Here is a 106,023-nt window from a genome sequence, read left to right on the forward strand (position 1 = left end):
AAATGTTTGCATTTCGTACAAAACATTTACGTTCAACAATAAGAATTCCATTGTCGATTCGAGAATGGTATGGTTGACTTTTTCAGTTTTTTAAATGTTCGGCCTTTGAAATAAAACGGTGAATAGGCTAGAGGGACTAGAGATCGTTTTATGGCAAGCCCAGATTTTATTATCTTTTATAGCATGTGTTCTGAAAGGTTCTAAACGGTCTGTTTTTGTTTATATTTGACGAACGTCAAAAGGAACAAAAATGTGTTTTGTACATTCGGGGCTAAAAGATAGTAATGTTCATTCATTGAACAATTGCAATATGTGTCTGAATAAGATGTCACGGAGGTCTTTATTAAAGTGCATTATTGAGTTAGGACATCATCAATATGCGGTAATGTTTTGCAAGCAATGTGCTTTATGTTCGTTCGGAACAATAGCTGGGATGCATCTGGTCGAAATGAATAGATCATTTAGTTATTCAAGCTTTTCAGATGAAAGGTTTTCCACAAAGAAAATTGTTATGGCTTAACTTAAAGTAAGCCGTACAAAATATCAGTAAAGAATCAGCATTACAGGTACGTAATCAGTTCGCCTTCATTTATGTAAGGTCGCATTTTAACCTTACAAATATTTAGAATAAAATTTCAATAATTCAATATTTTTGCCTAATCTCGTTTTCGAAAAATATGAAAAGCTTTTAATTAAAAATCATTTGGTTATCGCGGAAGTTGTTTTCAATAACAAGCCCTCCAAGATTTGATTGAATGAACAATTTATAAATCAACTCATTTATTTATAAAGTCTAACAAAGCTACAAAATCACTCGTCGACTATAATCTTATTATGAGATGGGATCATGATCATAATAAAACATTTGTGGTCAAAACAAAGTAAATCTTCTGAATGCTGAATAATTTATGATTTCTATTTGGCCTTAATACTTCGTAGACGGGAATCATGCAACTCATAATTATTGTTGAATCTTTTGCCACTTTTGTTCTAACTATTTTCAATAAATTTAAGCAAAATCTTTTACTTCATGCATTATGTTATAGTTATCGACGAGAGTGAACAAAAGTATAAACAAAATACGTCGTCACGCACGCGTGTGGTAATTGTTATTTACATGCTACATGCGTCGAAAACCATTATATAATTCTGGATAAAAATGAAAAGTCTCGTTTTAGTGTATTTATTGATTTATTGACCTCGACTTCGCCTCGGACCAACAAAATTCACATGAAAACTATACTTTTCATCCTTTTATCCCTAGTATTGTAATAGTATGTTGTGTTACAAGTATTGTAATGTTGATTTTTTCAGCACTAGACCCAAGTTTTTGGGAAAATTGGGTCGTGTGCTGAAAAAATCTCATTACAATACGTGTAACACATCATGCTTTGTGCCAACCGAGAATTGAAATAGACAAGAGCACAAAAAATCATAATTTTCATTGTAAACAATCACTCTACAAATTTGATCGATCATATTGCTTTGCATTTTCGCAAACGAATACTGTAACAACTCATACAAATTCCATATCAACACTGCTTTGAGTGTTGTAATATCACATCAAACGGGTGCTGAAATAAGTCACTTTACAACACTAAAATGAGTGCTGAAAAGAGTCGTATTTTTTTTTTTTTTTTTTGAAAAGTTGTATTTTTTATCATTCCAATTAAAGTGCCGAGTGGAATACAATTTAGGCTTTGTCGTCTTACAATATTGTTTTTTTTTATTGATTCAGTTTGGATCTCGTTAATTAATTCGCATAATAGTTTGGATAATGATTAATTGGTTTCATTTGGCATAATTTAGCATAAATCTTTAGATTGATATTTGTCTAATAAATAGGGCTAGGCAGTCTCAATAAATAGGTTAAAATACTTAAATAAAAAGTTAATTGACTCTTCTACAATAAAAAAGATTTAAAAAAATAAATAAATTCAGTCTCTTGAAGAGTAATAAACAAAAACAAGCATCAACATATGAAAAATAACAGAAAGAAGTTAAAAAGATAATATCACAGCATAATCAGTTTATAAAATAGTAGGGCGAAATTGCACGAAATTTGTCACTATCACTCATAATTTTCAGTTTTACTTTAGCTTTAAACATTCTTAAGTTCGTCAGTTTTCTAGTTGCACTATCAATAGAGTTATATTCACTCAAAGCAGTTGACAACGCAGCATTTGCGGACATGATGGAAGAATGTTGGTTAAATATGTGGATCTGTGAATTCCTTCTGGTAGATCGACCATGTACATCTCCATTGTTGGTGAAATGGAAATTGTGCTTGGTTAGCGAGTTGACAAGTTTATGAATTGAAACGATTCGTTCGAATTCAGCAAGTTCGGCCATCGGAAGCATGCTGGTGCTGTACAGATACGTTGTCGACGTGTATCTGTCCAATCGATAAATTGCTTTGATGCATCGATTCTGCAGGGTTTGCAATTCCTTGAGTTTGTATCCAGCGCAGTCTCCATAGATTGGTAACATGTACGTCAGATGATTTTGAACGTATGCAAAGTACAATTGTTTCCGTTTCGCCATCGGTATGTATTTCCCTTTACGCCACATTAACGAAATGAACGGAGTGATCTGTTTTTTTATGTGGTTAACATGGGAATGGAAGTTCAGGTCTTCATCAATGACAAGTCCCAAGTACTTGTATTTCTTGACTCGTTCGATTACGGTTCCGTCCACGGTGATTCGGATATTGTCGATGTTCTTCGCACGACCAAACGTCACGTAGCACGTTTTCCCAGCGTTGAGTGATAACACATTCCTGCATAGCCATTGGTGAATCAAATCAATGTCATGCTGCATTGCATTCTCCAGGCTTTGTGGGGTGTCAAGTGCATAGATCAGGGCAGCATCATCCGCATACAGAACCAGTTGACCAATCAGATCGAGATTCATTAAATCGTTGATATAGATAATGAAATTCAATGGTCCCATCTTAGACCCTTGGGGTACGCCAACATTGACCGATTTGAGGTTGCTCGTGTTGTCGCCGATTCTCGTTGCTGTACGTCGATTCTGAAGATAGCTTAACATAAGCTTAGCCGATGAGTTTGAAAATCCCAATCGTTTGAGTTTGCGAACTAATCGCTTCGGGTCAACAGTGTCGAAAGCTTTTCGTAAATCGATAAACATAACTGCAACGAATGCTTTTCTGTAGTTGGATTTTATGGCGTCGATCAGTTGTAGAGCAGCACTTTGACAGCTGGAATTTTTCAAAAAACCGAACTGGTTGCCAACGAAGAGATTCAGGCTTTCGAAATATTTCAATTCTCGGTGGCACAAAATCATATAAACACGTATAAGGGACTTTGTTTGTGTGAGTGGTACAGCTGAAAAACATCTGAGGTAAATTCATGTCTAAATTTCGCTAACATCGACCTTATTTAAGATCGCAATAAGCAGAAATTATTGATTTTTTGGTCGTTGCGTTGACAGATGAAATATCAGACTCAGAGTCTGTAAAAATCTTTCCAACGAATATATTAATTCATTGGTTTTGCAGAAGAGCCTAAATAAAATAGAGACCCTCTATAAGTGGAAATGTCGCAATGATTCACGAAAACTGCTGATATCAGCTGCAGCTGACATTAATAAAATCGATAGTGACGCGGGTCCTTATGTCTTTACTTATAAAATGTCACATTGTGCAATGAAAATGTCAAAATAATATGAAAATGAGTGCGTTTAAGTACGAAAATCTAATTTTTATGTCCTCCGGGGGGACAATAGACCACACCTGTTTTACACTTTCATTGAAATTGTGCGCCCATGCTCAAAAATTTTACAAGAGAATGAGAAAATGTTCAAAAAAAATTGAGTCACAAATTGCAATGGGTCGGCTTTCATATTTAAGAATTCATTTTCTTTTTTTCCAATCTTCTGAATAATAGAGTTGTCTCCTCAACATCTGTCACTTGTGTCTTTTTTTTTTCTGTAGGGGGGAAGTCAAAACGTCACTGTAAATATATTCCTTGGGCCTACACGTTTAGTGTTCAAATTTTTTGTTGTAACGGACTTGCGTCACTCTCGCTTACTTACGCCCGAACATGATTCAGAATTTTTACTTATTTAAGATAAGCCTCAATTAATCACTCGCCTCTGAGATAAGCCATACTTGTCCATTTTCGGGAGGTAGGCCAAAGTTCTCGACTTCCGGAATGAAAGCAAAGAATTAATTTCAATTTGGTTGGCCTACTTTTATTAAAAAAAAAAGGTTTTCTATGACAGGTTGTCTGATATTGCCAGTGTGCAGTGCATACCATTATTGACCGAAATCGCTATATTGCTGTGATGATCACCGCCTAACATATACCTTAATTTATTGTATTGTTAACGAATAATCGATTAAATTTTTTTTTTTCTCAAATCAACGATATGGCTCTTTGAACATCCGAAAAACTAACTCACATGTTACACAATTCATAAATAACAAAATCGAAATAATTACAATTCAAAAAACCGAACAAATAAAACTATTTTGACGGTCTTAAATAAATATCAAACCGGATCATGTTGTTAAATCATCCGAACTACCTTTATTCATCGCACAAAATAGTTCTATTACACACAACAGAGATTATTTGTTTCCATTCAATACCTTTAACAATCTAAAAATCCGAAAACAATGACCGTTCTCATCCTATACTTTGATTCTAATTTTTATCTGTTGTTGCGAATCAATTTTAGTTCAATTGAGCACAATTGTTCCCTACTTTATACGCATTTATAGGTATGGTATATGGATGTATTAAACAAAACGAATTTTTTTTATAGTTTTCGATACTGTGTATACCTCACTCTGCCACAGATAAAACTGAATCATGTGCTGTATGCGTACATTGAACATAATGCCCATTAATATGTGAAACGTATTACATAAATGATGGCAAAACGATATCGAACTCTAGCTTTCCATATGTGTGTACAATTTTTGTAGGTACTTAGGGGTTTCCGAGCACTTTTTTTTTCTAATTCGAAATTCTCTTTTTTCTGTGTGTGTGATTCTCGATGGCCCTTATTGTTGTTATTGACAGAGATACAAGAGAGCGCAGAAAAAAATGGGCTGCTTTCGTAAGGATGCTTTTGAGGGATGCTTATGTGGGACCATATTTCTATTGTTGTTGTTCGATTCAATGCGATTTTTAGATTTTCATTAATTGAAGTGTCCAAACATTATTTCTGAAGTGGATATCAAAAGATACAGATAGAGAGGAGCTGGAGTGGAGTATAAAAAAAAAAGATTTTTTTCTGTATTTATTCAGTCGATTCGAAAGAGCAGCTGGGTAATGTGTTATTTTGTTGTAATGGATTTGATTAAAAGGGTTTTTTCAATTGGCCACAAATTTATTTAATTTTATACTTTTCGTTAGAGAATCGGAATAGAAACGGTTCCGTATGTTCCGGAGAGCTAAGACGTTTTTTTTTATTTGTGTTATAAATGGAAAAAACAAATAAAAATCGTTTATCAAATCAAAATTTGACAAGAAAATCCCTTCAAATTGCACGCACTTATATCCACGTTAATGCTCTATGGGACAATTCTTGTAAAATCATCGTCACCAGTCACTGCCATGTACAACCGTTTCCACTTTCACAATACACTTCACAACATATAAATATTTTCTTCAAACAACATTTTGATTTATGACAGTGACAAAATGTGATGAAACAATTAATTTATTTGCTGGTGATATTCACAATGTATGGTGTATATGCGATGGTAATAATAATAATAATAATATAAATGATACGCAACCTCCGCCGTATTAAAATCTCGACAATAATAATTCGCTATAATGTATGTATACAACGTCACATCATATATATACACAAAATACCATACTTCTCAACAAAATTTTATTGTACAAGAGAGTGTCATAATTTGTATAACAAATAAGTACCATAATGCTTGTAACAGTGCTATGCACACACAATAAGGGATGAAATCTCGGAAGATTAATGACACTAGGGAGTTTTCTGCTGACTATACGTACGTACGTAGATGTACGTTCAAGCGGATATCGTACATGGATAAATATATATTTCGTTGAAATTATTTTGAATAAATATAAAAAAATGAAAATAAAAACTTCTACACCCATTCAGGACAATATCATCGAGAGGGTGCAGTATGCGTTTGTCATGGTACAATTTTGTGCTGACCAAATTAACCGAAAATAAACAAAAAAAATATTCGAAATAAAATGCAATAATTCGAATGAGAAAAATCTGTCGAAATGCCATGTGCTGCATTTAGTGGCGAGACAAAACCATGAGAAATCAAGCTAATGATATTACCAGCACGCTGAGAATTTAATATTTTTGAATGACACCTTCCACTCCGGTATAATTTGTTTGTGAAATGAATTAATCCGAACATAATAATGTATTTTAAAAGTGAATTGTCATTCGATTTAATGTAATACACTCTTTTTTGTGTGTAGATGACTAATTTGTGTCACTTTATTTTCTTTTAGTCATACTGTAGACTCTATAGTGTAGAGTCTTGTATGCAGCCTGATCAAAGTGTTTTTATTTGTTCGTAAATTTAGAAGAAAAAAATCTTACCAGTTTCATGAATCCTTAGCTGAGAACGCTTCTTTTCCTGGGCCTAGGTTTGTGTTAGATATACTGAGTTCATAGCTGACCTGTCAATAATCTTTATCTTACCCTGTCTCATCTGTTATCGATAACGACGACAAAAATAATGACAAGCTCTGGGTAATACGGTCCCAGATAGTAAATACGGTAATACGGTAATTATAGTAAAATGCATGTTAAAAAATTGAAGTACAAGATTTGAAATCAACCGATTAAAAATACTTTCATCGATGGAAGTAATAGACCCAATAATAATACTGGCCATATGCTCTCCGTCTGTAACAAGTTAATGAGCTCAACATTCACCAAATCGTGGTCCATGTATTTCCTAGGACATAGATTGTCTCTTCATAAGTGGCGAGGTGATATTTTTGATAGTTTGTACACTTATCAATGAAAATTATGAAAATAGAAGTAATAGAAATAATAGCTTTATAAACGGAGAAGTAGAATTACGGTATTAGTAATTTTGGTAGAGAAGATAATAGAGAAAGCATGCCGTAATTCTTCTCCTGGTTGCTGGTGGAAGGTTTCTGAAGATGCGAAAGGGTGCTTTTAGACTCATTTTTTGGCCGCTAAATGTGAGTGATGCAGGTGAGAGTTGGCTCGTTGGAAAGCTGAGGTCAAGTACTTTCAGGGCACGCCATTAAGAACACCAACTTTCAAAATCCGTGTGAAATTCAGACAGGTCTGGGGTCTAGTACTGATGACGGTTATTGTGAACCTAACATGCTAGTTGTAACGTACCTTATCTAAGCTTTCCATTGATACCTCATTTGCAGTGCTGGTGATTGCCTACATAACAAAATTTTATGTTAGTACACCCGCTACTCGTGACTGTGTGTCACCAGAATGTGGGGCAGTATTATAAAAAAAACGGCTACTCATCTGTTATCGATAACAACGACGAAAATAATCGATTTTAGCATTGATTCTGTTATTATATGTTAAATATCCATTGAAGCATTTACTAAATGAAGTAATAGATTTAGTATCAAAAATTAGCTTTGAACATAAGATGTAACAGACTTTATGCACATTTGTCAGGTTGTAAAACTTGACATTAGATTCAGTTTTTAAGGTTCTTGGGGTTCACTTCATCTGTTTTAATAGTATAGGCTTTGACTCAAAAATTTTGAGTAGAACAATTACACCGTGTGGAGGCAGCATAGCACATAAGAGTGTGACGAGTTTGTATAACATCCGCAAGGTATTGACGTGAGCCGACAGCCGGTACGACATTTTTTATAACATTTAAATGTGTAGACACTTTTATTACCAATAAAGCACGAGTTTAATGAACTCATGAAAAGTATCTATAATACGTTTTAAGTGGTTACTAATTGCCTCTTAGCGATCGTTGGGATTTAGGAATAGATTTTTGTTTTTTGTCTTTTAGTGTGATGACTCAGACGCAGTTGATTCATTCTTAAAGAAACACATTTGACAGTTTTTTAAGAGTTTTAAAAGTTACAAATGAGATCCCAGTGAATTAAGCGAGTGGTAACTCACTTCTAGATTAAATGGATTAAATGGATTAAATGGTATTAAATGGATTTAATGGATTAAATGGATTAAATGGATTAAATGGATTAAATGGATTAAATGGAATAAAAATTGGATTAAATGGATTAAATACGAAAAAACTTCATTTTACAAAATACTGTAAAAGTCTTAAAAATTGTTGATTTTGATCAAACCACGTACTACAACTCATACTACAATGTTAAAAAGCGAAAAAAATCCACTTTTAGGAGTTTTTGGTGTAAAGTGGATTAAATGGATTAAATGGATTAAATGGATTTAATGGATTAAATGGATTAAATGAAAGTGCGTCACCCCTCGGAATTAAGTGTTTCTAGTCTATGACATTTCGGAGCAAAATTTGAATACGCCTTAGTGAAATCAAATTTTTCGCCGAAATATCATGGACTAAGCATTTTATTGTCTGGGAATATCGATGACTCCCAAAACTCTGAGAAGTCTAAAATTGTGTAACCAATCCCAACACTCATTTCACAACTAAATAAACATTGAATGCTTCTTATGAAGATTTTATTCCGCCTTACATTAAGTGAGGCATGAACAACGAACAATATCATTTAAAATCCTTGAAAACATTTTTTTCCAAATTGAAACGAATAATTTCTAAATATTCCATCCATCATCCACCATCAGAGTTTTAATAAAAGTTAAATTGCATAAATGCAACCGAAAATTGCATGCACGTGTACTTCATATATACCTAACATCCGAAATATCAAGCGGATAAGTGGCAATGTATGTATATCACTGGCATGTATAATAAAAGCATCATACTTACATGAGCACAATGTTCGCATAACTTATTTTTGGGAAACTTTAATTTTTATTTGATTGGTTAGATGCAAGCTTTTTTAGTTGCACACACGAGTACTTTTAAAACATTTTATTAAAATTCTGTGCATTCCGAGTGTAATGGAATATTATTTCTGATTTCCCTAAATTTGGCTAGATTTGATATACATGTTGAGTAAATAGCCTCAATACAGACAACACACACTCTACGGATAATAGCGGCAGAGTCGAAATTTTGCTTGATTTTTGCAAGTGGTTCCAGGTGGTTCCGGGTGGTACCTCTGTTCCAATCGAAAAGTGATGTATGGAAGGTGCCCCTTATTTTTGATAATGTACAAGTCGTCCATACATCATTTTGTCCAAAAACTTCAAATTTAGCCGATATAATTTTGGGTCATTTTGACTCTGCCGCTATTATCCGTAGAGTGTGTGTTGTTCGTATTGAGGCTATTTAATGTTGAGTTGTTACAGTGAGGCATGTGTGGTGTAAAAGTTTCAGACAAAACTGGGATTATTTTGTTTACCACATGCATTTTAGAATGTTCTCTCTCTCTCTCGCTCTCTCTCAGGTTCAACATGGTTCCACATTCATCTACGACATGTAAGTCATACAGCAATCAATAATCCAATTAACATGATTGCATAACAAATAAGAATAAACAGATAGGATGGCGCGTACATTTCAAATTTACATCTAATAACCTGTGTTATATATCCCATCCCAGTGTAAAACGATAATTTTTCGCTTCCAAACCAAACTACAAAACTTTAACAATATCCACACAACAAAAACAAGCTTCATTCTTGTTCCAATGATCATTTGCTCAAGTGATTAAGAGTCAATTTTCTAAATGGGAGCCCATGCATGGTACGGTGATAATTGGCTTTGTAAACTTTATTGTGCTTTTGTACAATATATACTTTACTTATACGTATGAGATGAAGCAAATAATACAGTCTGCCAGTTGTAAATAAGCAATATTTGTCCGAAGTCGTCTTTTATATACCTTGTTAAAAGTATTGTACGTTGGCTTTGTTGTTTTTAATAATAATTAAATGGATTTTATTTTAATGTTATTTATTTTTCACATTATTCGTCTTATTTAAGCGTTCGTTCTCTGTCGCCATTTGAGACGCGAGAAGCAAGAAGAAAAAAATGTATTTCTCTTGTTTGTTTTATTCATATGATACATTCAAAGTAATATTTGATTTTATCGACCATAATTTAATGCGTCAACTCCAATGGATAACTAATTATGTACACCTCCTCCCTCCACTTTAGCAAACACATAAAAAATTGAGTTTAATTAATTATGGTCAAACAGAAAAAAAGAACCACCACAATCCAACAACATGGCCATTTATAATACACCCCCATCTCTCTCTCAAGTATAATAATAAAAAGTGCCACCCTCTTATTAGGAATATTTGTCATAATGTGCACGAGTGAACTTATAACGTATATTTGTGTTCGATGGATAATAAAATTGAAAATACAATGGAAATATGGAATGAAACAACACATAAATGAATATCATTATGAAGCGAGTCCCTTTCGCCGGGGATAATGGTAAGAACGGATATATTCACATATATAAAATTGTCTCTGTTTTCCAATGAATATCCTTTTATATCATCGCCATATTTTCACTGTGTGCATGTAAATAATGTGCACGTTATAATATGGCTTTTAAGGGGTGAAACGATCCGCGAAGCATATTGTGACATCGTCTCCACCAAGGGCGGAATAATAATATTATCCACAATTTTATTTCAATTTTTTTTTTTCGCTTCTTCCTTCAACAATGCGAAGGGTGCCGGCGATGGCTTACGTTTTTATTATGTTTGTTTTTCGTCTTCTTTCTTATATTTTCGTTGTTTTGTAACTAAATTGAAATATAGATAAATTAATGGCTTCTTTTTTCGTTGTACAATTGTCGTTCGCCTTTCTTGTTTATTGTCGGCGATATTTTGATTGTCGGCGTCGCAACGGATTTGCCGTCGGTTTGAATATGAGGCCAATATCGTTGGATGTCTGGATTTTTCCCTTAGAATTCAGACTCAAAGTCACTGGTGGATGTGGATGTGTCTGGATATTCAAACTTTTGTTCATAATTCAATAATTTTCTTTCTGTTAGCTATTGTCCTCGATACTGCCTTAATATCACGGGAGAGTAATTATAGTCCTAAGTCGATAAAATTGAACATTTAGTGTTCAGAAAAATCAGTTTCTTTTTTACTTTCATGGACAGAAAGCATATCAATAATAGAGCAAGGAATTGATCAACACACAAATGAATTGATTCGATGAACTGGGGGCATCCGAAAAAGTCTTACTTCTTTTAATACTGGACTATCTCAGTTTTCAGGCGTTAGGGGTCTTTCCATCTAGAGATGGCAGATCTTATTTAACAAACGACCACTGTGCACTGTTAATTCCATCAGATTGATCAGATTGATGTGATACTGTAATTTTTGATGAGCACACATTCCCGGAAGCCCCAAGCAGAAATTCAATTAATTCAAAAACTTGAGGTAAGCTTAACTCTACTTCACGGAGTCAAAACTTTACCTCAAGTTTTTGATAAAATTTCTTACTTGGCAATGGGACAAATGATGGAAATGTTATTTCTTGTGTGTACACAAGAAGTACCATTTCCAACATTTGACCAAATATTGGTAAATAATGTTCTATTTTGTAGAATCGGTAATATGACGAGGCTAGTAATACAATACAAATAGCCAGGGCTCTATAATTTAACCTTAATATTCTTTTAAATTATCTGAAAATATTGCTAGGAGCATCTGATCAGATCATCTGTTATTGTCAACCATATAAAAATAAGCGATTTGCTCAGACTTCTCTTATATAGAAAAATGTTAAACTAAAGAAGTAAAAGATTTGATATCAAAAACTTAGCGATGTTTAAATCAAAATAAATAAGAGATTTAGTTTCTACATGGGGGTAGGTGATATGCTTGCCTTTTTAAAAGATTATTTTGCAGCAAGTGAAAAACAATGAAAACGGTTTCGTCACTGGTTCTATCTGAGAGACAAATGTAATGCATTTTAAAATTAATCGAAAATTATTTAAAACAAAATGTCACATCTTATCACGCCATTGTCATTCCTTTTTACATGTCCATGTCTATTGAATCGTAAGCAGGATGAAAAAAATATTTCTAAACCACTTTATCAACGAACATGCTTACTTGCTGGTCTTGTTTTGAAGCAATCACAACGCTGGCTTTTAACCATTTGAAAACAATATTACATTTAGCCCAATTCAAATCACTTTCTACGAAACGCGGCTGATACAGAAATGATTAAACCGAAAGATGATGTATATAAAATAGTTCAACCTTTTATCTTCTTAAAAGGATCAACTTTTATTGTTCGTTCATAAAAGAGAATTCTTTCAAGTCAATTCTTTATGTTCTTTTCTCAATCTGATATCGAATAAGATATCCGAACAAAAGATTCTTTGATTGATAATTAGACGTTGAAGATAAATTTTTCTTTGCTACCGTAACAAAACAGCATTACATTCCATAGCTTTGGACTTTAACATTGACTATTCGTTCTATTATGCTGTTATGCGATCTAACATTGAGAACAAGTTTGCTATAATCAAACATGTTTAGCAGCGCTATCAAAATGAACAACGGAATGAATGAATCACTAGAAGCGGCAAAAACCATCACATCCAATGAAATGACAATTAATGTAGAATGATTGTGCAGAAAATCGACTTTATAATTTGTATTTTCGAACTAAGAGCTTAGGAGATGCCTATTAAACAACGCTGTTCATAAAATTATACCATAAAAAGTCCTATAGAATCCCCGCAAGGGGCAGCCCAGCCGTGTTTTGATCTAAATATTAATTCGGTACACGTATTACAATATAGAGATGTGTGTGGTGTGGCTGCTTATTTCCAAGTTATTAAACAAATGGAAACGGTTTTTAAGAGGTATGTCGATCGTGGCTAGACCACATGTAGTGATTTAAATTGCTACTGGAAAGCAAACAATGAAAACAAAATTATTAAAATATACATTTTCGTAATTCGAATGTGCGAGTATAATGTGAAAATAATCATAAATCGAGAGCGCTACTACACGTCGGATGAGTTGCAAAAAAAAATGTTAGAGAAATCTTTTTAATTTATTTTTAGGGCGCATCTTTCTTTCCGGTATTACCTATCAGACAATAGAAACGAGAATGTTGTAAAGAACATTTTTCGATATTCTCAGCCGACCAGCGTTGACCTGTTTTTTTTTCCTCCTCAAAACAAATATATCCTAATTCAAAATTACATTGAAAAAAATTCAATTTCACATTAGATAACAAACAGTACAATGGGAAATAATAAAATCATACATAATACTGTTCATTTATATTCATTGGCAGATTAAAGGCCACATCAAGAATCCCTCTTCCATCACACAATTGTTAAGAGTGGACCCTCTACACTCTATCCCCCTATTAAACGATATTTTGATGTGCTCAAACTGAATACATTTACAGTCGTTCGAACTACTTTCGGTGTTCCGTACAACATCCATTGCGTTCTACCTGAATATATTTATTTTTTTAATTTTAAGGATTACTTACTAGAGCACACAGACACTCGTAATTTCTCCAATTTTTTTTTTAAATATATTCATTGCAATGTTACATCAACTACTACATGCGTACGATGACGCAAAAGTATTACCCGTGAAAGGTATTCTTTGGACTCAGTGAACAAAAAAGTTGTATCACATTGTATCAAGATTAAAGGTCCATTGTCATTGAATGGTGTCTGTTGTTACAAACAAAAACGCATCTGCCCGTTTCGGTTATGAATGTTAGATGTGTCAAAAATGAGTTGAGCGAGATGGATTTGGGGGTATTTGTTTTTTGGTAAGTGAGTCAGTAATTCGATGGAAATTTGGGACAGTTTCTAGTTGTGGGATTGTGTTCAAGCATAGATATCAGCTCCAAGATTCTACTCGAATCTGTTATTACGAACTGTTAAAAAGGTAAGAGATGAGCTAGGAGATAGGTATATAGTAAGATAGTAAGAGATAGGTATATTGTTATGATAATAAAATGTGTTGAATATAATGAAGTAATAGATTATGTCTGTAAAACTATGTTAAGTAACTGAAGTAGTAGATTCAATGATTATCTAAAACAGTCTGTAAAATGTTGAGAATCAATTGCAGTGCACAAACCACACAATAATGTAACCAATATCTGAGTGCGGCACTGTTTTCACGCTAAATCTACCTTTTAATTTAAGGGTAGTTTGCAAGTTTTTTCTTTCATCGTTTTCACCCAATTCCATTATTCTAAGCACAACTTTTTAAACTGCTCTATATGATCGCCTGTTTTTATTTTCCTATTTACCCATTGTTCCATTTTTGCTGAATTCTGCACTCGAATATTGTATCATTGTAGCGAAGATGAATAGAAAATTCACCTTTTCTTATTGTTTGCCATTATATAATGTAGTATTTTTAACGAAATAATAGAATAGGAAAACTTGGATATTCCAAGCAGTGAAGGTATTTTCGGATTTCAAACAAAAAAAATTATATTCATATTTCTTTCCCGAACAATAGGCACCGAATGTGTGATAATAAGAATGGATTGCAATTATGAGGTAAATGCAGGCGCATTATTCAATTATGTGCCTATAGAAGAGTAGATTCTACAGAATCACAGGCTGAATGCAAGCCTGAACTATATATTCTGGTGGATGATGTGGTTTGCATTGTTTTCTATTGTATTATCATCACAGAGTGGAGAAAGAATTCGCGACTCATCGTTTCTAGTATGTGTGTTATTGACTTAAACTTTGAAATGGTCATAAATGAAAATTTGGAATCCACATAGTCAGGGGTAGAATATGAAAACTTGAAGTCTAAAATGAGGAAGCGATCTAATGTAAACATGGGGAAACCACCAAAAGACATGGTTGGACTGGTTTAATTTCCATTCGATCGAGTAGAAGTTATGATTTGATCAAATAGGAGGAGGACAAGGTTTTATATGAGGGAGCTTACGCAGACCATCATTACTTCACAGTATCCAAAATAAACTGTCTAAAACTCCACCTGAGTCAACCTGTTACAGACGGCTGTAATCTGTTATCGACAACGACAGCAATAATAAGCGACAAGCTCTGACTGATGAGGTATTATATAGCAAAAAGCATGTTCAAAACAAATGAAGTAAAAGATTTCTGAAATTAATCTTCGAAAATCTTAGATAAAATGAAGTAATAGTTTGAATAGTAATACTGTTAATATGCTTGCCGTCTGTGACAGGTTAATACACAAATTCACCTCGTCTATGTCGTGACAAACTGCCGTATCTCCCAAAAACACAATGCATTTTCATTGTGTTTAAAAGTCTACGCTAGTTTGTCGTGAGACAGACGACCTGATCTAGACTTGTACCAAGATTTTGTATGAAAGTTAAAAGTTAGAGTTCAGCGTATTATTTTGCGATGCAAATGCATATTGATCTGCCTAACATCCTCACCTCATATACAATCTTAAAACGGATATATTTGATTAAATCGTCGGTAAAGTAGCACAAATCGACAAAAAAGTCAAATATGGAAATTATGTTCTGCACCAGTTCCATCTCTAGGTTCGCTGGTACCCGCATAATTTCCTTTCCATGAGCAAAATAGATAAAATCGGAAGGAATTAAAGGAAAATGAAAAGATACATGGCATCTGACTTGACATTGCAATTATGGCCTTGAAAATAAGGCGGTTTCCTGGTAACCACTCACAGTAACATATATTACAATCAATATAAGTCGTCAACTATTTTTCCCTAAGATGTGTTGAAATTACTGAACACTCAAATTCACTGTTCAGTCCGTTTTATCAAAGCAACATTTGCTGACTGATTTAATTCTCTAACTTAGTACACTGAACCCAAAAATCATTTGGAAGCGCTGTCAAGTGAACAAAAAGACAAATGGACCGAAGCCATCAATGATGAATTGAACTCACTGAAGCACAATCTGACCTGGGAATTAGTCGATCGTCCACACAATAGGTCGATCATCGGCTGTAAATGGACATTTAAGCTCAAACGCGACGTGAACGGTGACATTGCCCGATATAAGGCACGACTAGTGGCCAAAGGATACAGTCAAAAGTATGGCTGTGACTACGACGAAATATTTGCGCCGATAGTGAGACAAACTACATTCAGAACCCTTTTGGCTGTTGCTGCAAAACGAAACATGAAAGTCAAACATTTGGACATAAAAACTGCGTTTCTTTACGGAGAACTACAAGAAACTATATACATGGAACAACCACCAGGTTTCAAAGATGAAGAACATGGTGACAAGGTTTGTAAATTAAAGAAGAGCATATACGGCTTAAAGCAAGCTGCAAAGGTGTGGAATGATACAGTCAAAACTGCATTGACTCATTATGGCTACAAGCAAAGTACTGTTGACCCATGCCTATTCTACGTCAGAACAAATAACAAATGGTGCTACGTACTCATTTACGTCGACGATATTATTACGGCGTACGAAGACGAAACGATGGTATCGTTGTTGGAAGAAAATTTGAGAAAAGATTTCGACATTTCTTCACTCGGGCACATTTCTTATTACCTCGGGTGCCAAATTGAACGAGACGAGAGTGGCGATTTCTTTATTAACCAAAATGTTTATATAAAGAAAATAATCGAACAATCTGGAATGAAGGACGCTAAACCATCACCTATACCAATGGATCCCGGCTATTACAAAATCGACGATGCAAATAAATTGGAGAACAATTTCTTCTATCAGAAAATAATTGGCCAACTTCTGTATGTTTCAATCAATAGTCGTCCCGATATTAGCGCAAGTGTATCGATCCTGAGCAGAAAAGTTAACGATCCTACGAAAACTGATTGGAACGAATTAATGCGAATATTGAAGTACTTAAAAGGAACATGCGATTTGAAACTGCGATTGAGTCATACCAATGGCAATAAACAATTGCTTGGATACAGCGACGCAGATTGGGCTGAAGATCGAACTGATCGAAAATCGAACAGCGGCTTTATCTTCAAATTCTATGGAGGAACAATTTCATGGGCATGTCGAAAACAAACCTGTGTCGCCTTGTCGTCTTGTGAAGCTGAATTTATTGCATTATGTGAGGCATCCCAGGAGACAGTTTGGCTACGAAAGTTGTTGAACGAGATGAACGAAATTCAAAACGAACCAACAGTCGTATATGAAGACAATCAAAGCTGCATCAAATCTATCGAAAATCCGAAGTTCAGCAATAGAACGAAACACATTGATACGAAGACACATTTTGTGAGTGGTGTTGGCAAGAACAACGAACTGAAATTATCATACTGCCCAACTTCCGAAATGGTTGCAGACCTCCTAACTAAACCATTACATCGAATCAAGTTGAAGAAATTTCGAATGATGGCTGGACTCAACAGTACGTTTGAGGAGGAGGAGGAGGAGTCAAATGCTAGCTTTGAGGAGGAGTGTTGAAATTACTGAACACTCAAATTCACTGTTCAGTCCGTTTTATCAAAGCAACATTTGCTGACTGATTTAATTCTCTAACTTAGTACACTGGACCAATTCATTTATAAATACGAGTAGCAAACCCTGTATCTTTCTCTGTTAATAAAAGTAACTCAAAGGATAAACGTCTTTGGTTCCAAACTTACAACAAGATGTTTGCCGAATTGCCTCTTTGAATTGCAATTTAAATCTTCTGTAATCTGTGGAGAGGGATTCCACTGATTTCCAGGAGTCATTTATATACGGTGGACCCTGGTAACCTAGTCATTGGAAAAAAAATTCGCTAAAAATTTCAATCATCTCTTCGTCAGGTTTATGTTTAAAGTTACCGTGAAGTTTCGACTTGGCTACCGAGAAGAAAACATTATTTCCATGCCTGAGCAATTATCTTTGTCTTTCCGTTTTACCCTGGTTTACGAAAAATACGGCTAAATCAGTGATTTCGATTGGATTTTGCGAGCTTGTAGGCAAGGCCTGTAGAATCATGTTTAATTTCGTAAATATAATCAATTTACAAGCCTAAAATACATAAATGTACAATTACTACGGTCCGGTAGACAAATTTCCTTTGGAATTTCTTGTTTTGATTAGCAGCTTAATTAAACCCAGCGTTCGGCTCGTGATACAAACTTTGCACTAGTTGCACATTTCCAGGCAAGTAAGCAATAAACTATTATTACCTGTAACATTGACTTGCAAATAGCTGTAGTGCGTATACAATGATGAAGAACATTGTATTATAGGTATTTTAAACAGTAGACCTGTTCCAAACACCGAAATAACAGCTGAACATTTTTTTTTTCATCCGAAAAAAACCTTATAACATTTCCACTTTATGTTAATTACAGTCTCATATGCTAATAGCTCCATTGAAACATACATTGATGTACAACAATTAGTTTAATTCTTCTGTTTAGACAAATTTCCTGTCCATTATTCATTAACAGTAGCAGAAAAAGAGGTTTTCTGGTTCATTATATATCGAACAATGAGCTGTTCTCATCAAACATTGAAATTACTGAACATATCTGTTGACAATGTTTTATTATGTTCGTATGGAACGAAAAAAAAACTAAAATAAAAATAAATACTCACACAATGATCATAGTCGAATCGAAACTAAAACCCATGGTATAAATTGAAAGAACATCTCACAGACCAACAACAGATTAACAAATGATGCGCAAATAACAAATATTTCAGTATTATAGGATGAAATATATGTACTACACGAATGGCACATATAATGGCCGGCAGTACAAAACAAACAAACAGACAAACAACAATTATTTTAGTTTTTTTTTTTCATTTAGAATATTTAAAAAAAAAGACAAATAGTTGGATCACAATGCATAATGCTACAGAGAATACCGGAATTAAATGCATTCACGCTTTTGAAAGGTAATGTATCGTGAATAATTCAATTATTAACGATTGTACGTTCACATATTTTATTTTGGGTTTTCTATACGCTTATTGCTCGAATGTGCGTTCTTCGTTATCTAGTATAACTGAGAAATGTATGTTGAATGTAGATGCTTGTTCATACGTTAAGGCAACTCGTTGCACTACTGTTTCGAGTCAAAAATTGATGAAACTTTAGAGCTTAGAATTAGCTTTTCAGGCTGGTACAATTCTTCTTTTTACTAAATAATTTTTTCATCTAAGCGTTAATGCTTAGTTTCCTCTTACCAAAAAAGTACTCCGTGTGAGAGACAAAATTGAATTTTTTCAATTTTTCCTTTGTTTATTTGACAGCTCGCTCTCTCACGGTTATCTCACGGAGTATTTTTTGTTTAGTGTAATGGGCACTTAAAGATGGAAAAAATTCATAGTTTTGTCCACGTAATAGTCCAGAAATGAAATAGTTTTCGTTAGACGTAAATCAGAAACGATTTCCGGTTTTACTCTAGTTTTCCATTTCCTGGCTATCGAGTTTGGAAGTGTGATGTTTTGATTTTGACATTGACGTTGTGTTGTAAGAGCATTTACCTCCTATGTGTTGCGAAAATTCATTTTTCGCAGGTGGCCCGCAAAAAAAAAAATCACTTTCACCGCAAGAGGTAAAATAAACTACATAATTGTGCGGAAATCGATGTTTTGCTTCCTGTGTCTGTATACTTCGCCCTCGGCTCGGCATACAAATTCCACACTCTTCAAAACAACAATTTTCCGCACAAGTATATAATCTACTATTAAATTCAATTGTTTTTATCTCTGTTTTGTAATTTGTTTTCTTCTTCTTAATTTGTGCAAATTACTGACGACACGGTATTGTACGACGAGAGAAACTACCATTCGATAAATAAATTAAATCTAGTTTTCAACGTCCGTGATTACCTTTACCCAAGGGCCCTTCGGGAATCGCCCGAACACCCATAGGGCCAGTCCGGCACTGAATTAAAATGAAAGATCATATATATTTTACATGCTACATGCGTCGAAAACCGTACTTTTCATGTTTTAAGCACTATGTAAAGTACTATTAATGTGTATGTGACTGCTTCATGTACAGACAGTAAAAGCGACTCTTAATGTTAAAAGTAAGGGGACTCAAAATGTCGAAAGAATACTAAAGTTGACGTTTTCGTTTTAGTGGTGTGTGTGATATAATTTTTCAATGAATTTCGGGTCATAATTCCTCTAGGTAGTCTACCTCTATGCCTTTACCTTAGAATGCTAGAGTCATATTTTTGGTGTAGCCCGTCAGTTCTTACAAATGACACCTTACCCCAGACTCTTTTTCACGAACAACCAATTCAATTTTTCCGACTTACAACCGAATCAATCAAAAAATGTCTACGGATCGACTTACCTTTTCATTAACTCTTCTAGGATGTTTGGAATGAGGTGAATCGGTTGATATATCCGCACCGCGGAAATGGATAACCGTAACAATTCATCTAATATCTTAAACTGTAGTGCCTCGATCCTATAATTAAACGGCGCCAGTACCACTAGTCGCACAATTTCTTGGTCTTTTATTCATAGCATTATCAATGAAAGTGCAATAAGTGTCGGTTACTGTTGCGTCCACCCCATTTGAAGAGTACATCGAACTTATTGCTTGTTACTTTCCAATATTTTAAACTTTTGACTAATCCTGTGATATAAAGAATAAGTTTCCATATGACAAGAGTTTCATCGTATTCGAAATACATTTGTATTTTTCATCAATATCTCGAGAATGTGAGGCACATTCTACGTATCGGCAGGATTGAGGCATACATTTCGACTTTTCGTGTGTAGCTACAAATCCATGTCCATAGTCAGAGTTTCACTTCTCTAAACTATTGTATAATGTGAACACAAATTTGAAATTGACATTTATTCGTCTGCAAAAATTATGAACTTAATTGACATTAACACTCATCGTCACTTTCACAACGGAAGACACAACATATGTATCCAGCTTCGGCACATTTTCCGTTTGGTTCCATACTACCATTCAACCATTGGCATCCTGCAACGGTGGCCATACAAGTTGATGGTAGTGCATTGTTTGGTGGACTTACTGCGGCCATGTTGCAGTTGCCATCTGGATCAATTAAAAACTGAGATTATTTTACAATAATACAGAAAACGAAAATCAATTTTATAATAAATAAAGGAAAATCAGTTATATCACATGGAAAACGCATTCACATACTTGCATAAACAGCGGTGTACATCGATAACAACAGTACTACCACCGAAATCAAACTGATTTTCTTAATCATTTTCACTGGTTTAATTCCGTTTGAATGCTACGGAATGATTGAACTATTTGTAGCCATTGCAGGAAAGTATATAAGCTGCAAAGTTCCTTATCTCGGTTCAGCTGAAAGATAATTTTGGGTCATTTCATCTGATACTTTTTTGCAGCACTTCACACTTTTGAAGATATAAAATTTATTAAAACATTTAAATTGATTATGTTTGGAAATTAGGAAGCATAAGATTGAAAACAAAATGTAGATGAGTCTTTAATCACTTTAATTCCCAGTTAACAGATGTTGCAAGCATGTTTATAGTCTACTCATTTTGTTCAAAATCACTTTAATTTAATTTTAAAAATTGTGGGGTGTCATTTGAAAGGTAATCTTATCTTGTTTCAGGGCAAATAGGGGGTTTCAAAGCATCTACGATGACTTCATATTTCATTGTCGATGATTCCAAACCCACATAATACCCTATTTCCCCTGAAACAACATAAAATTAACTTTCTAATGACACCCTACACGTTTCGTGTACCTCGAGAGATTGGTGTAAGAAAAGTGTAAGTTTTCAGTCTTTTTCGGTTGAAAACTTCAACTGCACATATCTCAGTATGAATGAATGTTGAACCCAATAAGACCTTATTTGGCCCGGAAGTACATGCAACGACCTTTCCAATGACATCCCACACGACCTTGTACGGCTCGGGTAACTGGAGAAATTTTTGTAAGAAAAGTGTATGTTTTATGCTTTTGATCATCATACACTAGACACTAGCCACACAAGCTTCGAAGAATTTTTTTGAAAGTGGTTTTGGCTTCAAGGGTCGAACCTTTCTGAACACACATAAAAAATTCCACTGGAAAATGCGAGTGCGAATAGCAAATAGTAGATTATTATTTACCTTTGGGTGCGAACTGCCTTCGCATGTGTCTGAATCTGGTCTCTCAGAACAGTGATGCACATCACGTATATAATTATCAAATTTGTTACTTCTTTTAATCGAAATGTTTTCTTCAGATAAAAACAAAAATCTGTTACTTCATTTGTTGTAATATATTACTATAAAAGACCTTAATAGCCAGCGAACATCTCTTATTATTTTTCTCGTCTATGTCGATAACAGATGGGAGTTATAGTTGATTATGAGTAGTAGGTCGATCCATGATTTCGACAACATAGGTTCATGAAACGTTAGTTTTAGCTCGTTTTTCTTCATTCATTTTTTATTTATTTCCATAAAAAAAGAAAACTAAACACATGATCGGCGTACCTACAGTAGGTATACAATTCTAAGGAGCTACTTTATTTCATTATTTAAACATTCAATAGTTAAAAGTGGAAAAATCCTAGACGTTAAACCAATCCCTTTCACATTTTACTAAAATTAACGCAAACTAGGATTGCAAGCAAAGAACAGGCAATTAAATATTAAAAGACAGATGGTAGCATGCAGCTATTCAAAAAATCAATTAAAATAGGTAGCGTCGACGGCATTCATTACTTGGAACCCATCTCCTTTGGTCCTCCTTTAAAAGTCATCGATGTTTCTAGTCAATAAATTGCTTCCCAGTCTAAGATATTTTGGCTTGAAATTTGAATTCGTTAAGAGATTTTGCAACGCCAATGCTATTCGCAGATTCTGCGAATAGTGTTTCTTGGTGACTAATCGCAGATTCAGCGAATAGTGTTTCTTGATGAATCTGCGCTGAAGTTCCACTTATATTTTTGGAAGGAAGTAATCTTTTGCTCTGGGTTCACCTGTTGCAGTTCTTAAATGTTTTCGAAATTTATTTTACTAAAGATTTAGACAAACAAAATCTGGGAAAAAGCCCATAGAACTTAATGACATATTTCGCCATTTCACGAACTCTTGGTTCCTTCAGAAATTCATCGATACTTCTGTTGTCGAATTCTCTCATGTTCTCTACTAACCTTATTTTTCTAATCTTCGATCTTATTGTACTATCTATCAATAAGTAACATATTGCAGATGAACTGACACTGTAATGATATACAATCAAAAATCCATTTTGGAATTCCTTGAATAAACCACCCATCATATCAAACATGCATAACTAATTCCATATCAATATAATATTTGTAACGATAGAGAGTGAGCACCGATTGAAAATTTCTCCACCAACGATAATAATAACATAAAAATATCTATCTCAAAAAAACATTCCCAATACCACCCATTTCACGCATTTAGTAAATACAATGCATTTGACCTGTGCATAATCAATCAGAACAACACCTCAAAGAAACCATTTGCATTCATCACATTCCATCGTTATAAATAACCTTCAAACCAATCAAGCCGCAACGAGACTCATAAGGCATTTTTAAAACACAACACACTTCAATATTTATGATTCAGTTTTTTTTTTTCTTTTTTTGATTTCATTTAATATTATTCTGTCATTGTTAAATAGTGTTTTACGTAGACGTATACATTTATATGATGTTTCTAGGCTTTTATTTCTATAAAACATTCAGAGTGTTTTATATGTTATATTGGACTCGTAAGTTACATAAGTTTTAGTCCTACAATAACTCTACATATTATATGAAAATGAAACGATGCTTCATAATAATTCCACTTATTGTTTATTTTTTTATATTTTTTAGTATTATTTGTTTTTAAATTCTCTTTCGGTTTGTTTTTTACTGTCAAAGTACATTATACCCTATTGTTCGAATATAAATTACTGAGTGATAAATCATTCGTGTTTTTTTTCTTCTCTTCACTCCTCGCACAATTTGATAGACGAGACTTGCCTCATCAAACATACATTTCGGAACAAATGGTTGTTTGTATTATTCTATACATATCCAGTTTTTTGTGTTAACGAACACTATGTGTGGAATGTGTAGAATGCTTAATTTAAATGTCAAAGTTTCGAGACAATACCGATTCATGAGTAATTAAGCTACTACGAAAAATAAATTATTTTTATCCATCACCAAGTTTTGCTCTTTAGCAAAAACACTTTTACAATAATAGGGACGTAGCACATGTCTGGGTTAAAGTTTAACAGCGACAGAGATAGGTATAGTCTTGTATTAGTATTTCATATTTAAAAAAAACCAGTTGAACGGCAACAAATCGATTGTATTCCTTATTTTGAAGTCTCCACATTACCACGTAGATAATTCGGCATTTTTCTAAAAAAAAATGTATAAGAAGGCATCTGCTATCGAAAAGAATGACATAGAAATGAGCGATAAGCTTTGCTTAGTGATCCATTATATAGCAAAAATATGTTATAATGAACGAAGTAAAAGATTTTGTATCGAAAGTTAAGCGACAGATTGAACATAAGAAGTAACAGATTGTGCTTTGTATAACATAAGTTCTTTTCAACTTCCTTGAATAGCTTGTTTTTATAGTTTAATGATTAATTTGTTTTTCTTCAGAGCATCTCCTAGTGTAGATAGAAAATCTAATACTTCAATATTTTTGTCATACTGTATCTGTTTCTTAAAAGTCCAGGTCCTTCAATTTTTGAGACATATGTGACCACTTTCATCATCGCCTTATTTAGTTGGAGCTAAAATTAATGTAAAATTCCTATCCCGAAGGTCTATATTGAGTATTTACTTCTTACTATCACGTTCCATTACTGAAAATGCATGAAATATTGCTATTTCTTCAAACAGAACACCACTTTCAGATACTTAAAATGGAAAAAGTTCCAATGTGCTCCTCTAGTTTATCTATTCTCGTCCACAATTGTCTCGAACATCCTTCTATGAAAAATGCAAGATATAACTTGTATTTCCTCATGTTTTCTTAGTATTAATCGAAACTTGGTGAATAGAAAAAGTTGTAAAACTTTATGATTACGAAACAAATGAACAGCTTATTAATAAAAATGTGTGCGGCTCGTTGCTCTAAAGTCTGCTATAGAATCCTTACGAGCATTCGGCTAAAAAAAGAAATAAAAACCCAGTCTTTGCACCTTCGAATAGCATCCCGAAGTATATGCATTTTATACTTATATAACACAAAACGTGTATAATATTCATAAAGCAATAAAAAGACATAACAAAACTGAAAACAAAACTGAACAGAAAAAACACGTGCTATATATTATGAATATTTTTAATGCTTCAGTGTAAAAAAGGCTTTAAAAAACTATATTATTCATCCCATAGTTTGGCTAACAAAGCCTCTTTAACAAAGCGATAAAAATATTTAAAAAAAATATTTCCTCTTAAAGGTGTATTTCATTTGAGATTTGCATATCATTATTGACGAAAAAAAATGAAATGAAACAAAAATGCATATATAGAGGAACGCTTTATAAATTAAGGATGGTAAATTTGCGACAGAAGAGTATCAGCTGAAGAGTATATATCATCAAAATTATGAATGTTCAAATAAATTATAAAGTAATATTTTTTAAGAACAATTGGTTGAGCATCGTTTTTGCACAATGCTTACATGTAGTTAAATGACCCCTTTTATTTAGAATTGCTAAGATTTATGTAGTGTAAACCAGAAAACGGTTGAAGGTAATAAACTCTTTTTTTTGGTGAACAACATTTTTTGTTTGATATGTAAGGGACTCGGTTGTGATACCACGGAAATTATGTGAATTGAGATAATTTACTCGGTGGTAAGGGTATATGGTAAACAGTTTTTTTTTGCTTCGTTAGAATGACAAAGCTCGTGACAAAGACAAAATGTACAACCTCAGCATTTATGCATTCAATGTTTTATAAACAAAGATTACTTTTTCATTACAGTTTTATTTCGTTTAAATTACCCAGTCTTGTTCTAAATTTGCATGTCACTTCTTACAATGTTATATAAAATAACTTAAAGGGATAAAGGTCCAATTACGAACCCCTCGATGAGTTAAAGGGTTTCTGTTCATTAGTTTTTTTTTACTTCTGGTACCAGTTAGAATTAGGTTTTTGGAATTTCATTCAACTTTTTTTCAAATAATTTTGCATGACTTTTGAGTGATAAGAAAATCCAATATGTTACATATCGTATGTAGATGTACCCACAATATTTGCTAACAAATGGTGTTCGCCTCGTCAGTATAACTACATATTACTTTCTTATATCACCTACTGGCGACTTCCACTCTTTACGACTCTAGGTCAATCTTTTCCAATCCATTACCCCGAATATCTTTGTTCTTTTGATCAAACAATTTATCCATTTATATCAACCTACTTCTAACGAATGTCTTATCGGGAGCCCAAACGGGTCTTCCATGGTAGGGGGTGCATAAATGACGTCTACATTTTTCAGTGCTGCCAGTAAGTTTAAATCATTAATACCTTGACATTCATTTTATGAAGTCAAATATGTGTTTTATCCCCTTAATTAGCGGGAAGGACGCACATTTGACAGCAGTTTTGTCCAGCTAAACATGATTTAACTTTTATACGACAGTCCTGAAAAATGTAGACATCCCATATCACAGTTATACTATAATATAGCAATGCTAATTGTTATATGGACGTGGAATGAACTAGATTAAGAAGGCGCGAATAAACTCGACTCCAATAGTTGAAACTGCTACCTGTATGTTTTCCATGAACTGTTTCAAGTCTAAAGAAGGATTCTGGAAAATCTAAGAGAGTGTCTGAAAAGATATGACGTGAATTGCAGCCTATCCACATTCAATCTTTTATTCAGTTTCATTTTCAACATCGACATTAAGTTGCCACATATTTGTAACTCTAAATCGAAAACAATGTGCACATCCATTATTACTGCAAATGACTAAACTGATAAAATCACAAGGTTTGTTCGTATTCATTCGGCTATACATTTTAAATACTTCCGATTTTAAATCAACAAACAAAGCGGAGCTATGAATGATTTTGTAATTATTTTTTTAGTTTCTCATTTATTTCTGATTCACTTTAATTGCTTGGTTTTATAAATCATTTATCTCATTTGTACGTACAGTTTTCGTGAGAGTGAAGTAAAATACAACTTACGTGCCATATTTTCAGTTAGAATTCATGTCTACTTTCCTTCGGAGTACGTCGATTGTTGTTTTGAATAGTGGTATTACAACCCTTGCCTTGGGCTTGGATTACTAGAAATTCGTAATGGCAGAGCTAAACTTAAAACCAGGTATGTGATCTACTATGATTAGAGCGTCATTATTGAATTATAAGGCTTTCATTGACCTAAATAGCAAATATTAGCAACAAAGTTTAAAAGCAGAAAACTGACGCTATTCATAACAGATCATTACAGTTAGAGACAGTGAAATTTCAGTATGAAATTTCTCAGTCTATTTTTCAGCTGGACCACACAATCAAAATTGTTTCTTACTTGCGGTTTTACCACTACCACGTATGTTGACTGTAGCAGCTTCAACGGTATAAACAAGTATCAACAGTTTTGATTGTATGTGTGGATCAGCTGAAAACGGCTGAAGCAAATTCATGCTGCAATTTCACTGCCTCTGACTGTATTAATCTATTAATCACTGTAATTAATTAAATGATTCTTTGAAATATATATCTTAGACACTGAAGCCGTTCGATGAATAAAATTATCATCTTTTTTCAAACTATAGAGTGAGTAATATTCTTCAGGTAAAATCAAGAGATGATAGAGTGTACCGCATTGGACCTACAAAAAAAACTAAATCTCTGAATGAGTAAATCCTAGACATAAAAAAACTACAACTTTCTCGAAATTTTTAACTTTTCTCTTTCCAGACAGCCTGCCGCCACAAATATTCTAAACGGCATTATTATCTACATGCAAGAGCATTGATGGTTTCTTTTTCTCTGTATTTATGCAAATTATGTGTTTCGTTTAAATTAACCGATTGTGAGTACATTTGAAAATCATGTAATAAAATGGACCTGGTTAGTGGTTAGTGCTCGCAAGACCAATTGGTTTTCTGTTGACGTAATATATTCAAAGAAAGTGTTCGTAAAAATCACTAAATTTCTTCGAGCATACCTCTGCCTTTTGAGACTAAAAAGTTTGATTCAACAGGTAAGTAAATTGAAGTTTTATATCATTCGAAAGCACGCAATACCTGTAATCTGTATGCTACAATTGGTAAGTGTGAGACTTCAAGTCGTAATTTTGGTACATTATTAACGTATTTTTTTGGTGTATAGTATTGTACTAAGAAATCTGCTTTTATGATGCTGACTAGTCAATATCCATTGTCGATCATGATTTTACTGTGGATCTCCGTATTGTTCGGTATCTTTTGAATGTTTTTTCAAGCGAGAATTAAAGTAAAATTTAAACTGATCAATAGCTTGTGTATAATATGCATTTTAATTTAGCATCGCATAAAGCATATGTATATCAATACACACGACACATACTTCATTCGAACCGATAAATATTTACAAATAAAAAAAACAAAATTGAGGTCAAGTTTACTGGTCCTAAAAAGGGAAAATTTGTGTTTAGTTTGCATCATAATTAAATTTAATAAACAAGACATTCAATGAAAGTATTCATGTGTGTAACAATAAAATGGAAATAAAATATTAATCAAACAAAGCCAAGAATATATAACTCGTCTATTATATTGTGTTTTTTTTTATAAATTAGTTTAAGTATATACATGATAAACACACGTACACAATTGAATTTATGGAAATTTAATCGAAAACCATACTCATAACTGGTTGAAAAATGTTTAACCCTTTCATGCGTTTTCGCTTCGAGAGAGTGGAATTCTCGGTGGAATTACATAATGTTTTAAGTACACTCCGTAATCAGATTTTTTTTTATTAATATTTAATTCAAATTTGTAATTTTTTTTTCATAATTATATTCATAAAACGATAATGTTGAAGGTATATCCTGCAAAACCAACTTTAAGGGTCGTTGTAACTTTGTGTTCAAATAAATGCAAAAGTTAATATTTTAAAAGAATGAAGTAGAATTGGTACACAAAATAGAAACTTGAATCGTACGTCTGGGCATTCGACTAACACACATCATGTTTTGTACATTGGGGTGAAATTATTCACAGTTTTCCCTGGACTTTTATGTGAAAAAATATTTTGTCCTAACCAGTTACCAGACGATGACAACTTGACAATGATTCAGTCTTCAGTGAATCAATGACTCCACGCCAAGTTTTAAATTTCTTTTTCGTTTTTTTTTTACTTATTCATCTCTAAGGCTGCATACAAACAACGTCAATAAAATTTCGGCATTAACTTACTTCAGTTGGCCCACACATACACACAAAACTGCGTATACGTAACTTCGGGAAATTTCAGTACTTAATTCACTTAAAATAAGCCCTGTTGAAACTCTGTTTTAAAGGAAGCATTTTTAGTAATTTGATATCCACGCCTCAAGGTATGAAAATACTATCGGAGAGAAAGGTGATAATTGATATCTCTCCTAAATGTAGGTTAGACTATTGAACACAAATTCGTCGTATTTGGGTTACGTCATACGAATCATTCCAAACACACTTCAACTACCCAAATTATGAAGTTTGAGTAAACTTTAGGACGTTAGCAATGCGATATAGTCGGTAGAAAAATTCCATGTGTTATTGGCTGACACCCTGATCATTTTGGTGTTAGTCTAGTACGTAACCACTGAACCATCCCGTCCGTCAAGTGAAGTGGAGGCTCAGAATTACACGAAATCTGAGCGAATCTTGCAATGAATAATAATTCGTAATCTTTCTTAGACGTCCAATGAAATTGTCGAATCTATTACTTCGTTTGATCAAAGCATTTTTAACTGATTGAATCTAAATCTATTACTTCAATATTTTTAGAAGACTCACTTTAGATAGACTTACTGATTAAATTGTTGTCATCGGTGACAGTTGATGCTGACATTCGTAACAGTCTGGGATGGTAGCTTTTCCGTAAAGGAATATTCGTAATGATTCAATTCTGACGAAAATAAAATTCTGATTAATTTTTTTTGGTTTCAAATAGCTCCTAGGACGGAGAGCATCCGATTATCAAACATTATTCCGTATCCACAGTTCTTAACACTCGGCTCAATCAACAAGTTGTTTAATGATCGTCAGCTAGTTTGTTTCAATTGAATTATCTTGAGACTAATTTTTAATATTTCAGATAAATCGTAAAATCTCGTCGCCGGTACAACATTTCAACGAATATTTTTAAGCCAATACTACTCTGCACGACACAAATATTCGAATTTATTTTTGTGCCTAGTCTAATGAATTGATTTTATTCTCACCGACATAAATTATCGATTAATGTACAGCTACAGACCACGCATTCCTTCAAGCCAATTTCAACGATTTTTGTAACCACTTCTGTACCCCCTGCATCCATAACTTCTTCATATAATATTCAAATTCGTTTTTATTATGATTTTTATAGTATCTCTTCAATTCATTATAAACGATGAATTTATACGAATTTTTCGGTGTGTTATGTTTCGAGTGGAGAGTGAGGTTTTTTTTTTCATATTTCATGTATTTAACATATTTGAAAGCTTTAATATTGAAAACGGGTTACGGGTTACACCTCGCATTCAAAAACACAGCGGGATGTTCATAGATGCATCATGTCCCACCTTCACGTTTATGAATCTTTACGATTGGAATACGGATGGTTATAAACGTTTTTATAATGATTCTTTACATGAACGTTAGAGAGGTGTTCGACTGTTCGATATACATATAGATTTCGGTTACATTCATGCCAGAGCGCACACAATAACTCCGATATAAAAGGGCTGCACAAAGTTTGTTTTGTTCGACATTATATTCTCGAAATACTAGCACAATGTACGCATACAAATCGTTCGAATACAGCACTGTACAAAAGGTCTCCGTAAGGTCTGGCTGGCGTAGACGTTTCGGTGCCGTGTCAGTGCCCTTTTTTTTTGTTTTGTTAGGACTGGATCGAATTAGTAAACACACATTTATATGAAGTCAAACAATCCAAATCGAGTGTAATAAATTATAATTGTTTTTTCTCGTTGAGTAATGTCGTGAGCAATAAGCGGTACATCTTTGTGAAGAATGATGGAATGGTTACATGTCAATATGGATTCTATAAATATGATTGCGATCATGGACGGATAAGTGAGATTTGATTTTCTTTTAATTTACGATCAGAAACCATTCATCTTTGTCCGTTTTTGTTCTACATTTTGATATTTGTTTTGTGATGCAGATGTGTATCTTGAAGCTGCATGTTTCCAATGTATCATTTGCCCAGAAAATGTGTAGAATGCGTCAATAGTTTCAGTGAGCATGGAGTAACTTAAAATGGAAGCAAACTATGTCTTTTGTAGTTCGAAAATGTTGAAACACTTTTTGCAGTTGGTTTAATATTTCTACTTCCATTCAAGCGAAATTGTTTACATAAACACGGGAACATAGTGTGGAATATGTTTTCCTCGATTACAAACGATTGAATGAAAATAATTATTTTCTATTCTTAAATACGAAACTTATCAAACGTCTATACAAAAACTAAACACGGCGACGGAAACCTTATACGCGAAACATTTTAATGTTTAGTCATTATTCCGGAAGTTGCACTCGTAAAACATTCTACCATGTAAAGCTCATTAAACAGCATGAATGCGTGCTACGACTCCCGAGCAATTCTTACCTTCAGACAGAATGGAAATGATTTTGATTTGTCGCCACGGTTACGCGGTACACACGTAACAATCTTGTGTGTTTAAAGCCATCAATTTATATGGCATAAAAAGTGTATTCAAAACCGAAAATAATATACAACTTTTGTGTAGCATGCTTAAAAGGCATTATAATGGTTTTCCAATAAATTCGAAATCGGGTTTTTCTTTGTGTGTAAGTGAGTTGTTTCATATGTAGATTACGGACAGAAGAGCGTTTTCAGGTACAGCTTTCAGAAGGCGTGCATTGCATCCGTAAATCTTGAATGCATTCACTTTACTGTGGCATACGACAATGTTTTGAAATATTTAAATGATTTTTTTTTGTAAGATTCGTGATGCAGCTACCACTATACTGTGCAGTAATAGTTATTTTCCTAACTAGAGATAAAATATCCCTCACTTTTCACGTCGTTTAGAAAAAGGTTGTTTCTCACTTATGCTAAAAGGGTTTTTTTAGCGAAAATAACTATAACATGACAAGGGATAAAAAGTGAAACGTCCAATTTTTCGAGGCGAAGCCGATGCTAATAATCACTCCGTTTTGGGACTTTTCATTTTTATTCATCAAATACCGTACTATTCATGTGTCAAGCACTACTTTCGACTTTCAAATCCATTATGACACTCGGAATAAAAATAAAAAGTCTCGTTTTCGTGTGTTTGTCCATTTCCAACTATAGTTGGATTTATCGGCATTTATCGGTTGGACTCGTGACACGAAAAGTGCATGCAAATTTCAGATTTCTTTTCTTTTTTTTAATTCTCTTTACTTGTAATTTACTTGGTGATTTAAGAAATGCGTATCCAACATTTTGAAAAATTCTCGATTCGAAGGTGCAGAGGTCTAAGATCGCTATGTCAAAATTTGAGCGGCAACAAACCGCTCCAGTTTGAAAATAGAGGTTCCAAAGACTACCAATATTGTGCTGCTTGTTAATAGGCATGCTGTAACTACTTAGGTGACAAAAATATGAACTTTCAAATTTTGACAGAGTGACCTTTTGGTCTCTCCACCTCGGCATAGAGAATCCAAGGAAAAAATATTTTTAAAAAAATCCTTCAAAATTTTAAGAAAGAAAATCCTCAAATTAAAAGAAAATCTGCAAAATAATAGAAAAACCTTTATAATCGAATAAACAGAAGAAAATCTTTGAAAATTGGATATAAAAAATTTCCCCAGAATCAGTCAAAAGTCCATAGAGGATTGTCGAAAATCCTTTGTAAGATTAATGAAATTTTCTTCGTTAGAATTGAAGGATACGGAATTTCTCAATAACCATGAGACCCTCAATGAGACCAGCAATGAATTTTCTTCAATAATAAATCGACAGCTAAATTTTAATCTGCGTGCACCTTGCAGAAGTATAGCTGAAAAAACACAATTCAATAAAACGAACATTGCAATGTTGACCAGCAGAAGCACCTGTTGCTAGTTATGCATATGAATGTTATTTTTTGACGATGCTTTCGGTGTAAAAAAAGCAGAGACGAAAATGCCGACCTGGCCAATCAGCAAAAATACTTAAGAAGGAAAAAATTGATTCATTTGATCTAATTGTCGAATCGCGAAAGGATTAGCTAACTCGTTCCCACTCTCCAATAAAATTCCAAACAAATAAATCCAAAGGGTTCCAATGAAACGAAACGTAATCTACAGACCGAACAATTAAAATTTTTATCTCTGAACTCTGAAAGCTACTGCTACAACAATATTGAATATTGAAATGAATGCGGGAGGTTTTTCATGTACAGAGTTTTGGTTTTTACACAGCTTAGAAATGTAATCCTGTGTAAGCTTCAATTTGAATGTAATTTAACAATTATTTTTGAAAAAAGGATTTGTATTATGACCCGATTATGGACACCATTGTCTTGGGTGAGTAATACCATGTTATGCTGTTTGGATTATACATACAAGATAATTTGGTCGTGTTGGGTTTGTTATATGTGTTCACAGTGCGTCGGTTCGTCTTTAAACGGTTTGGATAATCGAACAGATGCAGATAGCATTGTACAGGTGGTTTCATGGAACTAAGTGAATATAATCAGCTTTTCTATCCTTAAGTTAACACAGAATCCAATTTTGTTGCTATAAACACACCGTTCGGTGTGAATTTCCGTTAATATTTTGATATCAATTGTGGCTGATTTAGGGTGTTGCATAAATGGTCTCATTGCATCTGATGAATTTAATTTTGATTTGATTACATAACAAAGTCGAGTACGAATCCCTCCACACATCCACATAAATAAATCATTTTGTAATCAATACTTTCGTCCCAAAAATTTAACCGAACCAAACCTCATAAGCAAATCAAAGAATTTTTCTCGTAACGGTCGCCATTTCTTCTTCTTTCACCATTATCTGTACGAATACAAAAAATCGCGTACGGCAACGACACAGAAAAAAAAGAAATAATAAAAAATCGTTACAGATTCAATTCAACAAATCAAATGCAAATTCACGAATTATTCGGTATTGAATTCGCATCATAGGATTCAGTCAATAACGAAAAAGCGAATGAATAACAAACAGTTCCTTTTGTAGACATGTAATGTGAAAGATACAATTGCGTGTCTTCAACGATCGTTTTTAATAATGGCTTTGAATACAGTTTGTAATTGATATTTTTCTTACTGATTTTTGCCGCAAATAAATGACAAATGTTCGATTATGTTAAGCTCGTCTGCTTTACAGTACACTATGTAAGGCATGTGAATTATTCCGTTGATATATCAATTTCTTCGTTTCATCCTTTCTGGCAAATGTTCCATGATGTGTCCAATTACATATGTGGATATCAAATCTAACGTCTGTTAAATTATAAAGAGTTACATTTAACGGCCATTGAGAGCAAATACCGTCGCAATCAAAAACAATTCAAAAACGATTCAAACAGCTGAAGGGATTCAGTTTATGAATAAATTAATGTTCTGTGGACTTCCTTTAACATCACAGTTGTTTGGTATTATTAAGATGACCCATCTGTTTCCAGTCCTAAAATGAGCAGAAGCAACATGGTTCAACCAAAAGTGATCATAGTGGTCAGCTGCAGAAAGTCCTCTATTTTACATGAAAATGTTTTTACAGTTTTTTACAGTTGTGTGACACACTGTCAAGCTTCAGAACCCTATTTAGAGTACCACTCATGCTTGAAGTGCGTTGGCAGAAGAAGAAAATAAAAAAAAAATCCATGCAAACTTTGATATGTACTACACACAGTCCCTATTATCGTCAGTTGTGGTGGGTCACCCTCGTATATGTATCTGCGAGACCTGGATTTTTGAGTTATTAGAAGCGTAATCATCTAGGCATCTGTTCTCGACATCGACGAAAATAAACCAATATGTCTGACTTATATAGCTCAATTTTAAAACAAATGAAGTAATAGATTACACAAATACTTTATTCAAAAACGTGAGGTAAAGCTAACTTTACGAAGCCAAAACTTTATCTCAAGTTTTTGAATAAAACACCCTCTGAGGGATTCTTTTGAAAAACAGCCTACCGAAATCGGACGCATTTTCCAGTGGATTTTTTTTATGTGCCTAGAAAGGTATTCGACCCTAGAAGCCAAAACCACTTTCAAAAAAAGTCTTCGAAGTTTGTGTGAAAGGTGATCAAAAACCGAAAACTTGCACTTTTCTTACAAAAATTTCTCCAGTTACACGAGCCGTACAGGGTCGTGTGGGGTGTCATTAGAAAGGTAATCACACGTACTATTGAGCCGAATAGGGAATTATTGTGTTTAAAATTCATCAACACTGAAATATGAGTAGTTGAAGTTTTCAACCGAAGACTAACTTTATTCTTTCTGAAATTTCTCGAGGTACACAAAACGTACATGGTCGTGTAGTGTGTCATTTGACAGGTAATTTAATGTGCTTTTGGGCCAGATAGGGTCCTATGTGGTTTTGATGCATCTGTGATGAAATAGAAGTTGAAATGTTTAGGTGTACATATTTCATCATAGATGCATCCAAACTTCATAAGACACTATTCGGCCCAAAAGCACATTAAATTACCTGTCAAATGACACCCTACACGACCATATACATTTTGTGACACAAGAAGTCAACTTTAAAACATATGAAGTAAAAGATTCCGAGACAAATATTTTAAACAAAGGAGTAAATATATGAAGTGATACCCTTGTCGTTTGTACTACATACTTTTTACAAATAATTTCCCATAAAACAGACCCAGTCGCACACAGTTAGCAGTTAAAATTTGACTATGATTCGTGTAATATCAATATATGAGAAATTTTTTGCCAAACTTCGTTGTTTCCAAAAATTATCACCACCGACACCGAAATTGTTCAAACTCAAATCAAACTGGTAATTATCAATTTAAATGCAAATTCAATCTCATCATGTAATTCAGTGAACTCACACCTTAAACAATAAGACGTTCTATGTAAATTTCGACACCTACACCATACGACAGTCTCATTATTAATTTAATAAACAATTGTTGCTCTTGAATTCCTTTATGCTCTGCTCAGGTATTTATTGGATCAAACACATGAAATGATAATCGAATATACCCCCATATACGCATCGTGTTGTTCACATCCGAGTAATGTACAACCACAATAAGAATTTTTGAATAAAAATTACACGATTACGTAAGGAGTGTCTAATTTTGATTCTTTGAAATGTTACCTATTCCATTCAATGTGTCTTATACAATAATAAGATGATATAAAAAGGTCCAATGAATGCAATAAACAATTGACATTACGTTTTTATAAAGGCATTAGAATACAACAAATCATTAATATTTTTTGTTCATTCGTTCGGTTTATTTTATTCGACGGATGCTTGAATAAAAAATAAAAGTTAAGTGATCTTATAAGATATCATAGAGACTAAAGTTGTCTTGTTATATAGATCTTTTATGATATTAAAATAATATAACAAAAAAAAGCGAAGTATAAAAAATTGTTTAAATTCAAAAATAGAAAAGGTGTTATGGATTGTCGGTAATATTTCTTTGTAGGTGAGGATTTCAGAATAGGAAAAAAATATTAGAATATAATATGCCATCTACTCATTTAGTGTATTCAAAGCACTTTTTTTTTGTCAGTCGACATTCAGGTAAAGAACTAAAAATATATTGATGGACCGAAAAAAAATATCGAGAAAGGGATGTCCATGCGTAGTTTAACTTTTTTTTTTAAATTAGGTGCCACAGTGTCTGCCATGAAAACGCGTGTGTAGGTGTATTGGATTCAGTCGGATGATATTGTTATGGTTATATAGTTGGTAGATATTGTTGTAGGTGACTTGTGACTGTAAAACGGTAGTATGGTTGGTTCAGAGAAGGTAAAACGAAATTTTTAAAAAGATTTGTCCATTAAGACGGTGTGATCGTATACTAGTATAGCATTTATTTATCATATCTAAGAAGAGTCTGAATATATGAGTTTTCAATGATTTAGTTGCTGCTACAACAAGCGTAGTACTATTAATACGATTAAATTTGGTGATAAATGGATTTAATGAAAAATTGATCAACGAAAGTAGTATCAAAAAACGCTGACAAAATTCCAAAGAAATTCAAGTGGAAATTACAATTAATTAATTGGCCAACTGGAACCCAATGACTGAGAATCTGTTACAGATATTGACTTGTGTTGTATTTACTGAAAATGTATGTTTCAAGTATAATGAAGGAATAGATTTTATCAAATAAATCATAGCCAAAAACACGGCAGAGTAAAATAAACCAGGAAGGAGCGGTTCATTTTCGAAACGTCAAATAAGGGACCTAATACACTGTAGGAAAATGAACTCAAATGAACACTGACATAAATTGAAAAATTTTATTCGCAAAAAATATAGTGCCAAAAAGCATGCAGCAGAAGCAGTTTCGCTTTATAAATCTGCTAACAAATCTGTTATCGACAACTATGACAAAATTAATCGATGAACTGTGGCAACTGTTCTCTTATGTAACCAAAGTGTAGTCAAACTATTGAAGTAAAAGATTTTGTTTCAAACGCGAAGTTGTCAACAAAGGAAGTAACAGATCCTATGTAAATATATGTCGTTAAGTTTACTAAAATTTTCAAAATAATTACTAACTAATGAGTTTCGTCTGAATTTTGTTGATCCGAGTCGAATCTGAATTAAAGGAATTTCATTTTGATTGAACGGATTTTGGTCGAACAAAGTGCCAGTATGTTGCGCTTGATCTCGAAACTCCGGTAAATTAAAAAAAATTTCAATAATTTAATATAAATAATCTAATTACTAAATTACTAAATTACTAAATTACTAATAATCTAAAACTAATTACTTTAACTGATATACTGGCTTGGCATTTGGTTTGACCAAAATCTGTCGAGTCAAAATTTATGCGATTATTTTCCAGTATATTTGATTTGACGGGAATTGGCCTGATACAGTCGGCGACTTTAAAATAAGTGACGCATTCTGTTCCACCTGCTTTTCAGCTGATCTGCCCAAACAAAAAAAGTGCCCTTACTTGTTTACACTGGTGAAATAGTTAGACACATGCGCCACGTAAAGCTTGTAAGTTTGTTGTTTTGGCAAATGTTAGCTTTGCGGGAGCCGAACGCGATTGGAGTAATCACGCATATCAATACAATAACTTGCAAGCAATTACATAAGATATTTCACATGCTTGTGTACGGTAAGGGATCATTCATAAATAACGTCCTCTTTTTTCAGTGCTGACAGCAGCCTAAATAACTCGATAAATATGCATATTCGTCAAATATGTGTTCTACTCCCAAATATAACACCTGATTGGTCATTAGACTATCCACAACGAATATTCAGCGAGTTGTTAATGGTTTAAATCTGCTTGCAGCATTGGAAAAAATGGACGCCATTTATTAATGATATCTTTAGTGCATTTTCACTGTCACAAACAATGACGGTAAGTACACTTTTCCGTACATAAGCATGTAAAAACCTATTTGTTTGTATGATTGGATGAGCTGAAAAAAAGTTAGTCTTCAGCTGAATCCACAACATCTCATAAAAGGCAGTACATCTCAAAATTTTATTGTCACCGCTGTACAACCTCCAAAATATCGTTCAGATTACTGTCAAGCCACTCCAACCACTCAGTAAATGATTTCGGAAGCAATAAATTTTAATGTAAATTTGAATAATCATTTCGAAGGGCCAACTAATTTCGAATACAATAAATTAATCGAACATTATGTCCATAAGTCACTACACTTCAGGAACACGGTCTGTTGTTCGTTCAATGCAGAACGAACTCGAATCGGTATTGTTATACTGATCGTTGTGGAGACGTTCATTATTGAACCATGGAAAAGTGAATAAGAAGAAAAAGCCTAAACGATACGCCATGTAATCGCTTTATGAATTTCTTATTTTTAAATGCATACCATTAAAGCGCTCTTAACTCTTTCTTTTTTTATTTAAATATATAATAAAATAATAACCCTTTTATTTACAATGACAAAATATCACATAAAATTTAATCGGAGAAGAAGACGAAAACATATTCCTTAATTCTTTGTACACAATTATACATGTTGTATAGTGTGTATGATTCGTGAAAGACGAACCAGTTAAAGATGAACATTATCTGGTGTTCTGAAATTCTTCTGAATATAAAACATGATTATTTTTTACTTATTTTAATATTTATTTATTTATATTTATTTTCTTTTTTACTGTTGAAGTGGTTTGATTTGGTTTATGTGTACCTTTCCTCTTGTTGGGCTTGAGCTTAATACTAATTTATTGCCGATGTGTGCGCTTTATGCTCACATAATAAGAGTTTATTGCTTGTATGGTTATATCTTCTGAATGGCTTTCATATGTCGGATTATAGACTCTAATTTTTTTGTTGTTCGTTTGGTTTGGTTCGTCTTTCGTATTCTTGTTCAGTGATGTACCAAAAAGACTGCTCAAAATTCATGTGTTGGTTTCATCTAATGACTTATATGCCTTTATCACAAATTCAAACTGTGACCATATTGGGATAAATATTGGTTGCCTCAATAAATCGTTAAATTTCCGAAAAGATGTTAAATCCCTAACAAAAATTGAGAAGAAAAACGGTTTTCGACCACCTAACAATAACCTACTAATTTTTTAACCTTGATTTCTATTTATATACATCTGTTACCATTATACCAGTCTCTCCAGGTTTCGCCGGTTTTGTGGGAATTCATGAAAATTGTATTTCCTTGAATTTATGTCAGAAAAAAAAACCAGTCCGATTGTCTGGATGTGACCTTTTTTATCACTTCCGAATTACCGTATATGCGGAAATAAATTCCATCACAAACAACAACCCTTTATTGTTATTGTTGAAACCTTTGTAGACTCATAAATAAGAAGCAAATTAAACCGAGACGTAAGATGCAATAAAAAAAAATTGTTTAATTCCATTATCACTGATGTCGCACAGAATTAAAATCCTATTGTTGGATGTCGTATTTTCCCTCATTTTTCTTACCTATGAGGCAGAAAGGGTTACCAAACTATCGCAAAAAATTAAATTAAAGCGCAATGAATGTTTATGTACTTCACCGAATGTGTGTCTACAATAACATATATATGGTGCTGTGTTACGTTTATAAACAGATAAATTACCCTTTTCCGTGTCTTCAAGTCGAGGTCTGATCGAAAAAAATTAAATGTAACAAAAATAGGGTCTCAAAAATTGGATACATTTGCGTTTTGCTTCTTTATATCATTTTTATTACGCATGACGAAGTTTCACATAGATGTTGTAATTCATGTTTGATTATTTGGGTCGAAGTTTAGGAAAACAAATCATCATTGCCTGACATTGCTTAACACTGTTAAATCTAAGAGGTTGATTGATCTAGTTTGGTTGGATGGATGGTTCAAGCAAACATACAACAAAAAAAAAAGATGTGACATCGATCTCATGCGAATAAGACAGGACTTTTTCAAGAACCGCTTTTCAAAAGAGACATCATCTTCGTTGTACAACAATCTGCTACGGTCACCATTTGGAATCGCGTTGTTACAGTTTCGTAACCATTTTTTGTCACTCGATACCTCGTTCATTTATTCTTTTATTCGATGTTATGGCAGGAACAAGCATTTCACATGTGCTACTGTGAACAGATGATGGTCTTGCACTCTATTTTCTCTTGCGTACTACTTGTACCAGTACCTGTATTGTGCTGAGTAAAGGTATTTTGTATTTTAGACTCAAAACTCTAGATTCAAGAAAGAATCGTAGTTTCAGGCGTTATAGGGATTCTTCATCTATTTCTTCGAACTGTTAAAAATTTAACATTTAATGGCAATTCTCTTGGCATGTAACACTATTGTAAGAGACGGAGGTCTGCATTTTTACACGCTTATTCTACAGCGATTTCCGCTAGTAACATTTTTACCACGAAGAAACGGATTTGTTTCACAGGTTTTACGCTCTATCGTTTCGAGCAAGTGTTATTCGTTCGCCATAGAAACTCAGGAAAGGGATTACGGTGTCACTTCTTTTTTCTCTATTCAATCAAAACTCTACCGATAGAGAACGATTCACTATCTCATTGAAAGATGTCGCTGCAACAAAACCAATGTCATCAGAAAAATAATTATATTTACTCGACGGATTTTAGTCAAATAAAATGCCATCGTGTAGCACATGACCTCAGGACTCTGGAACAGCAATTATTTTTTAAATCGGTCCTATATCGGCTCATGTCAGGTCTCATCTTGAGTACGCGTTGGTCGTTTGGTCTCCGTACTACCAGAGCTATAGTGACAAAATCGAGTTCGTGCAGACGAACTTCCTTGTGTATGCGTTGACGAGGACCGTTAAGAGGGATGAAAATTTCAGACTTCCTCAGTATGAGAGTAGGTGTGAATCGATCCAGATCGAATCGTTGGTGCGTAGACGACTCAATTTGTCAGCGATGTTTGTATTTGATGTGCTTAGCGGTCTTGTAGATTCACCCAGTTTACGCTCGAAGTTAATCAGACAGTCAGACTTTTACGCAACACTGAGTACTTGGTCATTGAAAGTCATCGCGTGAATAAGGGCTCTATGAGCCAGTCAATTACTTGTCAAGGGTCTTCAATTTGTTCGCGCACCTTTTCACCCCGTCCACTACTCGGTTCGCGTTTCGATCGTCGGTTAAATCAATGGATTTGACGAGTCAGACATTGAGAAGAAACGGTTTTATTCTTTCTACCACCTGATCATGATCATTTTCAGTTTCGATTTCGACTGTTATGCATAATTCTTGTCTATCGTCTTCCTAACTGTACCTTCTAAGAATTGCTCTTTTCTTATGGCATATGCCGTTGGTCTGACTAAATAAATAAATAAAGAAAATGGCTATTCATTATCGGAAGCACTGACAAAAATTAACAATGTCCTAAGATTAGGATGGTCTTGGTATTTTATAATAAAACGAATTATTGAGCAAATGAAGTAGAAGATTTTGTGAAAGAATAACAAACCTTCTAGAGGTTGTTTTTTTTTGCCATTGACGCCAATTCCTGATGAGATTATTGCATTCTGTCGTTTATAAGTTCTTGAAAAATGCAAAGCATCGAAAATTGCTTCTGATTTTCTCATAGATTGAAGAAGTTTGGGATACTCTTCGATATCGTTATTTACAAGCTATTGATTATTACACATGAATCTTTGGTTGTCATAGTCGTAGAAGTAGGTTCGATAAGGAATTGAATCGTAGACAAACTTTCATTTTTTTCTTAATGTTATATTTTCGAGACGATGTCAGTGGGAAGCCGATGCAATCGAATCTTATGCATTCCAGGGAAACGATAAATAAAAGACTCAACTATTAATCTCTTCAAATTAAATAAAGTTTTTTTGTTAAATGTTTTGTAGATCTTATTATGTAAACACCATAGGTTTCCGGGTTACATAAAACATACAAGAACATAAGAACACGAAACAATATATTTTTATGTTATTTTTATATAAAAGCTGAGACATAGCTTGACTTAAAAACACAAATTATGTAATGAATGATTATAAACAAAAACGGCATGGTGCACAGTTTAATCCAATAAAAAGTTAAGGGGAGTTTTATTTTAAATGTCCTTTCTCACAGTTTTTTTTTTGTTGGTCTTACTATTTTAATGTTTCTGGTGTAGGTGTGTGCATAGAGAAATAATTTGTTTTTTTTTGTATTTATAGCTTTTTGTTGTATATTTAGTCTACATGGGGCAGGTGTTTTTTTTACATAATATGATAGAAATTCTTAAATTTAGTGCCTTTGTAAGACAAAATGGCTGATTTAATTGTAATAATAAATGGAATAAAGCTGCGTTTCATCTGAGATATGTCGCATTGTCATAAATATAATGTGTCTGCGTGTAGTATACATTAATCTGATAGACATTAAATTCAATATTTTCGACAATTTAAATTATCATGCCAGATGTCCTGGATGAATGCAAAAAGTTGATACACATAAAAATTCATACTTATACATAACTAATGACTGTCGCTGAATTCATAAACCTTGGTGTATGAAAAATTAAATTTGTTTAAAATATCTCACACCCATTTTGCATTTAATAAAAGTCCATAAAATTAGATTAATGGTTATGTACACCAGTACACCTCATAAAAACCCCTTGCAACAATTGACACATAAATTTACTTTTGATTTTATTTTTTGCAAACCCTTTTTTCCAATTTTCAATTTACAGCTTTAAAAAAAATGCCGAACCACAATTGGCAAATCTGTTTAAATTCAATTTAAATTAATAAAAAAAATCGAGCAATTTATTACTTTTATGACTCAATTTATTATTATTGGTACATTAGTTTCGAAAGTAAATTAAGTAAATTATTGGAAATGTTGTACCGCCCATAATTCGTTGATACGAAAAGAAATGTGTCCCTGTTTATGTCATGGCCCAATGACAACCGAAAATGTTATATGAATTTTGTATCCTTACATCTTCTGCTAGATCTACCACGTCCTTGAGTGGAAAGGAAAACGTTTACTTTCTCAACATTTTACCAGTTTCCCTAATCTTCTGCAACATTGACATCTCTGATTGGAGTTGAATTCCAGTCGGTAACTTCTCAACCAAATAATATTTGACTTTCTACTGCAATTTCAGAGGGAACAATACATTGATCTTTTGGATTGACCTCGGAAAAGCAGTCTTTCAGAAATAATGGAAGGCTAGAGCGATCAAATTTATACAAGTGTGTACGACTTGAATTAACTATAATTATCACTGATCGCAAGAAAAAGAGGAAAATCTTTCTTAATATTTTTGTAAGGCGGCAAACACACGAGCAATTTTGCATTGATGGGATTGACAATCATGCTGCGTTTTCCATTGTAATTCGATATTCACCTTCACCACAGGCTAAACAATTGAAAACGCAGCATAATTGTCGATCATATGAACGCAAAATTTTGTTCGTGTGTTTCCGTCGTGTTTCCGGAAAATACTTATCAGTTATCAGGATTGCAGGAACTGCTGGTCAAGATATTTTAAGAATTTTAATCGTTTTGTACAAGGAAAATGTATTTTGCGATCAAATTTACTTTTTCCTGTCACCAATTCTTGTTTTTGTTGTCAACTTTTCAAAGAAAATCCTTTGGAGGTTTTCTGAGTAGTTGATTTTCAATAATTTTTTAGGTCGATTTCAGAGGATTTTCAAGCATTTCTACACGATTTGACCGATTTTCAAAGTTTTTTTTTGATTTTTAAGGATTTTATTAAAAATTAAACGAATTATTTGAGGATTTTTAACGAAATTAAGGATATTTTCAACGAAGAATTTTTTTTAGTGCAAAAGAATTTTCTATGCTTATCTGGTCCTCGGGCGTAACAGATTTTTCAAGCCATTTTATTCATATAGTGTGGTATAGGAAGCGATTTAGGTAGCAAGTATTAACTAGGATAATTTGTTAGCGAATGACCTATCTGCCAAAAATGTTAAAATCTCTTACTCTTACACTGTATCTTCCAAGTCTACAACGTCCTTAAAAGGAAATGCTCTCTACTTTTTCTAAAATTCCATTTTTCCTCAAAAAAATTTTTTTGCCTGAGCAATTCAACTGACAACGCCAATTTGTCTATGAATGAACTGAGTGAAGATATTCTCATTGTCCAAAAAAAATGAAAAATGTATTTCCAATATTTGCACCATTTTTAAACGTTCAAACACCTCATCTATTTTATCAATGATAAGCCATAGTCCATGCCATAGTATTCCGCTGAAAAAACATTTCATTCTTCTTTTACATGCATCCACAATGGGTTTATTCTTCAAATTTTCGCATTAATTTTTGTCGAAAAAAGATGAAAAAAAACTCAAACGTATACACAGGTAGCTCAAAAGGTATCTAATACACAAAATAAAGAAGAGATTCTTCTTAAAACTATTGTTAGCACCGTGAAAAAATAACAAAAATGAAATGAAATTTTTTCTGTTAGAATAAATAATAAAATAATACAAATGTATGGAATTTAAATAAAAATGCATAAAAGGGATGTTTGTCAGTGAACAAACACAGCTTTTAATGTAAATTACGATTCACATTCATTGTGTGGGAACAAAGTTCTACCTTTATGTTTATATATACATACACATACATTCTACCAAAGGGGATATGCGTTACACCAACAACGATCAATAGCATTCCTTTGAAGGATATTTCTTGACCATATTTTATTGTTTGAGGGTGTATACGATTTTTTTCACTGGTAAAATGATGAATGGTTATTATTGTAAAATATATTAGTTAAATGCATCCATTGAATTTCGTGCCAGACTGCTTGTCGCCTAATATTTGGATTTCAAACTTTTTTTTTCCTTTTTTAAAAGCAAGCTTGTATTTCTTAGTCTTGCATTCTATTCGACATTGTTCGCATTCATGGACTAGGTATACCTGTTGCTATAATTTGCGTAAAACAGCGTCAAACTCATGAGAAATTTTCTAAAGTCTTTTTTACGCGTTTGTTTGAAGTCTCCATTACAGAATCAGGAAAGCATATCCTCGAGAAAAAAAACATTCGTTTTTTATCGACCTTAGACGAATTATTCGCTGATTTGTCCATCAGCTCTCACACTACCAAATGTTTCGTATTTACAATTTTTACGTAATTTTGTTCATAATTTCCACTCTAGTTATAATTCGTCTAAGTTATCGACACCAAACCAACAAACGAAATTAATCTAATGAAGTAAAAGATTTTGTATATCACACAGTGTGGTTCACACTAGACAACGTTTTTGTAAAAGTTAATCATTGCTTGAACTAAGGAAAGTGAATTCATATTAGTAAACGACAAAAACCCCTACTTGTGAAAAATCTTTTCTAAATCTTTGAATTGTTCACTGAACGTCACGATCGTAAAATCAATAATTTTCTGTTCATTTTATCAGCTGAAAGTCAATAAATCAGTGAACCAATCACTTTTTTAACTCAATCAAATTACTGTTGCTATTGAAATGTATGGTTAATGAAACTCAATAAAATCAACAAATTATTCCCTAAAATAAGTGGTCGTCTCGGCTGCTAACCAAACTTTTCCATTTTAAAATAGAATTGAAATTTTACCCCGACAAATTGGCTCAATATTCTTCAATCCCTAAAAGAACTTCAAACAGACTTGTTCAATCTGATGCTTTAAGTAACAAAAGTTTGATAGAATTTACTGGATTTTTATCGTTTATTGACTGGTGAATTTTATGACTCACTGGGCTTCACTATATGGGAAATCGCTCTTATATTTATTCATTGTGTTTGGTACAAACACTGGTAAAAAGTGCTCTAAATCTCAAGCATATAACAGCTACATAAGACCGTTGTTAATCTGAAAACTGAAAAGGATCGCCAAAAGGAAGTGAATGCGTTCACACTGTGGATGGATTCCACAGGTGCTTGCCAGATAGATGTTTAGTACTCGTTGTCATAGCAACTACATGATGGATATCCACTTTCAATATATCAATGAAATGTAAAGTCAGAGATTCAACCACCTTCAATTCCATTATATCAAAATGAAACCTATTTTCTCTGTTGTTACCTAAAAAATGACCTAATTTGTGACGAGGTGAGGAGAAAGAAAGAAATAAGCCAAAAATGATCGAGGATAACTACCTCATTGAGGTCTCAAAGTACCTAATGAAATTCTTCTAAAAAATCAAAAAATGGAAATATTAGAAAATTTTATGAGTTCAAAATAATTACATAATGACCCTTAGAAGGGAATCGAGGAAAACCTGACGAAAATACTGATATTCCAAAAAAGGACCATTTTCATCAAAGCAAATTTCCTCTGTAAATTTTCTGTTCCACCAACGGCAAAGACCGCCAAATTTCACGAACAACAGAATGTTGCAGAATCTTTGCCAATTTTTAAGTTCGTTATTTCGTAACGGCTACACCGAAAATAATCTCGCTGCAAATTTCATGTTATTTTTTAATCTCACAAAAAAAACTTTGTGGATCGACTATAATGTGACAATAACAACGAAATATTCTTCTATTCAAAATCAATTTTCTTTTGAACGATTTAACTTCGTGCATAAATTATTTTCACATACCAGAATTACCAGATCCATAATTGAAAAATCGGCAAACTGAAACATTTTTTCGCATACGAAATTAGCAAACGAACTTTACATTTTACTTTCGTCCTTTCGATCAATATAAATTTTAAATCGAACAACAATACGATCTAAATTCAACAATGCACAAGAAGACGGAACCGAAGGAACTCGATATATCCTAAATTGCATTTGACATCAATTTTTAATTTATTTTTAATACACAATCAACTTGATTCGCATAACAGAAGAAATAGGTTTGATCAGTGTTGTCTCAAATAGACGTTTATGTGTGACAAAAAAGGGTTCTGTGTCTGCTACACAAAATGCAAAAATGGACCAGAAAATTAACCCCTCCTGATTGCATTTGTATATCATTGTGTACCCGTTACGACCATAATGATGAAAACTCTGTTTCGGTATAATTTATATCTATTTTCACCAGTTCCAAAACTGGAAGGTATCTCATATGTATGTACATTGGTTTACGTTCGTACGGTTCGCGTTGAAAAAGGGCACCCCATATTTTACCAATATTATTATTATTATTTTTATCTCGTGTGACCTTTTTATTAAATTTAGCGTAACCCTTTCCAATGATATTCTTGTGTCAGAGTTTCGCAATTTCTATTTTTGATTATTTATTGTTTGGAATGAATTGAATTAAAATCGTATTGTGTTCAAATCTGGTTGCAGAATTCTTTTTTTTTTACTTCTCTACCTTAACAGGTAATCGAATTTTATTTATTGAATGGTGTTTTTTATGTGTGACAATGGGTGACAGTTCTTTCTACTTTAGTTTAATGTAAGCACAGTTGAGAACGGGGTTAGAAAAAAAAAATCAAAAGAATTTATGAGTTTCGGTTGATGGAACAAATTAATGAAATGGCAAAGCATGCAAATTTTCGAACATATGCTTGTCTCGTGATTAGAAATCGTTTTATTCAAAATTAAATCGAATCATTGTTGCTTCATGAATTGTAAATTGAGTCCCAAACTAGAATAATTTTAATTAGAATTTCTAATTTCAAATTTTGAATTGTTTTTTTTTTTAGATAAACAAGCTGGCGAAGCTTGTGTAAACTCTCGTCTTGATAGGTTCACATGATTAATTCCGTAAAACTCTCAATTCACACCACATAATCACTCAAAATGAGTATAAATTTTCATAAAATTGCTGAAATTCGTAGTTCAGGTAAAACGTTTCAGTGACACCAGTATCCGCACCAAAGAATCTATTACTTCTACTGATCAATATTTTCCAATTTAATTTGTTAGGAAATCTTCTACTTCATTTGTTGAGCACTATATACATGGCTCTGCACTTACTTTTGTCGACGTTGTTAATAACATATGTCATTACAGCACCAATATTCATCCTCCTTTTCGTTGAGCGCAGGTTGGAGCAGGCTGACGAGATTGGCCCTACCGTAGCGACAGCGAAAGCTTCGTCGAGTTATGTGAATCCTTTTACTCGATGCTCCTACATATCTCGATGATATTACCAGGTTGTTAGAGTCACAGCTTACTGTTACATGTGCGATGGTTTCTTTCTCTCTGTTGCATTTACTGCCTACTACCGGAACACTGATATTTTCAACTGCACCACTGTTTGTGTATTGTGATTTCAACGATCGGTGATTGGACACATTGGTTCATTTCAACGTTACAGTTAAAATGAAAGCAAAATAAAATGATCGAGTCTGGTTTTTGATAATTGAATTTCAATTGTCAAAAACCAGAGTCGATCATTTTATTTTGCTTTTACCTTAATATGATTTGGAATAATCCGTCATTAACCTGAGCAAGTTTCTTTGCTGCACGGAGAGATAGAGAGAGAAAATTGAAATTGGACATGTTTTATATTGTAGGAGTTGTTGTTGTTTGTAAATGATTCCACAAAAAAGATGCTTAACAAATGAAAATCTAGATTTTATATTTTAGAAGTTCATTCTTCAAAATTCACCAAATAAAAATCTAGATTTTTATTTGTTCAACGAAATTCTTGTGGAGGAAATTAGAAACCACAACAACTCACGAATTAGAAAACACTTCAAACTTCACTTGTCTCTCACTGTACCATTTTTTTAGTCGATAAGATTCTAGTGGTCAATACCAAGAACATGTACGCTCCGTTTTTCAATGAATTCCTGTTTCAATAGAACCAAGAAGTTACAATGGATTTAAATGCAGGTTTCAAGTAATTTTTATTGATTTTCAAAATTTTTAGATCAGTACTCCACAAGAAGTCCATACTCCTCAAGAAGTTAACTCACTTTTTATTAGTTGTTAACTAACTAACTTCAGCAACAGCATTACTCAGAGCTTGTTTCATGATAACATATCCTCCTACACGAAATAAAGAAAAATATGATAGCATCTCCGCCACATGAACCAGTTACATTGATATAACGAATTCTGTATTTAAATCTACTTTTCGTAGCCAGATCTGCACCTTTGTAAAAGGTTACTTTTTTGTATAGTATATATTTCTATGGTTGTGCACCTTACACGGTATGTAACCATACATCGCATCTATGAGTCGAACACATTCATAAAATGAAAAGTATATAAATGTGACATATTTCTACCAAACTATAGTCTATTTATATACACACAGCATATACTACAAGATGACGAAAATATAATTCCGCCCTTCAAAATGGCTATCATGCTGTTCTTTTGTGTATAGCTGACCGCACCGAAGACTTTTTTATTTAAAAATAAACAACAACTGACAGAAAAGTATTCAGTTTTTTTTTTTACTTCTTTGTGAAAGGAAAAATATAATATAAATTGTGATATTATACGTTTACGTATATAATGTACCTTCTCTTCTCTATTGTGAATCAGAATCAGGTATTTCATTGAAAAGTTTTGTTCGATTTTTTGATTTTCTACTTTTAGTGAATGAATGAACATTTTGTTGTTATATATTATGAACTTGTTCCTATTCTTTTGACAGAAATTTCTAATGGAATTTGGTGTTACAAAGTCTAGTAGTTTCATCGATAATTTATGTAATGTTGAATTATAAACCAAAAGTAAAAAAAGAAGAGAGAAAAAAACAAAATTTTAATATTGGAACAACATGTGGGTTGTTTGGAGAAGCTTGATATACATTTTTCTTTTCGTTACTTTAACATCAAACAAATGTCCTTACTCATTCGTTTCTAATATACATATTATGCTCATAAATCCTTTCAAAAAGAAATTTCCATTATTATTTTCCTTATAAAACGACAATTGTTCGCCATGTTATTTATAAAAAAGGAAAGCATACAGGAGGATATAATGTATATACCCCAACGAACAACATAAAACAGCGACTAAAAAAAAGACGAAAAGAAAGTTTCCTTGGCAATACAATACAGTTATTCTCGTGGCCTTTTTCTTTGATCCAACGTTTTCTTTTTTTGTGCTCATTTTGTATTTTGTACAGTAAATATAGAAAATCAGCGAATTTAAAGGATTTGAATGAATTATTTCCTTTGTGCAAAGCTCTCTTTTTTCGTTTCATGGCGCATTACCTTTTGGTTGGGGCCCCACACAGTGAGTACATTTCTAACGGAAAATATTGGGATACTTGAAATTTAAATATTTTTTTCTTGAATTTCCTCAAAAATTTGACATTTAAGCTACTTTTGTACTCAATCTTGAGTTTCCTTTCTTTAGTTTTTAATTATTTTCATATTTTTTACAAAATCCAGAGGCAATCTGTTGTGAATTCGGCTATATCAAAACCCGTTACATCACGTGATCCTGCTGGTGTAAAAAAATGATTTCGATATAGTTTTATCTAGCACCTAATCTGCCACTAATTTCCAACTTGGCTGACACTCATACCTAGATTTTTTTGTAGGTATATCATAGGAGCAGGCTGGTGCCAAGCTAAAAACCATCGTAATTCAGAAGTGGTCATTAAGCTCGTTTACAGCTCGTTTTTGTGCCATTTCTGCGAAGGAAAAACGTACTTCGCTTTTAGCATTACATTTATGACTTCTGTTGTTTAATCTTTTATAAAAAAAATCTTTTACTTCGTTAGTTTTTGGTAGCGACTTTTTGCTATAAAAGGGAACACTTAACAGTGTTGAGCGTTTATTTTTATCGGAGCGTTGATAACAAATGACTACACCGAAAAAGAAACACATGCCAATTCACGGTATCTTTGGTTGTTGGCCACTGCTCGTTTTTGTGGTATTCCTTTTGCTATCTATAAGAGAGCACTAATCAATGTTGAGTGTTTATTTTTATCGTCGAGTTGATAACAAATGGCTAGTGCTTGTAGAATGTTTTCCTCATATATTTGCCTATTTTTTTCAAACTTTCTCAAAAACATTTTTTAGGAAAATTTGGGAAACCATGGCAAAATGTTTTATCTAAAATAGTGCAGTTTTTCCACTATTTTAAAGAATTTAGAGCGCTCACCCCTTGGCAATTTTCTAGCCTACATTTGTGCGAAAAAATATTCGTTTTTTGATTATTTCTCTGAACCAATTTTTTTTTTCAAAAAGTAAAACCATTAAAGCATGCAAAAATGTGTTACTTTTGAGAGAAAAATTGGTTTGTAGATGATAACTTATTGCACTTGGAGAAACCTTTGCAAATGTGTAAATTTATGTATTTTGCAAAGGTTTCTCCAAGTGGGTTAAGTTATCGACCACAAACCAACTTTTCCCTTAAAAGTAACACATTTTTGCATGCTTTAATGGTTCTACTTTATCAAAAAAAGAGAAGTCATCAAAAAACGAATATTTTTGCGCACAAATGTAGGCTAGAAAATTGCCAAGGGGTGAGGGCTCTTAACAAAGAATCTAACTTGTTAAGAGCGACGGACCCATCGCAAATTTGTAGTCTATATTTAGGCGGAAAAATATTCGGTTTTTGATGATAATGTACTCGCTTGTATAATTACGTAACTAAGAACATTCAAATATTAAAGGCCTCTAGAGAATAACTCTATGTGTGAAAATGTGGAAATAATCTTTCATTTCCTGTGATTGTTAAAAGATCCCAAACACCCATGACGTTTGCTAAAAAAATACTAATAGGAGTAACTATAAATGTCTCCGGTTTTTGTAATTTAAGAAAAGCGAAGGTTATCGTTATTGTTCCCGAATACTGGGATGCATAAACAAGAGTCTATGCTAAATAAATAATAAATAAACTTTTTGTTCATATATGATATCGTGAATGCGTCCACACACCATTACAGAAAATAAATATCTGCAAGCTGTAAATTGTAATTTTTGTTAAATTATTAATTTTCTTATGACAAAATATTATAAACTGCCTTTATGCACACTGCACTGTGCACATAAATGAATTGAATTCGAACTGAACGTGTTCAATTTTACCTCTTTTTTTATCAATTCAAATGAATCGATTCGATTGATATTAATAAATGGTAAATTATTGTTATTAATTTTGAATGAATTATGCGGCTGTTATGTGAAAGGTCTGAAATAAATTTTAGTTCGATTCAGATATTTGTCTGAATCTTCTAGTCAACTATTTATTGTTTGGAAATGTAATTTGCTCAGCACAAATGTTGTCGTGGTCAGAAACATGTAATACCGGTTTATTTCTGATAGTCCGAGAGGCTATGTGACAAAGCAGCGCGTCGTAGAACCACGAATTAAAATCTATATGCCACAATCTCATATAAAAAGCATTTGTTAGACGATTTTCATTTCTGAGTTAGCGTCCTAACAAAGATAGATATAATTTCATAGGGACGTGGAATGGATAACGCAAGGACGGGGTCTAGGAAGGACAGAAGCTACGAAAACAGAAACAAAAGTTTAGTTGACTACGTAGAAAATGCCAAATGATCAACTGAAGCTTTTGGTGAGAAATGAAATTTAAAAATAAAATTTTTATTAAAAGGTATGTTATGGTCGAGTAAATATTATAATTCAACTAGAGCGAAAATCAATTTTCAATTTTCATTTGTTCTTTTGTCACAGTTACTTCATTTAAATGGAGAGAAACACCAGGGCCTAGGGATTCCCTCGTTTAAACCCGCTTATCGTTTATAAGTAAAAGTTTTTCAATATTTGGAAATGTTGATTTTTCAGAGGTGATAGTCCTAAGTTTTCCATATGAGCGCAGCGAGTTATCAAGGTCGTATGTCGTATTTCAGTTTTCGTGTGCAAAAAAATATTTCTCTCATTAGGTATAGTAATATGGTATATGTAATGATGGTACTATGAGGGACCGATATGCACTCGGGCTCTCGATCTACTCCACTTTTTTCTATAAAAATAATTGCTCGTAATAATTTTCCATTTATAGTATCACTTCAGCATTTACATCTGAAATGAATTTGTTGTTTTAGTGTTGATCATTATCATTCGTTAATAAAGTTTTGATTAAATAAACTCTACATTAATGTACGACTGTACAATCGGAACGGAACAGTGCCGCATAAAGCTTCCACATTATGTTTGTGTAATAATACCAGGATCGTATTATATTCGAGAATAATCTTGTTCTTTTGTGCGACAACTGATCAAATTACAAATTACGAATATATTCGAACTTATCGAAGACTTTCATCCGTTGTTCGACGTTGTCAAAATAAACAATCTGCTGCTTTGTCACAGGACACCAAACTACCATTATATTCCAACAATACGAATCACTATGTAGTTCGATTGTGCGTGATCGCACATAATAATAAAACTAGAATTGAGAAGAAAAAAAATTTGTTTTCAAATCCTATTTTTTGCGCATAATAATGAAAACTAATAATATATCCTATGACGATCGATAAATGTGTGTCTTTTCCTGGCAATCGATTTTTCCCATTTTATCTAAAACTGTATTGTTTGACACAAAAGAACAAAAAAATCCATGCTCTTTGTCAAGGAATTTGACACGCAAAATCGAGTATCGTGTTTTTTTTCTGTTTAAATTTTTTTTTTCATTGTGCGAAAGTTTTTTCTTCTCTCCATACATTTTCTTAATCCATTAACAATAGGTTGTAAAATTGGCAAAAGCTGTTTGGTTTTTGTGTCCTTTTCGACTATTTGTATAATGCATGCATGGCATGAATGAAATATATTTATTATGTATGCATAAGGAGTGTATAACTGGCACACAGTTAGAAGAAAATGAAAAGACGACACGTACAACATACATATGGTGAAAAAAGTTATTTATTGTATTTAGATTTTTCATGGGTGTCATGGTGTACCTGTGTTAAAGTGGCGAATGCGAAGATATATTATTTCGAAGGGCATGTGTAACAGAACTTCGATTAGAATATAAAATGCTATCGATTTTTATGAATCGCAATATTTGCATTTTTATAGATTGAAAAACGTTAGGGTCTGTTAAGACGTGATTCAGATTTGATATGAGATTTAATGACATATTCATGAGCTGCACTAATTTCCGTTCATCTTGCAGCCCTCCCCAAACTTTTTCTATTTTTCCGATCCAATACGGTTTCATGCCGATTCGCTTAAAATGTTAATTATTATTTTAGGAGGTCTGCCTGTTGGTGTTGTAACTGTCGGACGACACTGCTACTGACTTGAGTTAGACCTTTCCAACCGAGATCCAGACCAGGAGAGGGATTACGGCATCAGTTCTATCTCCTCTATTTTATGTCAACTTTGCCTATAGAGTACGATTCACTATTTCGCCAAAGATGTCGCTACAACAAAGTCAATGCCAACAGAAAAATAATTAATTTTTTCCGTTCTATTTGAATTATATCTGAGTGTCATTACGATGACAAACTAATTCCATTCAAGATCTCAGCTTGTGCTACTGTTTCAATTGACCGCTATGAACAAAAATGGCTTCTTCAACCTGCCAAAGTTTGAATTCGACGGTCGAGAAGCGTGGGAGGTATTTTTCGACCAATGATCGTATAGCACACGACCTCAGGACTCCGGAACAGTGATCAGTTTTTCAATCAGCCCTTTATGTCTTGGAGAGAAAGGTTCGACAAAACATTTGCTATGGCTTCAATATATCCCTTTTTAAGACTCTTATCTCCAGAGACACTTCTAACATACAAGCTCGTGGGACAAATCCCCCGCAGGCCCCTGTCTCGTCTCCCCCAGTTGACCTTGCTCTCTCTAACAAATCCCCCGCAGTGGGCCCCTAGTGTTCTTAGTCTAAAGGGTAATGTAAGGGCTCATTACTAGAAAAAATTGGGCCCCTGCATAAAGCGGCCCCCGCACTGAAAAAAGCTTAAAAGTGTCTCTGCTTATCTCCAAGCCGATACGGGAACGATTTAAAAACTAATTACAGTGCCAAAGTCCTGAGGTCATGTGCTTCACGATGGCATTTTATTTGACCACAGTCCATCGAGTAAAAAATTAATCATTTTCTGTTGAGATTGGCTTTGTTGCAGCGACATCTTTCAGTGAAATAGTGAACCGTACTCGGTAGAGTGAAGATAGAATTGAGAAAAGAGAACTGATGACGTAATCCATCTTCAGCTACTTTAATGTTCACGTTCAACAACTCTAGTTGTTTGTCTTGGGACAGTGATGAGAAGAGGATCTCTATAAAGTATTGGTTCATCTTCTGATCAAACATACATGAATTACTTTCACGACTCTTTTCTACTGGCAGATTCACTGATTTTTACTTCGCTCTCATATTTTTGCAGTCAAAGTTTACGTCCCATAAGTAAGGACTGTAAGTCTTCGTTAACATTCTTTCCACACCCACTAAATCAACTACCAAAGTTATTTTGTGAATATTTCGGAAAAATCGTTTTTCCCACAAAAAATAAAAATAAAGTCGCCAAGCAGTCTCAATAGTCATTCAAACCCATTCAAACTTCATTGCGTCGATTTCCGATAAGGTATCAAAAAATCCGAACAATAGATCCCAAACAATATTTTAACGTTTCCAGACACTCAGTGGATGTAAATGCCGCTAAGTCAAAGAAAGAAAAACCACACATCCATTATATAACACATTTTAAAAGGACAACGTATTTTTTTCTTCTCATCTCCTTCGCATTGTGAAACTAAACAAAACATCTATGTCTAATGTCCTGAAAATGCATGGTATAATAGTGATATTTCTCTGTATTTCATCCTTTCTAATTGAACATAAAAGATAAAAAAATAAGAAAAATAAGAATTCCTTTCGGACACATTCATCCTTTGACAATGACTATAAAATGGTTTGGTTATATATATTTTATAAATTAGAATTTATAAGAAAAAGGTGACATTAAGGAACAGGGTGACAATTGTATTTTTGTGTGACAAACGTTTTATATGTTCAGATTCACATTGATAAGGTTCAAGTATTATCAAGGGTCCTCCTATCAAACCTTTCATCGACAACTAGCGTGTCAAAAGTGTAATTATAAACGTGAATCATGAACTTCTTACTATTTACTGCAATGGACTGAGATTCCCTAAACTCGATTCACTTTTTCCAGCCAGAAAATCCGAATAATTAAATCGGAGTCAGGAATCCAGACTCAGGATACCCAACAAAAATATGCTAGATTCGTATTAAATAATCAACGCTGATGACAATTTCAAGTCTGCTCATCTCTATTTCAAATTCCACGGTATCACCCTGTTTTTAAACTTTAAACATATCCTTCTTTTTCTTCAATGAAAACTAATCGAATGAATGAATTTTAAAGGATAATAATGAAGAATTATCTTAAAAAAAGGACGATAAATAATTGGTAATTTATCGTAAAATAAAAGTGAGACCTAAGAATATCTCTATACAATGTGACTTCTCTTGTTAGAAGTCTCTGAGAAAAACTTATTTTTTTTCTCTAGCAACCAAACTCTCAGCTCTGTGTGTCAAATTCACACCTTACTTCTTTCTATTCTACAAACAGTATTCTACATTTTGACCATTTTGACTGACTGACGCTGTAATCTACATGTGAATTCCAAAGACAAATATATTCTTTCACCACCTTAATAAAAGTAGTTTGTTTGCTGGAGAGAGTATTGAGGCAACATTTAAAATAGGACGGAAATCAACTGGTCATCTGTTATTGATCTTAACGGATCTAAAATAGGCGATGATCTCTGCTTGATGTTCTCCTATATAGCAAAATGTATGTTAAAACCTATGAAGTAATAGATTTCGTAACAAACGCTAAGTGTCATTTAAATTTAAAAAAATAGAAAAAGAAAAAAGGAAGTCACAGGTTTTATCGGTCCCAATACTTTATTCGTTTGTAAAAGATTTATGTACAAATGTACAAATTGTCACGAATGACTTTAAAACTAAACAAAACGCTCTACACTGCCCTTTCAATGCACAAACATAAAATGATACACCCTAACCAGAATACAAATCCCCAAATTGACTTAATAATCTTAATAGGTGACCATTTCACGCATCAACTGAATAGAAAGATGTCTATAAAAAAATTGGGGGATCGCAGTGTGGCGATTATTATTATGTTCCATCTATCTATAAGCTATGAAAAAGTACCCCACACAATTCACTCGAAATGGTATATATATCAAAGTGGTCATAATGGGGATGAAGAAGAAGAAGAAAAAAAAACGTCTTTTCTTAAAGGAGATTTGTGTAAGAAGGCTATTCAGTAATAAATCCACTTGTAGCCTACATATTAGACTATTGAAATCGACTTTGAGGTCAATTTTTGAATTAATATTTCGTTTGTATAAAAGTTAGACTCTTTGATAATGTGGTGTAGGTAGTAGATGCTTGTATTAGATTTAAATTATTTTCGCAATATTGGACATGGATAATGTTTTGAAATTGTTCAATGGGAAATTTTATATTTTCTGATTGAAATTCAGATTTTCTTTTATGATTTCAGTTTATTCGCCAGAGCTTTGTGGCAAGAAAGAAAAGAAAAAAATCGTTTGAGGTTGATTCTATAAAGGTGAAATGGCTAACTCGGTAATGTAATACGGTCCATTGTAAGAACTACTTATAGAAGAATGTATAACAGCAAATCAAAGCAAACAAATTAGAGAAATGCTCATTTGTTATCGCCAGTGACGACTAAAATCAGCAATTAAGTTGGCTAACATTGTTTTAAAAAATCTGTTAAAACTACTGAAGGAATAGATTTGATTTCAGAATCTATATAAAAATGAAGAAGGAAAAAGTTGAAAAGTAGAGTTTTTGTGTGAATTTGGTTGATCCGAGGCGTTACTGAGGTCAATAAATAAACGAAAACAAGACTTTTCATTTTAATCCCGAGCTATGTAATGGATTTGACATGCTGAGGACACCGAAAGAAGTCCTTAAAATATGAAAAGTACGATTTTCGACGCATGTAGCAAGTAAAATTATGTGTTCACCTCGGGGAGAAATAGAAAATTCCAACTCACCCTTTTGCTCTTGTTGGAATTTCACATTTTATTACCTTGGTTATCAAGGCTTATAACCATAATTTTTGATGACAAAAACATCTGTTCCACAGCTTGAGCGGATCGATAGTTACGTTTTATCTTCTAAAAAACTGTTTTCAATTAAAATCGAACGTAATTTCTACGGCATTGAGCTAAACAATTTTTTTCTGAAAAGTTTTCATCATCCAACTATAAGTAAGTTAGATTGCATTCATTGACTTTCTAGGCAAGTACACTGTGCCGTTGAAAATATTTTCTTTTGCAATCTGCTATTAATTGCCTCGCGCAGCCAACAAAGAATCGTACAAATTCTTTGATAAATTAAAAAGTTCTCAATGAATAACAATATCACAAAACATTTTCTGTACGTGTGGATGATCGATAATAATTAAACTGCATCGTCACCATAAACGTTATGAATAAAAGTGAATAAATTAATCGCGCCCAGAATGAATAAAAAGCCACTTTTTTCATATATATTATAAACATTGTTATAGGTGTCTGTTGTAAAAATATATCGGAAAAGGAGAGAAAAAAAACGTATATAATCGAAAAAGCTGGTTTTTTTTCCTAATATAAAATTTGATATGGTTTAGTTATGTTATGTTATGTTATAAACGGTTCGGATGGTGTGATTATAATTAAAATGAATATAAATGATGTTTGATATATCCATTCAGAAGCTGAGTTCTTCTATTGAATGGTGGAATATGTGGCAATAATTTTGTATTATAATTGTGGCGAAAGGAATTTTTCGGTCTTTTGTTGCAGAATCACGTATTATTAGTTTTTAAAAATGAAAATGTTTCAGTCCACATTATTTATCGAAATGATATGCTTTGATTATGGACAATGAGATAGCATATGTTAATTGGGACTTTTGTTGAAACTTTAAATTAATATCACGCATCAAACACTTTTTAACATTTCAATGCGATAATGAGAGTCGGACATGAATCAGGTCGACATTTGATTTCCCGTTACAGCGGTGCGCGATGTAGTTGTCTCAATTATTCAATGAAGATTGAGAGCTGGAGTGCATATTAGTTCAGTATAAGGTCACGGTACGAAAAGTGGATTACTCTACTATAACGTTTGCTTTCAGTGCTAGGATGTCTATTAACGAAGGAAGGCCTCGAGAAATCAGTTTCTCGAATTTTTTTGAAAATTTTCTTAATTATCTCGTGAAAATAAAATGTTTCAAGAAATTCGAAAAAATTCAAGAAAATTATGAAGAAATTCCAGAAATTTCGACAAACAAATTTTCGAAAATAGGCCTTGATTGGTGCACTAGGTAAGTACAGTGTCGACTCACGGTCCTAAAAGGATCAAATCAAAGAGTTTTTTTTTGAAAGTCAAGGCCATTCATTTGTTTTCGATAACGACGACGAAAATAATGACAAACTCTGGGTAACATGGTCCTTTATATCGTAAAATACATGTTCAAAAATGAAGTACAAGATTTCAAATCAACAGCTGTACAGATTGACAAAACTTTGATCAGTGGAAGGAATAGACCCCATAATAAAACTGGTCGTATGCTTGACGTCTGTAACAGGTTCACTATTTTTTTTTGTATGTGAGGTATGTCTATCATTATGCATCAGCTCAGAGACGGAGTTTGGGTTTATCGTTGCATCAACACATAAAAAATGGTAGAACCTATGTCCAAATGTTTCCTTTGACGAGTTGGATTTTGATCCGCGCCTTCGGCTTAGGATCACAATCACCAATTCGCCAAAATAAACATTTCGACACATGTGCATAATATTAATTTCTCTTCGACGTGCAGCACCAATGACTTCATTTGGACATTAATTCGCACTTTATTCAAAGTCTTACCGGCTTAGATATACACAAAGTCTAGAATAGTGTAATAATATTGAATAGGTTACGTGGTCTCTGTTCATATGAGAGGCCAATAGTATTTGACGTTGTTGCTAATTCGGTTGTAGAATAATTTTTTTTCTTGGAATTACCTTTAAAGAAATCCTTTGTGTCTTAAGGCCTGGAATGAACTAGATTTCCATTTTATTGATTTTTCGATAGATTGTGTAGTCAATGATCGTACTTACATTAATACTTCGAAACAATTGCCCGTATTGCTGAAGTTTTGAATTACACATTCTCCCTTAAGTATCCATAAAAAATACTAAACCGATTTCATAAAATGATTTTCCATTATTAAGATGCATTCATTGAATATCTATTGGAAATAGATCAGTTGAATTTACCGAATTGAAAGATTAAATGCAACATAATGAACAAACGAAGGATATTTTATTCGTTTGTTGGTCTTGTAAAATCAAAGAAAAGAATTACAATGTGCGCTCTAAATACCCCAGCTTATTTGATATTAAATCGATTTTGATGATATTGATCTCTTCCGTTTTCAATTCGGTTGCACTCAGCTTGTATTTACTTTCAGAAAAGAGTCAAGTTCAATTTTGTGTGAACGATTAGATTACCAGATTAAAAATTTAGATGGGAAAAACATAATATTACACAGATGGTAGCTATAATAGATCTTGCGGTATCAATGAATGATAGTAAATCTTTATGTGAAGTTACAACTTTTTATTTGCCCTATTTGCTAGTTAAAAGTTTCTTAAAAGACCCACAGAATTTAGTGACATATTTTCGGCAGACATTCTTCAAATTTATTCTGATTAGGTTTCACAGACAACAACCATTTTACCAGTACATTTGTCACATCTTTTACTGACTTGTTTCAACAAACAGAATAACACAAAATCTACTACTTCATCGATTTTAACACCTATTTTCCTATAAAATATTGAAGCCAATGTTGATCGCTTGTTTATATCATCGTTGTCGATAGCGGATGTTCGTAAATCTTCTCACCAATGCCCAGAACTTCTTTAATTAAAAGGTTAGCCCGCCCATATTAAATCTCTAAATTACGATTAGCTTGCGTGCTGACATAACAATTTAAGTTTTAAATAATTAATTAAAATGTCCATTGTGATATGAATGGAGAATCCACATAAAAAAGAGAGAAGAAAATCGAATTGCTAATGTTTCACGATTTTTTTTCTTCGTCTTCGTTTTAATGTGAATAGATTACCTGTGTTAAAATATGTTCGTATTCATTTGCGCGTACGAAAGCATAACAAAATACCACCAAAGGTGAGACAATGATAAACAATATAAATGAAAGATTAAAAAAATAGTTTTTTCCATTATATTTTTGCATTAATAAATTAAGAATTAGTGACTGGCACATTCCGAATATTATGGGCAACAACATACTGGCATTAAATTAATGGACAATGTTTGTATTCAACAACGAAAAAAATTGCTATGATTAAACAAATGTGGGGAAGGCGTTCCGGTGTGTATTAATATGAGACTAAAAATTACTGTTATAAATATTACATGCGAGCAAGTCGAAGGACACGTATCTAAGTTATAAGTCTATCGACACATGATGAAAGCTTAAGAATTGAATGTGGTTGTTGTCGAAACTGTTTATTTAAAAGAACTCACATTTTTAAGTGGGATCTCATCATAATAGAGGGTTTGAGCAAATGACGTGTAATTTATAAATCCGAATTTATAAGTTATAAGTCACCTTGTTATAAGTCAACTGCCCATGAAGTGAAAGTTGTGAGTTCATAAGTTTATAGGTCGAAAGTATGAAAATCAAAAGTTATAGAGATGGAAAGTTGGTATATCATGAAGACCAAAAAAACTTTAGGAATCAAGTATCACTAATCCCAAAAATGTTGAAGAAAATCGACAAACACATTACAAATTCCTTAAAATCTTGAAGTTCTTAGGCTGAGAAGAGTTAGAAGCAACAAAGAAGGGACAGATTTTGCATCATATTTCGATGCGAGAGAACAAAACAAACCACTTAGTTACCGACACCGTTCGGGCTCGCATTGCGGCCCTCCGCTTCGCTCCGGGGCAATGGGCCCGATCGCTCGACGTGTTAAAACGCTTTTTATGTACAATGATAATTGGTTTTCATTTCGTAAAAAGTTGAATTCTCTAGGAACGAACTAAACTCCTTCACGTTGCATTTCGTGAAAGGATGAATTCGCTATTAATGAACCAAACGCATTTCCATTCCATTTCGTAAAAGGATGAGTTACCTAGGAACCAACAAAACGCCTTAACGGCTTTAATATTAACTCAACTCAACAAAATCTTCAATTGTGCTTAGATATTCCACATCACTTTTCAAAAAAAAAAGTTTTATAATGGAACTCGCGTCAACTTCGTCGTCAACCACCATCCAGCTGGAAGAGGTGCCAGCGACATGTACCACATTTCTATCGATATTTTATTATTTTCTATCGGTAAAATTGAATTTTTCTATCGGTCGAATATAATATCCCATATTTCTTCACTCGACCTCAGAAACATACAGTTTGTTCATTTCATTTTTACACAGTTTCTAAAGATTGTCGATATGTCAGAGTTTTTAATGTACCCAGTCAATTAAGTTCTTCCCAAATTACGCAATATTTGAATTCGCGATAGAAATTTTAAATTTTGCGCCAAAAATTCATAATTTGGGAAGAACTTAATTGACTGGGTACATTTAAAACTCTGACATATCTAAAACTGTGTAAAAATGAAATGAACATACTGTAGCTCTTGAAAATATCCGAGAAATACCACAGGAATTGATGGTCCTGATACTGCAAACTAATCGAAACCAACTTCACAATTTCACAAAGTAATGAATAAGTGAGTGCATCCAATTCTTTGAAATGAATGCAAATGAACTAAATACGGGGAATTCCCTTAGAAGCAAAGTTGGTTGTCATTAGTTTGCACACAAAACCGAACCGTCGATCGTCACGCCAGCGGCCATTTTAGTGATCTATATTCGACTTTATGTAACAAATGTCAAAAGCTTTGCGTTAAAATTTCACGATATGCGTTATATTCTCCTCCTGCAATTTGCAAATAACCAATTCACCTTGTCTACTAATTCAAAAGTTTTAGTAGGTAGGTTCTCAAAAGTGGTCTATTCTTTATGGTTCCATCTGGCTCACAGTGCTAGAACTCAAGGAGCACAGGAACTACCTCCGATCTTTTTTTTGATAATAGGTAATGCTGTAGCAAACATTCTATGAACGCATGGAACGCATACAATATAAAATTGGGACAAATTTGTAAATCCACAAAAATACAGCAAAAAGAAACAGTAATAGCCTCTTGTAAACTGATATGAGGCGTCCCACTTTATAATCGACAAGTCTGTTACTTCTGTTTTTGCATGCACTTCCGATGTTTGTTACAAAATCTATACTTTATTTGTTAAAGCATAAACTTTCGCTATTTAAGAGAACACCAGCCTCAAATCATCGTTTATTATTGAGGTCATCGTTTTCGATAACAGGTGTGACTTACCTAAAACCCAACCAGACATACTATAAGACCAAAATTCTCACAATAAAAATCTAATTCAATAAAAATCAACATCAATTATAATTCACACACACACACATACAGCACCATTCAACGCTATTATTCAATATGCAAATTTGTGCTCATCTAAACCGTATTAATATCGTCCGTACAATGCCACCATTACCCAGAAATGTACTCTAAAAAAATCCTAACAAAAATAGTTTTCAATGGCATTTTGTTGTATTATATTTTATACAAATGATTATTGTGATATGTGGTGTGGTGTGGTGGGGTTTCCATTAAGTAAGTATCAAGTATGTAAATTTTTTTTCATGCCTTGGGCATAAATTACAGAAATTTTCTCGTAATTTAGGCTCTCGGCATGAAAAGTTGTATACGGACCTGTTTTGGACGGTTGATCTTAGGCACTTTCGCTTGTCGCCCTCACTTCGTTCGGGCTACAACTCGCGAAATTGCCTAAAATCAACGTCCAAAACAGGCACGTAAATAACTATTTATTGCGTTCCTAAATAAATTTCGGCTTCAAATAGTACATTGAATGACAAGGGGCGAAAGTAAAAAAATTCAACCGTGTGCGAGAGTTGGAGCCCGCGCCGAAGGCAAGGGCTCTAATCGCACAGGTTGAATTTTTTTACTTTTGCCCCGAGTCGTTCATACTATTTTTTTTGATACCAACATTGAAAATTGATACGTATCGCAAACATCGCAACAAAATGTTGAAATAAAAAGGCATTTAGCCAGAAAATGCGGGGGTCCAGGGGGCGGTAGCCCCCTGGTATATGAAAAATTTAATAATTTAGCCATCACAACAATAACACACACAAAAATTAAGATATAACTAACAAATCATTCAGTAACAAAAAGTATCAACTTTGTATGCTAATTTCAATAAGAACACTGGCGCACAGTGTTTTACAATTTTGATCAAAGTATTCTGCATAATATGAGCGGATTTTGTTGACAACTCGACTCATTTCTCTCATTTTCTGTGACGTCAGTCACTTTCGCTGTTCGTTCGGTTGCGTTCGCTCTTCGTTAAGTACTTTCTCCCCGTGGGATGCATTTTTTTACTTTCGCCCCTCATATGCGGGGCGAAAGTATCATTTTTCAATGTTGGTATCAAAAAAAAGTCCTTTTCCGATGGTACATATGCAATCCATGCGTCGGTTATTTAGTTGGGGGACAAATTGCAGTTTTGTTATAATTGAAATGAAATATGCTTTTCCACATACATATTATGTTCAAGTGACTCTGATTATTTCGAATTTGTTTTTTTTTTCTCGTTTTGATTTATATTTTTGTTATATTGTGAATGTTGTGTGTGCACGACTATGGCTTTATGTTATTGTATGTTTTTTTTGTATTATGTGCAATTAGGAATTGAACAAAAAAGAATATTTTACACCCGAGCTTATAAATTTGATTGTAACAATGGCCATAATAAGTTGTTCAAATGTATTATCGAGTGGGGTGGTATTATGGCGATAGGGTTAAGGGTGATTCAGTTTTCTGATTTTTGTTTAAGTTTTAATGTTTCGAATTGTTTTTCAGTTTTTTTTTTCAATTGAAAGGCAATTAAAAAGGTTTCCATTTCAACTGCTTTGTTACTAATTTTACACGCTTTAGTTGAGAAGAATTGAGAGATGATCGAGGAAACAGCTGTAGGCCGAACGTTTGTATAGACTTTCAACGTTTTTAATTTTCAAGAGCCTTATTTTCAAAGATTTTTATCTTTGTCTTAGCAGCAACTAACACTGAATTAACAAGGGTCAAATTTGCAGCCTTTAGTGATAATTGCTGCCGCTTAAGATTGTGTGTATTGTCTGTTTTAGTCAATACAACGGCTCGGGCCGGACGGGCTTTGAAAATGGAAATATTCTGTTCGTGCGGGCTTTTCTAATTAAATCCGGCCCGAGCACCGGGCCGGACGGGCTATGAACTAAAAAGATTGGGCCGCCCGAAAAAAATTTAAAATATAAAAATAATTTAAATCTAAATTTTGGAAATAACTATCATATGTATACACCATTATCGACTATCAAACACGAACTTGACTACAAAAACGATGACGATTTCATCTAAACTCAATTTTTTTTGTCGAATATTGTGACGGATTTAACAAATTTTGCAAATTAAAGCCGCTTCGCGCTCATTTAGGTGGCTCATTTGACATACAAAAATTGTTTAGGTTGTTATGTCCTGTGGATTGCGAATATTGTAAATTTGTGAAAAGAAAAATGCAACGTACCCGCAGAATTTTTCTTTTCACAAATTTGCAACTTCTTTGAAATTTTTCGTACGTTTCGTTAACATTCAGTTGTACATACCAGTCAGTTGAACTCATTTGAACTTGTAGAATGTAATCAAATCATATCCGACTAACGTCTAATGCTACTTGAAAGTGCGACGATGGTATATTTGATATACGTCTACTTTTTCAAGGACTTTTTCAAACAATTGAAAATTTTCGGGCTTTTTCGGACGGCCCGGAAAAAGCCCGGTCCGATCCGGCCGGGCTCGTATTGGGCTGGGCCACAAATTGGTCGGGCCAGTTTGGATCGGGCTTTAAAAGTGAATTTCGGGCCGGGCTTCGGGCCGGACGGGCTTCAAAAAAACCTCGGCCCGCACATCTCTAGTAGTAAACACAGCCATTATTATGACAAGGGTTTGACAAGGGGTCACATACAGTGCAAGTAAAGAGTTTTACGTGTATCTGCCCCAAAAAACGTCAATTTCATCAATGAAACATTTTTTCGGTGCACTCGGCTTCGCCTCGGATCAACAAACTTCACGCAAAACTCGTATTTTCAACTTTTCAGTCCTTTTGTTGTAAATATTTACCTTAACGCAATTTAGGTTTTATTACACGACAGAGTAAAGTTAACCAGGCAATAGGGTTGATTTGGCTAGGGACCTGAATAATCTAGTAACCCTATATTTTTTGCGAATTAAATTTTTCATTTTATGTCAGTGTCTTGGTCAGTGTTCATTTTCATACAGTGTATTGGGTCCCTTATAGGTTTGTTCCAAGTAACTGTAAACACGATTTCATCCATAGCAACGTCGCTTACGTGATATTTGATACAAATCGACCAACGTCGCCTACGCGATTTACACAGAGGTATTATTGAGGTTATGGTTATATGGATGAAATTTGACAATTCATATGGCCTTGGAACAAACCTATTTTACGTTTCGAAAATGGACCGCTCCTTCCTGGTTTATTTAACTCTGACGTGTTTATTATCAACAAAGTAAGCGACAAAGCAAGTATTCAACTGTAGCACTGGAAGGTGAGGATTATGCCCAATGTCTCTTACCTACCGTTCCTGTTTAGAGATTCAGAATTCTTGAAGTTTCTTGAAAATTCTCGAAGAATCATTTCGAGGATTTCCCAAGAATTTCAATTTTCAACGACTAGAGCGAAAAAAAGGTTGAAAAGTCAATCAAATAAGGTTCGGAATAGGTCAAACGCAGTCAAAAATTGTTGCGATCTGAAAATTCAGGTCAGGTCAGGTAATTTTTGTCAAGATGTTGTTGTCAAGATTACCTGACGTGACTTGAACCTGAATTTCTGAAACCTGTCCTGAAACCTGACCTGACTAGCACTTTCAGGTCAATGCTTGTCAGGTCAAAATTTTTAGAATCAGTAAACCTGACCTGTTCGGAGCCTTAATCAATATTCTCCTTGCTGATTTATATTATAGTTCAACACTGTTTGTTTACGTTTCGCGCTTAAAGAGAATTTGATCTCTAATGCAGCCGTATGTTTTATTATTATTTGATTTGATATTTTACCTAGAAATACTGGTAGTTCACTACAGTCGGAAGGTTGACGAAAGTCCTTTCAAAAACGCTCGTGTATAATAAGTTGCACACTTCATTGCATTGCATTACATGATTCAACAATTGTAACAAAGTTAACGATGAAAACGATCTATTCTCTCTTTTCTGTACGACATCTATTAATAGTAAGCACAAACGAATCTTTTCCTCCTTTTATCCAATTAGAATTAGACTGGATATACAAAACAGTATTCATTGCTTTTCATTTCATAATGTGGTTCGTATACACTTTCCGAGTGGATTATAATATCAGCCGATTTATAATACCCAGACCGTTTCAACATGCAGCGCATACATACATATTTAAAAACAAAATAATTCCCCTTAATCCACTACATTTACACACAATAAAATTGAACTCAATACATCCGCATACAATGAATGTTTTACATACGTGAATGTAACGTTGTAAGTATTTAGTCACGTGGTTGTCGGATTGCGTGTTTTATATAAAAAAAAGTGTATTCCCTACCAAGAAATCGAAACAAAATCCCAAAAATGAACGCCTACTTATTATTCCAGAACAAATAAACCAATGGAAACATCTGGCCAATAACAATGCAACAAAAGGCGACGCATGCGCTGCACCGAATCGCGAGTTGCATATGAAATATCACTTTGCTCCATGTATCTGTTTTATAGTAATTTATTGTCGAGGCATTTTCTTTTCTTCTTTTTTTTTCATTCATTTTCGTCGATATCATAAATGTACGCCAAAGAATAAGCAAGTCGCTTATACACACCGCACACATTTTGATATAGGTGGCGTTTTTATTTATAATGGAAGAAATGTCAGTTTCATTGAAGGTTTTTGCAAAGTTGGATGTGATTTAAGCATTATTCTTCAATTAAAATAAATATTTTTGATCGAATTATTTGAACGAAAAGTTATCGGAATCATGGAATTAATTAACGTAATCGAATTGACAATGCGCTAATCATAATTGTGTTTTAATTGAATGAGAACAAAATGAACTGAAAATACACATACACATCGTTTGAGCAACGTAACGTAAATACTAACAATATAAAATTCCGTTTGTATATAGAAATCTTTTGTGTGCTTAAAAATAATAAACATAAAATAGAATTAAAAACATGTGACACACGATATTATATCCCATTGAATGTTGTGTGGTGGAATTTTTTGAATGTCAACATTCAAATTTTGCGTTTACAAGGCGATGGTAATTGATAAAATAATTAAAGAATTGACGTTTTGTTTACAAGTTAGAAATTGTTTTGATCCCGATTTCTGATTGTATTTTTATTCGACGTTTCACCTTCATCACCAGTACGAATGAAATGAAGAGTTTTCAGTAAATGTTTGATCTAATGAAGACGACTACCTAGTTCATTGTCTTTCCATTGGAAAAGAGTCTTACTCGAATTTTCTAATTCGATTTCCCGGATTCATTCATACACGTGATCTGCTATTGTCATCAAAAAATGTTCTCAGATGTAAAAATGTTGACAGATTGACGTATCTTCATCTCAAAATCAGTTTGTTAGAACTTTTATTGCATTTTCACGCACTTAAACATTTTGCTGATCGAACGGAATCTACTATATATGTCAAATCATCTGTTATCGCAAGCGTTGACAAAACTGAGCGAAGAGCTCTGGCCAATGTTTTGTTAAATAGAAAAATGTACATTAAACTAACGAAGTAGAAGACTTTGTATCAATATGATAAAATACTTGGAATGATCGAAGTAAAAGACTAGCTATGAATCGTCGCCTGTAAATGTTAACCTGACATTTTAATGTGGATTTTCATTGACACAATAGTTTTTCGTGCACACTTACACACTCCAGCTTGTCATGATTGCTACCGACAAAGGAAAATCCTATTATGATGAGGATTTCTGTTGTCGACTAACATTTAACCTTCTCAAAGTGTTATGCAAGTTGAGCCACTTCTTCCGAATTTTTTCGGTCTGCCTTTCAACATCAGAAATTTCGTTTTGTAGATTCATGACAGTATAGTAAGTCTTTTGTAAGTTTTTATCGGAAATAGCAAATGAACTGGAAAGTAATGTGTTCGTCTTAAATGTTGAATCCTCACAATGAGTTAAAATGGTAAAGGGAAGAATTCAGACAGATAAAAATCGCAAGTTGAACGTGGCCAACCAGTATAGACCACTAACTGTCCATTTTTAAGTCAAAGATCACCCTCTGTATTTACTCGTTATTTTCAGATCATAGTACCATTAAGTTGCAGATGATTCATGGTTTGGTGTGGATAGACGCGTGTACCACTGATGTATTCGACAATATTTGAAAAGCGTCTCCTTGAAACATTTATATTCTGCTTTCTTTCCAAAAAATACCGATATGCTCTGACTGATAAAAACAAGTGAAGTATACAAGATTTTGTGTCAAACAGTAGGCGGTACCTCAAACGATAGAACAGATTTAATTATTGTTAATCAAACATATTAGGCTAAACGACAACTTACTAGGTTGTGAACATAACCTGTTGCAGACGGCATTATTATCGGGTCTATTACTTCCACCGATCAAAGTATTTTTAATCTGTTGATTTGAAATCTTGTACTTCATTTTTTAACATGCATTTTACTGTATAAAGGACCATATATCACCCAGAGCTTATTTTTGTCGTCGGTATCGATAACAGATGAATAGCCGTATGTGTCAGGTTAATGGACGGAGGTGTGATTCTAATTTTAGTACCTTACTCTTGATGAAGCTTTTTGTTTTTATTTCCTCAAACACGTCTTTTGATGTTGTTATTAGTTTGTTTTTAGAAAAAAAAGACAACACAACGTGACGTTAGTACTGCTATACGCTGTGTGAAGGAATCTTCAGTATAGATCACTAAAATGACCGCTGGCGTGACGATCGACGCGTCGCGACGGTTCGGTTTTGTGTGCAAACTAATGACAACCAACTTTGCTTCTAAGGGAATTCCCCGTATTTAGTTCATTTACATTCATTTCAAAGAATTGGACGCCTTCTGCATGAAAACTTACATTTGTACCTGTTTGGTACGACTTATTTAAGGCACTTTCGCTTGTAAGCCTCACTACGTTCGGCCCACAATTCGCGAAATTGTCTAAAATCAATCGCCCAAAACACGTACGCAAATAAAAATTTCTTCTTCAGCGGCATACGAAATGAGAGAAATCAGGGAAACGGGAAGGAACATCACCTTAGATATGAAAGTGGGATTTTTTTACATGGGCGACGCAGTATAGTCAAAATGATGTTAATCATACATATGATAGGATATTTTTGAATCATTTTCATGTCTGTCTTTCAGCTAAGTTAATTATCCTGATTTGGAACGATCCGAATTTCGAACGCCATTAGCCGCAATGTTAATCGTTCCAAATCCGAAAACTGTCAAATCCTGATTTGGAACTCCAAATTTAAAAAAATTGTTCGACTATCGAACATTAGGCGTTCCAATTTAAAATTCGCCGCTATTCATTGGGGACCTTCAGTTATTATGGTTGATAGTCGACTGTTGTTCCAAATCACGATAAATTACTTGTAAACAACAGTCGACTTCCGACAATAATACCTGAAGGTCCCTAATGAATAGCGGCGTTTAAATTGGAACGTCTAATGAAAATTTCGAACGTCAAACAAATTTTTTTAGTTTGGAGTTCCAAATCAAGATTTGTCAGTTTTCAGATTTGGAACGATTAACATTGTGGCTTATGGCGTTCGAAATTCGGATCGTTCCAAATAAGGATAATTTACTCTATATTTTAGTTGAGTACCCTATGAAAACCAAATGTTCAATCGTTAAGTGAATGTACATTACATAAATTAGATAGACCAAAAAAAAATTAATTCCTGAAACGAAAATCCACTATTTAGAACATCTAAATAAAGACCTGAAATAAAACTAACAGCCGCAGATATTTTTGTTATAACTATACGACGTTCTCGTTATCTCTTCAAAACTATTAACATTTTATGCAAATTATACACGACACCTATTCCAGCGAATGAATATTTATAGTCACCTCACATATCAAGAAATTTTATGACAGAAGTGTTGTAGAGTTTAGAAAATATTGTATCGAAAGAAAGAAAAAAAAACACAAAATTATTAATAATAATCGTTGAACCGGTTCAGATTTTATTGTTAAACTACTAAAGGAAAATCACATCATAAATCTGGGATTAAAATAATGAAATAATCAAAATATTTCAGAAAAATAATGACTTTTTAATGAAAACGACAATGTCGTTGGATATACACAACATTTTGTTTTCGGGACGGCATACAATGAACATAAAAGAATGATGATTACTTGAAAAAGATATGTATTTTGGTAGCTCGTTTAAATGAGTGTTACACGAGAGAGATGTAGATGAATAAAATCAAAATAAATAAAACGAAAAATTAAACAAATATTGAATCCGAGAAAGAAAAAAACAGACCAAATAAATAAATCGATAAAAACCCGACAGTCTTAATATTTGAAAGGAGAAAAAAAACTTAATTTAAATAATTCCGTTTTTGGTGATCTCGTTAAACAATTTATAAGAAGAAGAAGAGTGTCTTACGTAATAAAGGTGTTGTTCGGATCGTACATAAATCAAATCAAATTATCCACATCCACGTCGAGCCCAATTGAGAAAAGTGTGAGCAAAACTGCATCAAAATTGATAGAGAATTTCACAACCGTGCCGAAAGGCATTTCATGGGGTAAGTCGAACAGATTAAAATATTGTTGATGTTTAATGCACACAATGAATTGGGAATTGTGAATACGTACACTTACACACCGATATATTGTGTAATTGTTCAGAAAATCACCATCATCAATGTTTGATTTTGTGCATTAAAAGTAAATATTGTAAATTTCGTATAAATTTAGATTGATTGTGCGTGTATTTATGTTTGAGGGATGAGAGGATTATTGGATTTTGTAGCAGATGATTGAGAAGAATAATATTTTCCCATTGTGATCAATTTTATCAAGTCCACGATTATTCAATAGAATTTTATTTGCTGGAATACAACACAGACACACAGCTTTGAGTAAACATTAGCATCAAAATGAAAAGGGATTTTGAATATGCCTGAATGTGAAATGTTTGTTTAGCATTTGTAAATTAGGAGTAAATGACAATTTACAAGGTTTTAATCGACTTGGTTTTCGTGGTTTTCATTGGCGGTAAACCTTTTCGCTTTTCTTCTTTATGGGCTGGCTGGTAGTCACACTGATACATTCATTGTTGTTATCTATTGGACCATCTTATATCATCAGTTATTTGGAATCCATACTGGGAAAATACGGATGGACGAAGAGTACGATTTACGTGTGAAACGCTAATATTACATCTCGTACTTACGATATACATTCAAGTCGTAAAACTCGTAAAGTACGAATGAGCGAACCATTGGTGTTGTCGTCGTTAGTTGAGCGATAAGAAGATTAAATGATTCATTCATTCGTAAATTTTATGACTTATTTATATATTCTACGTACAAGATGTAGTATTTGCGTCTCACACGCAAATCGTTCTCATCGACATTTTCCGTTTTTTCCGTGTACCACGAAGTTTACAATGCAGTCAATCCGGAATCAATTTGTTATTATACACACTCAGAAGGACAGTGAAATATGATTCAAACGATTGACAAATGTTCCGAATCGGATCTTGAAAGGTTAGCAAGGCGCCACTCTAACGCTTATTTTGTCTACTATCTAAGAACATCCATAATTGCTAGACATTTCTAACTCATTAATCCTCCAAGGCAGAGATTTGAAATACGATCATTTTATTCAGCACATTGCATTCCGGTTCGGATGAATCAGTCAACCCCGCAAGAAAGCTATTCAATAAGATCAAATATGTTTGTCTGTTAATGGTGTTTCGAGGACAGCAAATTCAAGTTTTAACCTGTTACAGGCGGCAAGCATATGACCCGTTTTATTATCGGTTGATCGGTTGATCTGTTGATTTCAAATCTTGTACTTCAATTTTTTGTAACATCCATTTAACTGTATAAATGACCATATTACCCAGAGCTTGTCATTATTTTTGTTGTCGTTATCGATAACAGATGAATAGCCGTATGTGACAGGTATAATTCTCCTTTTCTTAATACACTTAACAACATAAGAGTTGTACCAGTCCCCATGACCTATTAATCTCAATAAGAGGCTATTCATCGACTAATCGACAATGTACCCCTAAAGGTCAAGTAAATATTTGACCGATAATACGGGCAATTAAACATAAGATAGGTCAAAATAATTTACTTAATCATCCCTAGAACATTCTTCTCTAATTATTGTCGAATAGTTACAGCTATATGTACAGCAATGAAAAGTCTCCCCATTTTAATAATCAACAAGCTTGTATTGCATGATGGAGTTCTGTACACAGAAAGGATTTATCCTTTATCTATCTGTTCTGTTTATGTGTTATTATTCGGCTGGTATTAAACCGAATTTTCGCACTTGACTTTTATTGGATTAAATAATTTTAATTAAAGTCTTTTGATGGATTTTATTCAAATTTTAAGTGAAAGGATTTAATGATGGGAAATTATTTTTAAGGTTATGTTGATTCGTTAGACGAATTTAATTGGAATTTATCGCCCAATTTGAGGTTACATAAAATTCGTTCTATTGATGTTTTCTTCATTATGTAATTATGTGATTGAATGAAACTTGAAACCAATTTTACTGTAACCTCAGAAAGTGTATTGTAACAACCTAATTAACCGTTCAAAATGATCGAAAAAATATAATTTCCAGAAAATAAATTAGTTTTGTAGTGCTTCACAGAAAAGCTCGTTACAAAAATACTCGATTGCCGTTTGAACAAGTGAAACTCCATTTAACCAAACCGACTGCTCCATTACTGATACAGGTAAAATGGGTTATATAATAGAAAGTTGCGATGTTAAAAGTATCAAATTATTCATTATGTTTCCAATTATTAATTGCATAATGAGAAACAAACATAGAATTGCCTGTTGAATTGCAATGTTCATTTTTATTTCAATAACTGGGTACACGTTGTTCCGTGCTTTTGATTTTGAACCATGCCTTTTTCAAATATCAAATCATTTATTCATTTCGTATGAATAGAGGCAAATTCAAACAATTCTCGTGGTTGTTGATTTTTGCGTTCATTTACAGTGATATGTTAATTTCGAGCATTGAATGTATTGTGTATACCAAACTGAAACCAAAAACAACGTTCACCTTTCAGAATCGGTACGTGTTTTGCGATAAAAGAAATAAATCTGTTACTCCTTTTGATAAACGTAACGTCTTGTTAATGCTACAAAGTCTTCTACTTCGTATGTTTTAGGTTGCGTTTTGCTATATAAGAAAACACATAGCTTATTCTTCGCGTTGTTATCGATAACAAATGAGTTCACGTTACTAAAAGTACGTTGTATGTCGTTTGTTTGCAATACGATTACAAAAAAAATTATACAGAGACGTTGCACAACATAATGATCCGAATTCCGCTCATCTAATTCCATTCAGGCATCTCTACCATCAACACAACGCAAAAGTTATGTCAAATAGAGGACTTTTTTGTAAGAAAAACGATACGATGTCAATTTCATTGATAAACACATTTTGATGTTAATATGACTTTGTTCGTTTCATTAAATCTACTACTTCTTTTGTTGAAGGTTTCGTGCGACGGTGAAATCTCTATTTTGTGATTGACATTGTAAATCAGTTAATCAGCAACATGATCAATGTGAATACGCAGAGTTAATAAGTGATTAACCACGATTAACAACCACATTTCACGGTAGTTAATTGTAGTTTTGCGACGATTTACCCGGTTAAATGCAGCTTAATCACTGATTCGTCATCATGTGAATCACTGGTTAATCATGTAAATTACGTCAATAATTAAGAGAGATTTCCCATCTGTTTCGTGCTTCGGATAATCTTTTACTTCATTCGTTTTAACAAAATTTATGCTATATATGAAGCCACCAGCTGGGTCCAACCGTCGTTGTCGATAACAGATGACTAACCGCTTCTTTAAAAAAATAGCAAGAATGGACAGTCCTTTATTCATTTAATTGAACTTTCAATAAATAATTTCGTAAAGAATTAGACCTTTGCGTTTTAACGTTAGTGAAGTTTATTGAGTCAGACCGTTCACCTAATGTCATTCTAATCTAATATATGTCAGCTCAAAATAAATCTATTACTTCTTTTGTTGGTGGTTAAAAGTTTCGTGTAATGGGTAATCTTTTACTTCATTCGTTTTAACAAACATTTTGCTATATACGAAGTCACCAGATGGAGACAACCGTTTAGTTTTGCCGTTGTCAATAACAGATGGATAGCCGTTTCTAAAAGAAAATTGACAATCTCAAACTTTCGATACATTTAGGTGATTTTCGGTAATGTCAGTAAATAATATTCACAATAATAGTCTCTGATCATAATTATGCGTTATAAAATTAGTCAAATTCATTGAGTTAAACCCAATATCATTCTAATTTATATAAAATGAAAATAAATTCTTCATTAAATCTACTACTTCTTTTGTTGATGGTGTTTCATAGAAAATCTTTCATTGCAATTTGTTTTAACATAAGTTTTGCCTCAAATTAGGACGAAAGGGCCACGATCTTCATCGATGTCATCTGAGTAGCTATTTCTCCAAACGGCTAGATCTTCCTTTTGCATATGATTCATCCGGTTGTTTATTTGTGCACCGCTGTAACGTTTATGAACAGAATGCGTAACAACTAAATTACTAGTCTTGACATTGTTACTACTCTGCAAAACATAAACTGGAAAACGAATTCTTCAATAAAACACACAGCATGCAGATTTATTAATTAAATTGATTTACAATCAACCACATATATAGTGTATCGCTGTCCTACCGGTTTACCATTATAAATAATAATTTTTCGTTTTGTTTTATTGGAATATTCCAATTTTAAAAATGTTCACAATAAATTCCACTAATCCTTTTCTCCGACTGACTACTCGAATGGTAAAATAAAATAAAAAAAAATAAAAACAGCGGCAAAAGTTAAAACAAAATATAAACGAAATTTTGGGCGACTGATATTGTATGGGTGCGAAATGAACAAAGAATTAAATGTAAAAAATTAGCGAAAAAGCAGCAACCGTTTTTTTCTGTGTGTATAATACTGACGGGAGAGCGCAATAATTCAGAAGACGAATATTACGATATTAATAAATGCTGGATAATAATAATTTTTTTTATGAATTTTTAACATTTTTAACGCAGCTGGAGACAAACAAACATTTTATATGAGGTTAGGCATTTTTGAACACGAATAAGTTTCGATCATTTTTATTAGGGTTCCGTGGAATGTTCATACGGCAGGTTTTTTTTATTTTGGTGTTATTGTGCGGTGTTTTTTTGAACATTGAGCCACACAACCTCTGGATAAGTGTGAAAATGCTAAATTAGAAAAGAAACGAATACAAGATTCCTACAGCGTCATTCAGTCGAAACGAGAGGCGAAATTGATTCTGTTTTCGATGGAAAATATTAAAAATGTTTCCACCACTTACTAAGCTGTCCTACTGAACCGCCAGCAAGCCAAACTAAGCCAAAACTTTCGTTTCAATAAACTATTTAAATGAGAAGATATTCCTCACCAACTCATTCTCATTCCAAATATTCCATAATTAATATCGATGGTACCGATGTTATACCATATATAACTACACAGTCGACGGGCCGACCCTTGTTTTCAATTTTATGATAGGTGACTGAACATTATCACTTGTTGTCACCAATCAATATACTTCACGAAACACCATATTTACAACAACGAGATTAAAGTCATCAACCCCCACAATAAAGAATACTCATACGTTGCGTAGGATATTATGTATAATACACAAATCGGAGATGAGTTTCCAAATCAAACAAATAATTTCGAATTCAAATTTCACGCGAATATTAACAAAATTAAGGGGATCTGTGCATTCACACAGCATATGGATTGTGTATCAAGCTGTTTAACATGGTAATTCATTGAATTCGGTTAAACTGTGGTGGTGTGGTGTGTTTCAAGGGATGTGAAAATGATAAGTGAATTTTGTGGAGTGGTGCATCAAATTTAGTCGGTTGTACATATAGTGCAACCATGTCACTGTGACAACGGAATGATTGTGTTTTGCCAATCTAATAATTTCTTTAATCTGATGCAATTAGACATCTCAATATTTCTTCGGCTGGGCCTAATCAACCAGCTTTGATTTTTTCGAGTAGTCTGTTCTGATCAAACCTGGACTACATCAAGATTGTGTTACATTCCCTTAGGGGACATCCATAAAGGACACTTTTTCAGTGTTGTTAGCAGATTTAAATCATCAATAACTCGATAAATATGCATTTTATGAAGTCAGCTATGTGTTCTACACCCATTTAGAAGGAATGTCAGTCACAGTCATCCATTTGTCTCTAAAATGCGTTTTTCTCGAGTTACCGAAAATTTAATTTGCTGGCACCACTGAAAAAGTGGACGTTCTTTATGGATGTCCCCTTAGAAATATCGAAGCTACAAAGCGCTTTTTCAGGTGGAGTTGCGGGAATCGGTAATAATTTCCACAGTGGAAATATTTTCACATTTGCGTTTTTCGTTAGATTCTAGGTCACATCTGGGCACATTTGGGTGTTTTCTTTCCAAAGTCCGTTTTGACATAGGTGCTATTCTAGCGGAGAATGTACTGTCCAAACTTTCACATTTTACATTTGTTCACATTTCCACAGGAACTGTCAAAAGTGGTCAAAAAGTGTTTTTTCTGTTATTTATATGCTAATCTAGCTGCAAATGTATTTCTTATTGTTTCCCTGCGAGGAAATTAGAAACCTATTTATAGTTTCAGGGGAAATAGTGTCACCCTCACTCTTTATGTAATCGTTGTAAAGAACGTTTACGTAAAATAATTCCGAAAAAGAGTTAAACTATTAATTCTTTTGGACTTGTCCTTTTTAAAAATGCAGACTTAACACGTTCATACTATCCAGTTTATTCATATTGTCCATTTACTTAGCAGAAAAATCTTCGCAATTTTCATTTTTTTCAAATGTGGGGCTGTACCAATCGTGAATGACGAGTCACTGTGGAAATTATTACGATTCCCGCAACTACCTGTTATAATTCTCTCAAATCCACTTCATTAAACATAGATACGGAATTCGTACTCTCAGAGGTTTTCTATCCAGACTTATATACAAAGAGTGACATAGGCTGATAATAGATTCAAATGTATCTCTCACCTTCGTTGGACTGACCTGTAGTTGCATTAGTATGTACACTGCATACACCTTGCTCCAATTGTTTACCGGAGCAGAGTAGTGTAATATTTACCAAATAATTGCGCATCCTAATATTCCTATTATTGAAGTAATTCAAAACAGACTGTAACCACAAATTTCGCAGAAGTGTTGAACATTCCATCTAAAAACATATTGGTCCAAACTAAGCTTTAAACAACCACACACCACACATAATCGGTCTACCAATTAACAAAGTCATTTGTGATTTGTTCAACATAAAACATTACGATAGCGGTACCCGTTTAAAGTCGAACATAAAACCGAAATTCAACTCTCAAATTAAAGATTATAAGACGTGTTGTTCTCATCGAAAACCGTTACACATATCCAATCAAAATGAAACAACAACCAGAACATTGAGAACAAGAACACCTTTTTGACTATAAGACAAGTAGCCAGTGTTAAATGACTACCTGCTGCGAAATATCAAGATGAAACTTTGAGATTATTTTTCAGTTAATATTCGTAAAATCGTTTAACTTGTCTTACAAAGAATATAGCGATCATCTAAATGGGATGCTTTGGATAATGGATAAGTGACGGGCGTGTAAATGAACAAATGCGTTTTTTTATGGTGTGTGCATCGTGTTTTATATATATATGAGTGGTCTATGCCGACATTGTTTTAATCAATTTGAATTAATCATTTTTTTTTTCATTGTTGTTGCGTCACTCTTTCTTCGGTCAATTAGATCAACTGCTATGATGATGGAACGGATACCTTCGTTATCTTTGCCCGGACTGTCGCTGTCGCATCCATTGTCGATACCCACAACGCAAAGTATGCAAAATCACCCATCACACCCACTGAATACGTTAAATCTTCACACACAGAATTTGCATGCATCATCGACAAGTTCAATGCATAACTCACAATCAGCAAACTTACATCAGACTATTATGAATGGTGGCAACAATAATGGGTATGTACAAATCACAGTACAATGTTTGCGATGTGTTTTTTTTGTCTCCCTGTTATTTATTTACATTAAATGTGCACATTGCACATACCACATTCTTTCGTTTATGTATGTGCATTAATTCACCATAAAATAGAAATTTATCGAAACTACTTAGCGACTTACAAACAAACTATTTGAACCATAAATATTATGAGACCCATACAACGTGAATGGCGAATATAAACTTTGCTATAAACCAATATTAAATGATTTATTTTTCAATTTTATTTTTCTTCCATTCGACAGTATGATGGTGCAAGGTTCGGCGAAGCGAATACAAGAAGAGCATATAAAACGTCCAATGAATGCGTTTATGGTATGGTCGCGATTACAGCGAAGGAAAATAGCGTCAGACAATCCAAAGATGCATAATTCAGAAATATCAAAGCGATTGGGTGAGTTTTCTTCTTCTTCTGTTTTCGTTCTTTTTTTTGCGTGTGATCAGAGCATAGAATGTTGCATTTGGACTTAATTCCGTACAGATATATAATGGGAAGATTCAGTCGATAAACGTTTTATTAATTCTATTGAAATAAATTTGTGGCTGGTAGTGGTTGGTAGAACTTTTACAGCATCCACTGATATCTACATGCATAAAGAATCGAATGGATATTTGTTTCGATTGTAACCTATGGTTACTGGAAACTCGTCTTAAGGCTCCATGCACTCTTGGGTATTCGGGCGCCCATTACGGTTTAGTTATCCATATTTTCAAAAAGAAACTTTAGTAAACAGAAAATGCCTCAACTTTAATAGCATAAGCACAAAATTTGCTGAAATGACAACGTAAGTCAAATTGGATGAAAACTGTGTTTTGCCGAGTAAATCGCGAGCGGAGCGAGCAATTTTTTCTGTGTCTATTTAATGTATGTTCGCCGTTTTGATGTTTAAACTGTTGATCTATTTTGTATTTGGTCTTTCATAAGATCAAGTTCTAAATAATTGCAACAAACAAAAATCTGGATTCTGTATTTTAGTATTTCGTTGCGTGTCGATAGAAAAAAGGCAGAACAAAATCTAAGTTTTCATTTTCGAAATTCTTGTGGAAACAGTTACAAGCCGCCCAAATCAGAAAACATGTTGAATTTTACTCCGCGAGTGTAGAGTGTAACGAATACTTCATAAATATTATAAGTGGGGTCACAGTCATTGCTCATCTGTTATTACACGGTTCCTCAAAAATGAATTTAAGATCAATGGAAATTATCACCCACACATACTCACATCGTATCACTATTGAGTAATAATAGTAGGTTATACTTGTGAGTTTGCTTTCATCACAAAATTGTTAACCCCATGTGAAAGTTCAAAGTTGATTTCCACATAAAAAATGAACCGAAATGAACGTGGACTTTATGTAATGGATCATTTTCGCAGTGTGCAAATTCCTGCGTAATGGTCAACTTTCACGTGGGACAGGTAGTAAACATTTTTATCCGAGTGTTTTACCGACTGATGTTTCATAAAATGAATTTTGATGATAAGAATGTGTTGTAGGCACAATGTGTAACTTTCTTAGTTTGTCTTTGAGCAGAAAATAAAATCTGGTGTATAAGACACTCATAAGCTACTCTCGAAATTCGAGAATATTTTGCGCTCCCGATAGCACGGCAATTGCCCATTTTGACCCTTCGATAAGGCGGCACTGACTCTATCTCCTATCAGTTCTTTGTAAAAAGGATTTTTCTCACTAAGTTCTTCAGTACATACAACAGACGACTACATCATTGCCCTTATTATATCGAACATTCCTTTTTCCATATGGATTTATTTTCTCCCATTGTCTGTCGAAATCTCTCCAAATCTTATTAATACCAACAACCAGCCAAACCTGTGAAGATGTCACACAACAGTGTACACTTATAAAACCCCCGAAACATCTAATTATTCTTATCTCGGTTCAACAGTTTCAATATTTGAATATAAATATCCTTTTGCCGAGCTTCTGTTATATATTGTATCAACATCACATCTTATACTGCTATATTGAACGTATAAACCAAAAATTTATTATTCAGCCTACGTTGGAGCGCTTCTTCGTCTTATTATTTGTTATTGTTGTACCATTTTCTTATTCCATCACCATAATATACGCGCGCGCTCTCTCTCTAGGGCTCCGATAATGGAAAGTACGTATTAAAAGGTACGAAACGCTATATATAGCTAGTAGTACGTTTATACGGTAGAAAGATATTTTCAATGGAAATACAGCGACGACGTTTTGGTGTTAATATAAAGTGGTGCATGGCGGCAATCATATTTATATTAAGTTAGCTGTTTTCAATAGGAAATGTTTGTTCAGAAAACAAAATTAATATAACAAAAGTGATGTTTAAAAGATGTTTTGAATGAATATTTTAAAATAACATTTAAGATAATGAAGTGAACAGTATGGGAAAGAAATGAATTTTTGATGAGTTTTTCAATGGAGCTTGTTAGATTGTTCTCATACACACACTTGAGTATTGTTTGCGATATGATTCAAGCCACTTTTTTTCGCCACTTGAAAGATGTATAATGACGTTCGATGATGTTTTCGAGTTCTCTTGTCATTATTTCTATTTAAAATAAGAAAAATCGATGGAACTGGAGCAGGATTTTCGCTAGAAGTTTCATCCTAATTTTTTTTCGCTAATTAACTCGTCATAACAACGTCAAACAACCATCACGTATAATTACAGTTAATCGAATCAGTTAATATGCAAATACTTCCACGACAAGTACACACTCGAAAACGGAAACAAGCCAAACAATGGAAAAAGAAAATTTCATTAAAATCCATTTTCCACATAAATGCTCTCTCATGCAAACAAAGCATTACCTCGCACATTGCCACTACAAACTGTGTATACAATACATTTTATCTTCCGCCCTCGTCATTCAATGACGCATGTTTATTATTATATATCTTTGAATCCAATATTCCAATGTGTACAATGGAAAAACATAGCCCCAGCTTATTCGATTCAATTGTCCGAAGTAGATGTAATTCCAGATAAAGATTGACTGTCAATCTCCTAGTGAGTGCTAGAATGTAAAGCGCATTTATAATGTGCTGTGTTGTGTTATATTACATTGAGTGTCTTGTACACATTTTATTTCGTTTAGTGCAGATTAGGCAACACGTAGCTGCAAATATATATATATATATATATATACGTAGTGTGCATGGTGGATTGCATGTTTGACTATTTTTTATTATTTTTATTTTTTATAGAAATTAAATAAAATAAATTTTAATTGAATGCGGTAGGACATGACAAACCCGAAGATAGATCATGTTGTAGATCATGTTTTTATCAGCATTTGAATGTGAAGTTGTACTTCGACCTGTACCCTTCAACAGCTCCACAGTATAGTTGCAGTTTATGAGATTATTTTTGTCCTGTGATGATTTGTCAAGCGCTCACAAACAAGCAACATATCTTCAAAATACACTGACAAAAAAGAGTTGAAAAGCTTACCTGTAACAGGTAACTTTGTTTCCAGGTAGCTAACAATAGCTGCTACAGCTGTAGGTCTACATAGAAATATACAGCTGTAGGAGATAAGATAGATTCTAGAGACAAAATCTGCAACGGGTAAGATTTTCAACTCTTTTTTTTGTGTAATTCGAATCTTTTACTTCTTTTCGTCTTATCAAGAGATCGGTGAGTAAAATCTTTTACTTTACTAGTGAGGTAATGTGGCCTTTCCCTCACTAGTGAAGACCCTTTCCCTCACTAGTGAAGACCCTTTCCCTCACTAGTGAAGACCCTTTCCCTCGCTCGTAAAGTAAAACGCCATACTTTACACGTGAAATAATTTGATATCTCGTATCACGATGAGTAATCTGGATACGAGATATCAAATTACTTCACCGGTATAGTAATGTACTATTACTTCATTAGTTTTGACATTCATTTTGCGATATAAGAACACGTAAGACAGTCGACGTTTATTTTTGCCGTATCTGTCGACAACAGATGTGATATAAGAAATTGTTATTAGGCACCAGCATGTTCTTCTTTCGAGGAATTTTATTCAAAAACGAATCAATTCGAATATTTCACCTTTTCACGAACTTCGAACATTTCTTACGGGTATCTAGTGATTCGACCATCAACTTCAGTTTCCATTGGGGACTATGAGCATTGTAACATTTAAATGAACAATTTAATTTACTCGATTTTATTCGAATTATTTTATTTTATTCAATAAATCTGTCGGACAGAACGAGTGTTCTAGCGGTCGTTGTTTCATTTTATTTAAATAATTTTTTTTTCCATTCATTCAATCGTGTGCAAAACATATTTAAGTATTCGAATGTAATGGATTAAATTGAAAATACTTTAAACTGAAACGTGTGCTTGTGAACGGCAACAACCGCATGATGTCAAAATATCGTGTCACTTCTGATTAAAATAATCTGCAAAACGTTTGCACGAATTTAAAGCGAAAAATTTAGCGGTTGAGTAGTCTTCTATCCAGCTACTATTCAATTTACCTAATTCAAAAACGTTTTGCCTTATTCCTGCATCGCCGAACGTATCTGTCTAATACCCTCCTGACCTACTCCAACTATAAGGGTGAAAAAATCAACCACTCGCACTTGCTCCCAATTTAATTCGGCTGCAATATGTTGTGCACGTGACTGCACCCCTTTTTTGATACGAAATTTTACTCTATGGCAAGCTACGTATTTAACATTGATTTTCCACAAAACATTTTCATTTTCATTCGCTTTATAGCCCGATTTTAAAAATAAAAATTCAATACACAAATAAAATGTCCTGCCAAAACAGCCCAGAAGCATTCATGTAATGCGGATCGAAATAATGAAAAATATTTTTTTTGTTGTTCGGGCGTCGCTTATATTCATTCAAAACAAGAATAAGCTATTGTGTCTGGGACAATGATTGAAACAGCTTATAAAGGATGTGAATTGGTGATTATGAAATTTAATATTTTTTAAGATGAGTTTTAAATAGAGAATGGAGTATTGGGGAGAGAGAGTGGTACAAACAAATTCTGGCTGATGGAAAGAAAAAGGGGAGTGAAGGTGGTGACATTAAAATAAATGGATTTTAATTGCTTGAAATGCAATTGTTACGAATGATTTTATTCTTAATCAATCTGTGAGTTGGGGACGTACGTGTGTCTGAACATAATTTTACAATTAGATGATTGAATAAAATCGGATTTGCCTTTTTAGACACCCGTTCATGAAGCATCAATTCATTCCATTCACTCCTTCTTTTAAGCCTTTTTTGCCACAAGTAGTGCCAAGTGTTCATGACGACCTGGAGTGAGATTACGTCATCAATTCTCTTTCTTCTATTCTTTGGCAACTCTACCAATAGAGAACGATTCACTCTTTCACTGAAAGATGTCGCTGCAACTAAGCCAATGTCAACAGAAAAATAATTAATTGTTTACTCGACGGATTTTAGATTGAAAAACTGATTACTGTTTCAGAGTCCTGAGGTCATTTGCTATACGATGGCATTTTATTTGACTAACATTCGTCGAGTAAAAATAATAAGTTTTCTGTTGACATTGGCAGCGACATCTTTCAGTGAAATAGTGAATCGTACTCCGTCGGTAGAATTGACATAATTGATGTAATGCCTCTCCTGGTACAGCGCGCTAGAAAATTTTAGTTTTCCACCAAAAATTCAAATCCGAAATGGTGCAGTTCGCTGAACATGTTAAAACTGGAGGGGAGGACGTTATTTAAGTGACATACTCCGATGGATGTACCCACTACCAAAATACGGCAATTTATGTACTAAGTACCAAAATTCTGTCTGTTAAATTCCACCGATTTGCATCAAAACATTAATAATTTCTGTGACAACGCCAAGTTGAGATAATGTACGAAATCTCTAGCATAAACACACAGCTTGTCATAATAATTTCAACTACGCTCATCAACAAACTTCCCTAAAACTAATATTGTATTGACAACTACGAAAATTGTTGATTGAAATTCATATTATTTGGTGAATGAAGTATTTATTCAAATTATCTCGTCGTTAAACGATTTGTCTGCACACCCTTCATGTCGTTTTATGTGAGTCTGTTAGTACCGAGTACATGCTACTCTCTTTCCATGTGCAACGAGTGTATGGATTCTGTCTCTGTGCTTTGGTAAACAATCACATTATCGATATAAACAAAGGGGATGGAAAATCTGTTTACATTTGCATATATTGGTACTGTACTAACATTTGATTATTAAATAGTAGGACATATGGTTCATCGAAATAATGAATTAATTCTCTACTCCTTCGTATTATGGTCGGAACAATGGGAAAAGTGATGAAAGTGGGTTTTTGTTTGTACAATGAATAAATTTATTGAAGGATTAAAGTGGAGTGTAATTGTGGTGCGCACACTTGAATATTATTAGATTCGTGCGGATTGTGTTGGAAGTTTTATTCTATTCATTTGATAAGCAAGCAGTTTTTGGTTAATTAAGTTGCATTTCATGAAAAAAAAATAATCGAAAGTTATTAGCCAATGCTTTGGTTCTTTTGCGCCTACAAAGGCACCTACAGGTTGATTAATTAAATTAAACAAAATTCCATTATTTTTAGTTTCTTTTCAGCTGGCGTACAGCAAATGATTTATTTTAATTAGCTGTGTGCGTTACAATTCGTGCGTCGTCACCGCTATCCCTTTACTTTGAAGTATTGTTACCAATATCACATTGCCTTATCAAGCAACGTCTATCGTTGTTTTTATAGTTTGAATGAAACTCATTACAGAACAAAACAATCTGTACAAACAACAAATCCAACCCAATCCCCATCAATCAATTTCCGATAAACATTCTCGTGTATAAACCCTCCTCTATAAAGAATTCAGATATATCATCGATTTAATCTCGTAGACTTCCTTCAATTACGTGATATTTCTTTTTTTTTTTTCAAACAATAATACACCTTTTGTCATGTCTATATTATGATCGAGGCAAAAAAAAATCAAATCCTCCAGAATGACGTTCTAGAGAGGGTGTACATTTACCTATATAGACGAATATCACTTGTTCTCGTCTGTAATGAAGCCATTGTTCAATATCATTGATGGATTGAATGGAAAAACACATCCATACAATACACAATCCCATTGAGAGACGGATAATCTCGGAAAAGAAAAGCAGAAAAAACCTCTCTCAGATATTCCATTGTTTTGTTCGAGTAAATTAAAACCGAATGAGAGGTTTTTTCCATTTGTTTTTTTTAGCTGATTAGATATCGTGCATTTGACAACGGTTCTCTAAGGAGTTTTTCCGTTGTTTTAATTATTAAAATGTTTTTACGACATGGAAAATGGAAAGTATATTACGACGATGTTGAAAATTAATTAGAGTGAGATAATGTTTCGCTCGCAATTCTCGCACGAGTTTCTGTTCTTTAAAGACTTCTGCAAATTTACTTTTGCAGAATCTTGGGATATTTATGTACGTCTGATTTTGATGTGAATTGCTATTGAGTAACGAGATTAATAACATAATTGGTTACGTAGGCTACATATTGCACATTGCTATAATCGGCTCTGTTGAATGTGTTTTATTGTTGCAAAAGGTACACATAAAATAAATCCCGTCTATTCTTTCCATAAAGACCGACGCGTGAACGGCCTATTTATAAACATTGATTCTGCAGGCACATGACACATTCATTTAATAAACACTTGGTATTTCGTTTGAGTAAAAAATACACATTATGCAATCGACTTTTATAATTTTCTAGTTTAATACTAGTCAAGCCAAGCATTTTTCGTTTCATAGATCCGTCCCGTCAGCCACAGATGGATGAGCAACTGTTATAAAAAAATAGACAAAAAATGCTTTTCAAGACGTAATCAGTTTTAGTGGAAAATGGTATAGGAGAGACTATCTTTGACAGCACTGGTAACGTAAAGTTGACTATGAGTTTAACATCCCAAATTATCGCTTTTCCACAGAAATCGTAAGCACTGACAATCATAAATCGAGATAGGCCTTATCTGGTGAAGAGAAATGTTACATAGTCAGACAAACGAGACCTAGCCTAACCTACCTGACCTTCTGCAAACGGCAGACGTTTCTCCATAGAATGATTTACTGAATTTCTAAATCTACTACTTCTTTTGTTTCAAACATTGCTTAGTGTTTGATATCGAATCTTTTACTTCATTATTTTAACTATACGTTTCTGTATGTAAGAGAACACTGGCTACAGCTAAGCGCTTATTTTTGTCTTTGCTTCAGAGAACAAATGCCTGGCTGTTTATAGTCCGGATCGATATGTTTTTAAGAAAATTGCTCCGTGCGATTTACGATATCAAAAAATAATCTTTGTCTCATCTTGTTTGCCATAAAAAGTTGTGCAACAAAACTTTTTTCCGGAAAATGGAAAATCGATTTTCCGGCCGAAAAATCCATTTAAATGAAAACTCCAAAAGTCAAATATCTCTGAAAATACAATATCTTCTTATGTTTTGGCTCAATGTCGATATTTTATGGAAGAACTTTTATTTACTGGATCGAAAATGAGGTTTGAACCAGACTTTTTCGAAATAGTGTCCCGGAAAATTCTTCAACTTTGGCGCTGTTTTCCCTGACTTTCCAATCAAATTTTCAAATTTGATGTCAGTCGAAAGCTACATTCAAGCACTTTTTATACTGGCCAGCTTGGACCATGTAGGACAGTCGACTGAAGAGCCTGGGAAAGCCAAGTATGTCATTTCACAGATTTTCGAAATTCTTCTAGACATTTAGAAGGTACTGTAATTTGCTTGTTTTTGTTTGTTTCTAGGACAGCCCATACTTCCTTCCTCGTTCGAGAAAACTCTGTTTTCTGTTACTTTTCCAGACATTTCCGTTTTATCGACTTATGTTCTAATTTTTACTGTTTTCGGAAAGAACAGAGATAAGTTCCTAAAAGAAGTCTTTTAATTGGTGTTCACCATGTGTCCTAGAACTCGAAAACTACAGGCGATTTTATTGGTTCCCTTCTGGACTTAAGTACCAAGGAAGGTAATATTAAGACATTTCCCAAACAAAAACAGTTTTTTCATTCTGTTCAAGGTTTTCATATAAATTGATTTTCCGGTTGAAACTTGCTTCAGCAGTGGTAGTGGTAACACCGTTTAAAGACTTTTTGAAAAAACAGCTGACGCAAATTTCTATGCGATATTCTCTGGAGTCCATTATAAGAAAATGCGTTTGAAGCCATTAAAAATATGAATGCATTAGACTGACAAAATCAAATTTCTCACTTATTTTACCCAAATCGGACCAAACAAAAATGTTGCGATAAAATTTAGATTCGTTATTCAATCATTTTATGCTGGTGCTTAAGGTAACACAAAACATATGAACGTATGAACCACCATTCGAAACCACCATTTAGATATAAAATTGCTCGCTTTGACGACATATCAAAACTAAACAATTAACAATGTATGAACAACTCGAGCTGAACCTCAATTTAATACAATTCAGGCGCGTTGATTGAATTCCCCCATACATGGGGTCTGTACGAAACATACCTATACAGCAACAATAAATAATATATTGTCGAGTCTACAAATAAATTCATTATAAAGTGAAACAATGTAACCAACGAAAAGTTTGGTAATAGCGTACAACCCCAACTCTTTTATAATGACAACATATAAACACACCTATAGCATTCAACATATTATATACATCGTACAATTGTGAAACGAACTAAGCTTTTGTTGAAAATGTTTGCAATCAATTTTGTGAGGTAAATTCATTCAGTCAAATTTTGGATTAGTCTGGAAGAACGTTCAGCAAAAAAAAAGTGAGTTTCCTTTTTCGGAATTAAATTTTCAAAAATATCACAGATGAAGAATCTTGTCGTAGAAAAATTTGCAAAAACTGCTCGGTTAATTAATTAAATGATTCGTTGATGGGATAGTAACTATGCACCGTCGAATGAACGGATTTTCCAACGAACCGAAAGCTTTATACATCGGGACTAAAATGATATATTGTATTACCTGGGTCCCCCGGTTATAACATGATGTGTGTCTACTATTCTAGTCGATCACAGTACATATTTTGCATAGTTATACTCTATACAATACTCGTGCACTGAAATAAACATAGCTGGTACTTCGATTGTTTTGAAACAATGAACCAGCCATTGTTGCTATGACAACGGACAGAGTTTTTCGTTTGATTAAATGTCGTATCCACTGTTAGCTACACGTTCCATCAAACAATGGTTTCGACGAAAAGCAATGAAAAGCATGGGAAAAGGAAATGATAACAAGGATAATGGTGTAGATTTTCATGTAGATTACAATGTTTTGGTTGTATGTGTGTGTGTGTGTTTATGTATTGGAAAGAAATTTTCGAGGTTATGCTGAGGGGGAGTTGTTTAAAATGTAACTGGAAAAACTTGATGTGAAAAATGTTTCACAATGAGCGGCAGATAATGAAACAAAAAAGGCAACATTTTGTTCCATTTTTTTTTGTTGTGTACATTTTTTTTCGCTTTGTTCGCATCCATTTGTTTATCAACAGTGCACAAAAGATAACGAAAAACATGAAAATATGTTGTTGCCGAACAGGCGAACGTAGTAATGTGAAAACAATATGAAAAGTGCACAGTCATACATTTAAGTTTTAGTTTAGGTTTTTAAAGCTTTTCCTGTTGGGAAATAGATTATTCATGGGGAATACGATTGAATTCATTGTATAGCTTATGCCTTTGAAGGAAATGACACTACAAAAAAAAAATAGATGTACATGGCGCATGTTAGCGATTAACGTTGAAACGATAATTTGTTTAGACTTGTATCCATCAAAACAACGATTGTTGTACTCACGAGTGATTAATTAAAATGTTATCGTTGATGTACTTGAATTGATCACGAATGGAGGATTTTCCGGCGATGACAATGATTACATAAGTGACATATCAAAACATGTTCATAATCTTATGGATTTTACTTTCCGGGGTTTTTAAAATAAGAGCCAGTCTGAACCGTTCATCTGTTGTCAACTTCGTCAAATCTGTTACTTCGTGTATTCAAACTGTTTCTAGAATTCCTGAATATTAAAATGTGGTTCTTAGTTTAAGACCAGTGCTGGACTGGCTCAAAAAAGCCCTTCGGGCGTTGTATGGAGAAATTTTTCAAAAAGCCGTTCGTCGTCATTTATCCATACAAAAATCAAAAGGCCCTTCGGGGATCGCCCGAACGCCCATAGGGCCAGTCCGGCACTGTTTAAGACCAACACATATTAGCATCTAGTGTCAGTTGGAAATATGATATTTCTATTGTTAAAACCGGTTTTCACCGATTAGGCTGATTTAAACAATAGAAACATCGTATTTCCGATGACACTAGATGCTAATGTGTGTTGGCCTTTACACCTGAGCTTGAATTTAGTTTTAGCTGAAAGTAGTTCTACATGAAATTTTGCTGCTGAAATGGAAGTAGGAATTTACTCCTATAACATGAGCTAAAACTGAGGGGCAGATATTTGTAAATTGCTTTGACAAAGGATTTTCGAAAACTTTTCGAAAAGAAAATCCTCTGAAAATTTTCCTATCGTTTTTCAAAGATTTTGAGCTGAATCTGGATGGATTTTCAAAGATTTTCTTGAACCTTTTAAAGGGTTTTCTTTGATTGTGCGGATTTTATTGAGTATTTACCGAGGGGTTCTGCACGCATCAAGATTTATTGAAATTTATTCAGTTTTCATTCCCTGTGGAATAGTGTCCGCCATTTTAGTCTTTAACCCCGAAAAGAAACAGAAATTCCTACTTCGTAAACTAGTCGGTCACCCCTCGGAATTTTCTATGAATTTTCTTCCGTAAAGGGTTGAAGGATTTGCTTTTGCTGACATAGGATTTACACTGAATATCTGCCCCTCAAGAAATTAGAAATTCTACGGAAAGCTCAAGACAGTAAAATATAACGAGGTCGGTTAAAAAGTGTTAAAATATGATTCTGAATTAAGCCTTCTGATGAGCATCATAAACCTTGAAGACATACAATTCTTCAAAACCCTTCCTGTGAATAAAATTGTCTCCTCTTACTAGTCACTGGTTATCAAATTATGGGCCCTCTCCGGACTACCCGATATGTGTTGGCTGCCTTATTCCAAGCATTTCTGGTTCATCTTCATGAGGAGATCTTAAATGACTAATCTTCAGGCTTAATTGATTCATTCGTTCATAATAGTCTCAATTTATTACTTTCAGGTGCTGAATGGAAACTGCTAACTGAAGACGAGAAACGGCCATTTATCGACGAAGCTAAACGTTTGAGGTAACATGATTAGAAATATAATATCAGATAGAACTTGCATAACAGATAAATTTCCATCAGGGCGATGCATATGAAAGAACATCCAGACTATAAGTACCGTCCCAGAAGAAAGCCCAAAGCATTACGGCGAGATGGATATCCGTATCCGATGCCGTATCCATCTGTTCCAGTTGATGCTCTACGAGCTGGTATGTATACAACTAAAGCAATTCTTCAATTCAGTGCTGTAATGAAAACAAACAAAAAATGTTTTCTAATTTAGGACATGGGTTTGGTCGAATTCTTTTATCATATGTATCAAAACACGCGATCCGAGTTTTTTTTAGTGTAATTTTGTTCGAGCTAAATCCGACGAGGGAGGCTATTAAATCACATTTTGACTTTATTTCGAATTCTATTTGGGTGTTGTGGATAGAAGTCCCCTTACATAAACTTCCGAACAAACATTTCCGCATTCCTTCATTCGCTGTTTACTAGAATGAATAGAATTTTGGTTGTTGATAAAGAGTGTTTTGGATCAAAACTATAAAAAATTAGAGTTTTTTTTGTGTTTTATATTTCCGTGAAAATGCGACAGTTAATGCGAATTAACATATTTTTCCATTATTTATTTTGTCGAAAATATTTAATGGTGGATATCGTGACTGTTTTGTCATGGCGTAATTTTTCCGACATGAAACCATAGTTTTTTTAATAGGGGTTTTGTAGTCACAATTGGAATGTCTGGTTAGCACGAACACCGAATGTTTTTCCATAAATATTTTCGTTTGTTCTGAGTACCAGGATAATACCATCCATGCAATGCATGAAAGTGTTTCTTTGTCGAGTTCATTGTACGAAAATTAAAGACCGTTTAATGTAAACTAAATTTGAGACTTGAGGCTTTGCGATGCCCGAAGGGTCTGCCGACTTTTTATATGAATGAAATGCTTTTCACAAATTTTCTTCATTCCACACCCGAAAGACCTTTGGGATATGGGTAGCCAGTCCAACCCTGCTAGAATGGCCTTCGTCACTAATAATTTCATTCTGTTTAATTTCACTGAAAATCTTCCAACTGTTCTAAAATCGTGTGAACTATGGCCCTCACTTCGCTCTGGAGGCAAACTTCATATTCGTTAATTGTTAATTGATAAAAAATTCATTACAAAAGCAGCTACATCCTCAGACCAATAAAATCTACCGTGGAACCTAACCTTATGTTTTTTTGAGAACTACATCCAGATGGTTGAACCGATAACATTTATTTTCGTACTTTACCTGAGTTTTTCAAGTCTTCATTGAATAAAAAAACATTTTTGAGAATCGGTTGCTAAAGTTTTCGTGTTAACGAAGACATAAAAGTGTTACATTTATTTTCTGCTGTAAGACCCATGACTTACAGTCAAGGGAACAATTGACGTACGAAATGAATTTGCGTTAAAAAATAAAGGTTTAACTAACATTCTTTTCTTTCACAAACGACAATCGTATCTAATAAAATCGCTAAATCTATTACTTCCATTGTTCAAAGTATCGCACCACCGAATCCTTTACTTCAGGTTTTTATCATTTATTTTACTAAACTAGGTCCCACCTGTTGGGCGGGTCGGGTCCCTTGACTGATAATTTTTCCAAAATAATTAACCAATTATATTACACTATTATAAATATCTTAATTTATTTTAACTGATTTTTTCATCTCATATCAGATTAATCGTCTACAACGTGACAAAGAAGCGCATCCGATAAAGACACAATGAAATTCTATTGTGTTTTAAAGCCTTTTTCAGTGATCACATTTTCATTGAAAGAACGTTCGTGCATAATTTTCAAATATACGTTGGCTCTCATCGCAATTTTACGAGTGTAAAAATCTTACCAAATCAAAATGACATTTGACACCGCCAAAATTAACTGCTTTATTTTTTTCTTTTACTCTGCTTGATACTTTGCCGCAAACTGCTCGCTCGTCCGAGCTGTCTAATATTGCAATACGATACCGCAACTCGTGTGAATTACGACCCTCGCTTCGCTCGGGCCGCAAACTTCACACTCGTCAGAGTTGTCTAATATTAGGTTTGGTCTAATCGCAAACTTCTCGCTTGTCCGAGCTGTCTAATATTGCAATACGATACCGAAACTCGTGTGAATTACGACCCTCGCTTCGCTCGGGCCGCAAACTTCACACTCGTCAGTTGTCTAATATTTGGTTTAATTTGGTCTAGTTTGGTCTAATCGCAAACTTCTCGCAAGGCCGAGCTGTCTAATATTGCAATATGGTACCGCAACTCGTGTGAATTACGACCCTCGCTTCGCTCGGGCCGTAAGCTTCACACTCGTCGAAGTTGCCTAATGTCAGAATTGCTTGACTTTTGTAATACTATATACTCACTGTATAGATATATGCTGCTTGTTAATTATCAAATTAAATATAAAAATCAACTATCAATAATCAAATACCAATAATCGAATATCAATGATATTGTTCATTTATTACATTGCATTTCTATTTTTTGGGGTAACTTCCGAAGCGTTGATCACACATAGCTTATCGTCGAACTTAACCTTCCAAATGTCAGATGTATAATTTTAGGAACCAAAATTTTTCACTATTTTCTGCCAGTCAAGGGAATAAGACATTAAATTATCAATTGTCAACAGAGTAAAATCCTGTTTTTCTGGAATAGTTTCCAGATACTTAGGCCCACATGACCTATCTTCCAACTATCTTTGTGTGGTTACAAACATTTCAGTGAAGGGAATTATCAATTACCAATAATTATCAATTATCAATTATAAGCAGCGTAAAATGAATTTTTCTGGAATAGCTTTCAGATCCTTAGGCCCGACATGGCCCATCTTTGAATTCCATTCCTCGTCGATTAAAACAAATTTTATTAAAATCGGTTAAGAATGACTCAAGCCATCTCAAGTCGTGACAAATAGATTACAAACAATTACGTTTCTCATAACATTTCATAAAATGTCACAACACATTAAATTATCAATATTAATTTTCAATTAACATGTATTATCAATTATCAACAGAGTAAAATCCTGTTTTTCTGGAATAGTTTCCAGAACCTTATCCCGACATGGCCCATCTTTGAAATTAACCTCAGGAATCCCATTCCTCGTCGATCAAAAAAAAATCATAAAAATCGGTTATGAATTAATCAAGTTATCGTGATTACAAAAAAAAAGGCTACAAACAATTACGTTTTCCTTCACATTTCATACATTGTTAGGTTACAAACATTTTCTGGCGTAAGACCCTTGACTTTCAGCCAAGGGAACAATATTATTATTACCAATTATCAGTTATTACAGTTACATTTTATATAATAATATCACCACAACACATTAAATTATCAAAATATCAATTATCAGCACTGTATTATCAATTACAATTATCAACAATTAATATTATCAATAAAATCATGTTTTTCTGGCATAGTTTCCAGAACTTTATCCCGACATGGCTCATCTTCGAACTTAACCTCAGGAATTTCATTCCTCGTCGATTAAAAAAAAAATCATCAAAATCGGTTAAGAATTACTCAAGTTATCGTCGTGACAAAAAAAAAATATTTCAAACATTTAAAGTTTTGATAATTTTTCATACACTGTATGGTTACTAACATTTTAGGGTATTTTCTGGCATAAGACCCTTGACTTTCAGTCAAGGGAATAAAAACACATCAACCGTAGATTTAACCTGAATGATGAATAGCTGTTTTTGAAAGGTCGGACAAATTTAATGATTTTCGCTAATTCTGGATACATCAGCCTGATGGTCGTGACTGAATACAAGCGAAATAAAGAATCAAAGAAACATTTCAATTAGTCAGATCCAAGCAATACAATCTCAAAGACAGTGTACACAGTAGTAGACTATGTCCTTGCCTGAAACTTTTTATTTTGCGTTAGTGGAAGACTAGTGATGCAACCACATAAGAAAAAATAGAAAAAGAAAAAGATTATAACTAAGCCCTGAGAAAATGTCAATGTGTAAGGACGCGTTTCCCGGGGAGAAGTGAGTATTTCATACAGAAGCATTTGACAAAACAAGTTAGAGGTCTGATTTATGATTTCGTTGATCTTACAGTCAGCCGTTGGAAAACCATTTTTGATAATAACATTTTGAGTTATATTTTCAGCTCCTTTACACTATCATTCACTAATAAAAGGGATTTTTGTCGATTTAAAACGAAGAGTATTCTTCGAGAACTAATTCGTTTAACCCTTTCCATTGTCTAACTTAACATCGCGTCGAGTAACTTTATTTATTATCCTTTAATGAGCGCATACCAATTGAAGATTAAAGTCATAATTCTTTGTAGTTAACAATAAAAAAGGTGGTGCTATTGTTGTTAACTATAAATTTAATCCTCTTCACTTTCAGGCATAACACCAGGATATTTTGGTGCACCTGGACCGGCATACCACTTAGGCAGTCACCTATCACAAACGAGTCCTCCAACAAGTCAAGTAAGTTCAAAATTTAATCCCGACACCTGTTCTTGTGCAACCTTTCGGTATTTTCTTATTATTCTCTTTTCCCCATAAAACTGTTCATCGATTATAAACCCACAGCATACAACAACACAAAAACCACTACCACACTTTAAGATAATTATCTCACAGGAGAGAAAATAAAAAACCCTCATTCCATGCTACCAGTCATTCATAAGTCTGTTCGTAATTTTTAATTAAAACATTTTGAAATGATGTGAAGAGGTCGATGTAAAGTCATTTATCGAATTTCACACCAATTAGTTGAAGCGATGTAATTGCGGAAATGCCACTTGAGCTAGAAAAATGTTTTCCAATTATAAATCAACATTTTTGTTTGCTACTTAATAGGTGGAAAAAAGGGATGAAATGAAGATCGTTATCACAGACTAAGGATTCTTGATGTGAAAAAAAGGGTTAAATTATAACCCGCCAAACCATCGACCATTCAATGAAGAAATTAGAAAATTTTTATTTACGATTTCTTCTGGTGCTGCGTTGCTTATTGATTGGATAAATAACATGTTTCGTTAAAGACGTATAAACGTTATAATTCGAAACGAACGCCCTTTCAACACGTAGCACATTATAAACAATGATTTTACGGAAAGTTTCTCGGAATTCGTTTTATTTTTTTCATTTAAATCTTTTGTTATGCACATATTGTAATTATCTGAAACCCGGGATTTTTTTCCCCGATTCTCTATTTTTTTTCTATTTACATTTCTTTAAAACGAAACGAGCTACCGTTTAAACTACTATTTAATCAGACAAAAATATAGACCGAGAAAATATACCTAAAATAAATACAAAACCAAACCACAACATCAAAATTATACCTTTTCGACGGTCCTGTGTGTGTTTATCTAATTATAATTTAATATTTGGATAAGGTAAATATTTGATTGACTCACTATATGTTTCAGGTGGATGCCTATCCACTATTACATTGTGAGAATAAAGGGTTGAAAACCGAAGCGAGAGAGAAATTAACAATTCGTTGAGAAAGACATGCATTTTAATTGTACATTACAAGCAGAAATTTAAATTATCGTACGGCTTTACCTTCTCGTAACGAACAAGCATAAATACAAACAGAGCTTTCAAATTGAAACGTGTCGTTGAATAATTGTCAAATTTATTTCGTTTAAACAATCGCTTAAGGTTCAAAATCTATTACTTCATTGGTTTTAACATACTTTTCCTATTAAAGAGAGCTCTAGTCAGAGCGCATCATTTCTTTTCGACTTCTTTGTCGACAACAGATGAATATGTAAAATAGTTCCAACCAGCTTCTTCTTGCTATAACTCAGCTTTAAACCGGGGCCATAGAACAACTACAAAACAAAAAATTTGCAAGAAATATTTTCTACAACAGTCTGTAAAGCGAATAACACAAAATTTTATTAATTTCGTTTGAGTGACGGTTTATTCACGACAACTTTTGGTACCTTTACTCGAGCATTAATTAAAGCTATTAATTTTGCTCATTAAGTTACTTTGTTACTTCCAACATTTCCTATTTTCTTCCATGCTTTTATTCTTATCTTTCCTCGGGCTACCTTTTTTTAGGTAGCCAGTAATTTTCGTTCACCGCTCTGAGTCCTCTAGGTCATTTTCAAAGTTTTCAAATCTTACAAACAGACTCTGATTTCAACTTACTCTCAGAGAACTGAAAGCAACAGTTGTTGCTCGGTAAGCTATACGTTAACCAGAAGCCAGGTCAACGTTTCTATTTTTTAGTTTAAGTTTGTACCGCCAATAGAATGAATCAATCTTTCTGAAAGTCTTGTTCAATGGCTGCAAAGTGTACAATAAAAAGTCAGTTGTCAGAAGGTGAATTATCTTCACAAAGTCAAAGCTAATTCATTCTTCACAGAGCTACGCAAAGGAAACGTATTTATAACTTTACTGTCAATGAACTAATGAAAAGTTTTGATTATGTTTTTCGTCCTTCGTCGCTCTGTAAAGCTACAGGTGATGGACTTACTACGAATAATATGAAACACGAGTGAATGGCTATCCGTTTGATGCTCTGACATGACACCTCTACCCAGTATCGATAGTAGTTTCTACATTAACCTGTAGACAGACGGCAAGCATATGACCAGTATTATTATGAGGTCTATTACTTCGATAGATTAAATTATTTTTAACCTGTTACAGACGACAAGCATGTGACCAGTATTATTACCGGGTCTATTTCTTCCATCGATCAAAGTATTTTTAATCTGTTGATTTCAAATCTTGTACTTCAATTTTTGTAACATGCATCTCACCATATAAAGGATCATATTTACACAGATCTTGTCATTATTTTTGTCGTCGTTATCGATAACAGATGAATAGCCGTATGTGACTGGATTTATCTTGTTCAAATCTTGTACTTCATGCATTTCACTTTATAAAGGTTCATATTACCCAAAGTTTGTCATTATTTTCGTTGTCGTTGTCGATAACTGATGAATAGCCGTATGCGACATTTAACGTGTCCGTTCAAATTGTTAAAAAAATTTCAAAGATAATGATGCATCCGTGTCATATTAATACGATTTCAATACCAGGGCGATATGTTTCTCAGAATCCATATTTAGTACAAACCAAATGTTTTATGCTCTTGGTTAATGCAGCGTTTCACGCAAGAGTTGGTGAATCATTCGACGATGAAGCAAAAGAATGTAAAATATGTCAGAGTCAGAGTTCAACAATTGGTTTTATTTAGTATTGTTTGGATAGGCGTTAAAGATTTCTTTTAATTCTCTTCTCACACTTGTTTTAGGCCGAAGTAAAAGTTTCATTTTTATTCATTTATCTCAATGTCATTTTGTGTTTTTGTTTCATTTTTATTTTCTTGTATGGTACACGTCCCATCTCAACAATATTATTATTATTTCGGTTTTGTGTACGACATACAATGCACAATCGCTTTATGATTCGTTAAGGAGGTATTGTTCAGTTGTCATTTTTAATTTATTATTTATTGTAAAATATCATTTACATTCGTCATGAAAATGTGAAGAGAAGAAAAAAAAATTGTTTTCTGTATCGTTTTCCTTGTATATTCAAAATAAATGAATAATGTGACGAAGAAGAAGAAGAAAAATCGTTTTTATCAACACAGAGACCTACAACACTTGTTTGTTTATTTACATTTAAAATTAATAATTTCGTAACCTCCTCCTATCCAACATTTTCCTTTGATATTTAACCCTTTAACCATTCTTCATAGCGTTACACTTGATTACTATTTTTTTCCTTGTCCGTTAAATAACCATCCATCCATCTCATACACATAAACATTTCATAACACACAAATTTTATTAAATCACTTCATCTCACCATCCAGTCATCATTATTTATCCTCAATCAATGTGCTCTTTAATACGCTTCCCATGTCTATATAATTAAGTAGTTATCTCTCTTGAGATCCATTGTGTGGTGTCGAGTCTCGAGACCCGTAATTATAGCAAAGTGTATGGTAGTTTTTATTTAACGTTTTTTTTTTTGTAGTTGTTGTTCCCAATGTCTATATGCTGGGGGTATTGTTGGCCAAACAATAAACACCTTTTTGTTGCATAATTATATAAAATTAAATTAAATTACTGAAATCCACTGTTCGATCTAGAAGGAATTGAATGAAGGCTGCCAATAATATTTCAATTTAACTCTGTAAGAAAATACACATTTTGTGAATGTTAATGGGACGCTGCTGATGTTTTTATTATTAGTTTTTTTCTCAGTTAAATACACAAATTTTAATAAGATTTTTTTCTCTCTTCGCCTCTCGCGCCTTTGTTAAAACGATGTAAAATATAATGAATTTTGGAATTGGTGTGTGGAATATGAAGTGCTTTCACATAATTATATGGTAATTTTTGTAGATTTTCGATGGATGATGGATATGAAGGCAAGGCAAAACAGTAGCCATCGTCTTTTGTGTGCTACGTTTTGTAACCACTTCAAGAGGATTTATTTTAATTTTTTTTTCTTCTTCCACACACAAATCTGTTTCTATAATTATTCATTAGAAAAAGTCGAAGAAAGACTTGGTTTTATGAATGAAGGCCACGACGATGATGGTGTAAAAACTCATTCAACAAATATACTATAACGTGAAACATAAGCAGACACAATCATTTATGTGTCTTCCGTGATTAATATTCTGCTGTTACATTGTTCGGTGCAACCGTTTTTCCCATAGCTGATTAGATATCAAACACAAAACTTGACGTGACCGTAGGCGGAACATTTGTTTTGGAATTAATTCGGTGTTTTGTTGTGGGAGATTTGTTTTGGCATTGATTAAGTGATTCGATCGAAATATAGTAGCACTCGGACAAAGCCCTTTCGAATTCTTTTGTAGAGTTAAAGTCTAGATGGAGCGCCTGTGTAAATATGAGCCGTAGGACCCAAAGTCAAACCAATTCTTATTGAAACACTACTCGACACACTAAAAAAGTGTTAGTTAGGAATCCAAAAAGTTATGGGTGGAATCACGAAGTGGAAAAATTCTAGGACGTTTGGGTCAAGAGGTATTCCAGTTTTAAATGGGAATTACATTGGTGTGGGCGAGACGAAACTATTTGTCTCATGATCTTGACATCCTAAAATTTGTTTACTTCGTGATTTATAATCAGGGCTACAATCCTTCCATAGCACAGCATAGTGACGAACAAGTTTAGTTTTGGAATTTTCAACTTGTCTCTGACTAGAACCCTTTCAAACATTTATTCCTGTTTCAAGTTATTTTGAACGCTTTCGCCCCCAATAATTATACTAATGAATCTGTTGGTTCCGTCGTTTTAACTGTTTTCTGGTCGCTGATGGAAAATCTTGTACTTCATTTGTTCTAACATGCATTTTGTTATATAACACAACATTATCCAGAACTCTTTGCTTATTTTCATCGCTGTTGCTAACAACTGATTGCTCGTTTTTAAAGACAGGTAGATTTGCCAGCTTTATCACTGAATTTGCATTTTCTTATCTTGTTTAAGGCTTCCCTATCATCCCAAATGGACGTATCAAAGTTCGCATTAGATCGCAACAGTTACCTGGGATCATCCGGCCTCTACGACTCATCAAAGGGACCAAATGCTAGTCCATATGTTGGTCCGTACCTCGATCCGTCCGTATTAACGAAAGCCTATTTCGATTCGAAAATCTATCAGGATCGTGCCAATTATGCGTTTGACATTTCAAAGATCTACAGTGCACAACAGCATAATGCCGAAGTTGCTAGGAATAATATGGTAAATAATGCGACGATCATCAACAACAATAACAGTAATTTGGATGAGCGTGATTCGTCGTCGCAGATGAGCGATGCGGAGAAGGGACAGCTTAACAATTCGGATGGCCAGTTAGACACACAATCGTATAGTGGAAGTGGTAATTACCAGTATCCACAAAGTGGTGATTTCAGGCGTCCGTTGACGGTAATTTTTTGACCAGATAAGGGGCAATGAAATTAGGCAATGTAATTGATTCGTCGTAACATTTGTCACAGCGTAAATTAGATGTATGTGGCATTAGGCTAATCAAAATCTTTCGAAAAAAAAATGTGTTAATTAACAGCTATGATTGGTAAACATCCCCTGATGTAGTGATTAAACAACGTGACCAAAATTTCATGCAGCGCTGCTTCACTGTCGTAAGCTGAAGGTTATATGCTGTAGCATAGCAATGACTGAAATTGGTTCTTTAAATTTGAATTGTTGAATAGATTAGGCGTCGATTAGGTTATTCTTGGGCACTTCTTTTGAAGTAGTAAATGACCAAATTTATTGAACAAAAACTTGCGAATACAACGCATTTTGTCACCACTTCGATCCTTAGGTTGAAGTGGTTACTTAAACTTCTGACTTTCGGTTTTCATATTTCAGCTCATACCCAAACATTGGTGACCAAACAGACTGTGCTGAACACATACGAGACATTACAAAAGATGTTTCGATCAAGTTAGTTCCTTTTAGAATAATCTTACGATCTGTCGGCTTCTACCGGTCAGTAAAACAAGTAAAAAACCTTCTTGTAATAACAACCGATTTAGAGTACTCAATGTGCGTTCAGCATTGAAATAGGTACCAAAGGAGTGAATGTTTGCAGCAGTGCTAAATCGTATGGCTATAGATTAGAAAGCGGCCTAGAGCATGATATAACGTTTTGATTACTTCATTTAATCATTACTTTTCTGTAGACTATCGGTCTACAAAATTGTTGTTAATCAGGCGACGGCCTAGATTATTGGGAGCCGAGTTGTTGAAAGTGGGATTTTCGTTGTTCTAAAAGTTAAAAAATTATTTCCGTATAATGCAAAGTGAATTTTATGATCTCCTAACTGTATTATGATATTTCGTTTAAAATAAAATTGGATTTTGTAGCATAATAATTGGCCAATTAAATTGCAATTACATTCTGCGTTAATCAAAACTTTGTTTCAACTGAATATGTCGGTAATTTTAAATTGTATTATAAATGAACATAGAAACATATCTTTTTAAATGCACCCACCATGCATGCGAAATTTAAACTAGAAAATATGTAATTTTGTTTCGTAGAAACGTCTCTATGCCAGAATCAGTATTCAAAATAAAAATTAAAAAAAAAAACTTATAAATGGTTACGCTTCGTGTTTTTTTATTGGATCACTTTCTTCGGCAACGTAGGGTACATTTGGCCACTTTATGGATGGAAACTTTACAACAAAGTCGAAAGTAAGTCCAAGGTAATAATTACCCAAAAGGCTTACAGAGCCACAGTGTTTCAAAAATCCGAAAAAACGGCGTAAGTAAAATCTCAGTGAAAAATAATCCGATTTTCGTGATTCCTTTTTTGTTGTGTAAGGAGTAGATGGGAGTATAAAATAGGGTATAAAGAAGTTCGATGCTTCTCAAAGTCAAAAAATATTTCGAAAATACGAAAAACGTGTCCATTTGTCAGTCAGATTTTTAAGCAGATCATGTTTCACTGAAATTACCTTTCGATTGACACTAAACATGACCTGCTAAAAATCTGACTGACAAATGGGGACGTTTTTCGTATTTTCGAAATATTTTTTGACTTTGGGCCAGTGCCGACACCGTGACGTGAGGAGCATCGAACTTCTTTGTACCCTCACCCTATCTTATACTTCCATCTATTCCTTACACAAGAAAAAAAAGAATCACGAAAATCGATTGATTTTTCCCTGAGATTTTACTGACGCCGTTTTTTCGGATTTTTGAAGCACTCAGAGGCAGAGTGGCTACTAAAAGGCGCTAAATTTTATCAAAAGATACGTCGATATAAGAATTTTCCCGATTGCACAATATGACCAGTGCGGCCCTGAAGGCTTAAAGGTAACCTAGGAGGCAAAGGTAGCACGCTGAAAAGTTAGACGATCCAGATAGAATAGTCAATAAAATCTGAAAGTATTTAGCAACTGCCCTCAGCTCATTATATACGTTTGAGTAAGACTTGGAACAGGTCAGGTATCCTTTCATATGAACCTGAATTCAGAATATTTCAATATGAACTGAGGTGACCTGAATTTACCTGAATTTTGAAAATCAATAAAACTTCGGTTAAATGAAGTCAGATTTCAGACATACCTAAAAAATCCCTAAATATAACTGAAATCTTAACTTTTACTGATTTTCAGTTTTTAGCTAATTTAGGTCAGTTAAAAATGTTAAGGTTCAGTTCGAATCAGGTGGTAAAAATTTAAAGCAAACCTAGATCAAAATTTGGTTGATAATAACTGTTTTTTTTTTCTCTGCAATGAGATTAGAAAACATTAGCTCTAGTTACATCTTTATGTCAGAAAAGTAGGTTATTTGAAACTTTTATTGAAACTAGGCCCCACCACATGGATAGGTCTCTTAACTGAAAAATTTTTCAATGGATTTTTGGATAACTATTAACAATAGAAAGGAGACCGCAAACTGTGAGTTTTGGTTTGTTCCATTTGTTCCATATGCATAAGAGTCAGTGTATTTTCTGAATTAAGTCCGTAACGTGAGCGCTTAAACAAGAGGAAAATAAAGACTTAAAGTTTCTTCCTGTTAAAAAGCGCTGAAACGATATTGATTTCTCAGCACTTGTAAAAACTCTTGTGAAATTTATAGACTTGCATCGCTCTGACCACAAACTTCACACTCATTTTGGAAGTTATCGTGTTATCGACCAAAATGAAAACACATCTTTCGGGAATTACTTTGAGATCGCGTAGCACCCTTTCTATTCTATTCAAAAAAAAGAAAATGTTTTTTTTTGTAATATAAAGAATTGGTTGTAAAGTTAAATATTTGCGTATCGGATCTTTGAACGTCACCTTCCTCATATCAATCCTCTTTTTTCTTTTTTTTTTCTTTTATTTCCATAAAAAGAGAAAACTATAACACACGATCGGCGTAGCTCCAGTATGTATACAATTCTAAGGAGCTACGTTATAAGTGTTTTTTGTCTGATCATTTCTCGCACAGAGAAGATACAAAATTGTGAATCAGTAATACAAACAATTTAGAAGCTTAAAAAATAGTCGTCAGTACGTAAAGGCATTTTTGATGACAAAGGATAGAGACCAAAATCTGATCATTACATTTACATTTACTTTGACATCATTGGTTAACATTACTGATTATAAATAGTAGTAGAACAAGAGGAGATAAAGAACTCAGTTCTGTCAGAGATGGTAATGCTTCGTATTCTGTGTAGTCTAACTAAACAATCTAATTTATCACAACCATTTCACTAATCGTAAGCTAGTGTTTGATGGAAAATCTTTTACTTCTTTAGTTTTATTATATGTTTTGCTTTATAAAAAATACATTTGTCAGAGCTCATCGTTTTGTTTTGCTGTCGTTGTCGATAGCAGATGATGATTATATTAGTGGATTCTGACGTTTGGATCGTTTTGTGAAAGACATTACACGATGGGATAACAATGAGAGAAAATATATATCTCAAATTTTATCGCT

At 33.6% G+C, this 106,023-nt stretch overlaps 1 protein-coding gene and 3 long non-coding RNA genes across 6 annotated transcripts; 1 reads left to right on the forward strand and 3 right to left on the reverse strand.

The window, feature by feature from the left end:
• Window positions 1-20,819: 20,819 nt before the first annotated feature.
• LOC119066801 lies at window positions 20,820-21,293 on the reverse strand. The gene is made up of 2 exons (XR_005085790.1): window positions 21,171-21,293; window positions 20,820-21,059 (listed from the first exon to the last, which is right to left on the reverse strand). It is a non-coding gene; the product is annotated as an uncharacterized LOC119066801 (long non-coding RNA).
• Window positions 21,294-51,715: 30,422 nt separating this feature from the next.
• LOC119066818 lies at window positions 51,716-71,103 on the reverse strand. Its single transcript, XR_005085806.1, has 4 exons — window positions 70,982-71,103; window positions 65,163-65,167; window positions 55,298-55,304; window positions 51,716-51,728 (listed from the first exon to the last, which is right to left on the reverse strand). It is a non-coding gene; the product is annotated as an uncharacterized LOC119066818 (long non-coding RNA).
• Window positions 68,759-103,688, forward strand: LOC119066775 (transcription factor sox-2). 3 transcript variants are annotated; one of them, XM_037169430.1, is made up of 8 exons: window positions 68,759-69,193; window positions 72,199-72,696; window positions 80,015-80,245; window positions 80,531-80,679; window positions 92,500-92,566; window positions 92,627-92,754; window positions 96,954-97,039; window positions 102,061-103,688. In XM_037169430.1, exons 2-8 carry the CDS (start codon window positions 72,692-72,694, stop codon window positions 102,511-102,513), a joined length of 1,119 nt encoding a protein of 372 aa, XP_037025325.1. In that variant the 5' UTR covers window positions 68,759-69,193; window positions 72,199-72,691; the 3' UTR covers window positions 102,514-103,688. The 3 variants fall into 3 exon arrangements, with proteins under 3 accessions (XP_037025325.1, XP_037025326.1, XP_037025329.1); XM_037169431.1 differs by having other exon boundaries at window positions 68,759-69,018; XM_037169434.1 differs by having other exon boundaries at window positions 68,759-69,013.
• On the reverse strand, window positions 91,350-104,289 carry LOC119066806. Its single transcript, XR_005085795.1, has 4 exons — window positions 104,034-104,289; window positions 102,112-102,117; window positions 97,811-97,818; window positions 91,350-91,360 (listed from the first exon to the last, which is right to left on the reverse strand). It is a non-coding gene; the product is annotated as an uncharacterized LOC119066806 (long non-coding RNA).
• Window positions 104,290-106,023: the final 1,734 nt, after the last annotated feature.

This window comes from Bradysia coprophila, chromosome IV, assembly GCF_014529535.1.
Source record: "Bradysia coprophila strain Holo2 chromosome IV, BU_Bcop_v1, whole genome shotgun sequence".
In the NCBI taxonomy this organism is placed as follows: Eukaryota; Metazoa; Arthropoda; class Insecta; order Diptera; family Sciaridae; genus Bradysia; species Bradysia coprophila.

Coding starts and splice junctions, on each gene's coding strand:
- LOC119066775 (XM_037169430.1), top strand. Junction 80,246..80,530: donor AATGGTGGCAACAATAATGG/GTATGTACAAAT, acceptor TCCATTCGACAG/TATGATGGTGCAAGGTTCGG. Junction 80,680..92,499: donor AGAAATATCAAAGCGATTGG/GTGAGTTTTCTT, acceptor TATTACTTTCAG/GTGCTGAATGGAAACTGCTA.